Raw genomic sequence first — 144,179 nt, 5'->3', positions numbered from 1 at the left:
CAAGTTGTTTACTGCGTTTCATTTGGTGCGTTCACGGCAGGCGTCATTTAAATCTAGCCAACCGTGGGCTTCAAGTTAAGATGCATTTCTGAATACGGGGGTAAAACCCTTCTATAATTTTTCCAAGCTTCTCAGCCCTGTCCGAAGCCCCGTGTACAACGTAATCATTTATCTATAATAGTAAGCGCAATGTCGAGGTAAATAGTTAAAGAGACTCACTTATTAAAATAATAATTTCCCCGTTCATATGGCGCTGAAACTGCGAAACTGACGCTGCCCAGATTTGAAGACACGTCTGTTCTGTAGCAATCCTAGCAGAACGTTGGGAATATCTGTCTCCAAATTTCTGCTTAAGAAATGACGGCACATGCGCGAAGCCCTTCAGAATTACAGCACATTTTTCTGTGATGCTTTTTCTTTTCGAGCAGTTGTACTACTTTAAGGTACCAGTAAATAAACCGCGCACTTTCAATGCGCCCGCATATGACTCTCCCGTTTGAAGCTATGCCCGCAGTAACGCTTCAAGCATTGGAGAAAAAAAAATATACAAAGGCTAAAAATGAACCCCACACGTAAGTTTAATTGCACATGCCGATTTACAGGAACTTCTCTCTATTAAGACAAAATTGATCTCGATGTATTTTATAGTCATTGAGGGCACCGGCCAAATTCGGCGCCGCTGTTTAAACGCGTATATAATGATCCATGATGATTTGAATAAGTAGGTTATTGCGAAGGTCATAATTATTCCACACACTTTCAACTTTGCTTACACGTCATCCACAACCTTCCTGTTATTTTTGTAAGGTCTAAATAAATTGCGTCGTTTAGTTTACACAGGATGCCGGGGACATGTGATGTGAACCTGGTATAAAGGGATAACATATGTGGAAACGAAGATTTAGTAATTAGTTAGGAAGGTTCCAATTGCGCCGGAAAGGCTAAAGCTATGCCATACAATATGCCGTGAACTTTCGTGTGTAAGTTCGGTGTCACGTAGAAGTCCCTCGGAACACAGGAAACATACAGAAAAACGGCCGCGTAACGTTTTCGAGGATTTGCTGTAGTCAAACCAACGTCCTCGAATTACGCATGCAGATCACGCATATTGCTCTGTCTACTTTCAAAAAAGTTGAACTTCCAAGAAATACAAAGGCAGGGGAAGCAGCGAGCGCTCAGGTGGGTGGATTTAAGACACGAGCATGAGTACGAAAGCGTACTTTAAGGAGGGCATTATGTACGCCCGAGGTGTCTACCGGACGCTTACCGATACACCCGAATGGCTACCCATACTTGATCAGTTGCTAGCACGAGGGCCTTACTAATCCAACAACATGGGATAAAGTACCTGTGTTGTTTTTAGAGCAATGTAATAAATGTATGTAGTCTAATTTCGAGATGTGACCACCTGTCTAGTGTACGTGGAGATATCCAGTAATAAAAAAAAAAAAAAAACTCCGCCACCTCACTCGGTAGAGCATGAGACTTTTAACCTGAGGGTTGTCAGTTCGAGTCCCACGTTCAGCAGATTGCATTGTTACTTCATCATGATTGTACACGTATAAGAGTCGCATTAGTTGAACGACACGTTTAGTATTCGCGTCCGCAAATGAAACTACTAAATTAGAAAGCGCTCGTCGTTGTGTCTTTTTCCTGTGTCCCCGTTTGTTTAACGCAAAGTTCACGAAGAATCAATTCCAACCATGCCGACTAGCAGTGATGCCTCAATTATTAGGTGTATTGTCGCTGCACAGCCAGCCTTATCACATGTATGTGCGTAGTTGGAGAGGCAGCAAATGCCGGCTGGCTCCTTAAGGTTATCAGTAGTGCTATCATAAGGAAATTTGAAATGGCCTCCAGAGGAGTTAAGATTTAAGTGTACGTGGATGATATCACCGTAGTCTGTCGGGACTAGGAAAGCATCTCTAATGCAGTAGAGGTGGCGATCGAATTTCGCAAGGTCGCCGGAAGTACGATAAACTGTGACAATTCATTGGGTATATGGCATGGTAATTGGTAAGACAAAACACATTTTTCAGAACAAAAAGTGGACAATAACACCGGCGTGCTACGTTGGCATACCTTTACAACATTTTCCTGATACCAATGATTACTGGGAAAAAGGCTGAGACCAAGTTAAAGTTAAAACATCGAAGTGTGGGGTTGAAATTTGTCAATTTTCACGCGATCAACAGTCTGCAATCTTTTCCTTTCTGCGAAAATTTGGTTCATGCGGCGGGCAGTGGGCGCGTCAAGAATGATTATTCACACAAAACATGCGCCGTTTTTATATGGGGGTACACATGGGAGAGAACCAGCCGCACAAATTTAGTTCGATCGGATCCTTGGGATGGCCTATGTGTTTTTGAGGCAATTTGTCTCGAGATTTTTTACGGCATCAGAAGGATCATTTTTTGGGAACAATGCGCCAAATACGTTTACTGTGTGCCAAATACATGTTGCCTCAGTTTATCGTATACTTAACATGGCAAATAGTGCGACTTCGGCGGTTTATTATGGGATGTATTTTCGTCCTTGGAATTTTTCTATGATCATTTTTATTTTGATTATATAGCTAGTGTTGGCAGGAGAAAAATTAAATAAGTACTTACTTAATATTTGTATGCCGGTTCCTTTGTACCGATCTATGTATTCAGCGAGAACAGGAGTAGACGTATTGAAGCGAATGAAACCGATGACGATGTGGTCTATGATTAAAACATTCTTCTTCCAACGGCGCACTGGAACTCTTCCCTACAATGCTTGGTTACAAAATGATGCTTTTTTTGTCCCGTGGTCCATAAATTGCATCAAGTGCACGAAAGAAGAGACGATCCAGCAAATATATTTTTGGAATTCTAGGATTCACTTTTCTCGTGGGACATTTTGCAACGTCCTCTGAAAAAGGATTCGGCTGTCACACCATACGGCATCTTCCTTCCAATCGCCATTGACGATCATGTTTCTTATGGCATGCTTATAATGCTGATTCACAGCCACAGGCCCGGTTAGCTAAGTAGGTAGAGCATTAGGTTCTTAATCTCGCGATCGAGGGTTCGAGCCCCATGTTGGGCGGATTGTTGTGTTGTTTCACTATTCTTTTCTATTGATTAGACTTGCATGAAATGAAAAAAAAATTCGTTTGCTTTTCACGTATACAAATGAAAGTAAACAATTCGCAGTTCCGCCCGGAAGGCGAAGCACCGATTGCGATAGCAAATTAGCAGATAGCTGTACGAATAAGGATAGTAGTTTTATCGGCCGTATAGACTTGTGAACATTCGCTTACTAATTAAATTAACAATGATAGAATGTGTAAGCGGGACTCAACGAGGACGTAGAAAGAAACAGAGGCGCAAACACAGCGCTGTCTTTCTGTGTCTGCTTGTTGTTTAGGCCTTGTTGCGTCGCGCTTACACATTCTATCATGGACCCAAATGAACCAGGCCGTCAAAGTGTTATAAATAAATTAACCAGCACGGTTTCACGCACGCACAGGTAAACGTGAATACATATCGCTCGACGACAGCGGAAACTCTGTGAAAACGCTGGAGTTAGGAATCGCGGCAGCAGCCGCGAGTCAATTGACCTCCGTGCATCTGTCGCTTCAACGCGAACGAAGCGTCGAAAGCACAGCGCATGCGAAGCTACGGCACTATGCGCACTCTGCAAACATCGTAGATCGCTTTGAAGATGAGGACCCGCCGTGGTCGCTCAGTGGCTGTGGTGTTGGGCTGCTGAGCACGAGGTCGCGGGATCGAATCCCGGCCACGGCGGCCGCATGTCGGTGGGGGCGAAATGCGAAAACACCCGTGTACTTATATTTAGGTGCACGTTAAAGAAACCCAGGTGGTCAAAATTTCCGGAGTCGTCCACTACGGTGTGCCTCATAATCAGAAAGTGGTTTTGGCACGTAAAACCAAAAAAAAAAAAGCAGAAGATGAGGCCCCGCGTGGGCGCGCACTTTGGCCACGTCGCAGATCGCTTTCAAGACACCCGAGCACCGGCACCGCGTCCGTACGGCCATTCTCTATGGTACGGCGTCCGCCAAAGGCGTCTACAACGGCGTCCCCGATTCGCGTGGCCAAAGCCGTAGAAGACGCCGCGGTTGTCTTCACTCTGTACGGAGGGGCGGCGGGCGAGGAGGACATGAAGGCACTCTAGCAGCCACCCGAGAAAAACGCCCCTCCTCCATCGCCTGATACCCCTGCCTCGCGCTCAACAGGCGAAGGCACGCATTTGGGCGGCATTCGTCGCTCGCACACGCGAGATTGAACCGCGTGCGCCGGCTCACCCTCACACGCTTTCACTGATACGGAACTTCATGGCGACAGCAGAAATGCGCCTGGAGTGTCCATAAAATTGGTATCGCATTAAATGTTTTACTGCTACACCGCTAGCTTCATGCCATAAATGTGTGTACGAGCGGAGCCTGCGAATGCCCGGCTAGCTCAGTCATTCTTCCGGCTACCGTTCGGTGCGGACGCAGAAAGTGCCCCAGTGGATAGGCGTTAACGGTCTTTCTTAGCCGCGGAAACAGGAATGAAGATAACGAAGTTCAGGAATGCGAGATCATTTTGCCTACATTGCCCGCCAGACTTGCTGTGTTTAACACCGTTTCTTTTCCATTTTTGCACGGCAACATACGAGTTAGGCCCTACAGGGTTTAAGATTTCCGCGACGCCATCGCCAAAGCTGGTACGCTTCGTGACGTTGTGGCGTGCCAGAAAAACTCAACAGAACCGAAGCAACGAAGAAGCTGACCGCTCTGAAGGAGCTGGAAATAAAAGCACACGGCTGCATTATCTTCAATCCAGACAACCAGCAGGTGAAACTACGGCTGCAGAGGATGTTGCATGACGTGACCCACGACGACATTGGGACGGCTCTCGCGGCTTACGGGAACGCAACCCAGGTGCATTGGCGTGTCTTGTCAAGGAGAAGGGGCCTACAACGACGACCGTGCTCCTGAAACTGAAACCCCGTATGAAGGTCGATGACCTGTCTCAGCAGCTACGCGTTGCGGGATTGTTGGCCCTTGTAGTGGCGCCTGTGTAGCCTATGCAGTGCCTACGGTGCCGCGGCACGGGCCACGTTCCACGTGAATGCAAGGTGCTCGAAATGTACAGCCGCCCAAATCTTTAACTAGCATGCACGAGCGGTGACTTTTCTGTGCGTCAGCGCCATACGACGGAGCCAAGTTGCAAACAGGGCGAGAGTAAGCGCTGTAAGAGTTGGAGCGGTCGTAGTTGTCGGGAGAACCTTGGGGCGACAGGATTAGGTGAGCAGGATTTACATATTAAACAAGATACATTGGCAGTATTTACATTTTGAACAAGACATACATCGACAGTCTAGCGTGACTCCCAAATGGAGCCCGCAAGACGACGCATACAGCAAACAGCTTACGAGCACACAGTACTAGTACATTTCGAGCATGACAACGAGCACTCAGCTCGCTACGACGAGCACACAACGAGCACCCCTAGCAGCCGGCAAACGCTGCTTATAAGCACTTGTTCCCCCCTTGATTCCCAGTGGACGGAAACGTTCGTCCAGTCATCGTTCGACGTCACCGTTCGACGTCACCGTAGATGACCCGCCCTTTTGGAGGAGGGCTCACAAACACGTGTTGCACAGGTATCAGTGCCGCACACACACACAGGTGTAAAGGTCCGGAGCCGACGTCAGAGGGGCCCCGTAGACCTCTGCTTCGTCTCGGGCGGCGCGGCCGGGCACCACATTCCTGAGCTGACCCCGCGCCACGTGGCTGCCGGTTTATTCGCAGTTTTCTGAAGTGCGCCCCGTCCGGTTGGTTGCGAACACGTGCAGCGGGCTGAAATAGCTGGCACGTTGTCACCCCACGGCCATTCCTAACAATGCGAGGCGCAGGTGATGTGAAGTATACACTTTCAGCGTGCAAGCCATGTCCATCTGGACTGCCTTTATGTAACGCCGGACGTGATTCCAAAATGCAACAGCTACCAGGCAGTAACGCTGTCTTTCTCGGTGCACTGTTTAGCAGAGTGTGGGATAGGATCACAAAAACGGGGCAGAGCTTTTAGCTGGGACCTGTGGAATGTAAATAACAAGCTGATGAAAGACGATGGTTGCAACCGTGCGGTAATGGAAGAAATTGGCAAAATAGATCCGAGTAAAGAGCTGAAAATATGGCAACAGTGGGAACTTTGTAAGGAACAACTTAAAGTAAAACCAACAGAATGGTCTTGTTGCATTGTGTACGAGGAGAAATTAAATGAACGCAACCTAAGTTCTGGGCTTGCAAAACTTCTGGAAGAATGTGAAGCACCGGGTAAATGGATTGATAACATTAGGAAAACAAAAAGAAAAATGAACTGAGAGAAGAGGAGCGTTATCGCGGTGCACTTGTGCGGGCGAGAGCGGAACATGTAGCTGCAGCGGAGGCGCGGTCGAAACGAACCCTTGGAATTGAAAAAGCCCACGCTCGGCAAAATCACATTGACAACATAGTATGAGGAGGGGTCTTATCCGATGATAACGAACATATTAGGTGTGCGTTTAAGTAGTATCAGGCGTACTTCGCATTACATGATGCCGACACGAACACGTTTAAGCAGAGGTTTCTTGGTGCACTGCCGCGACTCGACGATGAGCAGGAAGATAGAGCTGCCAATAACCGAATCAGAGGTAGAAACGGCAATAGAAAATTTAAACCCTGGCACATCGCCAGGAACAAATGGTTTAAGCGCCGCGTTTTAATAAACGTGTGTATACGAGCAATACGGGCCACGACAGTGCCACAATGGTTCGGCGCTCACCAACTGCTTTTCTACAGATGTTGCTGCTGGCGGTCCTGGGACAGTTGCTGTTGCTGCCTGCAGTACAGCTGACTGATACCCGTGCCGACGAACAGCGCATGAGTACTGTGCATTGCATGGACAACCCGCCAATTTGTCGCGACTTATCGAGTCTGCTGCATCACCCTTCGCCGATTCTGGACAATTTCATGCTGCTCGTCGGACAACATGGGACGACAATATCTACACCAAGGTCGATTCAAATAGGTCGCGAAGCTTCGGGCGAAAAGCTGTTCAGTACAGATTGTCACCGACAGCAGCATGGGGGGTTATGGGAGCAGCGATTGAAGCGCGACTAGGTTTGGAGGGAACAAACATTGAGAAAGAAAAACGCGTTTTTTAATTCAAACGAGACACAGTTAGATCCATTCAACGAAAATAAAATTCCTAGTCAATTTTATATATTCGTGACGAGTTAAGAAAATACAAGTTTAATTATATTATTATTAATAAATGCATTTCTTTTCAGCGCCCATCGCTACAGAGGGCGTTGACGCCACTATCACTCGCAATGCAATGCACGTCTTGAAATGGGCAGAAAGGTGCACTCGTATCACCTGTTGAAATACGCCCCCCTCACCGTTCGTGCTTTCTTGCTTGTCGAAGTTTGCGTGAATTTGGTGACGCGGGTAGCTTCATTGCTTCTTAATCTGTTCAGTCAAAAGTAGTCAAAAGTTACGACCGCCAGATAATTGTGTAGTTGTTTTCGTGCGACTGCGCTGGCCGACGGGCTTGGCATCCAACAATAGGATCAGCACTCTACACCTGAAGCTTTCGTCGGCCTCCAAAGAAAGTATGTTCTGTGCGATTTCGGCAACCGTACGGCTGGCCTTTTCCTGCATCGCTTTCCACGCTGAAAGCTCGAAACGCCCATCAAGTCGAATAGCGGGGCATTTGAATATATAGCTCCAAAGGAAGAACAAAAATTTCGCGCCTTCTAAAATAAGATGACGTCACTTCTGCTTTTAACGGACATGGCGTCACATTATTTTTTCTTCCGCCGGAAGTGTTCCCACCACATACAGATGGCGCTAAGCCCCATGGACCGCCGATGGACCACCATGTTTTGAACGTATGGGTTCCTATGGAAGCGTCGCTACCAGGTATATTTACCTTGTCTACACCGCCTCCTCAAAAGCGCGCGCATTTGGACGAAGCTTCGGGCCACGACACTGCCACAATGGTTTGGCGCTCACCAACTGCTTTTCTACAGGTCTGTTACTATCAAACTCGCTGTTACCGTAGCAATAATGTTTGCCTTCTGGCGGTGCCGTGGCCACCCAACCACTTCAAATGGTCTTGCACTGCTCTTGTTTATGTTTTGCGACTGTTGCTTTTGAGTGGGGATGTTGAGGAAAACCCCGGACCTATGACAAAGGCTCAAGAAGAGAAGCTAGATGGTGTGGCCGAGGCTGTAAAGCGCCTTGAAGCCAGCAACGCAAGTCTTCTCGAATCAATAATGAAAGTTCTAGATATGCACGCAGAACTCAATACACACCTCGAAAGCCTAACCAAACTTGTACAGGAACTGGAAAACAAATTAGAATCTGCTTCATCTGTTCATGCCCCAATAGCTCTCGATAGTGGCTTTTCTAGCATCATTAACAAAATTGATAACCTAGAAAACCAGTCGTGTAGATCAAATTGCTTGTTTTATGGTGTTACCGATACTAACGAATCCGAAAGCTGGGAAAGTTCAGAGCGACTTGTGCATGAGTTCTGCCGTGATAAGCTTGGTGTCACTGTAACTTCCATTGCTAGGGCACACCGTGTGTGCCGTTTTTAGACTGTGAGAAAACGCCCCATTATAGCTAAGTCCTTCAACGATAAAGAACTTGAGACTATTTTAAGTAAAGGCAGCAAGCTGAGGGACACAGGTTTCAGCATAGGACGCGACTATTCCCAAGCCGTTCGTGATAAACGCCGGAAACTTCTACAGTTCTCTCGATCAATTAAAAAACAAGGTGGCCGTGTGCGGCTAACGTTGGACAAGCTGCATAACAATAATGATACCTATGTGTGGGATGTCGCGGGTAGCCGTGCTGTGCCAGTTCGTCATCCCACCACAGTATGACATGTGCCAAGTGATAAGTCATCTTCAGAGACTGCGTCATTTTTGCCTAATGTGTGTCCTAATTGAAATAATAATACCAATTTCCTGTTCACAAACATTAGAAGTGCTCTTTCCAAAACTGTCGCCCTTTCTTCGCTCGTAGACTACGTGCGCTTCACTTCTAGTATTGACTGATCTTGGCTGGACGATACCGTTCCGGATAATTACATTCTTCCGAGTGAATCTGAATTTTGCTTTTTCCGGTGTGACAGAAAAAATAGAAAACGAGGAGGTGTCCTTATAGCCACAAAGAAACAATTATCTGCTGTTCCTATCGCTGTTGACATTTTCCTCCAATGTGTATTGATATGGCGTAAATTCGGAATTACTGATGTTATTATTGTGTGCTTTCTACCGGCCGCCCGATGTGTCTGATGGATTCTCGGGTGAATTCCATAGAATGCTCAGCGACTTACATGTGCGTTTTCCTAACTCTATTTTTCTCGTATTTGGCGATTTTAATTATCCAAACATTGAATGACCCACTCTGTGTTAATTCCAGTGATAAGGAAGCCCACACCTTTCTTCCTTCCTGCTTAGATTTTTCTCTTGCTCAACTTATTATTAGTCCTACCCGTCGCTCCGCTACCACGGCAAATATCCTTGATCTTGTCCTAACAAATAACCCGGACGTTCTGTCTGATACACTGCATTTAAATGGTTTATCCGATCACGACATTATCACCGGGTGTAAAGAAAACTACCATTAAGCGAATTCATTGCCACAAATCGCGCGAATTTTGAAATGTTTAACTCGGAACTACACACTTTCTCTGAGAACTTCTTGGCTGAGTATTCATCACGCACAATTGAAGTAAACTGGCTATCGTTCAAAACCACCTTGTCTCACCTTGTTCATGAGTATGTGCCATTCATCCCCATCCGACATCATAAAAATTCACCTTGGTTCACACATCGTCTTCGTCGTCTTAATAATAAGAAAAAAACGTTTGTACCGCCAAGCAATGACCACACGTCTCCTGTCATCATGGAACAAGTACAAGAATTGCGACAAAGAGTATCAGTCCCTGCTTAGAACAACCCGTTGTAATTTCTTCAGTCACGACCTGTCTACTATGTTAACCAATAATTCTCATAGATTCTGGCGGATTATCAATCCGAGTTCCTATCCTGATATAGTACTAATTAATGGTGATGGACAACCAGTCACTGAAACTGAGTGTTCGCAGCTTCTGAGCGATGCATTTTCATCAGTGTTCACCCATGAAGATATAACTTCTTCGCCAATATTAGAGCCATTGCGTAACATTTCCATGCCAGAAATTGTCATCAGTGAATCTGGTATTCTTGCCCTGTTGAATAACCTCAAAGCTACTACTAGCTCTGATCACCTTGGTTTCAATAATAAGGTACTTAAAAACGCTTCTTTAAACATTTTTCAAGTGTTATTAGCTCTGTTTTCACAATCATTATCATCTGGCATTATTCCTCATGACTGGCGAATAGCCAAAGTAATACCAGTATTTAAATCGGGGATCGCTCCGTCCCACTTAACTATCGTCCTATCTCATTAACTAGCAACATATGTAAACTTCTCGAGCACGTCATACATACACAAGTCATCAACTACCTAGAAGACCATGATATCGTCTTCAAGTACCAGCATGGTTTACGCAGGGGTTATTCATGCGACACACAGCTCGCCGGATTCACTAACGATATATTCTCGGCATTTAACGAAGGGTTCCAAGTTGACGCAGTGTTTCTTGACTTCTCTAAAGCTTTTGATCGCGTTCCTCATCACAGGCTTCTAATCAAATTAACACACTTAAATATTCACCCAGACGTTCTTGCATGGATTAGATTTCCTCTCCAACAGACAACAACTAAACTTCTCTAATGGCTGTAACTCTTCTTCTGTTCCTTTAACATCTGGAGTCCCCCAGGGCAGCGTACTCGGTCCCCTACTTTTCTTAATTTTTATTAAGGATCTACCCAAATGTGTCGCATCTCGAATTCGACTATTCGCAGATGATTGTGTTATATGTCGTAATATTAGTAATGACGCTGACCGACTTTTCTTACAAACTGATCTTGATGCGGTGACCGCTTGGTGCTCCTCGCGGTTAATGTCTTTAAATACGTCTAAAACCAAGCTAATGTCATTTTACCAACTATTCCATTCGACTTACTACCACCTACTTTTTCAATAATGATAGAGTAGAACTTGCACCAACTTACAAGTATCTTGGCCTTCATCTTCAGTCTGACTTAACTTGACATTACAATATTAACACCGTCTAAGCATCAGCTAACCGAGCACTCGGTCTTCTTAAGCGTAACTTCAAGCACGCACCCCCCCCCCCCCCCCCGCAGGGGCGTCTGCGTCAGCAGGCGTTTGGTGTGTTGCGACACCACGGACCCGAGCACACGAGGGTTAGACCCTCCCGCGTGTAGCCGTGCGCGGCTTAGCCGTGTCCGGGGAAAAGGGGATCCTGGGGGTTGAGCCAATGCCGGGTGTTTGGACCTTTACGGCCCCTCGGCGGCGGCAACACACCCCTTTGGCCTCGGCTTCACGTAGACGGCACCCCCGGACTGACCCACCCGGGGGAAATCGGTAGTTGCCTCTTCCTGTCTCTCTCTTCCTCTAATCATCGTCTTTCTCTTACTTTTTCATCTTTCCTGTCTCCTCCTAGCTTCCGTTTACTTCCAATTTTCCAGGCAGCAAGGGTTAACCTTGTGTGAATAACCAACCTAGGTTATCTCATATTTGGTTATAGTGATAACGTACAGCTGGCGTTTGCAGGACCTGTTCTTACAGTCCCTGTAGCGTCCCCTTGTAGGACTCCACGGTGGGTGGCTGGCGTTATTGCCGAAAATTCAATCCCTTTATGGCAACCTCTTTCCCTCCGCTTCCTGATCGCCCTCACAAAAGAGGGCGCACCGATGAAGTTTTCCAGTTCCTTGGACGTCAAAGACCAAACTTCCCACGTTACCATGTCATCCACTCAGAAAAATCCGACAAACAAGTACGAAACATTTCCCCTTTTCTAGTTTCCAGGTCCCTAACTGATATCCTTGGCCCAGGCTACAAGGTATCAAGGCTGGCAAGTGGTGATCTCTTGTTAGAGCTCCATGATCAGAAACAGTACGAAAAGTTGCCCAGTATAGTATCATTTGGAGATGTTCCACTAACAGTAACTCCACACCGCACTCTCAACACCACCCGCGGCGTTGTCTCTGATGACGATTTGCTCCAACTGACAGAGGCTGAGCTCCTGGAGGGCTTCAGTGATCAGAATGTCGTCAATGTGAGAAGAATTAAGATAAGAAGGGATGGAAAAGAAATTCAAACAAAGCACCTGATACTCACATTCGGTTCAAGTATTCTGCCCGAGTCTGTAGAAGCCGGGTACATCAAGCTCCGTGTCAGGCCATATGTGCCAAATCCCCTAAGATGCTTCAAATGCCAGCGTTTTGGCCACAGCTCGCAGAGCTACCGAGGCCGCCAAACATGCGCCAAATGCAGTGCCCTTGAACACGCCACTGAAGCTTGTGCAAACACTCTCCACTGTGTAAACTGTGATGGGGAGCACGCCGCGTACTCGCGGTCGTGCCCATCGTGGAAAAAGGAAAAGGAAATTGTAACAATAAAAGTAAAGGAAAATATAAGTTTCAAGGAGGCACGTAGGCGGGTATCGTACCTGCCCAGGAAAACCTTTGCCGATGTGGCGCGTCAGGGGGCAGCGCCACAACGGCCTCCGGCGGCTGTCCGACCCACAGTCAGTGAGTCGCCAGTCACGCCATCTGCCCCCACGGTGGTTGCAGCTAGCGCTGCTCCGCCAACAGAGCAGACGGAGCCACCGACCCTGAAGGTGGGCGCAGTCGAGGCTGCCCCAACCTCCGAGGCCCCCTCCAGCGCTGGCAACGGCCACCGCAGCCAAATTCCTCAGGGAGCCCCATCGACCTCCGGGCTGGTGGATGCAGGGGTCCTGCCCTCCAAGGCGGGACTCCCTCTGAAAACCTCTCGCTCGCAAGAGCGCTTGTCCGGCGTCTCACACGAGGCAATGGACACTACACCTGTCCCCAAGGCGCACCAAACGCCTAAGGAGCGTCGAGAATCGCTCGAACGCTTCAAAAAGAATAAAACACCTATTACAGGGCCTCGAAAGGGCTCTGTAATATAAGGCATCCACTCCGTTTCCGTAAACACAGCACCAATTTACCTTAAACATGGATACACAAATCATTCAATGGAACATCAGAGGTCTCCTTAGAAACCTTGATGATTTGCAAGAACTCATCCACAAACATAATCCAAAAGTGCTGTGTTTACAGGAAACACACTTAAAATCTAAACACACAAACTTTCTCTGTACGTATGTTACGTTTCGCAAAGATCGCGATGATGCCGTCGCATCATCGGGTGGTGTTGCGATTCTTACTCATAGAAGTATTGCTTGTCAACCTTTACAGCTACAAACGCCCCTTGAAGCAGTGGCGGTTCGAGTTGTCCTACTAAACAAACTCATCACCATTTGCTCCCTTTACATACCCCCGCATTACCAACTGAACAAACATGAATTTCACTCCTTGATCGATCAATTGCCAGAACCTTATGCTCTTCTTGGCGATTTCAATGCGCACAGCTCCCTGTGGGGAGACTCTCGTATAAATGCGCGAGGTCGCCTTGTTGAACAGTTCCTTTTTTCTTCTGGAGCGTGCCTTCTCAATAAGAAAGAACCCACATATTACTCTCTTGCAAACCGATCCTTCTCGTCAATAGATCTTAGTATAGTCTCCCCGTCTGTACTGCCTGAACTTGAATGGGAAGTTACCGACAACCCTTACGGTAGCGACCACTTCCCTATACTGCTAAGATCATATAAGGAAAACGAATATCCACCATACGCTCCTAGGTGGAAGATTGAGACAGCTGATTGGGAGAAATTTCGATCTCTAACTAGTATCTCATGGGCTGACCTGTCTTCGTTAGGAATTGACGCTGCAGTCGAGTTTTTTACAGCATTCATAATAGATGTCGCACTTAAATGCATATCAGAAGTAAAAGGCTTGGCCTGCAAACGACGTGTCCCATGGTGGAACGACGATTGTAGGATCGCTCGTAAAAAACAGAACAGGGCGTGGGGGTTGCTACGCGCTTCTCCCACTGCAGAGAATCTAGTCAACTTTAAAAAAAGTAAAATCCGAAGGCAGGCGAACCCGCCGACAGGCCAGACGAGAAAGTTGGCAGAAGTTTCTATCGAGTATTAACTCGTTCAGAGATGAGGCGAAAGCCTGTAACAGGGTCAATAGGATAAGAGGGCGACAAGCACATGCACTCCCTTTGGTAAACACAGAAGGCGATACCCTACAAGATCAGGCGGACTCACTTGGGGAGCACTTTGAGAGCGTGTCAAGTGCCAACCATTACTCGCAATCCTTTCTCAAATATAAACAAATAGAAGAATGTAAGCCACTCATGAGAAAATGTCAGCAGAATGAACCATACAACTGTCCTTTTAGCATTGCCGAGTTGAGAGCTGCCTTGAGCGCATGCAAGAGCTCTGCACCGGGATCTGACAGAATCATGTATGAAATGATCAAAAACTTACATAAAGACACCCAAGTTACACTAGTCACACTTTTCAACACGATTTGGGCTGCGGGATGCTTCCCGACTACATGGAAAGAAGCCATTGTGATCCCGGTTTTGAAACAAGGCAAAGATCCTTCCTTAGTGGCAAGTTACCGCCCGATAGCCCTCACAAGTTGCATTTGTAAGGTGTTCGAAAAAATGATAAATCGGCGACTCATTCATTTCCTTGAACAGAGCAAAATGCTTGATCCTTATCAGTGCGGCTTCCGAGAAGGGCGCTCCACAACCGATCATCTCGTGCGTGTTGAAGGGAATATCCGGGACGCATTTATACATAAACAGTTCTTCCTATCGATATTTCTCGATATGGAAAAGGCGTATGACACAACGTGGCGTTACGGAATCTTAAGAGACCTGTCAGAAATGGGCATCCACGGTAATATGTTTAATATAATAAAAAGCTATCTGTCAAATCGTACCTTCCGGGTAAAAGTCGGCAATGCACTCTCACGTCCTTTTACGCAAGAAACGGGTGTACCCCAAGGAGGCGTGCTCAGCTGCACGCTATTTATCGTGAAGATGAACACGCTTCGTGCTTCACTACCACCCGCCATCTTTTACTCTGTCTACGTGGACGACATTCAAATAGCTTTCAAATCTTGTAACCTCGCAGTCTGCGAGAGACAGGTACAGCATGGCCTGAACAAAGTGTCAATGTGGGCAGACAAGAATGGGTTTAAGATCAATCCTAACAAAAGCTCTTGTGTTCTTTTTACAAGAAAGAGAGGACTTATCCCAGATCCTTGCATAGAACTGCGTGGACAACAGATACCTGTAAACAAAGAACACAAATTTCTAGGTGTCATACTTGACTACAGACTCACCTTCGTCCCCCACATTAAACATCTCAAAGAAAAGTCTAAAAACAATGAACATAATCAAACTTCTATCCCAGACTACGTGGGGTAGTGACAGGAAGTGCTTAATGAATCTCTATAAAAGCCTCATTCGATCACGATTAGACTATGGCGTCGTGATTTACCACTCTGCCACCCCGAGCGCACTAAGGATGCTAGACCCAGTCCACCATCTAGGAATCCGACTGGCCACTGGCGCTTTCAGAACGAGTCCCATACAAAGTTTATATGTAGAATCAAATGAGTGGTCACTTCATCTGCAGAGAACATACATCAGCCATACATATTTTCTGAAAGTCCACTCAAACCCCCAACATCCCTGTTTTAGTACCATTAATGACATGACATGTGCTACACTCTTTCGCAATCGTCCGTCCGTAAGACAGCCTTTCTCGCTGCGTGTGAGGGAGCTTAGCGAAGAAATGCACGTTCCACTCCTCGAGCTTCGCCTAATGCATCCAGCCAAGCTGCTACCTCCTTGGGAGGGGCAGCTTATACAATGTGATATATCGTTCGTGGAAGTCACAAAGCATGCCCCAGAGATTGAAATGAAGATGCATTTCCGGGAACTCCAGCACAAATACTCCTGCACGGAGTTCTACACAGACGCATCAAAGTCACACGACGGGGTATCCTATGCAGCCGTCGGTCCATCCTTCTCGGAATCCGACGTACTGCACCCGGAAACTAGTATCTTTACGGCTGAGGCCTACGCACTGCTGTCGGCCGTAAAGCATATAAATAAATCACAACTCCAGAAATCAATTATATATACGGACTCCCTCAGTGTTGTGAAGGCCTTGATGTCTTCCTGTAATCACAAAAATCCAGTATTTAATGAGCTCTACTCCGCACTGTGCAAAGCATATATATCTAACCAACATGTGATCATATGCTGGGTGCCTGGACATAGGGGCATCGAGGGAAACGTTCTAGCCGACCAGATGGCCACATCAATCTCATTGCATGCAGTTAATCCTACTGCTTCGGTCCCTGTCACAGACCTGAAGCCTTTCTTAAGAAGGAAACTACGAAGCCACTGGCAACGCATGTGGGACGAAGAAATAAATAATAAACTGCATGTAATAAAGCCACAATTAGGTTTCTGGCCTCTTGTAACAAAATGCCGCCGGACAGATGTGCTATTCTGCCGCCTAAGAATAGGACACACTTTTGGCACACATTTTACTCACGGGAAACGAGCCTCCAACCTGTGGTAGATGCGGGGAGAGGCTGACCGTCCTCCACGTCCTACTGGAGTGTCGGGAAGCCGAACCCGAAAGAAAAAAACATTTTCTCTTAGCATACAGGCACCACACCCCCCTTCATCCTGTTATGTTACTTGGTCCAGAACCACTCTTTGACACCAACGCCGTCTTAGGTTTTTTGAAAGATGTTGTGCTGCATGTTATTTGCCCCACACGCTCGTAGCGCTTCCTCTCTTCTGAGGATGTCGCTGCGATAATTATTTTGAATAAGCACATGCCTCTGGGCCCTTGTGGTTCAAGGGCTCTGGCGAGGCTGTAGTGCTGTAAGCAATTTAACGTCTCGCGAATTTTAAACAATGCATCATTCTTTTACGATGGATTTTAATCTTCACAGTCTTCGTCATTAATCATCGCCATAATTTTATAGCACGTAGATTTTACGCACTTTACAGCGACTGTTTTTAGGCCACTTTACAGCCAAGTCACATATTCCATAATACATCGTTAACACTACCATTTGTCATGGCGCTCTTTGGCCATACCTGGCCCTTGCGCCATAAAACACTACACATCATCATCATCAAGCACGCACCTTCACACCTAAAAAAAAGCTTGCTTATATCACGCTGATCCGCACAAAAATTGAATATGCTTCTGCCATATGGGATCCCGATTAAGCACACATAATCAACAACATTGAATCTCTGCAAAACCGTGCTGTTCGCTCCATCTTTTCCGATTATTCACGCTTCACCAGCGTCACATCGTTAAAACAACGTGCCGAGTTGGAATCACTATCACGTCGACGCCAGTTTGCTCGCCTAACCTTATTTCATATACTTTATCACCATTCCACGCTTCACGATGACTTCTTTTCACCACCACCTGCAGTTTTCCCGCGCCGTGACCATGCTAACAAAGTAAAACGCAAATGTGCCGCTCATCGCTCTACGCAAAATCATTTATTCCTCGCACAATAATAGAATGGAATAACCGCATAGCTACTGAAGTTAACTTACCATCTTTCCAAACCTTGTTGCAAGAAAACGATTAGTGGTAGCAGATTAGTTATTATTGTTATATGCACATATTTACATATTATGTAAGATGTTCTTGTGTTTTCATCACTAAGTGCATATACCCCTTGTTCACATCTATTTATTTTATGTTCCTTGTGTGTATGTTTATTTCATGTTTGCGCCCCCCCCCCCCCTATGTGATACCCTCGCGTGAGGGCCCTTAGGGGTAATGTAAATAAATAAAAGTGAGCGAGAGCCCGGTTAGCTCATTCGCTAGAGCATGAGACCCTTAATCTCGGGGTCGTGGGTTCGAGCCCCACGTTCGGCGAATTCATTTGCTACTTCAAGATTGTTTTTCGCCAGTAAAGGCTGCCATTGCTGAAACGATTCATTTGTATTTCCCATCCGGAAATAAACGCAACAAGTGCTTTGCCGCCTCACACCAAGCTTGATCCAATAAATGTGTGTGTACGAGCACACTGACCGAGAGCCCGGTTGGCTCATTCGGTAGAGCATGAGGCCCTTTACCTCGAGGGCGTTGTTTTCCACCAATAAAGGTTACCATTGCTGAAACAACTTGACAAATCTTTCGCCAGCTCACACCTACCTTGATGACATAATTGTGTGTAGGAGCCGAGGGACCTAGTGCCCGGCTACTTTGCCACTTTCAGCCACGAGAGCGTGCTGACGCGGAATATGGGCTCCCGCAAGGGCGACTTTTGCGGCCCTTGCGGGAGCCCCATCATTTAGTTTGACATGATGTATCATGTTGTATCTGACAATATGATGCATCCATAAACCGTGGTATCCGGTTTATGGATGTTGCTACACAGGTTACTATATTATTTTGCCGGAATTGCCGAAAGGCATGACCGTCGCCAATACCTTCTCATTGTATGGGGATGTCAAGACGAGGGCCTACCGCGTAGAACATTTTCGAGACGCGCTTGCTCGTCTGCAGCTCATGCCAGAAGTGCGGCTTTAAGAGCCTATCACATGAATTACGTATGGGCTATCTCCTTCAAGATGAAAAAGGAAAGTAGAAGCTGCTGTCCACGGAAGTGTAAAGCGTGAAGGGCGGGCGATGTTTGTCGACTGACCCACGCTGCTGACGCTCTACTGGCTGCTGCACACCACACCGGAGGAGGACCTGCGAGCAGCGTCGGCACCCTTCGGAGCAGTGACCGAGGTGTCAAGGAAAAACATTTGCTTGCCGTCCTTATCCTGCGAAAGTGGATGCCCAGCGAAGCTGTTAGAAAACCACTCAAATGTCATCGATGGGGATATGAAACGTTTTATTTTTCTGGATAGTCTCGACGCGACACCGTTGTTGAGCGTTGTGATTTTGCACTCTTCGACGCTCATCTTATTTACGGTGCTCTTCGGAAGTCTTAACTTTGCGTGGTCTACCCATAGCGGTCTTGCAATGAACTGATTGAGTTGCTAGGCAGGTCGACCTTTTATATATGGAGTTTCATGACGTCACTCACTGATTCGTATGCTGCTGCTGCTGCGCCTTGCCCACCGGAGCAGCTTTTGCAACCGCAATCTTCACCGGAATACACACGTGGGGAGAAGGAATCTGCCTTGTATTGTTTACAGGCGCCTTACCCTAGATCAAGCGGTGCTGACGATTATTTTCGTGCTTTTATTTGTTGAGATGAATATTGAGCTGTATATTGTTTGCCTGATTCCAAAGGAGATATGGACTTTTTTCGGTTCATTTTTTTTAGGTGACGCACACGAAAATCCCGACCAAATAGAGGATAACAGCTTCACTGTAAAATGACGTGTTGCCGGATGCAGTGACAGAGGGTCACACTTAGCACTGGTGTTCTTATGTCTGAAATTTGGCTTTACCACAGAAGACCTCCCGCATCAACTTTGCGTCGGCGAGGACGATGCACTTGTGTTAGTACCTGGTAGAGCATCGCGCCTCTATGATCGCGTTGCCTCCGGTGTTACGGCACCGGACCTATACGGCGAGAGTGTCGCATTCCACTTTGCGGGATCCATCGTTGCTTCGGCCCCGAAGATAGCCAGTAGGCGCGAAGTTATGCAAACGTGACAGGGTTTGGCAAGAACGACGTCATAAACGAGCACCTAATGGGCCAAGCTGACGCGGAGGACACAGCTAAGCAGGGCGTGGTCCTGCCAAACTCTGACGAAGCGCTAGCCGCTACGAGCGATGCCAATTCATGATCTATATTATTTGCGCACCACTGCCCTTCCTACCAATAAAACCAACTGAAAGTTTGCGCTTGTGTCTGTCGTCTCGCATTCCTTGTTACAAGTGGTGCCAAATAACATTGATCATGAATTTTAACCAACTGGCCCAAACCAGCCCTTCTGAGCGGTGATAAAGCGTAGGAGGAGGAAGCCAGCAAAGAAGACAACATGATACAGAAGCTGGCGACAGAAATTTGTAAAGGAGGTGACGCTGTGCGGGGGACCGCTGTGGAGACCAGAGACGACAGATCTGGAATCGTTGGTTGCAGCGCAGAGTCGTCGAATAGCGGCAACGCAGCCACTGTCTCAAAAAGACAACGCGACGAAGAAAATGATAGAAAAGAAGACGGGAGCGCATCTGAAGGGCCGCCTGCCAAGGCTACGACCTCTCGTCGGCTTTGGCTGAAGCCCAAAGCGAATGTGCCACCGGAAAAGAGGACGACGCCAGCAGTGCCCCCGCCTTAGACTGGTGCGGTAGTAAAGCACGAACTGAGGTTGTACGTGTAGGCTACAGTTTCCGTGATGTGAGCCGACAAGGAAGATACGAGGGCTTCGACCAGTGTGGCGGAGCCATTCGACGGTATCGTCTAGTCCAGGTACGTTAAGACTAAACCTGCATCAGTTACGAAGCAGCCCGCCTGTCCAACAGCTTTCTAAAGGTGGCTTCAGAATAGGAACGCTGAATGTGCATGGCCTGTCGACGAGAAAGCGGCTGGCTGAGGTTAAACGGTTGTTAATTGGCCATCACATTGGTATTCTTGCAGTTCAGGGAACAAAAATTCAAAGTGAGGAACAGACGGATAGAATGGTCGAAATGTTTAAATCAAATTACAAGCTTTGTGCTTGTCATCCTGATGGCAACTCCGATGGATATGTTACTTCTCTGCGTAAGACTCAGTATTATTGATGGGAGGGTAGTGGCGTCCGAGGATGGCGAATTGGTTGTGTGTGATTTACCTTGCAATGAATACCGTGGAGAATAATCTGTATTTACGCCCCGAACAAAGTAAATTGCCCATCTTCATAAATCGTCATAGGAGGTATCTTATATTAGGCGATTTTATTTGTGTAAATTTGCCCGAGCACACCTCTAAAGATGTGTTCATGCAAGACAAGATTGCGGAAACGCTCAGTTGCATTGTTCGAGAGTATGACCTTGTTGATGTGGGTGATTTACCGCATGAAAACCGAGTAATATTCACCCATATTCAAAGGCAGAGCCACGTAAGGCTCGATAGGTCGCACGTGTCGTTGGAACTGGTACCGACTTGTAATCACTACGTTATTCGTGACCACAGTTTAGTTGTGTTCGCAATCGGTCTGAAATTGAAGCCGCCCCGTTTTTACTGGAAGCTGTGGAAGCTCAACAAAAAACTGCTACAGGACCAAAGATTCGTGAACGAAGTAACGGAAAAAATCAAAGAATTGCGTGCGAGAGAAATGAGAAAATGTTTCTATGCGCGGCACCAATTCAAAAGCGAGGTGGAAACTATGGCTGTTCAAAGGGCGTGTGTATTAAGCCATCAGGCTAACCAGCGCGAAAAAGAACCGAACTGTAGGCTGAAGTATCTTTCCGATGTTGAAAGGGCAGTCCTTGGGCATTTTACGACTGAAATTAAAGAAACAAAACTACAGCTGAAAGCAACTGAGACTGAAACAAACGAAGGAGCGATGATAAGGTTACGCGCCGAGCGCATCTGGTCAGGTAAAGCCCCGATGAAACGGGCATTCGGGGACGAAAAGAGATATGCGACAAAGAAAGAAATTACATAAATCTGCTATCACGGCGTTCTTTCATGTGATCAAGAAACCATTCAAGGTGCCTTTGAAGAACAACATTGTCATCTGTTTAACAATAAAGTTGAAGTGAATGAAAGAGTTCAAGGCACGTTTTTCCGGTCATGTCAGTACTGCAGGACGAAGTAAACATGGGACTCAAGAGGTTTATAGCTATTCAAGAGTTATAACGAGCAATTCATGAGCTCACTAGGGCAAAGGCTCCAGGGCCCGACGGCCTAAGTCCTAGCTTCAAATTTTCCAAGCCTCATATGACGGAAATACTCTTACACCATCATAACTGAAGTGTACGAATTTAAACGACTGCCTCGTCCTTCAGGTCCACCCGTATCGTCCTGATACCCAAGACCGATGAGCCCGCCAAGTTGCGGTTGGTTGAAGCATGCCGACCAATAAGGTGTACGTGAAGGTGCTGGCCAAAAGGCTTCAGTCAGTTATTAGATATTTGCTGCTAGGCCACATCAGAGGTGTGGCGTGAAGGGAAGAACGATACTAACCAACATCCAGACAGCGAGAAGCGCTCTCGAGTGCTGTGACGTAACCTCCGGACACGTGGCAATGGTCTATTTAGACCTCGAGAAAGCCTTCGATAAGGTTGCCCACATCTTGTTGTTGGCTCCGCTTGAACACATCAACACAGGAAAATTATTCGAGAAGGGATTCAAATGGGCATATGCAAACTAGCGTACTAAGCTCATAATTAACAACAAGCTTAGTGATGGTACACGGGTTTGGCCAAGCGTGCGCCAGGAATGCCCGTCCTCGCCCTTGCTTTTCGCTATATTTCTAGAGCCATTCTCTTTAAAGTGTTGAACAAAGAGAAAGTCAATGAATTCCTATCCATATGCACTAAGTTAAAATAGTCTCATTTGCGGACGACATCAGGATCTTTTGTGGCGATCAACACAACATTGTTGAGGCCGTGAAAGATGCAAAAATGTTCTGTAAACTTGCTGGTAGTGCCATAAGCCGGCAGAAAAGTTTCGGTTTTTGGCACGACAGAATTTACCATTATGCGTGTCATTTTCTCCCTTTTGATTAATGAAAAATAAGCCGCTGCGTTCCTTTCATCAACACTAGGAGTGCGTCGCGTCTGGAAAAACCAACACTAAAAGAGCAAAGAAAAGGCTCATTGTATCTTTACTGGTTCCCTTAGCCATTAAACACCACATATCATGGTCATGGTTGTCTTTGGAAACACCTTTACTAGTTGCAGTCCCAATCGAAAAAGGCGCCGCAATTATACACCGGTTCAAGCGGCAACAACAGTGCTACCACGCAATCAGGCCATTTCATATTTCGACAGGAGAAAGAATTTTGGACCATTTTCCTTTCTCTACTTACCCGCTACACGGCATGTACATTTTACAACTGCTAGGGAAGCAAAAAAATAAAAAAGAGAGGGGGGGGCAAATTTTTTGAAAAGCCACGGAAAGAGGAGGTGAGCGGAGGCAGAAAGCACGATGCAATACTGTGTTCCTTTTATTGCTGGGAAATCAATTAAATGCATTGCCAGAGAGTTGGCGCACCTGTCGCCCTTATAGACCGGAACTTGCAGTGTCTCTAGGCGACGGCCATGTTTTTGGTATGACGATTATTATTATTATTATTATTATTATTATTACGATGATGATAGTGAGAGGATTGCTGAAACGGAGCGAGCGGCAGCGGGTCACAGTGCGTACGCGAAAGTGTTGCAGCTGTCTTATTGTCGCCAAATGCCGGTAAGTGTCTTCTTTAATGCGATCACATTTCAGACCCCTGAAATGCACGACGCAGATAATTTAGTGAGCAGCCTGCGGTACCATCTGCTCCATCTGCACTATAATCAGCGTCGTTTGCTTCCCCGCAGTTGGTCAAGTTATTTTGTTAGATATGCGTAAGTATGCACGTACTTTTGGGGAGCTTGAGGCACTGTATGAAATTTATTAGAAGACATATAATATGCTATACTTTGTCTTCTTTTTTTAACGAGTATCATATTTGTGCCGCGCACCATACATTGTCCAGCGTTTTATCCCGATTGGTCATCTGGATCGTCATGTGCGTTCTGTACGACGATCGATTTGAGTACAATAAAGGTATTTTTTTCGTTTTGCATGCTGCACGCATTCGCAGTTAGAGCTCCCGCTCATACGTGTTTATGTAAGACTGACACGGAGCGACTACGAGCAACATTCCGCACCGACAACGGACGCGCTAAGTAACATAACCATTTACTGGGCCCATGCAGTGTGTACGAGATAGCATAATCTCAGTTTATATCGCCTTTGCAGACAGTTACAGGGGCTTTATTGTTTTCTCCCTTGCAGTCAATAGAAAGCACATACTAATTTGCCATTTCATCTATGACATAGCCGAACGGAGCTCCATCTTCGTTAGGAGCAACTCAACATGCTTGTCGTATAGCGGAGCGTGAACATCGCACAATTACGGCAGTTCAAGCACCCATGGATTGCTCAAAAGAAAAGCTATAGGAATTCTGATAATTGTCTACTAATCCGTGAGCATTGTTTGGCTCAGCTGTGACTTCGCTGTTGCTTAGCTTTCCTTGCTTGATTTTTCTAGCTTATGCGTGTCTACCCATGCTTAGGCTTTAGTAGACAATTGTCAAATTTTGTCGCCACGTCCGGACCCTTCAATGCAATAGTACTAATTGTGCCGGAACACCGGGCACGAGCAAGCCTCGATGGAGCAGGGTGGTGAACACCAGCTGCCGCAGTAGTGCTTGAGCCATTGCGTGAGGGGAGAGTTCATCGTCACGATGCCATGTCACCATCGCTGTCTCTCTCGCAAGCATGTGTTATGCGCGCCTTCCTTGTATACGCAAGCTCTCGCCTACCTTCTGAAAGCGCCTCGGTAAGGTCCAATGAAAACTTGCCAAGCGTCTCAATGCGCTCGCTTTCCCACGAAGTGTTCATAACTAGAAGGAAGCCCAGCAGCTTTCAATTGGACATTGTGGCAGCCCAAAATCTCAAGTTGACCGACACCCAAATTTTAGTTGGCCCACCCGCAAATTTAGGTTGGCCCACCCCAGATTTAAACTTGGCCCATACCACAATTTCAGTTGGTCTACGTCCAAATTTCACGTTGGTCTACCCCGAAATTTAGGTTGGGCCACTACCAAATCTAAGTTAGGCCACCCTCAAATTTCAAGTTGGGCCACCCACCAGAATTCAACTTGTCCAACCCCGAAATTTCAGTTGACCCACGTTCAAATTTCAAGTTGGCCCACCCCCAAACTTTATTTGGTCTATGTCCAAGTTTCAAGTTGTCCCATCCCCAAATATTAAGTTCATCCACTCACTAACTTAGGTTGGCACACCCCATATTTTAAGTTGGCCCAGCTACGAATTTCGTGTTGCACCACTTCCGAATTTCAATTTGGCCCACCCCAAAATGTCAAGTTGGCCCGCACCCAAATTTCATTTGACCCACCTTCAAAGTTCAAGTGGACAAAACCCTAAATTTCAGTGGGCCCACCCTTACTATAAGCTTCCTTATGCAGTTTCTAAGGATCCCTATGTATCTCAACGGGTATTCTACTTCTATTTTAATTTTTGCTTTCAATTGTTACTTATCGCTTAAAAGTTACCAATCCTTTCGAGTTACATCATTATAACCAGCAAATGTTTTAAATTTGGAAATGGCGCATTTTTTGTGATGATACAAGGCGTTACTCTTAGCGCGTGAGAGTGCAGGGGAGCTCTCCAGAGAATGGTGCTTACTCATTAAAAAAACCATGTGAGACATATGACGCGGTCGCAGCCCTGTTTCAGTGCACGCTAGTCACCCTCGTTTCGCGGTAACGAGTATACTCGAAGGCGGCTCATTCACGTGCATCAATAACCCAGAACACAATATCGGTCGAGTTCCGTGCATCCTTATTTATTTGCCTTAACGGAAGAATCGCTGCGCAGGTTACGAAGTCTGCACGCGCAACGGAACGCATTCTGCTTACCTTTCTTTCTTGGAGTTTTGGGCACCGTATATCATGGGGCTTACCGTCCAGAAAGTGAACCAAGCGGGCCCAAAATAAAGTCTACGAGAGGTCGTAAACGGCACTGCTATGCTGTAATCACACGCCGGCAGCACGGGAAGGCAAAACGCACACTGTCTCCTAGTTTAGGCGAATGAAACCAGGTTCCTTCAATACAGTATTGAAGGATCTCCTGATAGAGCGAAACCCAAGCAAGGTTGCTGGGCACGAAGTCTTTTATTTAAAGCCATTATCCTATGGTGTTCTTTCTCAGGCACTGCAGGAAACTTGTTCAGCGAATACAATCCGCACAAACACAAGCTTCTTGTGTGTCCGTGCACGCAAATAGCTGGGCTCTTGCAGGAGCAGGTCTCTCTTTCGCTGGTTGTTGGTGGAGCCAAAGACGGCACAGTGCTACCCGTACAACTAATCCATGTACTTCCCGCTGAGAAGATGAGGAAGGAAAACGTCAACAGCAAAGAGCTCAGCAGATGCAGCAAGAACACGTCTAAAAAGGCAGCACACAGACGCTGCTCGGCGCCGTCGGCGCTCTCGACGCGAACGTGCGCGCAGAGTGCCTCTGGCGGCGGCGCCACGAAACACTGACCTTGAACCGCTATTTGTTTTCACTCCAGAACAGATTAGGCAGGCTAACTTCCAGTTTGACCTTGGCTGAGCTTGAAGGTCAGATTTACGGAACCAGACGTTTTTTGGCTCCGCACGTAGAGTTGTAGAGCTCTCGCTCTAAAACAGAACATGCGAACGCGCACCGGAAGTGCAGCCTTTTTCTCTTGTGCTTTATGTTGTCCTTGTCGTTAAGGTAGTGCTACAACAAAATAAGATACGCCGGACAAACAAGCCCCTATAGCTATCCTCACGCAGCCACCGCAGGACTCGCCAGAAGGCAGCACCAGGGGAGGTATTCTGCAGGAGTCCACCTAATAGACTGTCCATTTCGGCCGCTGCTGATTGGCTGAGGACGCTCGTCTGCGCCTTGCTCGTGCAGCTGCATCCAATCAGCAGCGGCCTAAATGGACAATCCACTAGGCGTACTCTTACATAACAGCCCTCCCTCCCTCCCTCCCCCCCCTGGTGCCGAGTGCAGCGGCGCAGCTGACACTCACGCTACTAGGCCTGACGACGACAAGGTAGCGTCGATGATGACAACGCTATTCGTCATAGTAAGAGAAGGATGAATGGATCTACGGGCACAAAAAATAAACTCAATTTCGAACACTTAACTGCCCTCGCAGTAAAATATTCCATATGTTCCATATACTGTGAAGACCACAACGCCACGAGCGTATCAGTCTAATTTGAATGATGGAGAAAGTAGATTCTGTACGGCGTGAATGGCAGCTTCTACAAGTTCACCGCGTTTGCGCAGTGTATCAAAAGATGTTTTCTTGTTTGTGATCGTGCTCATCTTAAAGATTTGAATGATTTAGGAACTAATCTGCCTTCATCTTCGAGCCATAGCTTGACCCGTAACGCATGTCTTCTGAGACGAAAAAAGTGTAAAACAATTTTACTGGCAGATGTACAGGCGTTCGCTTTAACCTTTTCAACCTACTTGCCACACTGCTTGAGACAACCTCATGCAAACTACGTCACTGTACAGATTCTTGCGTTTTTATTGCTCAGGCATTTCAAAGAAAGAAACACCTGTGCAAGAATTCTCTGGCCTGTATAAACTTCTGAAAAAAAAGACTGACGCTAGATTTCTTCGCTTTACGAGAGAACACACTTTATAGTATAAAACGGCGCCCATACTTGCCTAAAACACGTTTAGCAAAAATGAATTATTTTGACTCGCAAAAAGATAAACATGCAAAGAACTTGCTTCAAGAAGAAGTGTCTCAGGCGCAAGACTTCACACTTACTCAACTGAACAATTTCTTAAGGCTGATACACTCCCATACACATTCCAGATCAACATGGTGAACTGCTCGTATAATCTTTGTACGCTTAAATGTGAGGTGCATACACGTCGTAGCAGTTGCCAAATTTTATTGACCAGGAGCTGGCAAGCTGTGTGTTGCTAACGCGGAAAGGTGACACACTTAGTTGTTTCCTCCCACTCATTCAGCTTATTCTTCCAAGTAATCATTCACGTTGTAGCGTGATTTCACGCTACAACGCGCTACAACGTGATTCACGCTACAACGTGATTAAATTGTGGCAGTACAACACCGACGCATTTCGTAGGCTCCGGTGCAAGCTCTTACTTCTGCTTTAGAAAGATCGAGCTCCCAGGCAGCATGTAGCATTTCTCAGCATTGTTGCTGACTCCTCGATCTCACATTCCGATCTTTTACAGAATGTTTTCACAATATCAGCCGCCTGTCTTACTCTCTTCATTTCTACAGAACACAGGTATGTCGTTCGCTGCTTTCTGCAGAACGTGGAAATTTTACATGATTTCACTTTTGTACTGCATGATAGGGTCTTACAAATATACAGGGCGTTTTTTGTAGAGTACAGACAGACAGACAGACAATGAACTTTTATTGAGGTCCTGAGGGACTAGCCGGTGGAGACCCGTTGGGGCCCCCAGATCGCCGCTGGCTGCTCCCATGTCGGAATCGGGAGGCCAAGCCTCTCCGCTCTTTCACGGGCCCTCTGGACGGCCATGGACTGGAGCCTGAGTTGCGTACTAGATATGGCCTCGTCCCAGTCTCGTTCGCTGGTGAGGGACGTATCCCGTAACGCAGGACACTGCCAGAGCATATGAGGTAGGGTGCTAACCTCCCCACAATCCGGGCACTGTGGGTCAATTTCTGGATAAATCCTGCTTAAGAAACCTCGCGAGGGATATGACCTCATCTGAAGCATCCTAAGCGTGATTGATTGTGATCTGCATAGATTTGGATGCGGAGGCGGGAAGCGCCTGCGTTCCTCTTTATAATGGGAGACGATCTCGTGAAAGGTTAATAAAGGGTCGCTGTGGCCGAGCTCCTCCGGATCCAATGTAGCCCCATCGCCGTCGCGGCGCGTTAATTCTCGCGCACGGCGGTGAGCAATTTCATTGGGGTTCGGGTGGTCCGGCAGCACGTTGTCGCCCATGTGAGCTGGGAACCATATAATATAATGCACGGGGTCACAATTAGTTCTGGACTTGTTTTTCAGAATCGCCTCCACCTGTCTCGCAACCATTCCCGAAGCGAAAGCCCTGACGGCCGCGCGTGAGTCAGCGTAGATATACGGCCTTTTTGAATCCTGCATCGCCAGCGCCACCGCCACCTGTTCTGCCACGTCGGCCGTCACAGCGCCTACCGAGGCCGCAGATAGGAGCTCGCCCTTATCGTTTACCGCCGTGACCGTGAATTTACCGGAGCGCCCATATTGAGCTGCGTCCACGAAGGCTTCTATGCCGACCGTTTTCTTCAATATCGCCCTGGCACGAGCTGCTCGCCTGCCCGCATTATGTTGCGGGTGAACGTTTCTAGGGAAGGGGCTGACGACGTAGGTCCCTCTGGAGTTCTCGTCCAGCTGAACCACCTCGCTGTGACTAACGTGGCTGCAAGCCCGCAGCCTCCAAGAGGCGCCTACCGGCGCTGGAGCCCGAAAGCCTCGTGATCTGCGCCGCTCGTTGCGCCTCCATGAGTTCGAGGGTCGTGTTATGAACGCCGAGCTGCATTAGCCTGTCCGTGCTGGCCGTGATCGGAATACCCAGCACCTTCTTGACGCTTTTCCGCATCAACGTGTCAAGCTTGTCCCTTTCAGTCTTTGTCCACTGCAGGGCCGAGACCACATAGTCGATGTGGCTCATAAGAAAAGCGTGATGCACCCTAAGTAGGTTGTCCTCGCCTAGGCCCCCCTTCTTATTGGAGACTCTCATGATTAATCTGAGAATATTCTCGGTTTTGGCGGTCAGATGCGCAATGGTTTTGGCATTACAGCCCTTGGCATCGAGCAACAATCCTAGAACTCTAATCGAATTCAGAGTTTTTTTTTTTTTTAGGAAACGGCGGTGAGCATAAAGAACGCGGCTCGTTGCTCCAGATGAGCCGTAATAATAACGGTATGTAAATTTAGCATTACCTTACAAACATTTCGTTGGCCAATTTCATTCTAGTGCTGAAAGCTGTACGAAAACGTTCTGGAAAGTAGGTGTGCGTTGGACTATTATTACGAGAGAATTCTTAAGCAGAGAACCAGAGACAACTTTATCAAGGCGTAAATATACTGTGTGTAGGCATGTTTATTTGCGAAGTGTTTGGTGAACGCTATTCTTGTGCCTTAAGAAGTGCCGCCGCATCTGAAGTGCCATCCTGCATCCTTTACGTAGAACCTAGCGGATTTCCAACGATATTCATGATCTTCAAATATCGCTTTGCTGCTGCTAAAACGACGTCAGCATCTTCGGGTATGATGTCAGCACTCATGCACGACTAGAAAAAAAAAAGAAAGGTTCGAGAGAACGTGCTTTGTAGACCACAGGGAATATATGGGCAGGTTCTTTATGCAGACGCTGAAAGGTAATATAGTTTATTTAGTTATCACAATGAATTCAACAAGCTGAAGTTATAATTATAGCGGCCACTACTTCGGCTTAAGCGGTTAACTAGATCATTTATTCCTGGACATGCTTCATTGTATGACTGTAGTCAGTGTTGCCAGTTTGGACCGTTTCTTATAGGAAACACAATTGCTCCTGCAAACTTGATAAGGTGACTGGTAGCCACCTTTCTTTCATGTCAGCGTTCACCATAGCGACTCGTTATGTGGGTTTCCAGGCTCAATGATCGGAGTGCGAGCTGGAGTCCCCCAGCGTTCTAGATTTCTTCCCGCATGATCAAGATTTTCGCAGTTATTCTACTTTCGGTGTATTGATGTACCAAACTAACATTGCATTACGTCAGCAAATTTCGTGGGTTTCTACTGCGGTAGAAGGAGGGCTCCAGGCTAGTGTTTTTGTTTCTATTAGGTGATTTTATTGCGTGGCGAATATATAAACACCCGAGGCGCGATCGCGCAGTAGCTGCGCTGTTACGCTAGCGGCAGCCCGTGCACAGCGTGCGCGTGCAGACGAAGGTCCTCCGACAGGCGCAGTGCCTGTGGCTTCAACAACAAAGAAGTCAAATGGATGCACGCTTGCGCCCCGCTCGACTGGCTCTGCAGTGAAGCCAGGAGAGTCGTTCTTCGTCCCACTGCTAGCATAAGAGCTGCGTGCACAAACACAAGTGTTTCTGTTGAGCATCTGTATGCTTAGCACACATTAGTGCACACTATGGTCTGACCGGAACGAAGAGTGCTCGTAAGTATTAAAAAAAACGCTTGCAGCTTTCTTTCGATCTCATTTCATGTGTCATATAGGTGCGACTCTTGCAACACCGCTGATGATACTGCGTATCACACCAGCGTTGTGGATGCATTGCACAAATGCTGGCAAGCCCTTTGCTCGTAAAGTAACCGCACCTCATTATTTTTATAACAAACAAACTGACGCAATCAATCAAACCTGCAGAGCCCTCCTCCTTCCCCCCGCTCCCCGCCCTTTGCTCATATACTTAAAGCACCGTCTGAAGAGGTTCGGCGCAGCCATAAACCTTGCCTTCGCTTTCACTAATGCCCGATTGTTTTACTGCGACATCAATTATATGGACACTCCAGGCGCATTTTTGCCGTCCGCAGTCGCCGTGATATTCCGTGTAAAGGCTAAACCCCATGAGCGGGATTTGGTGCGCGACAGCGACGAGCGACGGCTTCGAGCGACGGATCGGGCCGTCGCTTGAACAGATCGCTCGGTCTTGTCGCGCGATCGCTCGGTTCTGCAAATCTAGAATTCGTCGCTCGTCACCCGGAAGTGCTATGGGCGACTAGGCAATAGCGCGAAGCCGGAACTGGATGTACATCACTGAAGTACTACCGATAGTGGCACGGAACGAGCAAACGATTGAATTTTTATAGTGCAAGGATAAGAACCTACTGCAAGACTCTCAGAAATATTTTGTGCTGCTTTTCACAGTAAAACACATCAGCTTAAGTTAATAAAGCATGCGTCACGCTAGTTTCGGCGCCTATATTGCTGCCCTCATACCGGCAACACTGGGGCGACGTCGCTGGAAGTCGTCGCTCGCATGGGGTACGGCTTGTAGGCGACGAGCGAACGCGACAGCCATCTCCATCGCGTCGCTTGTCGCTGTGGCGCGCAAGATTGCTTGCATGGGGTTTATACTTAAATCCCAAGGGAGATAACGCCGTCGCCACGCGCCGCATGCTGTAAAGCGAGTGAAAGCTTCCACAAAGGAAATCGACGATCGCGGCCGAGTCTCGCGCGCGAAAGGGAGGAAAGCGGGGCGGCATCGCGCCGTCTTCCGGAAGCGCGCGCAAGCCGCCAGGGAGAGGGGAGGGAGGTTGAGGCAGCATTGTACTTCGACAGAATCTGCGTATTGCGTGGCAGCGCACGTCCTATCTTGAAAGCTATTTGCGTTGGGGGCAGCGTCTAGGCGGTCTAGGTGCGCCGATGGCTCAGACCTTCCGCGTGCTGCCGCACGGGTTGCAGAAGATAGTGCCAGCCTTTCCTCCTTTCCCTACAAGAACCACTTTTCTCTCTCACAACTAAGTTTGTTTGCGTTGAAGCTATACCCCTCGTGCACCGCCTATAGAGGCGCCACTGAAAGCCACCTAGCGGACGCTTCCAACAGTACACGCGGGAGCAGTAGCAGACAACCCTTTGCAGCAAGGATGGCTGAAGTTCACGGCTGCTATTTCTCCTTTGTTCAGGTTCCAGGCTGCTTCTTCTGCGGTGACAGCTGTAGGGAAGATGCTGACCTCTGTGCGAGCGGGTATGAACACGATGTTACCGGTGTTTGGGACAACATGGTCCACATACGTGCAAGGTGTGTCCCGCAGACAAACGCCATGAACCCAATTTACATGACGTGGAGCTTATGTTCACTAGCCGATAAATTTTGTTGAGTGATGCGACCTATCGATGTTTTTTTTTTATTCTTCCCTTGCCGCAATGCTACTTCTGTACCTGAATAATAAGCAACCGTCGTTAGTGCAGACTTATATCAAACAAATCCGCACGGTGCAATCTCTGCATATGCCATTGTGATTTTTCTGCCGATGAATACATCTGACATCACCGAATAAGTGCAGTCGAAGTCGCCTCAAGAAGAGTAATTGCCAATTTATTGATGGAAACGCGTACACTAGCCAACGAAGTCACCAAACACACGGGATAATAAAAGTGCGTGTTAGTGCTGTACCGCCGATGCAATTCTGCTGCATACGCCGATGAACTAGCGTCCCCGCTGCAGTTTGTGCAATTTTAACTTCCCCAAGGGAGCTGCTTGCAAACGTGCAAAGCTAAAGACTGACTAACTTTTCAGTACTTTCTTATATTACTAGAGAGAGGCGCCACATGATATATTTAAAGGCAGAGCAGCGCCAGTCAAAGTAAATGAGCGCTGGCGGCAAGGCCCGGTTTAGTCGTCTGCAGCGTAAGTATAAGAAAGAATTCAGTTGAGTACAAAACTCACATGCAAGAAGGGACTACGTTGTGAAACAAACAAATCACTCGGCGTGTTAAGTTTGCTCAGGTAGCATCGAGGTGTGATGACTTCCCAAACGGGACGCGAACTTTTCAGCGAGAAATGGAACAAAAATACCATATGCAGCAGCTATTAGCAATTCTCGCCCTGAACTACCTATTTTCTAAACACATTTCCAAAAACGCAAACAATATCTAAGATGCCCTCGGGCGAAAAGAATAAAGCTGTTAAAGAAGCACTTCCTTGCTATCATGCCGATAACACACAGCGTGATTTATACCCTTTACAAACAAGGCAGGGTGAAAGCTTTGCAGCTCGAAAGAATCGACAAGAGTTATGCATGGAGCAACTAGCAACAGTTAAACATGTGCAAAGCCACGCATAAAATAGATGTAAAAACATGAAGTGCGGGACAGCTGGTGCGAGGATATACCGCGCCAAATGAAACCAACAATTTCAGTTCTTGCAAACTTCAGTAGCTTTAACATACAACGCAATGCGCTCGTGCAGTCGTGCTGCCTAGCTAGCGCAACGCGGTAAAGAAGCGGAAAACAATGTAAGCGGCAAACAGCATTCCGAACTTTAGCGAAATGCCCTTAAACATCATGCTGCACTGCAGACGAACTTCGTTGCTCACGCGTCTATGATCGAGTGGAAAAAAACACCGACGAGAAAAAGGAAAGGATGAGAACAAGAAATTTTCCTTCGAAGCGACGATCCATTTTTGCTACCGTTGCTCCCGCTGATGAGGCTTTGCCGGGAACGATTAGAACCGTATCCCCGGCACATTTTCACCGGTATTTGAGCCCCCCACCCTGCAACAATTCTTCTTCGACATTCCCTGAAACCTTGGCCACTCCACACGTGCGAATGGTGTTGCCTATCTTGCTCTGAAAACGTGAATGAGACAGAGAAGCACGATCAACGACACAACGAACTACGGCGCGCGCCAGGCTCCTCTCCCGCGTGTTCTGCGCAGGCCGCCACCAGTGGCGCGTCCATCGGCCTGCACGGCGCCTATAGACAGCACGAAAGTCACTTGCTCCGCTGCTGCTGCCTGCGCGCGCTGACAGCATGCTTGTTAATTTAGTCAGCGAATGTTTCGATGTTCATATGGTCGATAAAACTACTATCCTTACTTTGTAGAGCTGTCTGCTAATTTGCTATCGTAACTGATGCTTCGCCTTTCGGGCAAAACTGCTACTTTTATTTAATGCTAAGTGAACAAGTCAGTGTTCCCGTTTCGGCGACACTATGAGCCATTAGCTGCAAAGTCTTGTTTTACGTAATCGAAATAAATAATTTCTAACGACAAAGCTCGGTTATGAGCCGTTTAGATGCCTGTTCGACGAACAGCGTCGAAACTTTTTCAGAATTCATCCAATGCAGACACTTTCACAAATTAAAATGAGTCGGCGTTTCAATCAATAAAATTCGAAAGCTAGTAATAAATTTTTACTCCTTGGGAATGCTTTGATGCTCGTTTCATAATTCTTGAATATATTTTTTGGTAACGTGTCCCCAACAATAACTGTGCTGACATGCCATGAAAGGTATAATCTTTCGGTAATTTAGGTGACTGCAGCGGCGTTCTAGAATAGGTCGCTACGCCTTCTTATAACTCGTAAACAACTTGTCGTTGTGATGTGAACCTCTCCTCTTGTCCTTTGTGTTTTTTGACTGGTTTTTTCCTTCAAGTATGTACGAACTGGCCCAGATTTCAGCCCTTCTTCAACTTGTATTAGGTTGCATAGTTTTGGTAACTATGCGACGTGGTAGAAAAGGCCTCGGGCCATGTGTTTAACGTTCACATAGCACATCCATCATACAGGAGACAAAATATTGCAGAAAGGTTCATAGGAATGGCTGGCAGTTTCAATGCGCATCATGGCCAACTTGAACAGACTTAAGGCCTTGTAGTAAATAATCTGCAGTGCACGATGATTGTGGTCATAGGTATTACATAGGCTTGACAGGTATTAAAAAATTTATTAAGGAAAGCTGCAAGGGCCAGTTCTGGTGGTTGATGTTCAATGGTGGATGGAACTCGATTTCTACCGGCAAATTAGCCGATAGCATTTTTTTTGTTATTTTGCAGACGAAAACTTAACAATCCCAAGAATGTGCAGCTTCAGACGCAATGAAGTAAATGGCACACTGACCCAATGTAAAAAAATCTGCGGAGCTTCTGCTCTGTTCAACATGGCTCTCCCATGTCCACTATATTTGTTGCCCTTAAGGGTAACGGTGCAATTATTTCTTCCTTTTATTGCAACTAGTGCAGTTGACTAGCATGATTAATTCGGCTTCCTCTACGAAACTGATGAAACGCAATCAATTATTTACACTTCGGAAACCGACTGTGCTTGGTGGAATCACAACTCCTTCGTGAAACCACAAGGGGTCGTAGACGTAGCAAAACTTGAAGTACTGGTGTCTTTTGTTTCATTACAATGTCACTAAAGATTAATAATTCTTCCGTGGTTAACCTAATATTCAAAAATTTCATTTTTAAATGCGTAAGATATATTAAGTAAGCTTTTACAATTATGAATAGCAGCACACATACGGCAGTCAGTCAGTTGAAGCCAGCGAGTGCTGAGAGTGCATCAATTTAGTATAAATTATGACAAGCGTCAGGTTCTATATATCTTTGTTTGGCGATGCGTCTCCTCAACGCACTGGGTGGCAGAACAAGATACAAAAGTAACGTTTACTGTGGCAAAGATTGGGGTCAAGATACAGACCTGCACGTTGATGATCACGATTAAATGGCCACGCCTTGACTATACTCACCTGCTTCAGTTGCCTAACTCCAATGCATGCGTGGAATGCTAAAGAGGGACCAATAAATTACGAATTTAGGCACAATAAAAATTATGTTCGCGATTACCGATAAAGCCACCCAGGAACACGACTATTGTCAGTCTTCTGGAAACTAGATGTAGTAAAGAACCTGTAAGACTCCTTGCTCGCGTTACCGAAGATAAAGAGAGGAACTTTTGTGTTCGAAGATAAAGGCTCAAGTGCTCGACGCGTTTCATGCCTTCCATTACACGTCTACAATAATTTTACTGCTTGCATCTTCTATACCACTGGACATTAAGCTTTTCAATTCGATCTCGACCTTCTTCGCTCAGATACTTTACATGTGGATCCCGCGTTTCATAATTATTTCATCGATCATGCCATTAGCCTCCTCGCCACCCTCAGACTGCCCGGCTTCCCACGAAGTGTGTACATGTGTTATCCTGACATTTGACACGGAGTTTTTCGTAAGAAATGGCATGCATTCGTTTTAACACCATTGCAACATACATCTTACAGAAGTTAGATTTTGAGATTAATCTTCTCGAAGCTACATTAAAAGCGGCACTCATTTCTATACTTTAATGAGTCAACATAAGTGCATTTCTAGAGAGAAGTGTACGATTGCCCAATAAGTGTATGCAATGAGCTAACTTTGAAGATACTATCGGCGTCAAATGAAAGTTGAACAGCGGAGCGCGTGGCCCAAGCATAAGTGAAGATATAGTGCGCGCCGTCCAGTCATCACCATTGACAAGCGCGCACATCCGATTTGGCCGCACTGCGCGATCCCCCTCTAGTGAGATAATTTCGCTTCTGTCCTGGTTCTTACGTTTGAAAGGGAGGAAATAAAAAATAAGAACTAAGCTAAAGTATTCCAGTTTACGGCGAGTCTTGTCGCACAGATCGCCGAAGCCACAAGTGCTGTCAGCGCGAATAGCGGTGCGCGTGGTGCAGTTTGCACCGTCATCGCCCGCGCCGTGCACCGTCATCGCAAGGTAGATTCGCCCGCGCGGTGCGGGCGATGACGGTGCAAACTGCACCACGCGCACCGCTATTCGCGCTGACAGCACTTGTGGCTTCGGCGATCTGTGCGACAAGACTCGCCGTAAACTGCAATACTTTAGCTTAGTTCTTATTTTTTATTTCCTCCCTTTCAAACGTAAGAACCAGGACAGAAGCGAAATTATCTCACTAGAGGGGGATCGCGCAGTGCGGCCAAATCGGATGTGCGCGCTTGTCAATGGTGATGACTGGACGGCGCGCACTATATATATCTTCACTTATGCTTGGGCCACGCGCTCCGCTGTTCAACTTTCATTTGACGCCGATAGTACAGTCGCGGTCAAAAATACGCGGCCCACGGCTCCAGTCGGCGGAGCGGCCGCGAGCCGCACCGCGGCGCTCGCGTCGGCGCTGCGAGAGTTTGCGCTCTGACGACAGGTATCTCCCTCGCTCTCGGGCGGATACGTAACGGACGATACGTAACGGGCGGATACGTAACGGATACGGACGATACGTAGGGAGATACCTGTCGTCAGAGCGCAAACTCTCGCAGCGCCGACGCGAGCGCCGCGGTGCGGCTCGCGGCCGCTCCGCCGACTGGAGCCGTGGGCCGCGTATTTTTGACCGCGACTGTACATTCAAATTACTGCAACGCTTTAGTCACATGTGAAGCGCACATAGTAAGCAGTATACTGAGTCCTGTCTTCCATCACACAAACCAATTCCTCTAAATAGGCCTCGATTAATCTTTGTCATATGACAACGACAGCTGAGCACGTTTAATGGGCACCCCGAGCCGTCCAAGCTCCCGGACCGCTCACGCTAGGATCAGAGAGGGATCGCATGGTCAGTTACCAGGAAACAACTCAGCACTACAGGTTAGCCAGGGCAGTGTACCCGCCAGCACACAAATCGCTTAACAAGCGACAAGAAGGAGCTTGGAGAGGACTTCAGACGAACACCTACCCTAACCCCGTAGCCTATCACTACACTACCCGGACCAATACCCTAATACATGTAAGCATTGCAAGAAAAAAGCGGATCTGTTCCATATTATGTGGTCGAGCCCAGCCGAAAATCACACAACTCACGAAATAAATAATACCGAGCAGTGGGAGGCCGTGTTGCTCAGCTCCGACCATGCCCTGCAGGCCAAGGTCATCAAGAGAGCTGAAGAAGCCGTCCGGGCCCAGGGGCTCGTGGCTGCCAAACAACAAGGTCATCCGTCAATACCTCGTTTTCGAATAAAGTCTTTACTCACTTACTCACTCAGTGGGTTTCAAGCTGCATTTCTGCATCGTTTGCACTCCTTGCCTGTCTCTTTCTGTTTGCCGAGGGCACTCTTATTTGCCTGTTACACTTGCCGCACCCTTTCTGTTGGAGTTCAAACGCCTCGTAAGGCAGGAGCGCAAATACACTCCACCACGGTGCAGACGGCCGCCGCATAGTGCAGTGCCCGCGTAAGTAGCAGATGAACTCCGTATCTGCGAGCTTAACTAATGTGCAAAGTGCAAACTGAATTGAGTAACGTGAGCTAACATCACGTCGGCTTGATAAGCAGACATTCCACACAATTAGAAGCTGCCATCACTGCTGCATAGCGCTCGGCTAGCTATGTTTTTCTCGTTCATTATTCGATAAACCAGTTTTGAACAGAAGTAAGGATGTTAACTTTAATTATTCATTGCGCAGAAGCCGTGGGTTTACTCCGTGGCTGTTTGATAAGCTAATACTCATAAAAACAAATGCGAGACATGTTTCTGTCAGTACTCTCCTGAGAACTAATTTGCAACAAAGACCAATGAAGCAAGGTCTAGTCCTTTGTGTTTGAATTTATAGTTATTTTCTTCTACATGGATGTCGCGTTCCAATGATATCTCGTGTCTTCCTTTGACATGTCAAATAATATACCGAAATAATAAAAAAATGCTTTTGACTCACACGTAGTTCAGTCTCTAGCCGGTTGAAAAGATCCGGAGACATCATGAATTGGGCCTAAAAATAAAACGAGCAATGCGGTTACAGTGCTAAGACATTTGCGTGCGATCAATAAGAAATAACAACATCCATAAGGGTGTTGACTGGCTGTTCCTAATATCGATGCCAGCTACTTCACTTATCAGCATAAGTTTTGCAGGGTGTTTATGTGCACCCTATACCACAGTTGTTACATCGGTTGCCGTATTCGCTACCATTATAACTTGTCTTTGCAGATATAAAGGGCTCAAATGCAGGGGCTCCATACCATAAAGTTATTTCTTTCTTACTTCATTCCAACCTCCTGACGTCAAATTTACCCAAACGCTGACGCAAAGACGGGTAGTGACGCGCAAAGTTGTTTCAACAGCCCAATCAAAAGCTTTTTTGATGGGTTTCAAGGCTAATATAATTGCCTAGCGTGACAGGCTTTTCTACTGTAATCGGCTGATGAGAGGGGAGGAGTGCACAGAAGAGAAAAGGTTTTGGTGTGGCCCAGCTAGCCCAGTGAAAGTTGATAACCGGTAAGGAGAGTGCTGCCGCTGTAGGAGATCGGTCCGCTTTAGCTTGCTTAGCTTGCTTGGCTCGTCCACAATTGTGGCGACATGCAACGGGGCCTTAAGAGTGCAGCCAAAACGAATGCCCAGCGAGGAAGATTTGGTATAGCGATGTCATTTACGTGCCGAAGGGGCTCGGCGAAGTTATACGGCCACGCAAAAGATTTACTATACGCAAAAAAAAAAAACAACTAAATTCTCGCCATCAGCTATTTCTGTTCGCTTCAGAACCGGGCAATCACCGGCTATTGAAAAAACAAAGTTTTCTCAGGCATAGAAATACATTTTAGTGCGTACACGTACGTACCTCCCACGTGGCGAGTTACCAAGGCTTTGTGGCGTCGTTTGACAGAAAGGTAAACTAGGCCGGGCGGAAAACATTGTCGCCAATCGCAGAATGGTACAAAGGAGCATAATTGCGAAGTAATGCTTTTTTATTGTTCTGCCTAATCATGGTATAATCGGTGTGTGCATGTCATATTGTAATGGGGAATTCTCCCAGTTTTTGTGACCTCTCGTGACAGACAGTTTAAGTGGCGAGGGCCCCAAAACTTTTAACCCATCGCGGAGCGCTAACGAAGAAAATTCAATGGATATAGATGGGAATAGATTTACGTTATGGCACCCGAGGTTTCAAACGTAGCGAAGGCATCTTCCGTATGCAAGATGAACTCTGATCCACCGTTTCTTATAAGGAGCAGCTCAGAAAAATTGTTATTCTTTAAGTAACTCTACATTGTATAGTAAATAACAGTCATATTACAGAATACTTTTCTATCATGATTACTTATTACATTGCAGATATGTTTTATTTTCAATAGCCACACTGAATTTACCGCGCTGCTTTGCTTGTGCAATAAAACAACCAACTATAAATACCGGTGGAATGCCACAGGTAATAACGAATGCCGCTGTCGTTGCATTAAGTTGCGTTTATGGCCACTTACGAGGAACTCTAGCATTAAAAAATTTTCTGGTCTTTAACAGAGCAGGACTTGAAACAAAACGTCACACAAGTTTCCGCACATTACACGCAAATCTAATATTACTGAAAAACTGCAATGGTGGCTGCCGCGTTCCGCTGTGAATAGTGTTTCGCTTCCGCATGAAATTCTTGGATACGAATCTACCACCGCGCATTTTTTCGCAGCAAATTCATGAAATAATTGTTAGAGCAACTGCAGTTAAGTGATCACAATTGAGTGTGCATTGTTCGTCCCGTCGTCCATTCACTCTACTGTACATGCTTACGATGACACATAACGACGATTTTTGTCACCATTAGGACATATCATAATCGCCAGATTCATCATTGCCACAGGCCGAAGAAAAAATTACGGGAGTGCTCATCTCACGACGACCGTCGATGGTAATGCGATTTGCAGTCCAACAGTGTAGCGATACACATTATTTCTGAATTCACGTTTGTTTAACATATGTAGTAGCCACCCTGATCTTTCTGTTACTTCGGCTATTTGCCACAAACTCCGGTATTATCCAGCTTGGCTATGGCACTCGCTTGCCAAGGTCGCCCATGAGCGTGACGATGGCTGGATGACGCTAACGCAATGACGACTATGGAATGACTAATGTATGACTTCGATAGAATAAAGAAGGAATGACGGCAATGAGTACGATTGCTAAATGACAGCAATGGCATAGTGACAACAGCGTGACGCCAACGACACGCGATGACAACGATGCAGTGACGAGGACTGTATCTCGAAGCCGGTAGGACGACGATCACATGACGATGATCGCACGGCTATGATGGCATGATGACGACGGTATGAAAAATAATGCATGACTGTCGGATTAAGACGCAATGACAATGTTCGCATGAAAACGGTGGCATAATTACGATTGAATGACCACAGTGTGATTACGATAGAAGGATGAAAAGAACTGGCGCCAAAGGATCGACGAAGGCGGTAAGACGACGATGGCATGAGGGCGACGGGAGGACGTAATTGAAGTGATGTCACTGGTAAAACAACAGACTGACGACAACGTTGTGGCAACAGTCCCATTGTCGAAGTTAGAATAACTACAATGGAACAATCGCAACGGCATCAAGACGACGGTATGGCAATGAACGCATGACGACGGGTATATAACAACATTGCAGTGACGACGATTGTCCTCACACAACGGAATGAGGACAACGGGATGCTGACGCGTGTATGGCATTGGAGTAATGACGCTATCTCGAAGCCTACTTGAAGAAGATTGCGCGAAGACGACTGCATGACGAGAGTTTGATGAAGAAACTGGAGTAACGAAGACGGCACGACCACGATGGCATGACGAAGTCGGTATGACAACGGATGCATCACGGCGACTGTATGACGTCGCAGTGACGAAGATGGCATGACAACGGCGGCGCATTCCCGATTGTATAATTACGGCAGCGTGACGAAGATGGATTGAAGTCGCTGGAAGGATGAAGCCGGTAGGACGACCATGGCAGAACCAGAGTCGGATGACAAAGTTAGAATGGCGACAATGAAACGACCGCGATGGCATCACAACGACGATAAGACGATGAATGTGCCGTGGTCCATTAGTAGATTCGTTTAGAAAGAGGGGAAGACGAAAAAAGAAAGGTAGTGCACGTGTCACTATCTTGCATTCCGGCCCTTTTCCTGACAAATGCATAACGACGACGCAGTGACGGTAATGGCATGACAGCGGTATCAGGAGAATGGTATGACGACGAGTGCATGACGACAGTGGTGGGACGATGAGTGCATCACGAAGCTTGTATGACGAACATATCATGATGACGCCATGATGAGAATCTGATGACCAAGCTGGAATGACGACGATGTCAAGGTGACGACGGCGCTGACGAGGACGACGGCGCTCTGAAAACGAATGTATAGCGACATTGGCGCGACGGCGATGGCATGATCAGAGTAGACTGGCAAAGTTGGAATTGGGACGAAATAACGAACGCGATGGCATCACGACCGCGAGCTCCTAGACCACGAGCACGACCCTGAGACCACGTGCACCTAGTTGCCCTAGCTATTGATAACCTAGACCAACCAGCCGAAGTAGAAGACGTGATTCGACGGCATGAAGAGAGTCAGATCATTAAGCGGGTATGACGACAATGGACCGATGTCGACCGCATTAGGACCAAGAGTGTATAGGCCGTTTTATTGAGGGCGCTGCCATTTTGCGATCACAGCGCCATCCATCATGCGACGCCATGCTGGTATGTGGGATCGCGCTCGAGGGTGTACGGCGAACCTGCTGTTGACGACGAGTGGCAAGTTTTCGCGCTTTCCCGAGAAGTAACAAGTTGTTTGGATTGGGAAACTTCATAGCTTGTCGTCACTAAGCTTTTAGCTTCGGTGTAGCCGCAATAGTGAACGGCCATGGGCCTAAAGGTGCTCCCGCAACTCTGCCCACGATCGAAATAGGAGGATAGTCAAGTCTGAACATTGTCGGTATGTAACGTAGACATGTAACGTGTTATCATTGTATGTCTAGCCTTGAACTCTATTAAGGTATCACGTTGAGCATTTGGACGCTGCCGATGAATGCGTAGACGCACCATCACTGACACTCATTGATAAAGTGTTTAACCTTGGTTAGAACATTGTCAATTCATTGTAATGGCTCGTTGTGTGCGCTTATCTGCTTCATTGCGCGTTCTGTTTTCTCCTTTGTGGCACATTCATTTACGCGTTTCTCTGCACATTTATTTGACGTACCATGGCCGCAATCGATGATTTTGTCAATAACACTTGTTAGATAAAGTCAAGCGCTCTGCACTGTCCCAACTTCTTTGCAGTTCACGCTAGTAACTATGTCACATCAGGTGAATAGATCTGCCGCTTTAGTTTACTGAGGAAGATCAACCCTAAGCCCCCAAACACGTACAATAGCAAAAGTTCCACGTCGTTGACATAGCCGGACCCACTCTCTATTGAAGTTTCCTGGAACAAGCTTACAATAGTCGTTTCCTTGAGTATGTTTTAGTAACCATCGGGAGTGAACATTGTATACTAGCTGGCTACCAGCTTTTGAGGTCATCCACACGCATGCCCTGTTCTTATACCCACCGCTCCTTTTGTCGACAAGTGTTGCTGTGTAGGGCAGCTTAGTGATACTGCGCCCTACACCTGAAATTGCAAGTATAAACTTACCGGAATGATTTTGTAGAAAGTAGTCGTCCACGTCCGCAGACATAGAAAAATGGCCTTCTTGAATGTAGGATTCTTCTGGCAAGAAAAGGAAGAAGTAATACAAAGTGTTCACGCGAGGTTTTGCGAGGTTCACGCGAGGTACAAAGTGTTCACGCGTGTTTTTGACATATTTTCGACTTTGCGGTCGACTCTTGGCTAGCCGAAAAGAAGATTTGGAACACTTTCCAGAATTTAAAACTCCGTTTACATAGTCTTTCTGTCTTTGAACATGCGATTTTCATAGCAGCTTCCTTTTCCTGTTCTATACGTGCATTCTAGAAATGGGCAATATTTTCGTTGATTATGTTTTATTGCACAGGGCTATTGGTGCGGCAGTTCGATGTAATTTGATCCCATGTGGTGAGGCTATGTGATTGGATGGGTTGCTGAGAGAGAACTTGATTGGCAAGAGTCACGACGCGGAGTAAAACTCTACCATCTACATTCCAGTAATCAGCATCATCTTCATCAACCTATTTTATGTCTACTGCAGGACGAAGGCCTCTCCTTGCGATATCCCATTGCACCTGTCCTGCCCCAACCGATTCCAACTAGCAACCGGGAATTTCATAATTTCATCGGACCACCTATTCTTCTGCAGTCCTCTACTTCGCTTCCTTTTCTTGGTACCCATTCTGTAACCATAATGGCCTAACGGTTATCTACCAACGCATTACATAACCTGACCAGCGTGATTTTTTTCTCTTAATGTCAATTAGAATATCGGCTATACCCGTTTGGACACTGATCCAAACCGCTCTCTTTCTGTCTCTCAAATCTATGCCTAGCATTCTTCGTTCCATCGCTCTTTGCGCAGTCCTTAACTTGTTCTCAAGCTTCTTTGTAAGTCTCCAAGTTTCTGCCCCATATGTCAGCAGCAGCAAAATGTAGATGTTTTACAGGATATTTGCGTAAGCGGTCTGCACTTCTTGATTACGTAATGCCTCTATGACTGCTGGTACCTCTACTGAATCAAATGCCTTTTCGTAATCTATGAAAGCGATATATAGAGGTTGATTGTACTTTGCGGATTTGTCGATTAGCTGAATGATGACATGGATGTGATCCATTGTAGAGTATCCCTTCCTGAAACCTGCCTGATGACTTCCTGATCACTGCCTATTATTGCAAAATAATTCAGTGACGCTCGTACGGTGGAAACGTACCCGGCGCCAAATGGCTCATGTAGACAAGCTGAATGAGAATTTGTTAGACGTTCGACATTCGAATACTACTTGCCCCAGGAAGGTACAGAACAACAACAAACATTTGGTGCGTTTTGTTGTTCCGTTCGGTGATTTGTTATTTAAACTGACGTTTTGATGATGCAGTTATTGAGGGCTGCGGGAGCGATAGTGTCGATCGGCTTCTGGCGAGAGCCACCGCATTTGATACAGATGCTTCCAATGCAACAACCGTTATGGAAACCCAAACGCTAATTGCCGTAGACGCGTCGACTAAGAAATAAGCCATGGACGAACTGACGGTTTTGCACTGTAACTCCTTTATTCTGTCGTCTCCTCCTGCAAATTTGGATGCAGCCGCGATGAATAGCCGCTCCCCAAGACGGTCGTGACCAGGAAATCAGCCCTCATACCGATCCTCCTGACCGCAAAGCGGTTGCTAACAAGTCGTCGTGATATCGGGGACAAGAATACGTTGCAGCATGCCAGACATACAGCTTCGGAGTGCGTAATATCGTTATAAATTAGAGTGAAACGTTCAATTACGACGACTTCATATTTGCATGGGGTGGGGGCGGGAGGGGCTGCGCAATGGAGTACGAAGATTGAGACGCAGCTCGGTTTGCCGAGTTAAGTACCATGTGGTCCTTCAATATCTTGGAAGAGACCTTTTGGTACCGACATTAACGTGGCAATGCCTTTTAGGAGAGCTTTTTGCGCAGCAGAAATAATGTTGCGGAGTGTGGCTGCAAGACTACAGCATTGCCAGCTTACTGGATAGTTCATGGAAAATTAACCGATTGTTGCTGCTGAAAATGTAAAAGCACTCGTGTACTTAGATTTATGTGCACGTTACAGAACTCCAGGTGGTTAAACGACTCCTGAGCGCTCTAGTACGGCGTCCCTTATAGTAGTATTGGGTGTGGTACGTAAAACAGCAGAATTAAAATTGCAGCGTTGCCACTGCCCAAAAACAGCCAAGGTTGAATGTTAGAAGCACCTGGACGCCACGCTACTGCTTGTCAGATCTGAGTACTCCCGGAAGGCACTTCCGGAGGTAGCGCCCTGTTTGTCCAAAATAATGTTGGAATTGTTGAGGAAAAAACAACGGCTCGCCAAAGTGACCAGTTGATATCTTAGATTTTTTTTTTGTTGGAAATGGGATGTATGTTTTAATCATCTCAAGAAACAAGACGGAAAACCTTTCTTGACAGAATTGAAACTGTCTTACAAGCAGCGGTAGGAGAGGGGCTATGGCGTTGCGCTGCTCAGCTAGCTTGAAGTCGTGAGCAAGATTCTGGCCTGAGCAGCCCCATTGGCGATCGATTGCTAAAAGGCCCGTATACTTACATTTAGGTGCACCCCACTGCACCCCCAATGGTCAAAATAAATCCGGCGCCACCCACCCCCCCTCCCTCTATACCGTGTCTCATTATCATATAGCTTTCTTCGAAGGAAAGCCCCTACATTGAATTTTACTTTTTAACAGCGGAGATGTTTAAGCTTCAGTTCCAGCCGTGCCCGGCAACCGCTCAAAACTCGGCGCAACTATGCAAAGGGAAGTGGAGAGGAGGAAAGGCTAGGCGAGACAGAGAGGCAACAGGTAGGAGCGCGCGTCGCGGCGCAGGTGTTTGAGTGAGGAGGCGCGCAGTGGTGGATTGGCTGCGCCTGGCGATGACCTATGCTCTGACGTGAACGTGCACTCGTAGTCGAGAGACGCGGCGTGCGTCGGCGTGATCAGGGCCGGTATTTTGTAGCGATGCCTTTTCCGCTTCTGTGCTTTTTCAGCCTTTTCGCGCTTGGCCACTGGTCAGAGCGATGGTCTGACCAAATTATCAACGCGATCAGGCGGCCGTGTGTGTGGTGGATGATAAGAATAGCATAGAATAAAGCATAAGGCATCGCTACAAAATAGCGGCCCAGTGTCCGATCAACCGAAGTGATGGGCAGACCTAGGCAGGTACTCTCTCCCGAAAAAGATGAGAAGTGACGGCGAAGGAGGAGAAGGCGGGCGAGGGAGCGACCAATGAGAGGCCGCGCAGGGCGCGAGGAGGAGAGGCGATGGGCAGGTGTTTCAGCGACATCGTGAGCTTGCACGAGAATGCGTTCAAGGAATCATCGGCGGCGCCGCCGACGGCCTCCTCTCCCGCCTCCGCTGCTTACGCAACATGGCGGCGGCTGCTGCAGCCTCAGCAACATAGCGGTTTGCAGACATCGTAACCTACCGCTGCCACAACCTTAAACGTTCAAATCTGTGACCCCCTATGTCTTCCAAATGTAGTTCGCAGTGGTTGCTCTTCGATTTGTCGTCCAGCAGTGGCTCAGGAGTGTCCAAGTAGCTGCGTACACCAACGCTGATTGGCTATTTCTACTCTTTTCATGACCGTCACTACACGTGACAATAGTGCACTACCGCGCCGACCCACAGTGGAGGGGCTGCAGGCTTTAAGCGTTCCCCATACGTGGACCGATCCTGAAGTTAGTGCAATACCGGGCCGACCCGCGGCGGAGGCGAAGCAGGCTTTAGGCACTACCCATACGTGGACCGATCCCGAAGATAGTGCAATACCGAGCCGACCCGCGGCGAAGGTGCAGTTCGCCAGTAACACAGCCAGCAGCATAGTTCGCCACATACAGAGCTTCACCGGTCGTTCTTGTTCACAGAATGAAAGGGCACTGAATATTTTTAAACAGACTTTATTTCTGACATTCATACATCAAATAACAGCCCATTTTAGTTCTGTTGTGTAATTACAGAAGACCGTGCCAAAAAACTTCCCTCGAAAGATTGCAAACGTGGTGTCCTTCCGTAGATTCGGTTTTCCTCTTCATGGAGAATACGTTTAAAAAATTGTAAAATTTATGAGGTGATGCTCATGAACACTCTAAATTTATAGCCCTCTTACCGTGATAAGCATTTGAGTGAGATGCGTCTTTTTCTTGCCGTATATTATTTCTATGTGCACTTATGCTTCTTTAAACAGCCGAACCTGAATTACAGTCACAAGAAAAAGGCGTGTAAAATACATTGACAGCAGTAAGTTTGTTGAAACAAACCTTCGGAGTGGTGCTATGGCTTGCATAGCAGAGTCGGACGGCAACGCAAGCTTTTCTGATCATCTGCAAATGTAAACGAAAGTTGCATTTAAAAATCAGGGAATGTCCTTTCAATATTTTCTCAATAACTTCTGTAATAGAGAACAGTCAGACTGCTGCTTTTTAAGCATGACCGTGAAAAAGGTTGTTTCTAATACATGTGTAAGTCGCAGCAGGCTGAGCGGGTGCTAGTAATGGGGCCACAGTAACGCTTTGCAATAGCGTTATAATGTAGCAAGTATAGCACAAAACACTAAGCAAAGAAAAGACTAGCTAGTATTGTGGTGCAAAATTTCTGCTAACCCTTTCTGGACAAAGTCGTGAAGTATGGCCCAAAAGCCTATAGTTAGAAGTAGTCGTTAATTGTAGATGAGGATGACTTGCTCAAAATGTTGTCTTTGTTCTATTTTAACTGTTCGCAGACGTTTTCCTTATTACCTTTAGAAATAATTGTTAAATGGTTATCTCCTCTTTCAAAAATATAATGAAATCTGTCCTGTGTATATGTTTAAATATATTGTGTATGTGCGTAGAGTTTACAGTGTAAATTTTACAGTGTAAAATACGGATCAGGCAGCCGCTGCTGGTGTTTCTAATGCGCTGGTCCTCCTATTGTCAGGATTTGCAGCAATAAAGCGAAAGTAGGAATTAAGAACCATGCACGTCTGCGCAAACAATAATGTAGTAAGCTACTAGCCACAATAAAATTTCAAATGAAAAGGTTCAGGCAAGTCAAAAGAAACCTCATGTGTCGTGAGCGAAACAGCTCGAGTAATGACATTTTAGGTGAGCGTGGGAGTGAGGGGGTGAGGGAAGGCTCAGGCCCCGGAGCCGCCTCCCGTAGTCGGCGCCTATGTTGGGAACTGTAATTGCATTAATATGGCGGCAGAACCTATGTTACGATGAAACTTGACGTTAATGAGATTAGCATCGAAGCAATTGAGTGACACAGCCATATTGACACGTGTGCTTGTCTTAATCGGGCGATCGCGTTTTATCGCCTAACAAATGTTATCGCACATCGCAGGACGCGCCTGCATGTATCGGAACTTTCTGGAATGCTATCGATGGTGCCATCCGATGTCTGTCACCGAGCCTTGTGTAATCTGATTGCATGTATGCGCGACGCGAATAGTGAATTGAATTGAATTATGGGGTTTTACGTGCCAAAACCACTTTCTGATTATGATGCACGCCGTAGTGGAGGACCCCGGAAATTTCGACTACCTGGGGTTCTTTCACGTGCACCTAAATCTAGATGCGAATAGTGTAGAACATTGTGGAAGACACGCGGGTCCCCGCCATTACTCAGGAACCTTCGAGGGTTATGTATAAAAGCTGACGCGTTTGACCCGCTGATCAGATTTTCTACGATTGCGGACTGTGTTCGCCGTTTTCGTTGAGCATTGAGGGTAGCCTGTTTTTTCTGGACACAGGTTCGCCCAATAAAGTTAGCTTCGCCATTCACAGTTTTGTTGCTGTGTCCTCAACCGTCACTACCACGCGACAATATTGTCACCTCCGAGAACGCGTAATGAAGACCTTTTCAATGGGCGAGGAGAAAGGGGTACGTAGCGAGCCTTTCTTTCCCGCCAGACCTGCCCCGGTGGCTTAGCGGCTATGGTGTGCGCTGCTAAGCACGAGGTTGCCAGATGAAATCCCGGCCGCGGCGGCCGCATTTCGATGGGTGCGAAATGCAAAACCCCCGGTGTCCCGTGCATTGGGGGCACGTTAGAGATGCCCTGGCGGCCAAATTTAATAATTCGTAGAACCCCTCTACGGCAGGCCTCATAATCGAATCATGGTTTTGGCATGTAAAACCCCCCAGAATGCATTAATTCAATTGATGCCTTTTTCGCTTATGCGAGCCGGCATGGTGCTGCTTCTATGCGTTGCGGTTTGCCGTCGCGTGCTGCAACACGGTTTGTAGATGTTTTAGCTCCTTATTCGTGAAAGTTACGGCATGTCAACTGATACAAGGTCGTCGAAGAACCGCTGTTACGCTTTCGGTGCAGCGGTACCTAAAGTAAGACGAATCTTCTCTTGGGTGCGCAAACATGCGACCTGCATCATCAGCCCCGTAGTGTGCGTCTGCTATGAACCATGTTGTCTGTACTGGTTTTCACTCTACGACGAGAACCAGGGTCTGTGAATTGCCAGTGTGAACAGGAAAATCTTCACACTATCTGATCAGTTGGGGTGGGAACCCAAATGTGAAATCTTGCGTTCATGTGTGGTCAAACCAATGCCACCACGAAACATCTAAGCACCAATCGTGATAAAACATTTGCTTCAGCCACCGGCATCGTTGTCACGCGTTTCAACTCTATTAGACTGAACTCACTATGCTGTGTCTACGTTAGCCTGGCATATGAGGCTGATGCCGTTGCAAACACAATGATCACTCCGTTTGGTACATCACCATAGCACACATAAGCTTTGGGCTTTAGAATTGCCTTGTTTCTCCGTTAAGCAGTAATATCCAAAGCGAATAGCATCAAATGAATCCAACAACTATTTATCAGGACACAATTTCCGTAAAACGGGTGAGTGCGTCGTAGAGGATGGGACGAACAAGACCGAACAAACACAAAAAAATCGAGTTTGTTCCTGCTGTTACAAAATAACAGAGAGACAGAGAAAAAAGCCTGCTCTGAGGCCGCAATATGACGTTACTAGGTCATGCCGCATGCTTCGACTATGCGCTAACATAGAACAAACAGATCTACAACGCAGCATCTACGACTGCTTTGGACGCTCGCGAAGTGCGAATCAGGTCGCTCGACCACTCGACAAGTGTGACTTACACTGTTTGGTATGATGGTATTAGTAACCAAAACTATTTCATTAGTAGGCGGAAACCTGTACCACCAATTGAAGTAGTCGTGCAGCCTATCTACAGATAACAATTCGAGCGCTTGTAAAATTAGACAGCACAACTTATTCTGTAGCAGAACAGTCTGCATGCTTTAGGATGGTTATATGTTCCGCAACTGCTCGTTTCTTCCGGTCACATCCGGTGTACCTCAGGGCAGCGTGTCGACAAAGAAAGGAATGCTTTGCTCTTTATATTGTATAATAATGATATTGTTGATGTTGTACGTCCTGGTGCAGAGATAAGATTGTTTGCTGATGATTGTGTTTGTTTAAAGAAATTAGTTCCGCTAACGACTACAACGATCTGAACACTAGTCTGGACAATATATGTCAATGGTACGTAAAATGGGTAATGACCCTTAACATGAGCAAATGTGTCTGCCTTCCAGTAAGTCGCCAAAGAAATCCGCTGTCATATGCCTACATATTAGGGTCTTCACCATTAAAAGAAAGAAGTTGCTATAAATATCTCGGTGTAACACTCACTTCTAACCTGCCTTGGAATCTTTATATTGATAATGTTTGTTCATCCGCCTTCCACAAGCTTTGTGCCCTCAACCATAAACTTAAAACTGCTCCCACTAATGTTTAGCTGCTCTGCTATACTGCTGTTTTACGGCCAAGACTGGAATATGCGTGGATTACTTCAGATTCTCATATTAAGCGCAACATTGATTGTCTTGAACGTATTCAGAGAAAGGCCGTAAACTTTCTTTTAAAATAAGTTTTCAGCATTAGACTTACCTTCAGATTTAATGCAAGCAAATGGCATTTCCTTGTTACAGGCACGAAGGCAAAAATTTAGATGAGAATTTCTTTCGCGTTCATTATACATTCGCGTTCATTCGTGTTACACATTCGTAACACACATTCGACCCGCTCCGGTGGCTTAGCAGTTATGGTGTTGCGCTGCTAAGAACGAGGTCATGGGATTGAATCCCGTCCGCGGTATCCACATTTCGATGGGGGCGAAATGCAAAAACGCCCCTGTCCCGTACACTGGGGGCACGTTAAAGGTCCCTTGGTGGTAAAAATTAATTTAGAGTCCCCCGCTACGGCATGCCTCATAGTCAAATCGTGCTTTTGGCACGCAAAACCCCATAAACCAGTTCAATTTAATTACAGACGTTCGTTACGTACATTCTCGTTTTCATTTCGTGATCTACTGAGGCGAAGAATTCGAGACCGAAATCATCGCACCGACTGGCAATTGGCCAGTACCGTCTGCGCCTGCGCAGAGCGAGGGACAGTGCGGAAACGCCAGCACAATTAGCGGCATCAGATGCAACTGTGAACAAAGGTGACGACGAAGGCGCGATTGATATATCGAGGCAAAGATTTTGAGACCGAAATCACCCCATCAACATGCAGTGGGCCAGTGCCGTCTGCGTCCTCGCAGAGGGAGGGCCAGTGTGGGAACCCTGGCATGATGAGCGCCATCGGAGCCACCTGTGGAAGAAGACAACGACGAATGCGCAAGCAGTGGCATGAGCGCGAGGGGCGGTATGGGAACGCTGGCATGATGAGCGGCAACGCAGCCAGCCGTGGAACAATACGACGACGACTAATGCGTGAGCAGTGGCCCGAGCGCGATCGTGCGGTTACGCCGAGGGGAGCCAATGAGCCAACTATGGAAGAAAACGACGAAAGCGCGAGTAGTGGCATGAGCTATTGATGATGATAGTTTTTGCTCGCACACACGAAAATTTTACGGAGCCCTAACCGTAAACAAGTTGGCTCTAAAAAAACTGCCGAAATACGCATCTATATATGAGGCCGAGTGTAGGCTCAAACACGCGAGCACACATCGCTCTGGGTGCTTCGTCCGCCTCAACACAAGCAGAAACTTTGACCATGTCTCCCTAAATCACTTCAGTACGTGTCACAGTACGGTTTCTCACGTAGAAGACCTAGAACCTAGGAGACGACACGACCTAGAAGAGGGCACGATGTACTGAGTGGAGCGCTCGAGCACGTGAACAATCACCGGAAACTGCCGCCGGAAGTTACGCAGCATGTAACACGCAGCGCTCACACAAGCCAGCAAGTAAGTGAGTGGTATTGATCCCTTTTGACTCAGGGCAGGCGTTTGTCGACGCAACATGAGACGCATAAAGTAAAAAACGAAAGAAACTAACACGTAGAAAGTAAGGAGAGAAATAACATAAAACACAGTTCCGTCACACTCTCTGGCACTGTCTGGGTGGTCCGGCGCACTGTACTCCAGTCGCCTCGAATTTCACAAAAGCCAGGATGATCCAATCTGCCAGCCATGTCAGCGTTAAGTCAGCGTGTCTTATCCAGCCGCGTCGCTGCATGGCCAGTTGTGATGTGATTAGCTGTAGCAGGCAGTGGCTCGCGTAGTTGGAGTACCGGATCGAGGCCAGCCGCACTTGTAGCCACCATTTGCCAGATGCGGCCTTTGAGGCGATTAGGTTTTTTTTACTAATGCGTTTTGGTGCGGATCCAAAAAAGTTGGTTGTTCGCATAGAGTTACGGCGAGGCATTTGTATTCCGATACCTTATTTTGACGACGTTCAACTGGAAGGTGGATTCGTGACCAGTGCTGTTTGTGTTTATTCCCATCCACTGTGTTTTTTCAGTGTTGAAACTGAGCTGGTCGTTTCCTGCAGCTCGGGAACAGATGTCAAGTTGGTGCTGGAAGTCAGGTGATGATTCTGCTAGCAGCACGGTATCATCGACGAATGTCAGACATAAAATTTTGGTGTATTCTTCTTGCTTGTCAGTTATTGAGGACAGTCGGAGGCCTGGTCCCTCATTGTCTGATGTTTGGAGTATTTGTGTGATGTATAGATTAAATAACGTTGGGGACAAAGGGCATCCTTGTTTTAGTGCTGTCTTTTGCTGGACTTTCTTCGACCTAAGTTCGTGGAGTGTGTACACTGCTCTGCAGCTGTGTATAGGTCCTTGAGCATGTCTATGCTTTTGCATTCTAGTCCGATGGCCAGTGGTTTTTGCCAAAGCCTCGATTAGGGGACACCGTCATAGGTTTTTCTATTTCAGAGAACGCCAGATATAACTTTCATTTTCCTTTATTTATTATTCCTGTAGCCCGGGTGAATGTGAATATATGATCATTTGTTCTGCGGTTTGGTCTGAAACCATTTTTAGATTTTATGGTTATGTTATTTTATTCACAGAACTTCTGTAGTCTCCGGTTAAACATAGCGGTGAAAAGTTTTTGGACATTTCTCAATGCAGATATCTGGTGGTATCCTATCCTATATCTGGCGGTAAGCATGTAGTTGTTCAATTCGTTTTCTTTTGCCCTTATGTATGAGGACCACTTTTGCCTCTTTCATTGCTGGTGGGCTTTGGCTCGATTCAAGGATGTTGTTAAAGTAGTGTCGTAGTCCTTCGCTTGCTTTTGTCCTTAGTACTTTTAGGAATTCGCTGAGGGTGTGCCAATGTTGTCACGCGTACGTCACCGCCTTTAACGTTGGCTTGAGCAGGAAGAATGAACACATGAACACCAGGTATGATACCAAGACAACGTTCATTGTATGGGAACTTTAGATTGCTGTAACAGAAGTTAAAAATACACTTATCGCACACGGAATGCGTCCTCCCTAACTACGTTTTGCATTCACACCTCCCCCTCACCCCTCGTGCTTAATCAACGTCTGTGGGGCGATCGTTTGTACGCTAGCGTCGGGCCACTTACAGTACCGGTTATATGTCCCTCGCGCATGTCTTCGCCACCCGGTCGGTGGTCCGTCCCTCCACCCGGTCGTGATCAGCCGTCGCTGGTGTACGACGTGTCCGGCGTCCTGGCTGACGTGATGAAGGCACAACGCTCGGGAGGGGTCGCGCTCTGCCGGAGCGCGATAAGCCCCGATGATATCACCGGGACATGTTGCTTTCTTGGTGCTGCGCACATTGCTCTAAGTAAATTGTAGCTATATGCAACGCTCCTCACGCGCTAAGCGTCTCGAACGCTGGCTTGGCCGTGATGACTCCTTTTCAGGCATGCGTGAGTGGCCTATTGGTTAGAGCATCAGGCTTTTGTCCTGGGGTGCAAGAGATCGGAACCTGCCATCAGAAATTTTAATGTGATTGGAATTCTTTAGGTACTTCCCCCACTTTTTAGGGACTGTCTCTCTGTTTGGGCCTCTAACCGCTTAACCACCAACTTGTGTCACTGGGTAGGCTATCCGTCTAATCAGGAGAACAGTGCACTGTCGCGCTGAGCGAACCCGGTTTGAAACCAAAAATAGGACCAACTTGGATCTCTCGGTAAGTTGCACTGGACACTTGTTGGTTTCCAATGACAAAATATTATTTCAATTTAACCGGTGCCCAGCGCAAAATGAAATGGCGGTATATATCATAGGATGATCTTTTCTGTATATATTGTCCCGTATACCCTGCTGGAGTATACAAGCTGAATGAAGATACAGGCGGTTGCACTTTACGAAAGCGTAAGCGGCGACGCGCGCTGCCGAGACGAACTTCGTTCTCCTCTTCTTCAGTCCCTTGCTCCGCCACACTATGTGGCATTACCCTCTCTTCAAAAAAAAAAAGATGGAAAGCATACATAGGCTTGACCTGAGAGCGCCGAGATGCTCTAGGGCGAACACATAGGCTATAGTCACAATCACTGCGGTGTTCGATATAGTCACAAGGCACTGATGGACGAGCAACAAGAAAAACTAACCGAAGCGGCTGAAAACGTCGAATATTAGGGGCTATAGTACGGTTTAAACCGCACAACGTGCACAATCTCAGATTGCGGTTGTCGGCGTCGGGGAGGCTGGCTTCCGTCAGGAAGGACTTCATAATTCACGTCACTAATTCGCTGCAACACTCTGTAAGGTCCGAAGTAGCGACTCAAAAGCTTCTCGGACAGTCCTTTTCGGCGCACGGGAGTCCAGACCACCAGGTTGGAACTCGACATATCGATGGCGGAGATTGTAACGGTGCGCATCGATGCCCTGTTGTTGCTTTATGTGCACTCGGCAAAGCTGACGGGCTTCTTCCGCGCGTCTCCGGACCATGCCATCGAGCTCTGGCGAGCACTGCTGCTGATCCTTCAGGACCCTGCAGCACCACCCGTCGGCGATCGGCTCCGCGACAGCCACAAGCGTCATGACGCTTGTGGCTGTCGCTACTGACGCTACTTAGCTGCCTCCAGGACGTTCATTAATAATACGGAGGCAGCCTTACCCTTCCCCTTTTCCAATATCACCCCTCCTCTTTCCACCGCAGCGTCTTCGACGCATTTTAATGTGGAATAAACGTGGTTTCATTCATTCATTCTTCCGCGCGTTGCACGAAATGTTCGGCATCTTGGGCGAGGTCGAGATGATCGATATTGTCGCACGGCAGCATTGCTTCTAACATGGTCTGAACTTCACGGCCGTAAACGAGGTAAAACGGCGTGAAGCGTGTTGTTTCTTGCGTAGCAGTATTATAGGCAAACGTTACGTAAGGGATTATCTCGTCCCACGTCTTGTGCTGTACGTCTACGTACATAGCATGTCAGTCATTTTTGTTCAGTCGTTCGGTCAAGCCGTTTGTCTGCGGATGATAGGCAGTTCTCCTTCGATGGGTCGTGCAGCTGAGTTTAAAAACGTCTTCAATGAGCTGTGCTGTAAAGGCTTTGCCTCGGTCTTTGATGACGTGCGATGGGGCGCCATGCCGTAGGACGATGCTCTGTATGAAAAACTGGGCAACCTCGGAAGCTGTGCCTCGAGGCAGCGCCTTTGTCTCAGCATACCGCGTTAAATAGTCCGTGGCGACGATTATCCACCTGTTGCCAGAAGATGACAGTGGAAACGGGCCCAGAAGATCCATGCCGACCTGGCCGAAAGGTTTGGCAGGTGGGACAATCGGATTCAGCAATCCCGCAGGCTTCACAGCTGGCGACTTTCGGCGCTGGCATTCACGACAGGCTTGGACGTACCGCTTAACACACTAGGCGAGTTTCGGCCAGTAGTAGGATTTGCGCACTCTATCAAGCGTTCGCGTAAAACCGAAATGGCCAGACGGAGGCTCGTCATGACAGGCGAGCAAAACTTCGGCACGGAGGTCTGCTGGAACGACCAAAAGGTAGGTCTTGTTGGTGGCAGCGAAGTTCTTGCACAAGACGCCATGTCGTAAACAAAAAGACGACAATCCTCGAGCGATATGCCGGGGTATTGATGGGTTTCGTCCTTATAGTTGTTCGAATATAGGCCGTAGTGCGTCGTCTGCGCGCTGCCGTGTGGACAAATCAGTACCGCTTGCGGCCCCAAGAAAAGCGCCGTCGTCCTCAATGTCGTGGTCAGTAGTGTCGATCGGGGCGCGCGAGAGTGCGTCAGCGTCTTCGTGTATGCGGCCCGACTTGTACACGATGGTCACGTCGTACTCCTGCAAACGTAGACTCCACCGTGCCAGTCGTCCAGAAGGGTCCCGGAGATTTGCAAGCCAGCATAACGAGCGATGATCAGTTACAACTTTGAATGGGCGGCCGTAAAGGTAAGGTCGAAATTTGGCCAGCGCCCATACGACGGCAAGACACTCTTTCTCCGTGGTGGTGTAGTTGGTCTCTGCACGCGATATTGTGCGACTTGCGTAGGCGATCACTCTTTCAATACCTTCCTGCCGTTGTACAAGCACCGCACCAAGACCAACGTTACTGGCGTCTGTATGAACTTCCGTGTCCGCCTCGTCGTCAAAGTGGGCCAAAACTGGTGCTGACACCAGACGTTGTCGGAGCTCGGTGAAAGCGGTCTCTTGCTCTGAGCACCAGACGAACGATACATCGTCCGCCATCTTTGAAAAATTTTCGATGAAACGCCGGTAGTATGAGCAAAGGCCCAGGAAGCGTCGGACACCTTTCTTGTAAGTCGGTGTTGGAAACGAGGCTACAGCGGCAGTTTTCGCGGGATCGGGGCTAACGCCTTCCGCGCTGACCACGTGTCCGAAAAGCATCAGCTCCTTGTAGCCGAAATGACACTTGTGAGGCTTAAGGGTGAGGTTAGCCGATCGGATGGCTTCGAAGACTTGCCGCAGTCGCTTCAGGTGGTCGTCAAATGTCGCCGAAAAAACAACCACGTCGTCGAGATAGACGAGGCAGCTTTGCCACTTCAGACCAGCGAGAACGGTGTCCATCATTCACTGGAAAATTGATAGTGCCGAACAGAGACGGAAAGGAAGTACTCTGAATTCGTCAAGGCCATCTGGAGTGACGAAAGCAGTTTTTTCGCGGTCTCTTTCATCGACCTCAATTTGCCAGTAACCGCTCTTTAGATCGAGAGACGAAAAATACTTAGCTCGCCGCAACCTGTCTAAAGAGTCATCGATACGTGGTGGTCGGTACACGTCCTTCTTGGTAACATTGTCGAGGCGTCGATAATCAACACAGAAACGAAGCGTTCCTTCTTTTTTCTTGACTAGAACGACCGGGGAGGACCACGGATTGTGCGAAGGCTGAATGACACCATCATCTAGCATCTCCTTCACTTGGGCTTGAATTGCCTCACCTTCTTTCGCCGAGACACGATAAGGCTGTTGTTTGATGGAACGTGCGTCGGCGGATGTCGTTATTCGGTGCTTCGTGATTGGCGTTTGGCCCACGTTAGTAGCCCGAGCGAAGGACGCTCGGAATTCTTTCAAGAGTTCCTGCAGTGCGCTCTTTTGGTCGTCCGTTAGCTCGGAGTTTACATCGATGTCTGAGCGAACCGTCGTCTTTGCCCACCTCAGAAGCAAAGCACTCGACGATGTCCGTTGATGGTTCGGCGTAGGCGATGGCAGTGCCACGAAAAATGTGCCGATGCTCAAAGGTATACAAAGTTGGTAACGGGGACCGTTGTCTGGCTCTTACGAAGTTCCACAAGGCTTCGCGCTACACAAATACCTTGTGCCAGCAACATAGAAATGTTGCCTTCTAAAATGGCTTCACCGTCTTGTAGCTCGTCGGACTTGACCGGAACCGTAACACTCGCACGCGGTGGTATTGTGATGCTCTCGTCCGAAACACGAAGTGCGGATCTGTGTCCAATGGCGTCGGTCTGTGTTGCCCTTTGTGCCGAGAAAGTGATGCAGCGCTCACGGAGGTCAATAATGGCGCCATATTCCCGGAGAAAGTCCATCCCAAGAATTAAATCGCGGGAGATGTAGTGTTGGTCAGCAGAAGAACGAGACAGATGTTAACCCATATCACACCAGACGCAAGACTCTTTATTCATGCGAGCACCCATATATATACCCGGGCAACAGTGGTGCCATCTCTCTATGGCTTTGATAGTTATGCAACTAAGGGCACCTAGTGTCGCCCTACGACACTACATCTACCTCTTCCTTAATACAGACATATTCACAAGCCAGTCAATGTTTATATCCAAGCACATAGTCCTGCAACCTTGCCGGTGGTCTTCTGTCTCTTGTAGACCGACGAAACGCTGGCGGCTCGCCAGCAGTTTCGATGACAACGGAAGCACTGTCACCATCTTCTGAAGCAAGGCTTGCATGTACTGGACCCTGTGGCTGTGAAAGATCTGAAGATATCGAAGGGGATAGCTCCAACTGCCCAGAGGTTCTGCCAGGTGACCGTGGACTTGGCAGCGAAGAGGCTTGTGCTCCGTGTAGCGGCGCAGCTTGGTTGTCGTCATCCCACCGTACCGCATGTTGTGGCGATGCTCCCGTTGGGACTGCAGTCAGCTGTGAGGCATTCCAAGTTCGACCGTCTTCCAGGCAGAAGGACCAACGCCCGATGCACTTAAGGATCTTCATTGGAGGTCCAAAGCTGGGAGTACCTTTCGGACCAGGAGTTGGTTTCTCAACGCGCACATACTTCCCAACTTGGAACTGCGGTACTCGGGCTGCTCTTCGTCGGTCAGCGTACACTTTGTTTTTGCGCTGGTGCTCTTTCACCCTCTTCCGAAGTGAGGACATCTCCGGAGCGGGGTCCGTGAAGAAGCTAGAGGTGGGATGTCCGATGACGTCCAAGGATGTCCTGATGTGCCGGCCATGCAGAAGCACTGCAGGAGAAAGGCCAGTGGTACTGTGAGGAGTAACTCTGAAGATCCCCAAGTACTCTGTAACAGTGTTCTTCACTGGTCGCTGCTCTAGCAAGGCCAACTGAATATAAGATTTGAGCACACGGTTGAACCTTTCCACCTGTCCATTTGCCTGTGGGTGATACACAGCCGAGAAGCTGTGCTTGATGCCCCTGTCTTGAAGAAAGGACTCCAATTCTCGGGATGTAAATTGTGGTCCATGATCCGAGACCAGTTCGTCGGGGTAGCCTTCTCGTGCAAATATTGACAGGAGGAAGTCCATCACTTTAGTGGAAGACACATCCCTGCAGAAAGCAACTTCTGGTCATTTGGAAAAATAATCAACAACCGATATAACGAAACGGCAGTGGGCTGGTGCACGCTCAAATGGGCCCACAATATCAATAGCTATCTTGCTCCAAGGTTTATCTGGGAGGGCCACTGGCTGTAGTGGAGTGGGATAGCTTTTAGCACTTTTGTCTGCCGACTGACAGACCGTGCAGTTTCGGATGGCAGTCTACTTGTTTGTCCAGACCTGGCCACCAGTACTTTTCACGAAGAAGTTGCTTGGTCTACACAATTCCCGGGTGCGATTCATGGGCAAGCTGAATAAACGTAGCAGTCAGCTTGGCTGGAACCACAATACGCTCCGAGCGCATAAGCAGACCATCTGCTACTGACAATTCCTCCCGGACCTCATAGTAAGGAGTCAGTTCAGCAGTCAAAGATTTCTTCGCTGGCCATGATGTCTGAACAAAATGAACAACCTCCTGGAGTTTGCAATCCTCGGCTGTAGCAAGTCGAAGGTCATTGACATGAACTGAAGATTTGACCAGAGACACAACTTCCTCTTCAATCTGAAGGCCATCTTCTGTGTCTGGAACAGGCAGCCGGGACAAAGCGTCTGCTACCTTGTTGTATTCTCCACGTCTGTACTGAACTGTGAAATTGTAACGAAGCAAACGAGCGGTCCACCTTGTGATGCGGAGTGGTCGCTGTCCTGTGCTTTGTGTCGAAAGTAGAGATACTAGGGCTTGATGGTCCATTACCAACGTGAATGGTCGTCCCCAGAGATAAATGTGCCATTTCTCGCATGCTCACAGACACGCCAGGGCCTCCCGCTCTCCCGCTGAGTACTTCCGCTCCGTTTCTGTCAGAGTTCGGGATGCGAATGCAACAGTCCGAGTGTGTGGGCCGTGAGCCTGTTGTAGTACTGCTCCCAGGCCATAAGCAGACGCATCTGTTACCACAATAACAGGGAGAGTCGGATCGAACATTTGCAGTATCTTGTGCGATGATAGGAGCTTCTTTACCCTTGCAAAGCTCTTTTCGGCAGCGTCATCCCATTCAAAATGTACATCCTTACGAAGCAACCTACGCATAGGTTCTGCCTCTTCAGCCAGGTGGGGAATAAACTTAGCATAGTACTCAACCAAGCCCAAAAATGAACGCAGCATGCTTGTGTCTGTGGGGGTGGCAGCGTGAACAATGGCATCAACCTTGGCTTGAAGGGGAGCTATTCCTTCCGAGCAGACGCGATGCCCAAGAAATGGTATCTCCGACGCATTAAACACGCATTTCTCATTGAGCTTAAGTCCAGCTTCAGAGACTCGTTGAAGAACTTGCTCCAGATTTCTCAAGTGCTCTTTTTCAGTCTTGCCAAAGATAATGATGTCGTCTAGGTAGCACAGTACCCCTTTGCAGCCTTGCAGGACCGTTGTCATGAGATGTTGAAACGCAGCTGGGGCTGATGCCAGTCCGAAGCACACCCTTTTGAAACGAAAAAGGCCATCGTACGTAATGAAAGCAGTGAGGTCTCTGCTATCTGGGTGAAGCAGCACCTGGTAATAGGCAGAAGCTAAATCGAGCTTTGAAAAGAGGCGTGCTCCATTCAGAGAGTGTAGAAGCTCTTCCGTATGGGGCAAGGGAAAGCTGTCGACTACAATCGCTTTGTTAGGCTCTCTTAAGTCAACGCAGAGGCGGATACTGTCGTCCTTCTTGCGGACTACAACGATAGGAGAAACCCACTCGGAAGCGTTAACCCTTTCAATGACATCATCAGAAAGAAGACGCTCAAGCTGGTCGCTAACCGGCTTGCGCAGAGAAAGTGGCAAACGTCTGACTTTTTGCACGACTGGAGAGGCTGACGACTTTATCTTGACCTTGTGCTGAATGCCCTTGGCAAGTCCAAGGCCTGGTGAGAACAAATGGCAAAATTTTGCCCATAGCAAAGCTGGCATACCGAACTTTGGTAGACTTAGCGGGCTACGCTGTTCCTGTGCCGTTTTGGCTGCTCCTTCCAGCATGGCACCTGAACCTTCTTCGGCAGCCGTGTGCAGGCAACGTAGCTGTGCACCCACAATATGTAGCTCTAGAGCTTGCACAGCGTGCAGACCAAGAAGAGAAGTCCCTCCGGGTGCGACATGAATTGCTATAACGGCCGTTTTTTCCTTGTACGAGATTCCGGCTTTAAATTGTCCCAGCACAGGAATCTTCCGGCGTTGGAAGTCCAACAAAGTAAGTTTAGAGCTGGTCAATTGTATGCTGTCTTCGAACACGCTTCGAAATTCTTGTTCCCGTATAATTGACACAGCGGATCCAGTGTCGACCAAGAACTTCACAACGCGCGGTTGCGATTTGGAGTTGACTGGCGTGACTGCCACTTCAATGTAGACACCTGTGGGCTTATCTTCGTAAACAGTGAGAATGCTGATGGCGTCTGACGTGTCCTGTTCAGAAACTACTTCGCGGACGCGAGCCGGGCGTCGTCCTCGTGCGCTGCGGCCGCTACGGCAGACTTGCATGAAGTGACCACGGCGGCCGCATGCGAAGCAGGTCTTACCGCGAGCGGGGCACACAGACGGCTCGCAACCTGCTGTGCCGCAATTACCGCAGACACCTGAAATTCCTCTGTACGGAACAACGGCAGTGGCCGTGTCTGAAGTTAGCGGGGCAGCATGACGAACGCGGGCTTGACTTGGGACGCGCGTGTCATTGTCGCTGAAACGCCGGTTATCTTGTCTGGCCATTCCAAAAGCGTCACGTTGGCGTGGCTGTTGTATGATGCGCTGAATGGGGTTAGCAAAGGCTTCAGACTCGAGCTGAGCTCGCTCACGAAGTAGCGCATATTCGACGGCACGGTCGAAAGTCGGTGCGTCTCGTTCCAATAACAATCGTGAACGTAACTGCGGAGATGCAACGCCAGTGATGAACTGCTCGCACATGTTTTCGTTTGCTTGCTCACCGAAATTGCAAGAGGCAGCCAGTTCTCGAAGCGCGAGGGCGAAGTCAGAGATGGACTCACCGTGTAGCTGACGGCGTTGGTGGAAGTGGTTGCGTTCTAGCCGAACGTTGTGCGTGTCGGCGAAATGTCGAGCCAGCGTCTCGCGGGCCACGTCGTATGCGTCTGGGGAACTAGTCTCTGTGTCGTCTTGCTCGGAGAGCGCGGCTGAAGCAGCTTCGTTCGGCGCAGTTGGCGATGGGAGTGCATCGAAAATGCGTTGTCCTTCCGGCCCCAAGCAGTGTAGCAAAAGAGCTCGGCGGCGGGGCGCAGGCAGGTCGGCAGCTCCAGACGCGAGAAGAAAATTCTCGAAGAGGCGTATCCAGCGGGGCCATGGAATGGCTGGAGTTCCCGGGGTGGCGAGGAATAGCGGCGGCGGCGAAAGTGCAACGGATCCCATCCTCGTCGCCAAATTGTAGTGTTGGTCAGCAGAAGAACGAGACAGATGTTATCCCATATGACACCAGACGCAAGACTCTTTATTCATGCGAGCACCCATATATATACCCGGGCAACAGTGGTGCCATCTCTCTATGGCTTTGATAGTTATGCAACTAAGGGCACCTAGTGTCGCCCTACGACACTACGACACTCGCGTAGAACTAGACAAATGGCGAGAAAAGCAGCCCTGCGAATTTCTACTCTGGCCGTGCATAGGCCAAGCGGTGTGACGACGTGGCCACCTGCCGTACGAACTGGTGCCCCGTTCCAGGGCAACGTAACTTTTTATGCGAAGCATATTACTAGAGCTCAACCCACCTCCTCAGGCGCGGCGGTGTCGCCTTCAATACCACGTGACACCGCGACGTCACGACAGAGGAGAAACGGGGCTCCAACTCGCGCCGTCGCTCGCGGCGTCGCGGCGGTATATAAGCAGCTGCGCTTGTTTCTAGGTGGCTTTGGCTCAACTCTTGCCAGATGGGCTGGGTGGGAATCGAACCAGGGTCTCCGGAGTGTGAGGCGGAGACGCTACCACTGAGCCACGAGTATTTTTTTTTTCTTTATTGCACTGAGCCACGAGTACGATGCTTCAAAGCGGTACAAAAGCGCCTCTAGTGAATGCGGTGTTGCCTTAGAAACGAGCTGTTTCTAAGGCTCAGGCGTGCGTCGCTTGCTCAGGCGCACATTTCGTTGCCGCGCCGAACGCTGCGTTGCTCGACGCTCACCGCGTCCAATGCGGGGCGCGTAGTCGCTGCGCAAGGCCCATTGTCTTACACCCCTTGGCGGGTCGACGGGAACGCTGTCGCGTTCCACTCTTGAAGGCGAAGCAGAGTAACGCATGAGTTGTGTCTTCGTCTAGCCGAACCAAATATAGCCAAGCAACAGCAGTTCACCAGGCTAAACAGTGGTTCAACAAGTAAAATAAAGGCTAGTATGCTTCGCATCCTGGGCTTAACCTTAGCTAAGCCACAGCCATTTTTTTTTAAGAACGCTCGCCAGTTTTCCACTAATAATAGAGTAATCGGCGCCGGTATCTACAAGTGCACTCATTTTTCTGCCGTCGATCAACACAGGTATGTCCAGTGAAATCTTGTTCGCAGAAAGTGGTTCTCGCGTCATCGTGTTTTCGTTCTGCGGTTGGCACGATACGAGGTCTTGAGCGCATCGAGTATCAGCGGCCCCGCCTCGGAAGGTCGCTGACGTCAGTTTTCCCGGCGTGTACTTGGGGATCGCCCTTGCGTCGTCCTCGAGGTGGTATCGCGAGCAGGTAAATATCGCCGCGGTGAGGGTGAGCGTGACTGCCGCTGCGATGGGCCCGGCCTGCGCTGCTGTTCGAGGAATTCTGCGATGTCGGGTGGCCTTTGGCCGAACCTAGGTCGAGATGAATCGACAGAAAAACCTCGCAGTCCTAGTCGTCGGTAGGGGCACTCCCGATACACATGACCAGCTTCGCCGCAGTGGTAGCACAGCAGTCGTCGATCGGGTACTCACCAAACCTGTGATTTCCTTGCGGGTATTCGGCGATCGTCGAAGTACGGTAGCGGAGTTGTCGGAGCGGCTTGCGCCGATTGCAACGCGACTGGCGGCGCCACATAAGTAGGTGCAAAAGCTTGGACGGGGCGGGGCTCATTAAGGTTTCTGCGTTAGTCTTGCTCCGGGATTCGCTTGGCAAAGGTGGTGCTTCACTGCTGGAAAGAGGTGCCTGCAGTGCCTGCTGTACTTCTTTGCGTACGACGCTGGCGAGGGAGCTGACTGGAGGTGGCGACGTACTGTGGTGCTTCTGCAGCTCGTCGCGAACCACTGAGCGAATCAGCTCGCAAAGCAAGGCGACGTCGCACCTGAAGCCTACCGGCGTATCCGGAGTACAAGCGGCATTTACTTGTCGGTTGTACAAGTTCGACCGTTGCTGAAGGGTTTTCTCCATCGCGTTGGCTTCGGTGAGGAACTCCGCAACAGTCTTGGGCGTATTCCGAACAAGACCGCCGAAGAGCTGCTCCTTTACGCCTCTCATCAGATGACGCACCTTCTCTTCCGACATGCTCGGATCGGCACGCTGAAAGAGACGCGTCATGTCCTCCACGTACATCGTGACGCTCTCATTGGGCATTTGAACACGTGACTGAAGGGCCCGCTCTGCTTTTTCCCGGCGATCGGGGATGGAGTAAGTCTAGTAGCTTGCGCTGGTACTCAGGTCAGGATGACAGGGCACTGTCGCGGTTCATAAACCACGTGCGAGCACTATCCTGGAGGCTGAAGTAGACGTTCCTGAGTTTGGCGTTGTTGTCCCACTCGTTAAACGCAGCCACGCGCTCGAGCTCCGCCAGCCAGTCTTCATCGTCTTCAAATGTGTCGCCATGAAAGGCCGTCGGCACTTGGGGGTTCAGCAGCGTTAGGTAAGTCGGTGCCACCCGTTCCGTAGAAGTCGCAGTGGTCGCAGTCATCACTTTTTTCTGGAGGTTTCCAAATTCTGGGGCGAGGCCTCGGATTCGCCTGCTTGTGCGGTGAAATGGAGTCAACTCCAACTGTGGGGTGGGGTTCTTGCTGCCCAGTGGGGTCTCCTGCACAAGTTGAGAGTACCCAGCAAGCTCCACCAAATTGTCGCGCATACCCTGCTGGAGTATACAAGCTGAATGAAGATACAGGCGGTTGCACTTTACGAAAGCGTAAGCGGTGACGCGCGATGCCGAGACGAACTTCGTTTTCCTCTTCTTGAGTCCCTTGCTCCGCCACACCATGTGGCAATATATACAGACGCGCCACTCGCGGGATATAGCGGAAGCGCCGCAAAATGGTGCTGCGTGCCCGGAAAGAAACTCGAAAGAGGAACCTGGCTGCATTCATATGAGTCTAGCAAAATGTTTTATTTCTTTTATTTGTCCATTTACTCTGGCAACTATGACACGTAGTGTCCCAAGTTGGCTGCGAACCGCCACAAACAACGGAAGGGCCGTCAGTGCGATTTTCTACTCTCTTTCGCATTTAGAAAAGGCACAGTGCACCAAGAAATGATGACTAAGTACTTGGGTTCACGATATGAAATATTATCCTTGTTTTGTTGGTTGCAGCTTGTACCGGCGCGACTATATATCGCCTACAAAAGAACACGCTGATCCGCTCGACCTGTGCGGCCGTGGTATCGGCCACTCCAGAGATCCCGCGGCACCACGGCTGGTCGGTCTAAATATACCGTGGCCACGGCAGCTACCTCTCCACGCCACCTCGCACAAATTGGTGACCCGAACGGCCCAGCCCAGCCACGCTAGGTCAGCGCACCGACTCTACCAAGGCGAGTGGCGTAGCTTCACGCGGTCCAGCAGACGTCCCGCGGTTGTAGGGTGTCCGGGAATTCTACATTGACATGCCGGACATCAGGGTCTTCCATCTGGCCAGCCACTTCCTTTTCAAGAAGGTTCCAGGCTCGGGCTGCGTTCCAGACTGCGGCTGCGTTCCAGGCTCCCGTTGCCAGAGCCCGGCCCTGACTTCTACGAGTAGTTGCGGGCAGCCGTACTTGCTCACCGCGTCACCTCGAGCGCCCAGTCTACTCCAGCTGGGGCTGCGTCACAGCAGCTCTGGCCATTCGAACCAACGCTTCATTCCGCGTCTTGCAGTCCCACATCACCAGCGTCCACCCATACCAATCGTCCCCCCAGCAAACCCCGGCCCCACCATCAAACCTCGACTCGGTCAATTAGCCTCCTCGCCAGCTCAAACACAGCTGCGCAATGACTCTTTCCAAGGAATTCACTGGGCCAAACGCAAGCGCTTTTAGCTACTCTACGGCCCGCCGTTCTCCTTTCTTGAACGTTCCCGCAAGCTTTCCCCTTTCCCTTCGGAGGCACCTCACTCGTCACCACTTCAGAGGCTGCCACACCGGCTCCAACAGGCGCAAATTTTACTCTAGTAGGCACGGCGACGCCACAAGCACAACCTTCGCGATGCCTTCAGCGACCTCCACCACCCAGATACTATCGACATTCGAGATTTTACCGCAAACAGCAGCAAGCGAGCCTTTCGATGTATCTGCTCGCACCTTCCGCGAATGCATGGCCTACCGAAGTTTTGCCGGAGCAGCTCTGCCAACTGGTTTTCTCAGCTCGAGAATCACTTCTACGTTAACAGCTTGAGTGACCAATACTTGCGCTATCTCCACGCAAGTCTCGAGCTGCCAGACGGTGCCCTTTGGCAGCTCCGATTTCTAAAGGCCCGGACATCTACGACAACTGGTAGCAGGTCGTGAATCCGCACTACGGCATCACAGTGGCTGCGCCTCGGTCGCAACCTACGCTGCCGGTGCTGCTGCCTCGTGTATCTCTCTCGGATTGCGTAACCCGAGGTACCAAAAACAGCGACTGACACTACCAACAATACTACCGAGGCCGCTGTCACCGTTGCACGCTGTCTGACGACATCGTCTTCAGCGTTGTTCCTCTCAACGGCCTCAACTCTCGGCACGCGCCACAAACCGGCCCATACGCTTCAGCTCTGCTTGCCGAGTTGCAACGCACAAGGCAACGCGCGCCTTGTGCACATATTTGAACTATCGCCTCTAGAGCCGGTGAAGAAGAAGAGGGCTCACGATCATAGAACTCGAGAAAAATAACAAGCTGGCGCTCTCGACTTGAGCGGCCGACGTAACGGCCGTTCCAGAGATCCCGCGGCACCATGGCTGACCGGCCTAAATAAACCACGGCTCTGGCGGCCACCTCCTCGTGCCGCCTTCCCACACAGGGCACCTTTCCCAGGCAAGCGCCCGAATAAGTACGTATTTACAATACGCATTTCTTGCGGCTGTCCCCCACATTGGGACGATAAGCACATTTCTTACCTTTACGGTCGTCGATATGTTCCAGGCGTAGTTGTGTGGGATGAGCCTTCCACATTTGTTGATGACTTTCGTAATCAAGGCAGCTCCGCGGGATGTAGTCACCACGCCTGTCAAAAGTGCAGAGTATTTTTTAGTGGAAATGTGTTTTAAGGAAAAGGTAAAGTAAATGTATTTTTCTTCAAGCCGAAGTGGCAAAATTCTTCGTCGGGAACATGTTGCTGCGACACGGCCCCCCAGAAGTCCTCGTCACCGACAGAGGAACGTCCTTTACAGCGTAGCTCACTCAAGACATTCTGTAATACAGCCAGACAACCCACAGTAGGACAACTGCTTACCACCCGCACGCGAATGGTCTTACGAAGCGCCTCCATAAGACCCTCGCCGATATGTTAACAATGTACGTCGACGTCAAACACAACACCTCGGATGCCGTCCTGCCGTACGTAACCATCGCTTACAATACGGCAGTGCAAGAAACACAGATCACGCCGTTCAAGGTGGTTTACGGCAGGAACATGATGACTATCGGCGCCATGCTGCTGCACGTCACCGACAAAGAGAATCTTGACGTCACCACCTATCTGCAGCGCGCTGAAGAAGCCTGGCAGCTCGCTCGCCTGCGTATCAAGAACCAGCACAGGACCGACAGCCGACACAGAGATTCAACAGGAGCGGACACTCCCATAGAGCCCAGTGGTGAAATTGACTGTAGCGCACCAAGCAGATGGGAATAACACTTTCCGGTTTCGGTTTCGGGCGCGCGCGTTTTGAACGCCATCTGCTACACGCCACGTCGGTTCCGCTGATCGGCACGACATTTTTTTTTTTCCTCTACTGCTGAACCACGCACGGCCTTGGCACGGAATCGTTTAATTATTTAGTAAAAATGATTGCGAACGATGTTTACAAGCCTCCACCGAATATGTGCCACGTGCAATTTCACGAAGACATCTGAAATGAGGAAATGTTTATTTTGCTCTATATAAATGCTCGTTCCGGGCTTTTTGTGTATTCATCTAAAGTTGTGGCACCAGGTAAGCAGGAGTCGTTGCTGTACGAAGCTCCACCGGATGCCATCAGTTGAAAAAAAGTAAATTACAAGCATGTATCGTTTTCGTACATTTACCTACAAGGAATATTGCGTATAGAGGCGAAACATGCGTAAGTGGTGAATGGGTGGCATTACAGGTAAATTCACTTTTACATACATTTCGTAGCAGATAGACCCCTCCCAAACAACGCCACACAATATGAAGAAAACATCTGATTTTCAGGCATCCCTCCCTTCCCGGGCATTGTTTCCTGCACTTTAACAGCACATATACACAGGTGACTGCGCGTTTCCAAAACAACTTGGCCTCAGTCGACGCGATGGTACGCCAAATACACAGAGGTGGACACAACACTGGTTCTCAGCCAGACCATGTTACACGCTCGCGGACTCAAGACAAATTCGTGGGTGATAAGCCCGTTCTCAGTCGCTCAGAAGACAGATGGTCAAGTTATTGGTTTTTGAGCTCCTCGGCGTGATCTTTTACGCGTCCTGCCGGCGCAAGCAACACACTCCCGTGTTATCACTCTTGGCAATCACTACTCGCGTTTTCGACAAGCGTGAGCATCGAAAGAAGGTATACATATGTTCTTGCAGGGCCATAAATAGCGTCGCAAACTTGTCCCACTAAAATTCAGAACAAGCCAAACTCACCACGGCCGGCTTGCTTTTTTGCTAACTGCATCACAAACCCAGGCGCGGCAAGCATGCCTCAGAGGTATTTCAAAGGTTACGAAATTAAATAAAATAATTTTGTGGGTCAGAGAATGAGTCACGAACTTGTCCCAGTAAGATTCAGCACACGCGAAACCGCGGCACACAGCCGAGCTGCTTTTCGCTAACTGCGGCACAACGCCAGGCGCGGCGCGCGTACCTGAGAAGTATCCCAACAAGTAGCGAAATACAATAATGTTGGGTGTCAGGGAAACCGTTACGAACTTGCCCCAGTAAGATTCAGTACATGCGAAACCGTCACCGGGGCTCACCCAACCCTAATAACGGCGTCAGCAAGGGCTGAGATTCCAAAAGACGCAGTGGAAGAGACTGCTTCATTACTAATCTTCCTGTTTAAAAGCCGGCTGAAGAATTCCCATCGCCAAGCGAAGTCCCTTTCTGTGCACTGCCTCCAAGTGCTCGAATTGGGTCGGTGATGGTGATATTAGCGGCAGCTGACAGAAAATACGACTTATCAGTACAGCGAAATCGGAGGATGCTGCGCGTGCTCTCATTTCAATGCGGCGCTGGGGTGGAATCTTACAACGGTTCGGAAAACGAACCGTTCCCTTCGCCGCTTACGTCATTAAATGTGCCACTCCCAAGCCGCAGGTGGAAGAAGGGGAGGACGCGACCAATAGACGAGAGAGTGCTACCTCTGAAGTGTACGTCATCGTATGACTAGCTAATTGATTACAAAGACGGCGCCGAATAAAACAACACACGAAGAATGGGGACACGAGACAGCACGTAGGCGCACTAACAACGGAGTGTTTTATTTCTTGACATGGTAATGTATAGCTGCTGTCAAGGATCAAAACTACAAGAATAAACAAGGCAGTCATCTGCTTCGCACAAGGAAGCCAAGATACAGAATAACTTTTAAGTGTCGCTCTCAAGATACGCCAGTTCCTTTGTCGAAAGAGAAGCTGAGGCTTCACTGATACAATCAACACCACGCTTTTTGATCTCAAGCGCTTCCAATACCTCCCTTGTCAGTTGATAATCAGCTCTGTACAAAACACTGGTTCTATCAAAATCTGGCATGCACTTGTGAGCCTTACAATGCGCACTTATATGACCGGAGAGCTGGTTTTCCATGTTATATCTATGCTCATGTAATCTGTCATTCAGACATCTGCCCGTTTGGCCTACATATGATGAACCGCACGACAAGGGAACCGAATAAACTACTTTCTGTACACATCCGACATGTTTCTGCCCATGTTTTTTTGCGCGCACCTGTTTGTTTTCCCGATTTTCTGCGTTCACTTTGGCACACATCAAACCAAGACGTTTCGGAGCGGGAAATATAGCACGAGCACCAGCTTGTTTGCGGAAAGATTGGACATCGATCAGATGTATGTCCAACACCGGACGTGGTACAGTGCAGAGGATGTGGAACTGAAAACCCGGAGGACAATCACATGTGTGTGCACCTAACTGCAAATTCTGTGGAGGGGACCACCCAACTGCGGACAAGACTTGCCGACAGCGGTACCAAATTCCATACGTGGTACGAATTCGACGACGAGAACGCAACAGATCTGCATCGGGGGCGACATCAGCACAGCTGCAATGGGATGCCCAAACGGGCACCAGGGGGCGCACGTGCTCAAGGAGCCCCACACGGTCAAGACGCCGCTCGCCGTCGAAGGGCAGAAGCCGCTCCAGATCACGTGAAGTGCAGGTGCGCTTCGAAGGAGGAGGGCAGACGCCTGGCGACAAGACGACATCTGGAACAACCTGGGCCGACAAAGTGAAAGGTACTGTGAGGGCTGCGGAGAGCGGTGCGGGGCTGCTGGTCGGAGATAATGATGCCAGGGTAGAACAGCTAATTAAAGAAGTAACGTATCTGAGAAAGGCAAATGAAGAACTTACTAAGCAGGTTGTAGAACTTCGCAAGAACTCGCAGACTAGCTCCACAAAAGTAGCAATAGCCAAACCGGTGAATAATGACAACAGCCAGGATGAAGAGAACACACCAGCTCCAAAGAAGCGGGCAATAAGCCCAGTAGAAACGACAGTGTGCTCTGCTTTGGAAGAGATCAAGGAGGCGATTAAACAACTTAGAGATGCCATAGATAAAACTACCTTCAACGTTGATAAGTTATGGAAATGGAGACTGACGGCTGAAAAGAGGCTTACCAAAGTAGAAGCACAAGGCGAGGACGACGAATACCTACCCTCAGAAGCAGAAAGCGTCAGATCGCTCCCTGGCGCGTCGGGGGGTTCTACGAAGCGTACTCTAGCGGGTAGCAGTAAGGCGGGTTCTATAAGCAATGGCTAGCAGGGGGAGCTTTACCGTGTGGCAATGGAATTGCCGAGCATTTTATCACAAAAAAGCACCTCTCATGCAGTTAATAAAAACCTCTCCAGACAAACCGAAAATAATTATGCTGCAGGAAACCTTGGCGGTTGAGATCAGCCTATCCGGATACAAAGCGATATGCAGGGGCAAAGAGCCGGGTAGGGGACTAGCCACGCTCGTAGATAAGAAAATACCTTACATAGAACATGATTTGCGCCTTGGACTAAACAAATTAGTATACTTACTTGTGGAAATAATGTTGAAAAGGAATAGAAGCAAACCGCAAAGTCTCTTTTGTCGTAATGTTTATAGCAGCCCTAGCGACATGAAACAGAGTTTCAGGGCACTTCTTAATAAGACTATGGCTGTTACTAAGCACGCTCCACTCATTATTCGAGGGGATTTCAACGCCTCACATCAAACCTGGGGATATTGCTGGAATACTAAGAAAAGGAATGGACTCTGGCACCTAGCTACAGATCTTAATCTCTCCCTCATCACAGGCCCAGCTTATCCTACTAGGTGTAGTACATCTACATGCAGGGACTCCACCCCAGACCTAACTTTTGCATCAAATTTAGCGAACGCTGGCTGGAATAACTCCAATATTGACCTGGGTAGTGATCATTAAATATTACAAATACTATTGTAAACACCAAGTAATGAGATAAAGCACTTTAACTACATTGACTGGGATCTTTTTCGCAAAGCAAGGAAAAGCAAAGCTGAGACAGGCAGGACAAAAGAAAACACTCCAAACTTGGACCACTCAGCTCAGGGAAGATGTAAAGGCGGCAACGAAGGATATTACCACAGAGGAGGATATCCAAATCATGGACAGTAGGTTGGCGCACTTGATTGAAGCCAAACAATCTATGTTAAATAGATGGAAAACGCAACGGCTGAACGGGAGACTCAGGAAGCGCATAGCATTGTTGAATAGGGAGATTGAAGAACACTCCAGAAATTTACAGAAACAACAATGGGATGAGCTTTGTATTTCCATAGATGGTCGAATCAGACGTGGTGGAAATTGGAACTTACTTAGACATTTGCTTCATGAGAACGACACGAAATCTAATAGGACAGCGGTAGCACGACTCGTCCATCGTGAGAGTCAGGACACAATGGAGGAGGCCATTCTGGATCGGCTCGCAGCTAGGTATTTACCACTTCAGGATAGCAATGAGAGTACAGACCTGCCTGAATATACAGGGGAAGACTGTGAGCCTATGGATCAAGACTTCACAGAAAGCGAAGTTCGCGCAGCCCTGTACGACCTCAACAGTAGACCTGCTGCCGGTCCAGATGACATTTCCAATAGGCTGTTGAAAAATTTGGACGATGATTCTATAAAATATTTAACATAGTATTTCAACGAACTCTGGAAAAACGGTGATTATCCGAAGGAATGGAGAATTGCTAACACAATTCTTATTCCCAAACCAGGCAAGCAACTCAATCTAGATAACCTAAGACCTATATCGTTAACATCATGTCTGGGCAAAACCATGGAGCATGTCATACTCAATAGACTGACTAAGTATGTAGAAAACAGAAATGTTCTTCCGCATAACCTGATCGGTTTCCGTCCTGGACTTTCGACTCAAGATGCAATGCTTTTAATCAAACATCACCTTGTTCTTGCTAGCCCGCTACATAAGAGAGCTCTTCTAGGCCTAGATGTAGAAAAGGCCTTTGATCGCATCAAGCACAGGGCCATATTGGATATGCTCTCGGAGATGGGATTGGGTAAGCGATTGCACAATATAGTCAAAGCCTTTCTCGGTGGCCGTTCTGCTTGTCTCAGGTTAGGCGAACTCCAATTGACAACCCTGGAACTTGGGAATCGTGGGACGCCACAAGGGTCTGTCCTATCTCCCATGTTATTTAATTTGGCAATGTCAAAAGTGGCTCGAGGTCTCGCGCAGATTGAGGGTATCCACTTTGCTATATATGCAGATGATGTAACAATCTGGAGTGCCGAAGGTAATATGGGACAAACAGAGACCAAACTACAGGAAAGCATTTATGTGGTGGAAACAACACTTGAGGGTATGGGACTGAACTGCTCTGCTAAAAAATCTGAACTATTGGTATTACGGAGCAGTAAGCGTGGGCGCAAGCCGAACGGATATATCCCAGAGGAAGAACCCCGCATTGACATATACGCCAAGAATGGAGAACCAATCAGGCAGGTGGGGACTATTAGAGTGCTAGGACTTCTCCTGCAAGCGAATGGATCTAATTGCAGGATGATAGAACACATCTCTAACAAGTCAGAAGAAGTCATTAGGCTTCTGCGTAGAGTTACCAACAAGCATAAGGGGCTAGGAGAAGACAGTGCCATAAGATTGGTACATGCATTCGGCTTTTGCCACTTCTCGTACGTGGCTGGCATACTACAATGGACACAGGCTGATAAGAACAAGCTAAACGCTTTAATCAGATGACTTATAAAGACTGCCCTAGGACTTCCCATCAGCACGGCCAATGATAACTTATTGCGCCTAGGGCTGCATAACACACTAGAGGAGATAGCTGAGGCTCAACAGGTGGCCCACAAAGAGAAACTAATGGGGACACGACCTGGGAGGGCGCTACTTGAAGAAGTTGGCGTAGAAATTAACAACCACACCAACGAAGGAGAATTATTAACACAATTGCAAGCGGGACTACGAGAAAAAAATAAAGACGACCCCGTTCCCTAGGAATATGCACCCGACAATTAACCTCGAGAGACGGAAGGCAAGGGCGAAGGCACTCCTTCAAGACATAGATCAACATAAGCAGCAGGCGGTGTTTGTTGACGCTGCCTGGGTTAAAAATAAGGATGCGTATACCTCCGTTGTTGTAGACACTCAAGGTAACATACGGGATGCCATCACCGTCTATACCAAGGACCCAACAGTAGCAGAACAAGTAGCAATCGCCTTAGCCACCCGGGCTAATCGGAGGACACATATTTACAGCGACTCTAGAACAGCCATACGCAACTTTACCAACGGATATGTGACACGGATAGCAACAAAATTATTAGAGAAGGTCAACAGTGAGAGGATTGAAATCCGCTGGTTTCCTGCACATCAGGGGATGGTGGACGGAGCTCGGAGAAACCTCAATGAGGTGGCAAATGAAGCAGCACGAGGACTTTCTAGCCGTGCTCTTCAAGACCGAGCAACTTACACTTCACCCGGGGAACACAGGGATCGATTATTAACATATAACAAAATCACGAAGCATTATTATTTAAGCAGAAGGGAATACCCATTGCCACACGGTAAGCTTTGCAGAGCCCAAGCGGTCACATTACGTTTGCTACAGACAAGAACATACCCAAGTCCAGATTTTATTAACAGGATCTATCCGGAGAGCGAAACTCAAACCAACTGTAATAAGTGCAATGGTATCATTACTCTTGACCACATGCTTTGGCAGTGCCCCGCGGTCTTCACAGACTGTGACAAGGAACAAGAATGGTGGCGGCAAATGCTACACAGTGAATTACGAGCAGTCCAGAAGGCCCGCGATGTGGCTGAAGGGCTCGGCCTGACAGTCCCAACGTGGGAGCGGCCCGCGTCAACGTAGGGTTGACCTTCAGGACCCAATAAAGTTCTCCATACCATACCATACCATACCAGCTCGTTTACCGGTAAACCGGTACCGGTTTACCGGTAACGAGCTGGTGTTCGTGTTATATTTTCCGCTCCGAAACGTCTTGGTTTGATGTGTGCCAAAGTGAACGCAGGAAATCGGGAAAACAAACAGGTGTGCACAAAAAAACATGGGCAGCAACATGTCGGATGCGTACAGAAAGTAGTTTATTCGGTTCCCTTGTCGTGCGGTTCATCATATGTAGGCCAAACGGGCAGATGTCTGAATGACAGATTACATGAGCATAGATATTACATGGAAAACCAGCTCTCCGGTCATATAAGTGCGCATTGTGAGGCTCACAAGTGCATCCCAGATTTTGATAGAACCAGTGTTCTGTACAGAGCTGATCATCAACTGACAAGGGAGATATTGGAAGCGCTTGAGATCGAAAAGCGTGGTGTTGATTGTATCAGTGAAGCCTCAGCTTCTCTTTCGACAAAGGAACTGGCGTATCTTGAGAGCGACACTTAAAAGTTATTCTGTATCTTGGCTTCCTTGTGCGATGCAGATGACTGCCCTGTTTATTCTTGTTGTTTTGATCCTTGACAGCAGCTATATATTACTATGTCAAGAAATAAAACACTCAGTTGTTAGTGCGCCTACGTGCTGTCTCGTGTGCCCCTTCTTCGTGTGTTGTTTTATTCGGCGCCGTCTTTGTAATCATGCTTAACCGACTAGCCCACCAACACATGCGGAGCTAATTGAGGAACTGCGGAACGTTGCTGCTCGCTAATTAAATATAGACTATAAATAAATATTATACGACAACTTCTAAAGTATAAACGTGTGGTGCCTGGCGTTTACGCAATGCAGAAGTAATTTATTAATGTCATTCGGTCCAGCTGCATTTCGCTAACTGCGTCACATAGCCGGGTGCGGCAAGCGTGCACAAAAACTACCGAAATAAGTTACAATAATGTTGGAGCTCACAGAAAGCGTCGCAAACATTTCCCACTGCGAGTCCTTAACTCTAATGAACTGCGCCAGAACGGCCGAGCTGTTTTTCGCTAACTGCGTAGCTAGTCTCAGTTTTGTGCCGTACGCCTAAATTTGCTCGATATGCGTCGCAGACTCTCGAACAAAGTTTCTCACCTTGCCGTAGTCCAATAGTGCAGTGGTGCCGTGTCGTAATGCAAAAGGAACGCAAGAAAACGCCGGGAGCCGAACAAGCGGGCGACGTTTGTTGAGCTTCACATGCTTCACGAACTTCACATGCGCAGCCGGCTTCGCTCGCTTCGGTGGCACGTCTGGCGCATGACGCATCATGTGGCGCGCATGGCGTGTCGCTAGCTTGCTGCTAGGTGACGCAAGAAAAATAGGTCGCGAAATAGAAGTTCCTTTATACGCAAAACGTTTTAGTTTTAGCGGGAAAGAACAAAAATAAATAAGAGGTTTTCTCTAAGTTCATTTCACATTCTTTTTTCCGATGCTCGCGTCAACTAACGGTGGGATTAACACTAGGCGTGACGTGATTCCTGTTGCCAGTTTTCGCCGAGTGTCCCCTCTTGTTGAATTTCTTTGTCTGTGCTACAACCTTCGACGACGCTACGTTGAGTACTGTATCGTATCTTGGGCGCCGAGCGCCACACGTGTTCCGCGCAAGCGCATTGTATGTCAATATGCATGCACCATGTTCATGCTGTGCAAACAACTTATCTGTTCTTGATAAAAAGACACACCCCTTCCTAAAACCTATATATGTACACATGTTCAATAAATCGGAGTTCTTTCCCCCACTGCCCCGACCCAGCATGTTCGTCTTCCTAGGCGCTACGATACATGGTGTCAGAAGTGGGATGCGTAGTCAAGCACGGCTTTGATCTTCGACGGGCAGCACTGTAGGGACTACGTAATGGATTCATTGAGAGCGCCTGGTCCGTTAAACATGACGGGAGAAGCAAGCAAGAATTGGCAGACGTTCAAGCAGAGATTCGAACTCTTCCTTGCGGCATCAGAACCGGATGACAAGAAGCGATCAGTGTCGTCGAAGACAGCGCTGTTTCTCAGTGTCGCAGGTGAGGACGCCATCGAGATATTTAATACGCTGAGCTTCGCAGAAGGCGAAGACAAGGCCGACTACGCGACGGTCATCAAGAAATTTGACGATTACTTCAAGCTGCAGACCAACGAAGTACATGAACGCTACGTATTTCGGAAGAGAGTTCAAAGCCAAGGTGAGCCATTTGAACACTTCCTGCGGGACCTGAAGCAACAGGCACGGGCGTGCAATTTCGGCGCGCTTCAGGATTCTATGGTCCGAGACCAGATTGTGTACGGAACCAACGACGACAAGATGAGAGAAAAGCTTCTCAGGGACTGTGAGTTGACATTGCAGAAGGCTGAGCACGTGTGCAAGGCAGCCGAAACATCGGCTCTCCGCCAAGAAACTTGGGAACGAGGTCAAAAGCAAGTTCGCAATGCATGCTCGAATCCAAAAATGGCGCAAGCCAAGATGTACAAATGCTTCAAGTGCGGACGCACGCATCAGCCTAGAGACTGTCCCGCGTACGGACGAACGTGTAGAAAATGCCAAAGGAGAAACCACTTTGCGATTTGCTGCAGAGCCACCGAGCTGGTCGGTGAAATTCAAGATCACGAAGATGACTTCAGCGTGTTAGAGGTGTCTGCAAGAGCAGTCATAAGCGAACGCGACTGGATGGTTCGAATGAACGTCAATAACGTTTCGGTCGAACTAAAAGTCGATACAGGGTCTCAGGTCAATTTGATGCCCGTTGGAATATACAAAAGGATGCGCCCAAGCCCTGAAACGAAGCAAAGTAGCGTGGTGCTACATTCGTACGGTGGAGACACGATCAAACGTCTTGGAGCTATCCAAACGGAAGTAACGCTGGGTGACCGAACTGTTCCCCTCGAATTTCTTGTGGTGCGCAAAGGTCGCGCAATCCTAGGCCTACAAGCAACCGAGCGACTTGGACTGCTCTCGCGCGTCCACAGCGTATCACAGGACGACTGTGAAGAAATCGTGAAAGAATTTCGTCACATTTTCACTGGGACAGGCTGCGTGAACAAAGTGTATCACATGGTTCTTCGAGACAACGCCGAGCCAGTCATTCAACCAGTTCGACGCGTACCGTTGGCCCTGACAGAACCATTACGGGGTGAACTTGAGAGGATGGAGCACGCCGGAATCATCACAAAAGTTACCGAGCCTACTGACTGGGTGAGTCCCTTGGTGATTGCTAGAAAAAATGGGAAAATTCGTCTCTGCGTTGACCCTCGTAAAATCAATGAGTGCATAAAAAGGGAGCACTACATGATGCCGCGACGAGAAGATATAGAAGCTGAGTTAGCTGGTGCAACTGTATTTTCCCGCTTAGACACTATCTCTGGATTCCACCAAATCCCCTTGGATGACTCGACATCGCACATTTGCACGTTCTCAACCCCATTTGGTCGTTACCGGTTTTTACGATTACCCTTCGGCATATCGTCCGCCCCTGAGGTGTTCCAAAAAACGCTGAATGAAATTTTCGAAGGCCTTCCCGGCGTGAAAATATACGTGGGCGACATTCTGGTATGGGGCTCGTCGGTAGAAGAGCACAATGAACGTCTGAAATCTGTGCTGCTAGCAGCAACACGCGCCGGCTTAACCTTCAATCCTGATAAGTGCAGTATCGGCGTCCATGAAATCGAGTTCCTTGGAGATGTCATCGATAAAGCAGGCATCAGGCCGAGCCAGGCGCTGATTAATTGCATGCTGCACATGCCGACCCCAGAAGACAAGCTCGCGGTGCAAAGGATGCTGGGTGTCGTCAATTATTTCGGCAAGTTTCTTCCATGTTTAGCTCAAAGAACAGCTCTTCTGAGCAGCTGGATCAGACAAGACGTTGCCTTTGAATGCACCAATACCCAGAAAAGGAATGGCGAGAACTATGTGACTACCTCATCACACAGCCTATCTTGTCGGTATTCGATCCGGCCAAAGCAACAAAAGTGTCATGCGATGCATCCCGAGACGGAATCGGAGCCGCTTTGTTAGTGTCACAACGATACATGGAAGCCCGTGGCATATGCATCGCGAGCGCTTACCGAAACGCAACAGCGTTATTCTCAAATTGAGAAAGAGGCTATGGCCGTGGTCTTTGGCTGCGAAAGATTTAATCATTTCGTCTATGGTCGACAATTTACTGCTGAAACAGACCATCGCCCTTTGATCGCTATCTCGCAGAAGGCGATTGGTGATATGCCGCCGAGGTTGCAAAGACTTTTTCTGAAATTGCTGCGTTATGACGTTCAATTAAAATTTGTTCCAGGTAAGCAGCTCCTCCTGGCCGACATGCTGTCCCGTGCCACAACCGAGACAACGGCCTGCGACCTCGACAGCAATGATGTAGAGGTGCATGCCGTGAGTACGGTTTCCTCGCTTGTTAGTGAGAACACATGGAGGCGGCTGGCTGCGGAAACGGCGCGTGACGAACAGCTAAGAAACGTGCTGCGAGATCTAGAAGCTGGAAAATGCTTGGAGGGGCTGTGGAAACGATTCGAAGGCGAGTTATGACACGTGAAAGGAGTGTTGCTCAAAGACTGCGAAGCAGTTATTCCGGCTAGCATGAAAAGACACTGGAAAGAATTCAAGGGCACTTGGGAATCAACAAGAGCAAAGCCAGGGCAAGACAGTTAGTTTTTTGGCCAGGAATGAACTCTGACATAGAATCTTTCGTGCAGACATGTTCTATCTGCAAAAAGTATGCATACAGCCAACCTCGAGGGCCTCTACTGATGCGCCCTGTGCCGGACCAACCGTGGTACCGTGTCGGCATTGACATTTTTGAATACGGCGGGAGGTCGTACCTGTGCGTTTACGACGCCCTGTCCAACTTTCCCGAAGTGGAACTACTCAAAGACACCACGGCCAAAACAGTGGTTGACGCAACAAGTTCGATCTTTGCTAGACACGGCATTCCCATAGAAGTTTGTTCTGACAATGGCCCTCAATTTTCATGTCGCGAATTCGCGTTATTCTCACAATTGTACGATTTTAGGCATGTCACGTCTAGCCCGGGATACCCACGTTCTAATGGGTTGGCAGAAAAAGGTGTTCAGATAACTAAGCGTATCCTCAAGAAAGCGACTGAAGCGAAACAAAATTTCTGGTTGGGACTGCTCGCTTTCAGGACAACTCCACTCGAGTGCGGCGCATCGCCCGCTGAGCTGCTGATGGGGCGAAGGCTCCGCACAACAATTCCCGACGTTCAAGGCAACCCCAGTCACGAGGTGATCCGGCGCCTCCAAACAGACCACTCTAGGGGATCAATGGCACGCCTGAGCCCTGGAGATACGGTCCGGATCAAGAAAGGTGCATGGGACACTAAAGCAAAGGTTCTCAAGCCTGCTGGTTACCCGAGGTCGTATAGTCGTCACAGAAAATGGCACGGTGTTGAGGCGCAACCGACAGCACCTGCTACTGACCCGGGAGCCCTTCCGACGCAGCGTACGGGAAGACGACGACGATGACTTCGAGGGAAACTCGGGCCAAAGAAATGGGTCGGCACCTAGCTACACAGGATGTACAGCCCCGTCTATTCCCTCTGAGCCCTGTGCCCCAATTAGTGTCTCGTCAACACCAGCCCCAAGGAGGTCGCTCAGACAACGTTGACCGCCTCAACGTCTGGCCTACGACGAGAACTTCGCGCAAGTGCCTTGAACTAAAGTGCCTGACAATTTTCATTAATGTTCTTTTCCCATTTCTTGTTTTGTTTTTCGTACAAAGGAAGATGTATCGTATCTTGGGCGCCAAGCGCCACAAGTGTTCCGCGCAAGCGCATTGTATGTCAATACGCATGCACCATGTTCATGCTGTGCAAACAACTTATCTGTTCTTGATAAAAAGACACACCCCTTCCTAAAACCTATATATGTACACATGTTCAATAAATCTGAGTTCTTTCCCCCACTGCCCCGGCCCAGCATGTTCGTCTTCCTAGGCGCTACGATACAAGTACCAGCTCGGCAACCGTGTTTGGGTTTGGACCCCAATACGCCGACAAGGACTCGGCGAGAAGCTTTTACGCCGCTATTTCGGACCCTACAATTTCATCCGACGCACTAGCGCGCTCAACTATGAGGTTGTACCACAAGTCATTTCGCTATCCCAGCGGCGTCGCTCACAGCCTGAAATAGTCCACATTGTGCGACTTAATTGCTTCTACCAGCGCTAACGAACTTTCGGACTTTGCACAGCTGAACTCTGGACCTTCTATTTATGGACTGTGTCATTTTCGACTTTTTCTTAGTTGCTTTGTTACTTTTGTTTCATAAGTTTCTTTTTGTGTTTCGCTCTCATGTTTGTAGAAACGGGACGATCCATTTCAAGAGGGGAGTATTGACACGTGTACTTGTTTATTTTTATTGTGTGCTTTCACCGCCTAACAAATGTTATCGCACAGCGCAGGACGCGCCTGCATGTATCCGAAGTTTCTCGAAAGTTATCGCTGGTTCTATCCGCTGTCTGTTTTCACCGAATCTTGCGTAATCTGATTTCATCGCACGACGCGAATCGTGTAGAACTCTTTGGAAGGCACGCGAGCCCCAGCGATTACTCTGAAACCTTCGATGACTGGTATATAAAAGCCCACGCGCTTGACCCGCTAATCATACTTTCGACGATCGCCGACTGTGTTCGCCGCTATCGCTGTTCTTTGAGTGTAACTTGCTCTTGAGAGCACAGGTTCGCCCAATAAAACGCTAGTTTCGTTATTCATTTTTGCTGCCTTCTTCACCGTCACTACCACGTGACAAGCCCACGACATGAGGTTGGGTACAATGAGGCTGCAGGTAACGTCCGAGAAAGACCTTCGCAGGTCAAGGCGACTCCTTTAAGCCATTCCGATCTCAATATCCACAGGTGTTCAAGGGCCGAATTTTATATTTCATTTCATTTCATTTATCCAACCTTACGGGCCCGAAGGCATTACATAAGGGGGGGCATGCAGCAAAGTCGAACAGCTTCATAAGAAAGCCGCATAATAAAGTCCACATTGGTTGTTATAGGTACAAAAAAGAAAAGAAAGAAAGAAAAAGAAAATTTCAAAAAAGAAGAAAACGGAACACATACACAGTACCGACAGGGCGATAAATAAATAGATGTGATATTCATGTGGTTATGTTGGCTTTATCAAAATTGTTTAATTTTTCGCGACATTTTTGCGGTCGCTGCACGAAACAATATCATCCGGGAGTGCGTTCCAAAGCGTTACGGCATGGGGGAAGAATGAGCTGCTCATCGCCGTCGTCCGGCACTTTATCGCCGCCAAGGGGAGAGTATGAGATAAACGGGATGATGTTCTGAACGGGCGTTTTAAGAGGGCGTGTCCTGAATGGCTGAAGTAAAAGAAAGTGTGAAGAAGGCAAAGACGAGAAGTTACGCGCCGTGAAACAAGCAATGGAAGAGACAAAGTTTGTTTTAAGGTGGTTACGCTGATATGTCTTGAATATTGTGACGTAATGAAGCGAGCAGCGCGGTTTTGTATGGCTTCTAAGTCATCGGCGAGACAAGCTTGTGAGGAATGCCAGATGGATGATGCGTACTCGAGTTTGGGTCGCACATACGTTAAATATGCTAGTTTTTTTTATTTCAGACGATGCGGATTTTAAGTTACGTCGTAAGTACCCTAGTGTGCGTGAAGCTTCGCAGCGAATTGTTTGAATATGTTTCACCCATGAAAGTGATGGCGTCATATCGTCATATGATGGCGTATATCGGTTCGGAAGGGGAACTGTTCGCTTGGCCTTATCTGATTGGGCATAATTTTGTTTGCGTCAGAGGCCCTGAGAGACAACGAGACGGCACCGCAAATTATGAGCACGTCACGCATCCGCCAATCATTTCCAAAGAATACCTGTCTTTGTCTAAGAGTGTAAACGGCGAAGGGGTAGTCCACTTTGGTTTCCGTTGCTGTGACTTGACTGCTGGCTTGTGACCCTGGCCGCGCGCGCCGGTCGCAGGCGACCTCTGAGACACGCGGGCGTCGCGCGTGCGTGCGTTGGTTGCTTCGGAGGCTATTACTTGCCCTTGTCGTCTGCTTGGCGCTGCTCTTTCGGTATCGACCAAGGTTGAAGTGCGGTACGAGTTCGAAGAAATGACTGATAATGATTTGCACCGCCCCTGCCGGCTTTCTAAGTAGACCTTTTGCAGGCTATGCTATCAACTGCAGAAGACTCGGCTGGAAGCGTACCAGTCGTCATTCCACGCAGAGGAGGGAATTGCGCGTTGCGGATCATCATCACCGGCCTGCAGCCCCCAGAAGTCAGTCGGAAGCGAAGCATTCATCGGAATAGCCTAGATCTCTGCTGCCGACACTGTCCACGAGGTTGCTCTCGCAATTACTGTGTAGACGGGCTGGGTCAGCTTACCCGGGACCTCTGCTTCAAAGTCAAAGCCAGATATTTGCACGCATGGTGAGATCCAATTCCCAGTGCTATCGTCAGCGTGAATAACTCGCAGATCACCATTCAGCAATCAGAAGGGTTCAACCTAGGCTGGTCCAGCGCTTCCTTCGTTAGGCTGATAAAACTATACAGTCAGGAGTGGAAGATATTGTGGGGATCTCTTATTTGGCTGCCCTTTGTGTTCTAGTTCGGGAGTCCCGCACTTTCGTCGTCAATTTCATGGCACAGCACGCATCCTCAGCACCGCGCTCTTCAATTTTACTTCTCGCAGGCAATACAGGGCCCGTATATTGTAATGTTTCATTTCAAGTTCCATTGCTTCTAACACGCGACGCCCTGTGGGGCAGATCGCAGCGATAGCGGCTGCGCGGCGACGAGCGAGTCATATCCGAGCCGATGACGGAGGGTGAAAAAAGAAGGAAAATTGATATAATCGGCTAGTAAAGGTGGCCCTAAGAACAAGCTCAAGGTTTTGTCGCCCTCGCTATACTTATGAAGTGCTGGCAGTGCATTCCTGTTGCGTGCATCGTGCAAGCTCCTGGTAGCAGACGACATAGCGCTAACGTTCTGCCAACTCATTTACGCTTGCGATACCACCTTTCAGCCAAAAATGAAAAAGAATAACATTAATAAATTACTTCTGCATTGCGTAAACGCCCGGCACCACACGTTTACACTTTAGAAGTTGCCGTATACTATTAGCAACAGAAAAATTCCGCAGTTCCTCGATTAGCTCGTCATATGATGACGTACACTTCAGAGGTAGCACTCTCTCGTCTATTGGTCGGGTCCTCCCCTTCTTCCACCTCCGGCTTGGGAGTGGCACATTTACGTGACGTAAGCGGCGAAGCGAACGGTTCGTTTTCCGAACCGTTTTAAGATTCCACCCCAGCGCCGCATTGAAATGGGAGCATGCGCAGCATCCTCCGATTTATCTGTACTGATAACAAGTCGTATTTTCTGTCAGCTACCGCTGATATCACACTCACTGAGCCAATTCGTGCGCTTGGAGGCAGTACACAGAAAGGGACATCGCTTGGCGATGGGAGTTCTTCAGCCGGCTTCAAACAGGACGACTAGTAATGAAGCAGAGTCTCTTCCACTGCGCCTTTTGGCATCTCAGCCCCTGCTGACGCAGTTATTAGGGTTGGGTGAGCCCCCACAGATGCGGCACTTCTCCGGCGACTAAGAGCCAGAACTTGCTGCGATTTCAATGCGGCGCTGGACAGCTTTCGATTATAGAAAGCTATGGAAAGAAGAATGATAGGTGTAACGTTAAGGGATAAGAAAAGAGCAGATTGGGTGAGGGAACAAACGCGAGTTAATGATGTCTTAGTTGAAATCAAGAAAAACAAATGGGCATGGGCAGGACACGTAATGAGGAGGGAAGATAACCGATGTTCATTAAGAGTTACGGAATGGATTCCAAGGGAAGCGAAGCATAGCAGAGGGCGGCAGAAAGTTAAGTGGGCAGATGAGATTAAGAAGTTTGCAGGGACAACATGGCCACAATTAGTACATGACCGGGGTAGTTGGAGAAATATAGGAGAGGCCTTTGCCCTGCAGTGGGCGTAACCAGGCTGATGATGATGATGATGATGGATTAAAGGAGTCGCCTCCACCCGCCATGGTCTTACTCGGACGTTACCTGTAGCTTCAGTGTACCCAACTGCCGGCAAAACGCACCATTTAAACTGCCGAAACAAAAATTTTAAAGCTAGACCACTTGAGCACAGCGTTTCAAAGCCACCTACGAGTGTACACAGAAAGTCGGTGTGTGCAAATATAGATAGCTGCGCAGCGGCATTCTGCATACCCTCTGTTGATATGTCATGGTCTCGCCGCCTGGATCGCGTAGTTTCGAGTAAAACAGTAGAAAGTGCAGCAATTACCTCGACCTTGCGAAAACTACACGCCTATTCCGCACGTGACGTCGTGGTGCTGACGGACGCAAAGTCGGCGTCAAAACGATTACACCGAGGCCTACCTCAATGGAAGTTTACAAGGTAATCTTTGGCACTGATCAAAGTTTTGTGGAGCAAGAGATTTAACGTGAAATTTCAGTGGATCCTTGCCCACGCAGGAATTGAAGGAAATGAAAAAGCTGACGCTCTTGGTCGCTTAGCAGTGACATGTGTGCCAAAAGTAAGAGGGCCACAGACTTTTCAGAACCTTAAGGATGCAATGCGAATTCACCTTAGGGAGATCCGCCATACTCCGCACCAAGCCTATGTGAGCCATGGACTTATTCGCAAAGAAGTAACGCTATCGTATCACATGCGAACCGAATCCGCGTACACCCCAGCTTGGTTATTGAAGAGTGGACGATGCGCTCCCCCGCTCTGTGACATGTGGCGATGTCGGCGACATCGAACATTTCATTTCGCTATGCCCTCAGTGCGACACGGAAAGAAACGCGATGGTGGGCAGCCTGCAAAAGAATGGTCTTTCGCGCAGGCCCTTTGAAGACGTCGTTTTCCCCAGAGGGCCCGCGGCTTTTGGGAAGACAGTGCAACGACTGCTGACTGCCTTCATGCGAGACACGGGGCTCTTCGACACGTGGTGACCCACATTCTGACACTCACAGGAGGCTCAGGTGGAACAATTGCCGGCTATGTATGCCAGCCTAGTCCCGCCTGCTGCCACACTACCACCACAACCACCACCACCACCAACACCACCACCACCACCACCACCACCGCCACCTACAAACCAATAAAGCGCAAGATAACCTTTTCTTGCGCACGGACGCTGACTTTCCCGGCTTATACAATATCTACAGGGACGCATAATTGCGACATTTCGTATAAAGGTTATAAACAGGGACAAGGTGCATCAGAAAGACGGGCCAACGTTTCGATAGGAGGACCTATCTTCGTCAAGGGTGGCCTTGTCATTCTCAGCAGGTTAGTTAAAACCTACAAAGGATGACGAGGCCGCTCGTTTTTTCGTTCTCACAAGTTGCGGTGCTGCATGTTGAAGATACTAATAATGAATTTTTTAGCTCAACCTCCGGCACACATAAATGAAGAATCAGCTTACTTCAATAAACGTTTGTTCAATAAATTCCCAACAAAACGAAGCATCCGTGCCTTGGAAGCCTTTTGCACTAAGTAAATTGTGTAGCACGCAGATTATTTCAGCTTGAAGTCGTAGTAATTTAGCACGTTTCACTATTTATTGTGCCTCAGTGCAATTTTTGTTAAGAATGTACGTTGCACAAATTTGGCTGAGATCAGGTACATACCATTCTAGTATTAAAAGCTTATGCATAGGGAATTCTTGAAAACAATGAAATGCACAGAGATAATAAGAAAGGAGAAATAAAAGGTAATATTAATAATAGTAGCCTTATTGCCTCCTTCCAGGGACATATAATTAGAGAGGGTGGCTCGCCAATGATCAATAGCACTTAGAAACGATAAACTTAGGGTCCTCCTCTGGCACTGCTCTTGGCTGGACAGGCTGGAAAATACACTGGCGCCGCGCAGGTGGGTGGTGTCGCAACAAAAAGTACCGTGCTGCTTCGAGAACATTCAGCTTACCAAAATCCGTCACTTTTGTTTCTTCCTTCAGTTTTAACTATGAATAACCATAACTATTGCAGAGGACATGTTACTCAAATGAGCGAGAGACACAAACCAATAGAAGAAAGCGAAACAGTGGAAACATTTACGTTAGAACCACTTTGATATAACGCTGGCAGCTTCACGCGCCGTCAGTATTGAGGGTGACGTTAAGGGCTCGCCTCTAAGATTGGGTGACTTACCGTGGCCTTTACCGCATGGCACAAACCTTTGGCGTCGGGTCGCTATGCCTACGGAGGAGAGCACGGCTAGACAAACCAACCACGACGAAGCCCTCATAGCGCTCTTTATCCAGATGGGCGACGAATTCGACGCTTTCAAGCGCGCTTCCAACTATGCAAACTTTGTCCACGCTAAAACGCGCCGGGAATGTGTGCACAGTTGAGCTCACCCTATACGCTTGATGAAGAGCTAGGCTGTGGAGTGAGCTTTTTGAAGATGAATGGCAAATTCGCTCTCTGGGAGCGCACATTCGGCTCTTTACGACCTTTATAGTTAAAACGGGATCCATTGTAGCATATATTCGCCTCAAGACCACTTTTTCTCTCAGACATTCCGCGATAATAATTTCGCTATTACGAATATGACTAGCATCTTTTCCCATGAATCGCAGGCACAGGACTCTTCTCTGAATACGTGACGAGATTTGGGTAACGTTGGTTGATTGAATTGCTTCAAAAAATTTCACCTAATAACGGGGTCAGCTAATATGATGAAGTAAAGATTGAATCACATCTGTAGGTATAATCACTTACCCTGTCTAAATAATCGTATGAAACGCACACGTGACACCTGCAGTCGAGCAGCGGTGGTTCATTTGTTGATAGCTCTATGATGAATCTACATCGACCTGCTTGGACTCTGTTTGGCTGACGCTAATACATTTCTGACTAGTAAACGTCGACTGCAGGACAACACAAGCCTCAGTCATGTATTGCAAATTCACGTAACTGAAGTTTCCGTTTGTTTAGTGAAGAATTAGTTAGCAAGGTTATTTAAATCTTGAAGGGAGCGCTCAAGCGCTCATGTGTAATAGCAGTTACTTGGTATTGAGACGCGTATGTTTTACTTTTTCCGGTGACCGCTTTTCGCTGGTTCAAGCGATACCGCTGCATATACGCCTGCACATATCAGACACGCCTGCATTTATCAGATCATCATCGACTACTGTAGCCGATTCTATCTGTCTGGGTTGTCGGCCAAATTTCGGAAAGAGGTTGCAGGCGCGACGCCAATACTGGCGTGCATTCTACGAACCTACGTGAACAACGCTCATAGGTTCATTGAGCCATGTATAAATAACAGTCCGCTTATCATATTTACGACGATCGACGCGTATACTCTCAACTATCCTTTTACTGATTGTTATGCCCATGCCAAGCGTACAAGTGTACTTACGGGGAGTGCACTTCGGGACCTTGAGTCACTAGTTTGCAACGCGGTGCTAAACTGGAAAACAGAGTGCACTCGCAGTAAAAAAGCAACAGCGACAGACTAAGAACACGTTTTCTCCAGCGACGCTGAATATGGCTAGCCGATTCATCCGTCCGTCCGTCTCTCGGTCGCCTGCAGACCGAAAACTCCTCTGGCACAACCCCATGCGCATGCGCGAAAATAAAAGAGAGAACGAGAGGCACGCGATTAGCCGACGCCACCTAGATAGCGCAAGGCCCCTTTATTGCGATCCATGACGTCAGGCTACCTTACCCGAAATTTTCATTGGACAAGGCTGGCGCGATGAAAGCGGTCGCGTCAAAATCACTGTTGCCTAGTCGGGAGCATTCGCGTTCGGTTCTATGGCAGTCGGGTTAGATAACAAGACGTGATGGATCAAAGTCAAAAGGCCTTGCGCTATCTAAGCGGTGTTGGATTAGCTGCGCCTGTAGTGACATCGTTGCTCTCCGTCGCAGCTGAGCGCGCGCGCAGCAGTTTCCCTCCGGCTCCGAAATGCGTAGGCCACCCCTCATACGTACTCCTGAGGAGCAGGCAGCTTTCGATCACCAACGCCACGAGCAGTACCGAGAACAAGGTCGTCTACGCTGTGCCGATGCTGCAGCCGGGCACAAGAACAGGCTCATGCTGCCGAGCGCAAGCAGCAACTGCGTACAGAGGATGCGGCAAGACATCGTTCAATAAATTATTGGTGTTAACCCAATAATAAGCAGCGGGGCCGTACGTTTCAGCTTTGCTGGTTAACCGTCTGTATGGTGTGGTTGGGCGGTGATTTGATTTTTTGAAGATATAGATTAAAAGAACTAAAAAATGATTATATTGCGTTGTATTATAAATAAAAACAATGAGCAGCAGGGGGGTTAACCGAGGGGCCCGATCTTTATTAGTCATATCATAAGAAGCCAACAAACACTGACATCAAGGACAACATAGGGCAAATTACTTGTGCTTAGTAAATGAAATAAAGAAACGATAAAAAAAATGGAAATGAAAGTGGATGAAAAACAACTTGCCGCAGCTGGTGTGGGCTGTGTACCGTCACTACAACGTCACAATATTGCCTGGTATATGTCTGTCAAAAAGAATTGCCAACTGATAGGAAGATAATAAGTAAAATAACTGCAATACCGTTAGGCTTCGGCAAAGTGCGCTCGATACTAATACGAAAATGGTTTTTCATTACCGCTGCGGGCTTGTTGAATTAAAAAGAAATGGAACGAAAACCAACAGTCTTCCTATTCCCCAAAATCTAGAATGTAAAAAGAGAAATTGCCGGCTCTTCAGTAACCAAGAGTACACGGAAGCATGAAATGGCAACCGGCAAATCAGATTGGTTAGAGCTGATGCTAGCCACAACCTTAAAATGGGTGTGGTGCATGTTCGCAACGGCACGCCTCACCACACCACACTGCACCACGCCATGCTGTGTGCTGGTCTATATGGACGCTGCCTAGCTAGAAGAAGAGAACCGTCTGAAGGCAGCACGACAGGCAGTGAAAGACGCCAGGGAGCGCACTGCCCAGCTAGAAGAGGCAGCGTGACGCCATCTCTCAAGCGACGCAAAACCCGCGCCGCGGAACTCACGGACCACGTTCAAAAGAGCACAGGCAACCCTATCGCAGGGCCAAGAGATGACAATAAAGTGTGCGGTGCCCTGTATCAGCCTTTCCAACGTCTCTATTGGAAATCACAAATAAGGCTTCAGCGTATTAGAAGCTACAGCTTAAGTGATATTGTGAAAAAATATTGGAAGAAACTCGGAAGAAATATTTTTGTAACTTGTTTGGGCAATAACTAGCGTATGTAATGCGGTCCTGTACAAAGGGTTGGGGCCCAGAAACCACATTTCCTTTAGTTTTGACTAGTTGCCCGGATGCGTGTCCTTGTTTGAGTGCCCAGATAAGGGCTCTGGCGTTTGGCTCAAGGTCAGTCGAAGGTCGCCGACAACACGACTTAAAAGCATTTCATGCTTAAAAAACGAATTATTTTAATTTGTGCTTTCATCGCCTCTACTACAGCTATACCATTCTATATCGTGCTAACTTGTGCATTCGCAAACGTGCTTTTTGAACGGAGCTTGGAACGACAGCAGAGTAGTCCAGACAAATAAAAGGGCATTTATTGCGCCTTCTTTACAATAAGCCAGCTAGACGAATGAAAACATGCTGATAGACGCTGGCGAATCGAGGAAGTCCGACTCACCGCGACAGGGAATCAAGCGAATATGTATACAACATGGCAGACGCCAACGCCTAATCGTTCGCGTGACTGTGCACGCGAAATATGGCGCCTTCGAACGATCGTGTTCGTTCACGCCGGTGCTTCACTCCGACGCCCTTCGCGGCAGTGTGAAGGGTGCGGAGGCGCATCCCACGTATGCGTGCGCTGTTGACTCCAAGCCAAATAGACGGAAGCTCGCTTCTTTTGTGCCCGTGCATGCATGCCGTCAGGTGGCGGTCGCATCGGAAAAGGAGTGTAATCTCTTTTACCGCTTCGCACCTAGGACTACCGGCGGCGAACGCGCAATGGGAGGAAACCGCATTCCAGGTGACGCGAGAACCATGCAGGCAGAACATCAGGTGACGCGAGAGTCGAGCGTCTCTGCAAAATTTAAGCGTGTTTATTGACTGACTGTCGGCTCTACATTCGCTACATACGAAAGGCTGCTACGTTCGCGCACGCGAGCATGTATTAACGCGTTGGCATCCTTAGGGTACTTCACTCACTCTCCGGGGGCTATCTATGTAGTTTGTATCTATTTATGTTTGTATCCAACAGTTTTACCGCCTACTCGGGTGACTGCCGTGGTCGAATCGATAGCGCGTTAGGCTTCTATACTAAAGTAAGAGTACTCGAAAGTAACCATCAGACGAACTTACGTCACTGAATATGTGGCAATGTCTACATACGTGCCGCTGTTCAGCGACCCTCTTTCAGGCCGGCAATGGATCACAGTAGATGCGGGATTGGGTAAAACAGCTGTTCGACTATACTCTTTGACGCTGGATTGCCAATTGGTCTAAGCTGGTCTTCAATGAAGCTCTAACCTAAGTAATGAGCAACTTGAGCTATGACCCACTTGTTAGGCCGCTCATCTCTCGAGCATGCAGAATGGAGGGTGCAGGGCTGCATGATTGTTTTGTATATACTTTTGCAGTGCCGCGAGTTGCCCCTGTGTCTTGTGAATGGGGAGGCGTCCACCCCCCAGCGCGTCGGGCAGCAACCGTTTCTGTTCGTGAGGGGTCGGACGGCCCGCGTGGTGTCGGGTGACGAGCCGAGGCGCGCGCCGGGGGGGGGCGCAGTGCGAAGGCGGAAAACGGATTCGGAGAACATGCTCTTACGCGCGCTTTGTTGACATTCCGCCGATGGTCATAATAGGGCCACGCGGAAAAGCCTCGAGTGGGACGGTGGTATAGTATACGCGACATTGTGGCGCCGGCTCCCGAGTCCCCTGGTTAGAGACGCAGCTGCTAGCAATGTTGACCACGCGCTGCGCGTACGGAGCGGGGGGGGGGGGGTTCACGCCCCTACGCATTCGGGCGGCAGCCACGTGCATCTTGTTTTGAGCGCTGAGGAGAGCCCGCTTGGTGTCGGGTTACAACTTGCAGTGCGCGCCGTAGAGAGGGGCGCGGGGCGCATGCGGAGGCCGCGTTCGCAGAACTTCGTTTAAGAACACCGAGTCCGGATGCCGCCAGCGGTAATTATTTTTCTTCGAGGAAAGACCTTGAGGGGGGGACTGCGGTACGCGGTGTTGGGACACCAGCGCCCGAGCCCCCTTGCTGGCTAGAAACGCCGCTGAGGTGCGAGATGGCCTCAATAAATCGTGCGTGCCTGACGTGTGTGCCGAGGCCGTCACTGACCACGTGGAGAGGGAAACGAAGCTGTGGGAAGAGGGAAAACAGGGTGGTTTTCCAATACACTTACTTTTGATAGTAAGCCCATCCCTTTGGGTTGTGGCTTAAGAAACTGTCAACTCTCATTGGCAACTGCTTCCGTGGGAGGGGCTAACGACCCTACCGCCCTTTTTCTTTGTCTCTTCCGACTATAACAACCGAGACGAGGTGCTTGTTCCTCAGTCTAGGCTGTAATCACTAAACCTGATAGAACAGTAAGACTCCGTACGATGCAACGCTAGTCTGGGCCGTAACCACTTAGTGGTAGAACAGTGAGACTCGGTTGGTCGTATGTAGTGACAGTTGTCCTAGGCTCTAACTTAAGAAAAAGTAGAAGAGTAAGGCGCTGTTTATTTGTGTGTTTTGTATCAGTGTTCTTTTGCTAACTCTGTATTTGACTGTGTAAATATTTCCGTTGCAATATATCTTCAAGTTTTGTTACCTCCAACCTGCCTCCTGCTTCATCAACGCCGATAATCACCTTGAAGAGACTTTGGTCGATTTCAAGGAGAGAAAAGAACAAAACTCAACTTAACTGGCGCAGTCGACAGGATCGGCGAGCTCTACAACATCGAATGCTGGACCAGTGGTGAGAAGATCAAGTCATCCAACGACCACCTCCGGCACCTTCGAGAAGATCCCACAGCAGCCAAGCCCGGTACCGTGGAGGAGATCCGGAAACGACAGTGCATTCAGCGAAGGGTGAGCAGGATTTCTTGCGTCTTTCTCAAGTTGGCATGGCAGTTGGTGTGTAGAGCACATGGTGAGGACACGCAGGGGCGCAGAGACAATGGAGTCTAACGGAGTTGAGGGTGCGATTGTGGCGGAAATGGATCGGAATCAGGAGTTATCAAACGACGATATACGAAATTCCGATAAGTCAAATGAAGTGAGAGCACCCGGTCAGAGCCAGGAATTGTCGCAGCAGGCATCTCAGCCTTTGCAAATTCCGAATGATACAAGAACGCTTGAACTTGAAATTCAAAGGCTCAATGCTCAGACTACTTGTATACAGCTTCAGATTGAGTACGAAAGGCTGTTGCAAGCAAGGACGAATGCTGAACGTCTCAATGGCACGTCGTCCAGCACTGGGTCGGAGCGGGGCGATCGGAGGCGAATGGGCTTCGACGCCGTCGAGCAATGCGCAAAAGTGCTGAAAGGGTTCCGCCTGCCGTGTGACGCGGATGTACCCTTATGGTTTGAGGAGGTAGAAAGACTTTTTGCTACTTACGGGGTACCGTATGAGAGTCGCGTGCATTTAGTAATGCCAGCTCTAACTGAGCGCGTTCGCTACCTACTGCGTAACCTCAACCAGGAAGAGAGTACAGATTACGAGTCAGTTAAACAGGCAGTGTTGATGGAACTGAAGCTTTCTCCCGCGGAGTATCTCCAGAGGTTTGAGAGAGCAGTGAAGCGGAAGGAGGAGACGTGGTCACAGTTCGCGTCGCGAGTGAAAACGTATTTCTCCTACTACCTTCAAGTAAGAGGGGCCGACAGCGTAGAAGTCATGGCAGAACTCATGGTAGCGGATCGTATAAAAGCGGGCCTTAGTATAGAGGGTCTTGAATACGTGAGGCTACGAGAAGGCGAGGGATGGCTTAAGCCACCTGAGATTGCCAAAGTACTACAAACTTTGGAACAAGCTAAAGCCAAGGGATACGCCTCAAAATCATCAGCGGCAGAGATGGGGCAAAAGCCGACGCGAGTAGCGAAAAGCGCTCTCAAGTGCCACGTATGTCACAGCTCAGGTCATTTCGCTAAGGCTTGCCCGAAGTCTAGTGACAAGGAAAATCAGCCAATGAAGGCTACTGAGCCAAGGCAGAGGGCACAAAGGGTGGCGATAGCCCACGAGACAGGAAGTGAGATACCTGATGGAGTCCTGACTGCAAAGGTAGAGGCCTTGAAACACAAAGGCGAAGGCATGACTAACCTGCAGTTGATCCCTATCTCATGCGGAAACGTATCCACAGATGCGATTCTAGATACGGGAAGTGAAATAACTGTCATACGCGAGAGTCTGCTTCCGAAAAGTATCGTGGAGCCGTCAGGCACAATAAGACTGGTGTCTGCATTTGGTAAAACTATCGAGGCAAAGCTAGCAACGTTGCCGGTAAAGTTAAATAGCCCGCAAACGGCGGCGGAGGCTCAGAACATTGACCTACTCTGCGCGTTGACTAATGAGCTCGTCGAGGGCACAGATTGTTTGTTGACCAAGCAAGATTGGGAACACTTGTTCAGGGCCAGCAGCTCTCTGGAATCCATTGTAGCACCGGCCGAGCCTACTCAGAGGATAGAGCGACCAAATGAGAAAGCCGAGGTTGTGGCCTGCAACGTTACTTTGGAGGAGGAAGGTGTTTCTGGGGAAGTTGAGCAAATTGATGAAGAGAGCGATAAGTCATTAATCCAGATGGGAGATTTCCGCAGAGTGCAGCTAGCTGACGCTACCTTAAAGAAAGGTTGGGAAGATGCTCGGAGTGGGAAATCCGGCATGTTCGTCTCTGATGGACTCTTATACCACTGGGACTCAATAGTAGGCACCCGAGTGAGACAACTAGTTGTTCCCAAAGACAAGCGCAGTGAGGTGATGCGTTTCGCTCACGAGTCACTATGCGGAGGGCACCTAGGGCCAAGGAAAACTAAAGTGCGTATTAGGTATAATTGTTTTTGGCCTGGAATGGAGAAGGAGGTATTAGAGCATTGTCGTTCATGCCATGATTGTCAAATTCGCTCTGACAGGCGTCGCACGGACAGAGTACCTAAAACTCCTCCCACTAGGCCAACTAACCCTTTTCAAATTGTCAAGGTAGACATCATTGGACCCTTAGACACACCGTCAGCGAAAGGTCATAGGTACGCGCTATGCTTGGTGAACAGTTGCACAGGGTGGCCAGAGGTTGTCCCACTGCACTTTTTGACAACTAAGGCGACTTGCGACGCGTTGATTGAAATTTTCAGTCGCACTGGCGTTCCGGAAATGATCTGTTCCGACGAGGGCACTAGTTTCAAATCACCGCTCACGCAGTCGATGCTCGAGAAATTAGGTTGCGCACCAAGATTTTCAACCCCAGAACACCCACAGAAAATAGCTGCAATTAAGAATGTGGCGCCACCACGCACTAAAAAGGAGCTACGCAGCCTGCTAGGATTGTGCGGCTACTATCGCGAATGCGTCAGAGAATGTGCAGAGGTGGCGAGCCCGCTCACGCGGTTAACGAAGAAAGCGGTACCCAATAGCATACCCTGGCCGGAGGAAGCTCAGACAGCATTTGAGACACTGAAACAGTCCATGTGCGAGGCCGTGGCGCTCAGCGCTCTGGACCCATCTGAGCCCTACTGGCTTTTCACAGACGCATCAGCTACGGCGGCGGGCACTTGTTTGGCGCAAATGACAGCAAAGAGAAAGGAGAGGCCTATTGCCTTTGCCAGCCACCGCTTCACGCCGACTCCGACGCGATGGTCGACAATTGAGAGGGAAGCGTTTGCTGTTATATGGGCCTTAGGGATGTTTGTCTACTGGCTTTTTGGTGCCATGATAAACGTTTCCGACCACAATCCGTTGTCGTACCTTCCAACTTCGACTCCACACGGGGCAAAATTGACAAGATGGGCGCTGGCTTTACAGCGATATCACGTGTCAGTGCGACATCGGAAGGGTGTCAGTAAGGGTAACGCGGATGCTTTGTCCAGGCTTCACAACAGCTCACAGAAGCCAGCGTAATACTATAGTGCCATGCCAACTGGAGGGGCGTGAATGTTCCTGCTCACCTGGCGCTGTATATTGCGGACTTTGTGAGTGCCGATTCAAGACACAGAGACACTAGAGTGCTATTATAGTTTGGAACCGCAATCGTGTGCTTACTTGTTTGATGACATGTATTGTGTATTTCTTTTTACTCTCTTCTTGCTTTGTTATTTGAAGGTGTTTGTTGTTGTGATGTAATTAGGCCAGGGTGTGGTTAGAAAGTTCATTACGTAATCGCGGCAGTGATTTATCGTATCACTGAGCGAAAATCAGCCCAGTATACTCTTTAGGGGGAACGTGTTAGGCCGCTCATCTCTCGAGCATGCAGAATGGAGGGTGCAGGGCTGCATGATTGTTTTGTATATACTTTTGCAGTGCCGCGAGTTGCCCCTGTGTCTTGTGAATGGGGAGGCGTCCACCCCCCAGCGCGTCGGGCAGCAACCGTTTCTGTTCGTGAGGGGTCGGACGGCCCGCGTGGTGTCGGGTGACGAGCCGAGGCGCGCGCCGGGGGGGGCGCAGTGCGAAGGCGGAAAACGGATTCGGAGAACATGCTCTTACGCGCGCTTTGTTGACATTCCGCCGATGGTCATAATAGGGCCACGCGGAAAAGCCTCGAGTGGGACGGTGGTATAGTATACGCGACATTGTGGCGCCGGCTCCCGAGTCCCCTGGTTAGAGACGCAGCTGCTAGCAATGTTGACCACGCGCTGCGCGTACGGAGCGGGGGGGGTTCACGCCCCTACGCATTCGGGCGGCAGCCACGTGCATCTTGTTTTGAGCGCTGAGGAGAGCCCGCTTGGTGTCGGGTTACAACTTGCAGTGCGCGCCGTAGAGAGGGGCGCGGGGCGCATGCGGAGGCCGCGTTCGCAGAACTTCGTTTAAGAACACCGAGTCCGGATGCCGCCAGCGGTAATTATTTTTCTTCGAGGAAAGACCTTGAGGGGGGGACTGCGGTACGCGGTGTTGGGACACCAGCGCCCGAGCCCCCTTGCTGGCTAGAAACGCCGCTGAGGTGCGAGATGGCCTCAATAAATCGTGCGTGCCTGACGTGTGTGCCGAGGCCGTCACTGACCACGTGGAGAGGGAAACGAAGCTGTGGGAAGAGGGAAAACAGGGTGGTTTTCCAATACATTTACTTTTGATAGTAAGCCCATCCCTTTGGGTTGTGGCTTAAGAAACTGTCAACTCTCATTGGCAACTGCTTCCGTGGGAGGGGCTAACGACCCTACCGCCCTTTTTCTTTGTCTCTTCCGACTATAACAACCGAGACGAGGTGCTTGTTCCTCAGTCTAGGCTGTAATCACTAAACCTGATAGAACAGTAAGACTCCGTACGATGCAACGCTAGTCTGGGCCGTAACCACTTAGTGGTAGAACAGTGAGACTCGGTTGGTCGCATGTAGTGACAGTTGTCCTAGGCTCTAACTTAAGAAAAAGTAGAAGAGTAAGGCGCTGTTTATTTGTGTGTTTTGTATCAGTGTTCTTTTGCTAACTCTGTATTTGACTGTGTAAATATTTCCGTTGCAATATATCTTCAAGTTTTGTTACCTCCAACCTGCCTCCTGCTTCATCAACGCCGATAATCACCTTGAAGAGACTTTGGTCGATTTCAAGGAGAGAAAAGAACAAAACTCAACTTAACTCCACTGATCATGTTCCGCTTTACAATGACGAAAGGTTCCTTAAATTTATCCGATGTTGAACGGAATCGAAGCCATGACACAAGGCTTCCTCAAAGAACGCAACCTGACGCACTAACAGGCTGCACTTTTGTGCGAAATTGCACCATTTCCAGCACATTGCGTACGCGGCCGTCCGGTGCTCTGCTGTGCTGCAATAAGGAAAACTGATCGTGAAAGGAGCAAAGCAGAACATTTTGTAGTCTCGCAAACAGCAGCACTGTTTAGGCAATAACGTATTACAAAAGTTGCCAATAAATATTATAATGAATGTCAATGTAAACTTGTATTTCTCTCCGTAGTATTGTATGAATGCGGCCTTTACGCTGATGCTTCTTTGGCACATCCTTGGAGAAATAGTTCGTGCGTGCTGTTTGGTGGATCGCTTCCTGCATTTTCTACGTTTCTGCTTTGCTTGGTTGAAGTTGGTTGAAGCCCGATCAAGGAACCTCTTTCTGCATTTCAATGGACAAAATTACAAAATTCCGGCCAACACAACCGTAACCAGTTCGGCATAAATTTCCTTGGCATTGTGTATCTGATCGCTGCTCGTTCCGCAATTACGTTTCCAGGAATCGGTTTAGTTACACTGTTTGTATAAAAAATTACTGAGAGCCATCAGACAGTGCTCTGCACCTTAAACTGCTGTGATTTTCAGCCAACAGTCTTATGACACACGGAATTTGTGCATTATGTACCTTATTCTGATGATGTGCAATCTCTTATAATGCTATATTTTAATGCGAAGGGCATTATTTGCCTACTTCAGCCATTTCCATCCATCCATCCATCCATCCATCCATCCATCCATCCATCCATCCATCCATCCATCCATCCATCCGTCCGTCCGTCCGTCCGTCCGTCCGTCCGTCCATACATCCATCCATCCATACGTCCGTCCGTCCGTCCACTAGCTTCATCATCCGCTCTTCAATGAACCTTTTTTGACGTCCACTTGGGTAACTAAGTATCACAACATCATCAGGTGACATTCACGTAATGCGATTTTTCTTGCAAATTAAGATCGGCATCGACGTCGTGGTTTTTTTTAGAGCGCAGCTCCTTGGCGCCCGTTCCTGCGTTTCCCGTCGCCGTGACCTCGCCGTGGCCCTCGCTGCAACCAAGGTTCCGCGCGCTGCTCTAGCTGCGCTAGTGTCCCTGTATATGCTCCCGCAGGGAGCAGAGTTGCGCATAGGTCCACCATTGGGTTCCAGCTCTGCAGTGAAGCAACTCCTCGAGCACGCCCTAGGCAAAGGCCGCGTGGTGTTCCATTTGCTTTTTTGTCTGCTGTTCGTGAGCAACACGCGGCAATTCGCAAACTCTCAGCAAGAGTACACTTTTTATTGCAGGCTACGCTCAACGATTGGCGTAGCCGGAGGGGTGCCAACCCCCCGAAATGTTTAATTTGTACGTAGATATATACACGCACATATACAAACACACGCACGCGCGTACATATAAGGAGCGGGACCCCCTCGATCCCTGGAAATGAAATCCTGACTACGCCCATGGCTCGAACAGCTCAAAAGTTCGCGCGCAAACGCCCATTACCTCGCAACAAAAAGAGGCGCAATGTTTTTCAGCTTGCATATGAAGTTTTCTCGCGGAGGCCGGAAGGCAAGAAATGTTTAAAGGGTGTTTAAAGAAAGCTTAGCAGACGTGTGGTGGACAATTATGTGAGCACATGGTGGCTGCCGAATCCAGACGAATGATGATTGTGGCCAAGAGAACTATCGTGCCTGCAGTTATGTAAGTGACCGTTAACCGTTACCGTCATTCATCACTAACCGTCATTCACAGCTGTTGCACGTTTTCTATATATGCGGTAACGTATATTTAAACGCATTTCAAATTTTCAAATGAGCACATTTTATGCAGAGCTTATTTTTAAGTTTCATACCGCCACCTTAACAGCTGCTTCTTAGCAGCAAATTTGTGAGTAGAAAAATATTCAAGATGCGCGAGCTTCTAGATTAAATTTATTTCGTACAAGGGAATGGATGAGCAATGGCTGGTGGCAGCAGGGGATGAGTGCTGGTCCTTGGAGCCTTGGGGGGCCGATTTCAAAGCCACTGGAAAGACAAGAAGTTATTAAGAGTAACAACAGGTTATTTTTATTGCACTATAATCACATAAGATGGCAAACACATTCACACATTGCAGATTGTAATGTGACAACACATTTTTCTTTATCTCTTCATACTACTCAGGTTAACTTACAATAACACAGCACATATTAAACGTACAAAAATTATTTCACATTCCTCACGTTGAGTGAGGCTGATCGAACAAGCAACATATTTCGGGCGGTAAATGCTGAAGCTATCACAGCTTTATCATGAGCGGGAGCGCACGATGTTTTCACATACTACAAAACAATGGTTAAAAGGTAAACAAAAACCCGGTGCACTTCGCCGACCAAATAAAGATTTAATAAAAGAAAAGAAGACGTTTCGGCTCCCACACGGGAGCCTTGTTCACATTTGTTTGTTTTGTTTTAAATCTTTATTTGGTCGGCGAAGTGCACCGGGTTTTTGTTTACCTTTTAACCATGTTTCATCCCGACCAGACGGGCTTCCGTCAAACACTGAACTTCACTACAAAACAATGAACACGAGTACATTAACCGACCTTACATGAAAAATCAAACCGCCGACAAAAAAGGAACAGTAGAGAAAAGCCAGGATGCACCGGGCAACTCGTATCTGCTAGTATTTACTGTTTTGAACACACTGTTTACAGCCGCATGGTCAGAACAATCGTACAAGCTACACAGTGAATTGGGGCAGTTGGTAAGTTAACATTCTTGGCGTATATGAGCAGCGTGGCACAGACATTCCGTCCATTCTTCGTCCCGAGTCTGTGTCGCGTTGCACATATACTCCGAAAATTGCACAAGTGAGCAACCTCTCATGCTAGACGTGCGCATTTCAGCTTGTACAGGGCTGTTACTCGAGATAAATGCTGCTTTTGTGTAAACAAGCCGAACGCACTTCGCATATCCTGGTCCCTTTCGGGGCTGGCCGGTCTCGTCCGTCCGCACGGCACCGCGTAAAATGCTACGCCAACTTCCGTGCGATTTGCGCAGTTTGGTGCGCTGCAACCCATGATACTGGAATACAAGTGTCAAAATGATGTGCTTCGTAGCACTTCACCAAAGTGATTAACTTAATATCGTCGAATGCCGTACATGCAACCCGGAGCCTATCTTTGCTACGCACGCTCGACGGTCCAATGATTGCAATTTCGATGGCACTGACTGAAACGAGTCAGCGCCGTTTCCGTAAAGTTGGCTTCGCAGGGCCCTGTTGATCATTTGACGTAATTTTTGTACCCCGTGATAGCGCTCGGCGAATAGCGGTGCGAGCGGCGCCGGAAAAGTTATGCGCAACTATGCTCCCTGCGGGAGCATATACAGGAATGCTAAGCTGCGCACACTCTTGCTGCCATCTCTCGCGCGCGGCGCGATTCTTGCTCTGGCCTAGTCCTCCAAAGCCGGATCACGTGTTCTAGCCTATCCTCTCGTCCCACTCTATAATTCCACTCCTCCGCGCAGCGCCGTTGCGGTGATTCTCGCCACTACCGTCTACTCCACCCTCGCTGTTCCTTCCCCTGCTGTCCCGGCACTCCGCGGTGCACGCGGCGGGCGCTCTTTGTCGCCTTGCGCGTGTTCTACGGCTCTCCGCTCCTCCGTCTCCGCGTCGCGTGCCTGTACGGCTCTCAGCCGTGTCTCTCGCTTCCCCATTTGCGGGGCACGTTCCTCAGTGGCATTTGTCGCCTCTGGCAGTGCTTGCGCCTGGCTGTGCTCCCACTTCCACTCTTGCCCTATACGTCCCCTTAGGGCCGATTTACGCTCGAGCCGCCCATCGCCGCAAGCCGCACCGCACGCGTGCGGTCACGCGATATATTGCACGTATCAAACACTTGTGCAGAAATTTCAGTTTACACTATGTAAGGTATACACTGTGCACACAGTGTAAATGGCAATTTGTGCACAAGTGCTGGATACGTGCAAGTTTTCGCGCGACCGCAAGCGTGCGGTGCGGCTTGCGGCGATGGGCGGCTCGAGCGTAAATCGGCCCTTACCTGGCGCAGTGCCGTCGCGGGGACTCGAAAGGCAGTTATAGGGTTTCGTCCCCTTACTTCTACTTCCGACCCAACCTTATGCACCCACATTGAGACCTGTCTGTGAGTGAATGAGTGTGTGACCTCTACTCCATACCCCTGTTCTCCATCCGTTTCCTCATACCACCTCAGAAGAAATATTAAATAATAATTGCTAAGTTCCCCTTGTCGCGGCGGTGACCCACTGTAATATGATTCGATAGCGCGTTGCCGAGGTGCTGGCTCGATAGCGGCGGATCGTGGTGTGTTCTGCCGAATGCGATAAGCATGACTGCCTCCGTTCGGCACTAACTGTTCTGTAAGCGGTTGCCTCTTGTTGAAATAAGCCAGCAGCTGCGCTCAAAGATCACATTACCAATAAACGTAATCGTCGGCCAATTTTTTTTTCAGCTCTCAAATGGAGCGTTCTACCGAAATATGACCCCGAAATAGCGTTTCTGCTCTTTAAGTAATCTGTAGGGGAATTATTGAGCTAAGAGGCCTTCCCTGTTACCGAAGCAGTTCAGGAAGACTGTACAGGTTTTCTCGTTATACATACAATGAAGAAGTATTTGACAGAAGACTACAAAAATGGCCAGAGTAACTGCGGTGGTTATGAGCGATAACACGTAGGCTTGTGCGGCTATTACTCGGCTTCGGCACTGATTGAATTCTTTGACACGACAAACCTCAGAGCGCGGCTTTAGGCCCTGCAACCGCTACTACATGTCTTTCTTTTTTACTTGCCACCTTCTTCCTTCCTCCCCGCTCGGCTATCTATTTCTCACTTCTTTTGCGCCCTACTTCCCTTTCCTCGTGCAGTGCTGTTGAGGTGACCTCGCCTGAGAGTCAGTTACGGCGCTGCACTTATCCAAAAAAATCACTCACACCCACAGTGACGGTACGGTAGGAGAACCGAATCTTAGCATACATAGTTGGATGGAAACAGTGACGCCGCCGACACATCAGCGCGATGTTCAAACCGTATGCATGCTTCTCTCATGCCGACGCCAACTACAGTCGAGCACCTGTGCAACGAACGCCTCTAAAACGGATTTGATTTGTACGTATAACGAAAGAATAACTCTGTCCCTGTTCTTGTGTGAGCTGTGCACTGAGCAACCTTTACAATGAACTTACCTGTGTTACGATGGATTCCGGAGGCCCCAAGCTCTTCTTTGGAAAGGTGTTTGACTGTATTACACTTTTTTGACACGACTGGAACTTATACCTCAGGTCCCACATAGCACGACATAGAGCACTGTGTGCGCTCTAGCTTCCCTTCGGCCACTATAATTAATGACTTTCTTCCTTACTGGAGTCTGTCAGCTTGTCACTCTCTCCTCGCGGCAGCTAACGCTTCGGGACACTGTGTTAAACAGCATCCCCGCCGTCGGGGTCGGCTCTCATTTCCTCTTAGCAGAACGCTACATTGTACCGCCTTCAGGCTCGACCCAGGTTGTACCGTTTCTTTCTGGAGTATAAATTTCACCGACGATTACGATACTCCTAATGAGAAATCTATACGTGTTTTCATTTCGCGATACGTTGGCTGGCGCGTAGAATGTGTCTCGCGTGGCACGTTGCAATCGGAACGAAGTGTGGCGTGACTACTTCGCTAATCGGGAGATCGCGAGAAGCAGTGTGTGGGTGACACGTGGGCGCGATTCACAGCAGCCGCCGCAGACAGGCCTCCCCTCATGCCCAGCTTTGTTTCCATATATGGTATCGGTGGACGCGCTCTCTGCTGTGCATCGACAACGAACGCTTTCGCCATACCCTCCTCCTCCGCTTCCTCCTCGCGATCTCTTCGCTATTGCAGTCTTTCATGCCCCGCTGCGCTCCGTGTTTGCTCTTTCATCCTTCGCTGTGCTCGTTCGCGCGGTTACGCCGAAGACGCCGACGCTCGCCGCAGGAATGGGTGCCTTAGAGCTGCGCTGTAAAGTTGTTGACAAAGAAAGCAGACCTATGTCTCCCTTTTATTTTTTCTTGAGCAGCTTCTCCGATCGTACAGGTGCCGGAAAATTTTCGTTCTCTGCCCGTTGCAACCATTTTATACGCGAACAATTTCTTGGCGAACATTTGCCCCTTTGACAGTATCTATCCAGCCGTCTACTTGGTATGTACCAAAACTTCGTATTTACTAAAATTGGCATGGCATGACAAGAGTGTATGAAAAATATAAATGATCGGTCGTGACATATCATGACATATGTATCATCGACGTCCTGAAACAACCACCTGGCACTGTCATGGTCGTTTTGTTACTTTAGTAGGTGCCAAAATCGGCATAGTAAGACAAGAGCGCATGAAGAAAATAAATGATAGGTCATGACACGAATATTATGACATGTGTGTCATCTTGGTCATGAAACAGCCGCCTAGGTCTTGATGCTCTCATGGTCATTTCGTTAACTTGGTATGAAGCGCAATTGGCACAGTATGACAAAGTGTGTGATGAACATAAATGATCGGTCATGTCATGAATGTGATGTCATGCGTGTCATGTAGGTCATGAAATAGCCGCCTACGTCTTGATGTGTACCAATAGTGGCATAGTATGACAAAAGTGTATGACGAACACAAATGATCGGTCATCAGATGAATACCATGAAAGGTGTATCGTGTAGGTTATGAAACAGCCACCTACATATTGTTCCTCTCATGGTCATTTCGTTTACTTGGTAGGTATCACAATTGGCGTAGTGTGACAGGAGTGTATGATGAACATAAATGATAAGTCATGACATGAATGTCATGTCATGCGTGTCTTGTAGGTAATGAAACAGCCGCCTACGTCTTTGTATGAACCAAACTTGGCATAGTATGGCAAGAGTGTATGACGAACATAAATGATCGGTCATGAGATGAATATCACGAAATGTGTATCAAGTAGGTCATGAAACAACCGCCTACGTCTTAGTGCTCTCATTGTCGTTTCGTTAACTTGGTAGGTACCAAAACTGGCATAGCATGACAACAGTGTGTGGCGAATGTAAATGATAGGAGATGACATGAATATCATATGTGTGTGATATAGGTCATGAAACAGCCGGCTAGATCTTGTTCTCATGGTCATTTCGTTAACTTGGTATACACCACAATTGGCAAAGTATGACAAAAGTGGAAGACTAACATAACTGATAGGTAATGTTATGAATGTCATGACATGCGTGTCATGTAGGTCATGAAACAGCCACCTACGTGGTGTTATGTAGAAAAATTGGCACAATATGAAAAGAGTGTATGATGATCATAAATGTCAGTGTTGACATGAATGTCACGACATATGTCTCAACTATGGCCATGAAACAGCCGCCTACCTCTTGGCGCTCTCATTGTCGTTTCGTTAGCTTGGTAGGCACCAAAAGTGCCACAGCATGAGAAGAGTGTATGACGAACATAAGTGATAGGCCATGACATGAATATTATATGTGTTATGTAGCTTATCAAACAGCCGCGTAGATCTTGTTGCTTTCATGGTCATTTCGTTAACTTGGTATGTACCACAATTGGCATAGTATGACAAGAGCGTATGAGATCATAAATTATAGGTCACGACATGAATGTCATGACGTGCCTATCATGTAGGTAATGAAACAGCCGCCTAAATCTTGGTATGTACAAAAATTGGCACATAATGACAAGAGTCTACGGCGAATGCAAATCATAGGTCATGACATGAATTTCGTGACATGCGTGTCATGTAGGTCATGAAACAGCCACCTACGTCTTGGTATGCACCAAACTTGGCTTAATATGAGAAGAAAGAGTGTATAGCGAACATAAATGTTAGGTCAAATGTTAGGTCATTAGCGAACAATAATGTTAGGTCTACCTTAGTCAACAAAAGCAAAGGTGATGGCTTGATCGTGTTTTTTACGGCCAAGACGCACAAAGAAGACATCCCATTCCGGTCTATCGTGAGTGAAAGAGGAACTTGGCAGAACGAAGTAAGCAACTTTTTGCAGAAATGTTTATTGCACCTGAAAGTGGACGACCCGTCTGAAACAAAGAACTCGGAAGCTGTTACTAGCTTTATAGAGTCGAATGACGATATTGGCCATGCTTTTTCCATTGACATAGAAGATATGTTTTATTCTATCCCTCATGCTGCATTGTTTCAGGCTGTTCAGAAATGTATTGAAGTTAATGGCGAAGTGTCTTTTCAGAATTCTACAGGGTTGACTGTTAATAGGTTTTTAGCGTTGCTTGAGTTTTGGCTCAAATCTACCTTCATCCAGTTTGAAGAAGACTATTACGTGCAAAAACAAGGTATATGTATAGGATCTTGCGTTGCTCCTATCTTGTGCAATGTTTACTTATCGGAATTTGACAGAGCGGTAAACGAAGGGATCGATCGTGACCAGGTTGTTACCGTGTTCCGTTATGTTGACGATTTTCCTGTACTTTTAAAGAAGCAAGCCAGTTACACATATGACGACGCCATCGCAGGTGTACTACACATTTTTCAGCGCCTTGGCAAAGGTTTTCCATTCACCCATGAACTAACAAAGGATAATAACATTCAGTTTATAGACAACGCTATAAGCTTCTGTGACGACCATGTGTGCTGGAAATATAAGCCAAGATCCCAAAAGAAATTGTTGCCCTACGATTCGGCTCATTCGAAAACGGTAAAGCAGGCAATAGCTACCCAGTGTATCATATCAGCCTTAAGAAAGTCCTGCACGCACAAAATACAGGAAAGCTTTGACAGGCAGATTGTAAGGCTGGAAGAAGCCGGTTACCCGCAATTAGCCATTTCAGCAGTAGTGGAGGCAGTGCTTAAAAAGATAAAGACGGAAGGCAATGTTGCTGAAGACGCAAGGGAGCGCAAAAATAAGAAACGTACAGTTGTGCCTTATGTTCACAAGACTTCCCACAACTTAAAGAAGGTTGTGAAACGGTATGGAGTTCAGATAGCGTTCTCGGCTCCCGGCAAGCTCGCTAGGCTATGCTCGCGCATAGGAAGAAGTAAAAATAACTTCCAAGGGTGCGGAACAAAGCACTCCATTTCCCACGTAGATTGCAGTGTTGGAGTAGTATATCAGATACCTCTATCATGCGGCAAAGTTTACATAGGCCAAACAGGAAGGTGTGTGAATGTGCGCTTGCGTGAGCATGAATTGTCTATTAGAAATAAAACGAATGGGCACCTGCCTGTCCACCGTCTGGCGTGCACGTGCAAGCCGATCATGAAGTAAGTAATGATTTTGTGCCGCTGCCGAGATAGCCGAGCCAGAGAGCTACTCGAGGCGTACCATATCAGAAAGAACGGACAAGAATGTGTCAGTGACACCTCAGTTTGTTTACATAACAGTGAGATGAGGTTTATTGACGAGCGTAGGTAGGTCGCGTTTTGCTTATACAAGGTTGTACTTTTCTTTTATCTTACCCTTTTTCGCACACGCGCAGTGGTGTATGTCGGGGGTGTACGTATATGTGGACGCTGTGGAATAAACTTTAGTTGCAAGTCTGCGCCCGTCCTTGTCCCTTGCTGTCTTTGTGGTTCGTTTCTTCGCGCAGTTAAACAATGTTCGCTAATATCTACCAACTCGCCCAACTACAAGTTCTTCTAAATGACACGAATGTCATGACATTCGAGTCGTGTAAGTCATGGAACAGCAGCCTACGTGTTGATATGTACCAAAATTGCCATAGTATGATAAGGGTGTGTGACGACCATAAATGATAGGTCATGGCATGCGTGTCATGTAGGTCACGAAACAAACGACTAGATTGTGTCCTTCTGATGGTCGTTTCGTTAATTTGGTATGTACCACAATTGGCATAGCATGAGAAGAGTGTAAGACGAGCACAAATTATAGGTGATGACATGGATGTGATGTAGGTCATGAAACAGCTGCCCACATCTTTGTGTGTACCAATATTGGCATTGTATGACAAGAGTATATGACGAACATAAATGTTCGGTCATAATAATAACAATAACGATTTATTTCCATCACCATTACATTGAAGGAGGGGATGGGAATAAAAGCGATTGACGCTTGACTAAGTTCCCATCCCCCGTACAGCAGGTAAGCAGCGGCATGCGACGGAACTTCTGTCATGACAGGAAATACAAAGTCAAACAAAGCGTTAGTACAAAAACATTTATGCAAAATACACAATCACCAGGGTGGGTGAAAAAACTAAACGGACTGAAAAGAAAGACAAATACAGCAACGGAAAAAAAAAACGCCCATGAAACAGCGAAGTAACAATAACAGCAACCAAAAATGCGCTTATAAAACAATTAGACACAGAAACGTTCACAGACGCCTAAATGTTGGACAATTAAAGGGACGCATTAAGGAGAAAGTAGCTGCGAAGGTTAGAGCCGGTAATGCTTCCTAACTCTATTTATCATCAATTAATTTGTTAAGTAAGGATGGAAGGTGAAATGCTACCACTTGGAGCCCATAGTTTGTTCTTACTTTTGGTAATACCCAGTGTGGTTTACGACGGCGGGGATATGTGCTATGAAATAACTGAATCAGGGCTAAGTCAGACATAGTACTTATGCGATATATTACTTATGTCATGAGATTAATATCACGAAATGTGTATCATGTAGGTCATGAAACAGCCGCCTATGTCTTGGTGCTGTCATGGTCGTTTCGTTACTTTGGTAGGTACCAAATTCGGCATAGTAAGACAAGAGTGTAAGACGAACATAAATGATGGATGATGATATGAATGTCATGATATGCATGTCATATAAATAATGAAACAACCATCTGCGTCTTGGTAAGTAGCACAATTGGCTTAGTATGACAAGAGCGTATGATGAACATCAATGACAGGTCATTACATGAATGCCATGTCGTGCATGTCCTGTAGGTCATGAAATAGCTCCCTACGTCTCGGTATGTACCAGAATTGGCATAGTATGACTAAAATGTATGACTACCATAAATAAGCAATCATCAGATGAATATTATTACGGAAGGATAAAAGAAGAGAAAGGAAGAAGATCGTGAGACGCTGGCTACTGCGTGTTGATTGTGGCTTGTATATATATTGTAAATACAGTCGGTCGATGCTCCCAACATCCCCGTGACATATTGGTGGGAGGTGCTGGGTACCATGGCTGGAAACGAGCTCCGCATTGGACGTCGCATCACCGTCCCCACCATCAATGACGGTAAGTACGCGGGATCAATGTCGTTGCTGCCTCCAAGGTCACCGTCGCCAGTTACGTCGCTGTCTCCTTAGGTTGTGGTTGTGCAACCCAATGATCCTGGAAGTTTTGGGGGGACCAATGGCGCCGACGTTGAAGAGTGGGTGGCTACGTACGAACGCGTCAGTAGAATCAGCAGATGGGACCCTACGCTTATGTTAGCTAACCCCTTGTTCTACCAAATGTGTAATACGAAAACCACGAAGAGGAGCTAACCAGCTGGGACCAACGCAAAGAGAAGTTGACAGAGTTGTTTGGCAAACCAGCCGGCCGTAAAATTGCTGCAAAGTAGGAACTGGCCTGACGGAGTCCTATGTCTCGTACATCCAGGACGTGCCGGCGCTTTGTCGCAAAGCCGATCACGACATGACATAAGCTGACAAGTTCGCGCACATGCTGAAGGCAATTGCTGACGAGGCCTTTAATATGCTCATGTACAGCTGATGTTATCATGAAAGCGTGCCTACAATTCGAGCAGGCCAATAGCCGACGCATCTTGCAACCTTTCGCCAGACTTCTCAATACTGCCGAAACGTCGACGTCTGAAGATCAATCCGCACAGCAGCATGCGTCGCCATCAGAGGACGTGGTGCGAATTGTTCGACGTGAACTGGATGCGGTGGCGCCCGCAGCTTCCTGTTCGCGTAGCCCTGATGCTACCCCTTTTTCAGTTCCCCTCGCGCAAGCCATCGTTCGTCAGGAACTTGAAAACATTGGTATACATTCTGTCTCAGCTGTCGCCAACCGCAGAGTCAACGAACGCCCTTCTATTTTCGCTCCACCCCGACGCGTTATCGCAACTTGACTGAGTGGAGAAGTGCGGACGACCAGCCGATATGTTTCACCTGTCGCCGCATTTGTCATGTCGCCCAATGATGTCGCACCTCATGGCCGTCAGCACCTCGCACGCCGACCAACCTAAGCTGTTTTGATGGAAATGCCCGCAATCTTTTGCCAACCGCCGAGTCTAACAGCGCCGACAACCCTGCTAGGAATACGTGGCACAGTCGCTCACCATCACTCCGCGGACACCAGTCTCGTTTCTTCTTTTTCTTCTTTAAATTACCTGCAGGACACGGATTTGGCCTCTACATAGTGACCTTAGGAGTGACTATTTGTAATTGTGAGGTCTGTTTCTGACTTATGTGATTTACTTATTTTACGTGTCGCTACCGTGGAGCAATTGCCGGCAGGAACTGCAAGGCTAATGCCACCAGTAGCCTACAACCACTCAACTCAACTCAACCAGTCTCGTTCACCGCAAACGCGTCGTCCATCATCCAATTCGCCGCAGCCACGCCGCCTTTCGTCCCTTGTGGCTGTTGGCCGCACTCTTTCGGAAAACTAAGAAATGCAGCTTTCGGAGCTGCAGCTGTATTGCCTACTACTGTAGAAAATCCCCTATGTCCACAAATAGAGGTGGAATTGACGTTAAAATAAGCGGCATATCTGTCCAACCACTCGTCGACACTGGAGCCCCCGTTTTTGTGATGAGTGCTAGCCTACGTAAACGTTTAAAGAAAGTCCTCGCCCCAGCAGCTGCCCGAGTGCTCCGTGCGGCCCACGGCGGCATGCTAGTTAATTGTTCTTGGAATGGGTACTGCGCGTTCAAATATAACCGGCCGCCCTACTTCTGTTCCCCTTGCTGTGATCCACAACTGCCCTCACGACGTTATCCTTGGATTGGACTTTTTATCCAATACGCTTGTCACGGTTTTTATTATACGCTTGTCACGGTTATTAATAACGGCGTCCTTCTACCGCTTCTGAATTTCAGCACTTGCCCTCAACTGCTTCCGGCCGGCATGTGTTTGGCCAGCGTTTCTAGTACTTCCGAATCTGATATTTTCCGAGTCTGAATGCCGAGAGAGGTTTATTAGCGCCAAATGTAGCTCACAGCTCTGGTTGCTTAACGGATGACTTCGCGAAAATGCTAGCACCTGACCACACCTCTGCACAGGCCACGGACAAAGGTCTTCTGCTCGACTCGTACTCGTACGACTCGACAGGCCTCTCAGACAAACATCTGTTGTTCACCACCATATAAACACCACTGGATAAACACCTAACACTAATCCCATTCGTCGGCCTCCTCGTCGCGTATCGCATGCTGAACGTAGAGTCATCCAATCAGAAGTGAACCAAATGCTCCGCAAAGGCGTCATCGAACCATCAGCCGGCAGCCCCTGTGCTTGGCCTGTCGTCCTTGTTATATAAAAAAAAAAGATGGCACCTGGCGTTCTTGCGTCGATTATTGCCACCTGAACTAGATAACGTGAAAAGACGTCTGCCCACTACCACGCGTCGATGACGCCTTGGACTGATTGCACGAAGGTAAATACTTCTCGTCCATTGATCTCCTATCCGACTACTGGCAGATTTTGGTTGATGAAATGGATCGCGAGAGGACGGTCTTCATCATGCCTGATAGTTTATATCAGTTCAAAGTTACGCCCGTCGGCACATGCAATGCTCCTGCGACATTTGAACGTATGATGGACTTTCGAGGCTACAAATGGACCACCTATCTTTGTTACTTTGACGACGTTGTTCTTTCTCCCACGCTCGGCAGCCACCTTACCCGACTCGTTACCATTCTTGCGGTCTTTCTAAAAGCCAGCCTCCTACTGAACTCCACGAAATGTCCATTCGGGCGCCGTCATATTGTAGCACTCTTCAATGAAGCACACTAAACACACTGGTTTATTGTGGGGCGAACTTGTGCCCGGAAACACAATATTAAGCATTCACACACTTTAAAAGAAGAGTTAACAGCAGCCTATTCCACAGTCAACCGCGTCTCTCCGCCGAACGCACTTTTCACGCGCCCCGAAGGCCATGAGCCACGCCGTGGCTTCTCATTGGACGGCAGACTCGGGCGCTGCCGTGAGCGCGTGCACGGGAGACACGCGTTGTATCGCCATGCGCGAGGCGTTGCTGGCGCTCTTCTAATGGCGATGCGACGAGTAATGGGTTTTAGCGATGAGACGCTTGGAAAGGTGCCTCATGAGAGTGCTCGCACCTGGCATGTGGAGAGCTCTCTGAGGCAATATTGCCGCGTTGGGACACCTCGTTGACGCATCCGGTACACAACCAGATACGGAAAAGTTCCCACCGTTCGCAGTTTCGCTGTGCCACGTTCTGCTCTGCCGTTTGCTGCTTCGTCGGCCTATGCTCTTATTTTTGCCGTTTGCTCAAAATCTTCGCCGACGTTGCTCAGCCTTTGACAGATCTTCTACAGAACACGCCATTCTCATGGGGCCCAGAGCAGGCTCACGCGTTCGCCGCTGACATCGGGTTTCTGACCACCCCACCTATACTGGCCCACTTTAATAAATCTGTACTGATCGAAATCCACACTGACGTGAGCGGCCGCGGCATCGGCGCTGTTCTCGCCCAACAGCAGAATGGTGCCGAGTGCGTGATAGCTTGCGCCAGCCACGTGTTGTCACCTTCCCAGAGAAATTACTCCAATACCGAGCGGGAGTGCTTGGCTTTAGTTTGGGCTGTCGCCAAGTTCCAACCATATTTGTACGGCCGCACGCTTTCGGTCGTCACAGACCACCACGCCCTCTGCTGGCAGTCTTCTTTCCGGGACCCGCCATTTTCCGACAACTAGAGGGAATAAGTGGATCGCCGTCACTACTGATTACGCGACACGCTGCGCGATAACAAAGGCGTTATCGACTAGTTGCGCAACTGACGTCACCGATTTTCTCTTCCACGACTTCATTCTGCACCACGGTGCACCTCGACAGTTACTTACAGACCGCGGCCGCTAGTTCTTTTCTCGAGTTGCCGATGACCTCCTTCGCTCTTGTGCCACTGAGCACAAGCTGTCCACCGCCTTCCACCCAGAAACGAAAGGTCTTATTGAACGTCTCAACCGAACTCTCACAGAGATGCTGTCGGTGTACGTCCCAACGATCACCGCTACTGGGACGCCACGCTGGCCTACGTGACATTGGCGTATAACTCGTCCCGACATGACACCACAGGATATTCACCCTTTCATCTTTTGTATGGTCGCTACCCCACATTGCCGGTTGACACCATCGTCCCTTCTGTGCTACGCGCTGCAACTGAGGACGCTCGTGAATTCATCGACCACGCCCACATGGCGCGTCAAGTCGCCTGATCGCGTTTATTAGCCTCGCAGCATATGCAGAAAGAGCGTTATTACCGGTGCCATCGCGATGTTAAGTTCGCGCCAGGTGTTTGGATGCTCTTTTGTTCACCATGTCGTCGGGTCGGCCTCTCCCAGAAGCTTTTCTCTCGCAACACAGGTCCTTATGAAGTCCTACGTCAAGGTAACGACGTCAATTACGAGATCTCACCGTTACAGTTTTATGCATGCTCAAGTCCAACTCATGTTGACATCGTGCACGTTTCGCGGCTGAAGCCATACTTCGCTCGCAATTCTCCGCCTACATGCGCTGAGACAGCACTTCAGCACCCGGTTACGGAAGGATTAAAGAAGAGAAAGCAAGGAGATCTACGAGACGCTGGCTGCTGCTTGTTCTTGCTGGTCAGCCATATTAATTACATTGACTCTGCTTGTATATATATAGTAGATACAGTTCGTCTTTACTTCCAACATCTCCGTAACGATAGTATGAAATGTGTATCATGCAGGTCATGAAGCAGCCACCTAAGTCTTTGTGCTCTGATGGTCTTTTCGTTAACTTGATAGGTACCAAAATTGTCATACCATGACAAAAGTGTATAGCGAACATTAATGATAAGAAATGACATGCGTGTCACGTAGGTCATGAAACAGCGGCCTACGTCTTGCTAAGTACTAAAATTGGTATGACAAGAGTCTATGACGATAAAAAAGTATCAATCTCGATATGTGTGTCGTGTATATCATGAAACAGCCCCATACGTCTTTGTGCCCTCGTGGTGGTTTCGTTAACATGGGAGCACCGAAATTGCCGTACCGTGACAAGAGTGTCTGACGAACATAAGGGATAGGCTGTGCATGAATATCATGAAATGTGTTAGTGCGACATGAAACAGCGGCATAGATCTTATTGCTCTCGTGGTCCTTTACTTGTATGTTCCACAATTGGCATAGCATGACAAGAGTGTATGACGAACATAAATGATATGTCATGACATGAATGTCATGACGTGCGTGTCATGTAGGTCATGAAACAGCCGCCTACGTCTTGGCATGTACCAAAATTGGCCTAGCATGACACAAATGAACAAAAATGATATGTCATGAGATGCATCTCATGATGTGCGTGTCAAGCAGGTCATGAAACAGCCACTTACGTCTAAGTATGTACGAAAATTGACCTGGTATGGGAAGAGTGTAATGCGAACATAAATGATAGGTCATGACATGAATGTCGTGACATGCCTGTCAATTATGCCACAAAACAGCCGCCTACGGCTTTAGTGCTCACATGGTCGTTTCGTTACCTTGGTATGCTCCCTGCATAGTGCTTCGCATAACATCCATTCCCAAAGGGCGTGAGATCTGCTGGCTTTCTTTATTTATTTAAGATTCAATATTGCCACCACCGCGTTCGAAGACGACGCTGACGACATGGCACAGCTGCTAGTGCTAGCGATGGTCGAGGTGTTTATTTCGCAAAAACGCTCGTCTACTGCGCACGCTCCGCTGGGAAGAGGAGACAAGCGAGCGAGCGCCCCGCTCCCTAAACACGCTGGTCGGCCGAGCGTACCGCATATGTCCCTGGAGTGGAGCGTGGAGCGTCCGGCGTTGGGATTCCGGCCTCCATAGGCCCAACGAGACACACGCCGGCCTAGAAACGACAGGATGGTTGCTAAGGAATTCTGTTTGCTTGGGCATGTTTGTCACCACACCAAAGACAGCACCCTGTCTTCTGACGTCTTCTTATGTTGGCGTTGCCGTACAGCAAACTCAGTCTTGAAGGGAGGCGCACCGCAACATGCTGCAGAGTTGCTTTTGTTTAACGTATGTAAGGCGAGAAATGCTATTCCAAAATATGTGTTTACAATAGCGTTTCGGCGAACTCATGTTTCTGGTTTTTCCCGCAATCGGAAGAGTAAAAAGTATGACTTCTTCTCTAAGCACAATTGTAAGTTGTTGTCACGACAGCGGAGTTGTAATTTACAGTGCTTTCCCCTAAGAAATACGCAACGAGGTATAGCCTATGAGGAAGTAATTGCCAAGAACGGTATTCAGGAAGCGTTTATTACCATGAACTACGGGTGCATATACCACTGCAAAGGACGGATGTTGGGTGGTGACTCCAATCGTTTGCTCGCCACATCACACATCTACCCTGGAATTCAACCTGTTTCACCCACGCCCATTTGTATTCTCTCCACCCTTAATTGAGACTTCGCCTGCCACCTGGACCCTTCTCTTTTCTTCTCGTTATGTCCCCCACCCCTTTCCCAATGCACTGAGACGTGCTTCCACCGATGTTGTGTATTCTCTTTTCTTAATAAATGAACGAATTCATTCGTTCATTCATTCATTCATTCATTCATTCATTCATTCCTTTATTGCTGAGAACAACAGCGCCTTTTCATTTATATAATTACCCTCTCTCTCAGCTAGACTTTCCCGTCTTAAAACGCTGTTTCTGTGTTGCATATGGCTGGGCGTTGCATTTACGATTTCTTAGGAATGCCCAAAAGCGTGGCGTGTAATTGGGTGACGAGACAGTAGAGCACGTTCTGTGCCACTTCAGCACGCAATGCTCTCCTGCGTGAGCTATTATCAGCCGCTTCGACGGTAGGCCGGTCTAGGAGGAAAATGTCCTGAAAACTTGGCCTAAGCACTATTCTATGTACAAGGCCAACTGTGCTATATATATATATATATATATATATATATATATATATATATATATATATATATATATATATATACATACATACAGGGTGTCCCAGCTAACTTGGACCAACATTTTGAAGAACCTATGTGTTCTTGAGAACAAAAATCGCGTGGATGTTAGCATTTATCTAAACTTGCACTACCATTATCTTGCTCGTTTTTTCAGTAATTAGCCGAGATGAATTAATTAACTTTTGAAATGCAGCTTGAAACGCTCAGGCGTCAATAGGAAAGTTGTGCACCTTCACAAATATTGCCCAACCCAGGTACTTCCAACGAGATAGACTTAGCGTGGCCGTTCTTATTCGGGAAGAAAGAAAGCCCGCGGAGTTTAAAAAATACCGCGTGACAAAGCGCCCGAATGTGCCGCGATTACAGCGCTCTCATGAGTGATTTGTTAAAAACGTCGCCAGCGCCCCGCCTTCCCTTCACTTACGAGAAAGGGCTTCAACCTTTGCTCAGCTCTGACATTACCGGCAGCGGCTGGCGACGGCGCTCCGAAAAAGCGCTTCGTCAGCAGCCGCTGGCGCCTGTCACCGAAGAACGCGCCGTCATCAGCCGTTTATTCCGATATGACGAGGAGGGCAATTTTTTTCCTATGTTGAAGTCGACGCACAATAGAAAAAATACACGCAAAATTTGCATCATACATCTGAAACCTGTGTGAGAGAGAGCATCATTTGTGAGAACGCCGCTTTTCTTCCAAGCTCTGCCATCTATATCTATAACTGTCGTGCCGCACAACCGCTTCGAAGAATTTGTTTGCGGTGCCTAAAGCATGCCGTACTCAAGCGAGCAGAAGGAGAACATGGTCTTAGCCTTGCGGGCGGCACGGGGCGACAAGAAGAAAGCTGCCAAGGTATACCGAAATTGGCAATATGGGGGAAGACATAGCGCGAACATAATTATGAGGAGTTACTTGACGCTGAAAGAAACAGGTAGCTTCAAGAAGACGTGGCACAGAAAGGGGACCATCAGTGAAGAGGCTGAAGGAGACATTTTGGCTTTCATGACTGCAACCACTCATTCCAGCGTTCTTGGTGTGAGTGGTGAGGTCGGCATTTCAATATCTTCAGTGTCAAGAGCTCTTAGGAAGGCTGAAATTCATCGAGATCACCTCCAACTGCATCAAAAGCTGCAAGAAAGGGACTTTAAATGGCGGCTTGATTTATCAAATTGGATCCTTGTGAACAGTGTCGAAATACCGGATTTTGTTGACAAAGTGCTCTGGACAGATGAGCCAACCTTCTCCAGAAGTTCTCAAGTCAACATCCATAATGCGCATTACTGGAGCGATATGAACCCGCATTGGGCGGCCTACAAGCGGTCATCTACAAGTCTAAAAGCGGTCGCCAAGACCTGTCGACCTAAGATGCTGCAACAACGCTTTCGTGACTTTCTGTGCCATCGACGTGTAAGGTCATGGTCCAAGGATCTTCATTTCCAAAAATGGTCTAGAGCCCAGCCATTTCAATGCTGTCCGGAGAGCTTCACGCTCAACATCGTACCGGGAACACCGACATATCATGTGTTAAATCGTTTCTATAGTTCCACAAGTCACACATTGGCGTATCCTCCATTGCAATGCAGAACGAGCAGGCCTTTGTAAATGCCACTCTGAGCCAGATAGGCTTCTAATTATCATAAGGATATTTCCTTGAAATTTTCTTCCCTGCCATCAGGTGAAAGCTGACTTAATAAGTATTTAAGTGTGCTTTATTTTTGAGACCACTGTTATTGTCCGGGTTACTGTCTTTTACAACCTCCTATGTTATAAGGTCAGTTGTGAGTAACAAATTATTTCGTTAAAAGCGTTAACACACACGCAACAAAACTCCTAGTCCATTTCAAAGTATATACTCAATGCAACTCATTCACTTTAGCGTTGCACCACTTAACCCAAGGGAGCGGCATCGAATGTCGGCCACGGCATCCGAATTTTGATGGGGGCATAATGCGAGAACGCTCGTGTACCGAACATCGTGTGAAAGTGAAAAAAAAAACCAGGTGGTCAAAATTAATCGGAAGCCCGCATTACGACGTGCCTCATAATCATATTGTGGTTTTTGCTCGCAAAACCGTAGAATTTATTGTAATTAACCTTACACGAATGATATGTTTGCCACGAAGCACTCATCCTAAATGTTCGGTATTTTCCCTCCCAACCAAAATCTAATCAGGACCGCACTGCCCCATCTGGTACGCATTACTGAAAAAAAATATCCAATGCTTTCCCCAGGCAACTGTCATTAAAACGAATAACACTATTTGTCTATACTTCAGCCAATTGGAATCAATCTATCTAATCATAATCTTACGCCAAATTCAATAGCCGAAGTAGTCTACCTGCTTGGGCACGTGACCACTTCGGTCCAAGCCTGATGCCGCAAATGCACAGAAACGTAATCGGGATCACAATGTTTCCGCGAACCTTTTGTGATGTATCGTGGCGCTGAGGTGCTTCTTGTATACTGTAGGAGAGTCCATTGTAATGGCATAGCTGCACGGTTGGGCACGTGCGTTCTAAGTTATTGAACTTGAATTGCATCAAAAAAATCTGTCCAAGCATTCGCACCTGCTTTATCGGAAGCGCACTGCACCATGAATATACCGGCAGTATTAACGGGACAGCCTTAAGAAACTCGTGTAGCAGAAAAGCCGGTGTCGTCGGCGTAGGCGGCGTTGTCCGTGAGCGAAAAATCCCGGAAGGCAATACATATATGAAAAACAACTTGTAAGATGGGCTGGGTGGGAATCGTACCAGGGTCTCCGGAGTGTGAGACGGAGACGCTACCACTCAGCCATGAGTTCGATGGTTCAAAGCGAGACAAAAGCGCCTCTAGTGAATGCGGTGTTGCCTTAGAAACGTGCCGTAGAAAGTCATACTGCGGTGTATATCGGTAATTATGAGCATGTAAATTACAGAAGTCGCATTTAAACGAGTAGCGAAGTACGTTTCCGCTGATTTTCTTCTGCGCCTGGCGCACACGCAGAGCCACCTTGCGGCAAAAACAAAAGACCCCCTGCTCGCAGTGTACGGCGCTGCCCGACAGGTGGCGCGCCACTTTCCCGCTTCTCCCCTTCGTCTCGTTTGAGCGCATTGGGGCCGTGCGGGGACCGCTGCGAGGATGCCCCAATGCAGTTAGGTTTAATTAGTTTTCTCGCTCTCTCCCCTTCCAATTTCCAGCGTGCGTCACTCGAACCCTCGTGTTTAGGCGACGCGGCTCCTCTTTCCGCTCACAGCGGGATTCCTCGGTGCAGCGTCCGATGCGGGACGCCCCTGGCGGGATCGCAGCGCCATAGCGCGTTTGGTGGGAAAGCGCCCCCTGCGATGTGTGCCGTGCTGCTGGCGAGGAGTCGCGCGTCTGCGTGGTGCTCCTGGAACAAATAATTAGAAAAAAGTTGTGCTGTGGACTTAGAAGTGTTCTATATGAAAACTATGTTTTGTGTGACTCAAGAGCATGCTGAGCGAATGAGTTGGCGGTGCGAACGGTGTGCGATAAAGCCACTCTTGAAAGCGAAGCTTAAGCGTCCGCAAATTTTTTTTAAGGGCACCAAATTTTGCGAAGTGGACAAATGTATATTTTTCTGATATTATTGTTATCATTCGAGTGTTCATATGGTAAGATGGTAATAATCGATCTTGGGTGGCTAAAGCAAACGAGTAGTATTGAGTCTGTCTTCGAGATTGTGTAGCTGAGCGAATATATCTTTATTAAACGTGCTCCTGTACACTGTAAAAACTTGAGAGGGTATCGCAGGAGTGAAGCGGCCGATTTACTCTTCAGAGCGTTGTTTTACTCTCTCAAAATGTCGAGTGGAGTGAAATGTATCGTTCACTCCGTCACCAAAGAGAGAGTGAAATGTGCTTTACACTCTCCCCTTCAGAGAGAGAGAGAGTACCATGCCCGTTTTACTCTTGCGGCAATAGAGAACAAAATGTAGCGTAATCTTCTGCTGGCGAACATGGCGATGTATCACTCACGCACGCTGAGCAAAGAACACGCCGTTTTGCTTCTAAGAGAACTGGCAGCCACAGTTCAAAGGAACGCATAGCGAGCGCTCTACTTCTCCACTCGGAGTTTCTCCACCTAAAACTTAAAATTGAAGTTAGTTTAGCAGTTGACTATTGCAGTCATTTAGATGTTTTGCATGCATTTCTGTAGGAAGACTTTCTTTTAGTGCCATGACCTTGACTGTCTTGATGTTGTTTTACACAATGTCCTTGTGTTGACTTTTGCACACTATACTTTTCAGGCACCTGCTTTATATAATGCAAGAAGGCAGCTGCAAGGACACAAGCATGTCAAAGTGCCAGCCCAGCGTGACATCAGGTAGTGCAGACGGACGAACCCCAAAGAATCCAAATACATCGCCATGCAATTTGGACAAGAAAACTAGAATGTGGGTATATTTGGTGCACCATTTGACTAAATGTCAACAAAATCAAAATACAGTATGTCACACCAAGATGAAAATTCTTACGTGCTCTAGGCAGTCATCTTAACAAGGCATACTTATGTAATGTCTTTGATGGGAAAGTCAAAATCAAGTATGCTCGCTGGAGACAAGTACATAGTAGTAAGTGCCATTGAAAAGTTAGGAATGCGTTTAAAAAAAGCTGATTAGTTGTGAGAAGTGACTGCTTTTTGTCTTGCCTCTCAGTAGATATATTCGCGTGATAACAAATAGTGGCACAATGAAATTGCATATTTGCTTAGTGACATGATACTTGCAATGAACACGGCGCCTGTGTTCACTGTAAAAAGCAACAGCTCATGCTTGGTTAGGTGCTTACATACATTTAGCAGTTTTAATAGCTTACATTTAACAGCATATGAGTGCAAGGGTGCAAATAGAAACCACGTTGATTCTGTATTGTAAATGTTGACATGATGCAGACAGATTTTTATGTATTCCTTTTTATCTATTTTTTACACTTAATTTTAGAATTAAGGCTTTCTTTTAGGTTCCAGAAAGGGGACGCATTGGAGGAGAGAATCGCAAGTTTAAGAAGTCATTATCGTTTACGTGCATGCTCATGAAATCAGTTCATTCGAACCGTTTGTGCCTCCTAAAGCGAACGCAAGGAGCAATTAAGGCCTTTAACTGTGTACACCGTGGTTCACACCTTACGTCTTCGAAGCCAGAGATTCACTTGGAATTGAACATTATTTTTAAAATGTAAAATTGTGGTTTCTTCAATCTACTTGCCAACGACGTATGCTAGTGGAGGTAGATATCCGTTTCATGCAAAGAACAGGGCATCTGAGTAGAACACTTGTTCATCAATTGGCGGATGTGAACATATAGTGTTAAGCAAAAGCCCGTTAGTTTCATGGCTTCTGTAGACATAATTCTTCTGGACTTAAGATAGAGTGCACAGTGAGGTGATCTATTAATCTTCCTAGAAACATATGTACTTGTTTTGAGACAAATATTCTGTAAGTGCGATAATTTTTCTTACTTTCGCGCATCTTAACCACTTCAGTAAAAAAAAAGCTTTGGTTTCAGGTAGTTGGTTCATTGTGCAAGTATATGTATAGTCGCATGCAAAATCCACGTGCATGGAAGGGATATATGAAACAGGATGGTGCCATTCTCAGTTTGTTTTGCTTCTTTGTCTTTTTCGTGCACTTCCCTGCCTGTACTTTTGCTTATGTCACGTTTGATGCATCATATTCATCACATATGATTTTTGGTTCACATCTCAAGTCATGCATGTTTCAGTTAGATTGCATATTCAGCGAGTCACAATAATTGATCATGTAATTATGCAAGCTGCTCCTAACAAGTATAGCATTCTTACCGTGATGGGAATGAAAAGCTGCCATATATGACAAGAAATTTGATGCGTAAGATTTTAATGCCAATGCTCCTTGCAGTTTTATACTCATTTGCTACACCCTAGATAATACTGTAAATTTTATTTTATTTATTTGTGACCAAGTGTAACGGATTAATTCCAACAGCACCAGGAAACTACTTTCGAGAGGAGGCCAACCGAATAGGAAATATAACACGCCTCTGTACCGGATTTAGACAGGGCAGGATACCGCTGCAGAACCACGACAAGATACACTTAGAAACGATGGGGTGCAGCCCATACTTGAATAACTTTATGTAAAATATAAGCAAAGCTACCTAGACCTGCAGCCTTACATGAGAACATACAACACATTTCTATATGCACGGTACTCTCAGTCAGAAACATCCACATGCTATACAGGACGTTATCAAATAAGTTACGGTTTTAGAATATTGACACGTGTACTTATCTTTATCGGGCAACCACGTTTCGCCGCCTAACAAATGTAATCGCACAGCATGGGACGCGCCTGCATGTATCCGAAGTTTCTGGAAAGTTATCGATGCTTCTATCCGCTGTCTGTTGTCGCCGAGACTTATGTTATCTCATTTCATCACCTGACGCGAATGGTGTAGAACTTTGTGGAAGGCACGCGGGTCCGAACGATTAGTCTGGAACATTCGACGACTGCTCTATAAAAGCCGACCCGCTTGACCCGCAGATCAGATTTTCGACGATCGCCGACTGTGTTCGCCGCTTTCGTTGTGCTATAAGTGTAGCCTGTTTTGTGGGCACAGGTTCGCCCAATAAAAGCTAGTTTTGTATTCCACCGTACTGCTTCTTTCTTCACCGTCACTACCACGTGACAATATGGCACGCAAATAAAGTTTCTTGCACAATTTATCTACATTACAAGCCCCATGCATAGAAGCTCATCTGGTAACCTCTGCCACTTAAGTGCACGCGTTTTGTGCCAGAAATGCGTTTGCTGGCCAATAATGTGGCGTACATTTCTCTTCGATCACAGTGTCAATACTTTGTGAGTTTGCACATGTTTGTTCTATGTTTCTCTTTCAATTGTATACTTTATTTTTGAAAAGAAGGAGCCAATTGAAATTAAGTGATATTTATACACTGTAATACTGATGAAACATTAGAGAATATACTTATGTTTTATTACAAGACGTGTTCGAAATTTCATGGACATCATTGAATTCTGATTTGATGTGTTTGTCAGTATGTCTTTCAAATTATTATTCAGTTTGTCTTGTGATTGATCTATAAAAATTTTGACTTTTTAAGAGAGAAAGTGTTTCATACGAATAACTCGGCGACTACAGATTACATCCCATTCACCAAGCATAAGTGCAGAAGCTGCTTATGACGGAATAATATATTCCCCAGGTGTAAGTATTGCGAATCGCTTCAAACGTGACCATGGATCTACATCGTGCTTTCACACTATTGGGAAGAGTACTAGCACTTTATTCTGAAGGAGTATAAACACTCTGTTTGAGGGAGTAGAAACACTCGGCTTGGAGGAGTAGAAGTACTCGATTTGGAGTAGAAGCACGAGGTCTTGGGGAGTACTATTACCCCTGTGGGGAGAGTATTAGCACTCTGTAGAAGAGTACTAGCACTCCCTGTAGGTAGAGTATTAGCACTCTGCGGAAGAGCACTAGCACTCTCTTGCGGTGGAGTAACAAAATTCTGTCAGCAGGAGTTGCCCTACTCACTCTCAGAGAGTGTCGATCTACTCTCGAAACGAGAGTGAAATATGGGACAAGCAGGTACTCCCTCAAAGAGAGTGCCCGGAACTCTCTTTGTTTTTACAGTGTAAGAGCGAAGAAGAAATATTTTGCAATTAAGTACTCTCTGAAAGCGTAAATTAGGCGGAAAAGGATCGTCGGTAACATCGACCTGACCGCTTCCAGCCTTTTGTGATATTGTCATCAAGGATACGGCTCCGTACATACGGCTCCGTATGTGTTTGCGGCCCGAGAACTCGATTTTTATTCACATTGTTTTACAGCGAAGGCGTATACCTCTACAGGCCAAGGAAATTTTCGTGTCGTAAGCAAAAACTCCCCATACGTGGGCCGATCAAGGAGGTAGTGCAATACCGACCCGACCTGCGACGGAGGTGAAGCAGGCGTTAAGCATTCCCCATACGTGGGCCGATCCGGAAGATTCTGCAATACCGGCGCGACCCGCGGCGGATGTGTAGCACGCGTTAAGCACTCACCATGCTTGGACCGATCCCGAAGATAGTGCAGTGCCGGATCGACCCGCGGCGGAGGCAAATCAGGCGTTAAGCACTCCCCGTACGTGGGCCGATCACCGCGGCGGATGTGAAGCAGGTGTTAAGCACTGGGGCGCTGGGGTTTCGGCGCGAAATTCAAAAATTGATACTTGGACCATCATTTTTTAATCTAATAATCAAACTTTTTTTTTAAATGACTGCCTGCAGGGTTCTCAAACAATGCTTGATTAGTCTAAACTGATTTATTGTTTCGCTTTAGTGCCCCTTTAAGCACTGCCCGCACGTGGGTTGATGCCGAAAATAGTGCAATGCCGAGCCGACCCGCGGCGGAGGTAAATCAGGCGTTAAGCACTCCCCTTACGTGGGCCGATCACCGCGGCGGATGTGTAGCAGGCGTTAAGCACTCACCATGCTCGGGCCGATCCCGAAGATAGTGTAATTCCGGACCGACCTACGGCGGAGGCAAATCAGGCGTTAAGCACTCCCCGTACGTGGGCCGATCACTGCGGCGGATGGGAAGCAGTCGTTAAGCACTCACCGTACGCGGGCGGATCCCGAAGAGAAAGCAGTGCCGGGCCGACCCGCGGCGGAGGTGCAATTCACCATTAAGGGGCCCACACACACAGCTTCGCTGGTCATCCTTCTTCACAGAGTGGGAGGGCACTGAGTTTTTTTTTCGAGACCAAGCCTTCTCAAGTTGAAACGTCAATGTAGGAGGGAACGTGCGCTGCCAAAAGCTTGCTCCGTCACCGAAAAGATGCACGATTTAGAGAGAGAGCGAGAGATAGCAAGGACAGGAGAGGCAGGGAGGTCAACCAGACGAGCATCCGGTTTGCTACCCTACACTGGGGGTGGGGGAAAGGGGAATAAGAGGAGGAAAAGAGTGAGAGAGTGAGCGGTGAGTTCGTTTGGGAGGATGCACAGAGACACTATAAACGGTCTCGTAAGCCGGTACACTTCAAGTATTATACTAGTGCACAAGTCGCTTTTCGTGACAGTGACGGGTGCGGCCACGGTCCGAGTACCTTTGACTCGAAGAACGGTCTTCAGTCCAATCTGTTTAAGAGTTATCCTCAGAGAGAGGCGTTGTACGTCGTAGCGAGGGCATGTACGCAATAGGTGCTCGATGTTTTCCTCGCACCTACAGAAGTCGCACATCGGTATCGCGGACATTCCGATACGATAGGAGTAGGCGTTTGTGAACGCCACTGCCAGCCACAAGCGGCACAGCAAGGTTGTTTCGCCGCGGGAAAGGCTAGAAGGCAGTTGTAGCCGTAACATGGGGTCTAGTTTATGTGTTTATGCAATCGGCAATTGAAGGAACTTAAAATCCGGAAATCATACGTCTTTTTGTGTGCAAGCAGGTGAAGTTCCCTGGCAGCGTCCGACCTCGCCAAAGATAATGGACGCGTCTGGGTGTCTTCGTTGGAAGACCGGGCAGCCCTGTCAGCAAAGTTGTTGCCGACGATGGCACAGTGAGCAGGAATACATTGAAAGATAGTGTTGTGTCCTGTTTCCAGAGCATGGTGGTGTACTTCCCTGATGTTGGATATCATCTGCTCGGAAGTTCTTTGATGTAATGCAGACTTGATGCTGTGAAGTGCTGCCTTAGGGTCACAAAATACAAATCATATCTATGTCGGCTCTTCTTTGACGTGCGTCATAGCGGTATGGAGAGCTGCAAGTTCTGCCGACGTAGATGTAGTCATGTGTGACAATTTGAATTTAACTGTAACCCGCTTAGCTGGAACGATGAATGCGGCAGTTGAGCTGGTAGGTGACGTCGAACCGTCGATATGTATATGTATGCAGTCGTGATGCGTCTGGTGCAGTAATAAGAGCGTCCGTTGCTTCAGAGCCCGCGATGGATGATTGACCGTGTTTGTAATTCCGGGAATAACGAAATTCTCTTAAGGCTGTCGCAGGCACCATACAGGAGATGAAGGCTTCGCCACCGGTGTACAAGATGGCGGTATATACTCTTCAGGAGCGCCAATCACTTTCGAACAAGTCGCTTGAGGTCTCTCGCCTGGTAGGGAGGCTAAGTGATGGTCGGAGATCCTTGACAGATGGCGAGTGTGCGCTCTGAGAGAGTCGACAGCTACGTGTGTCTGGATGACATGGTCTCCAGCGATGGCAATTGTTGCTGGTGTTGAGGCGCACCGAAGCTGCCCTAAACACCTGCGTAGGACTTGACCTTGTATGCTCTCCAAAGCGTGGATGTTCGTCTTGCATTTATTTGACAAAACTGGTAAACTGTAACGTAGGAGTCCCTGTATAGCTGAAACATAGAATGGACCGGTGTACCCCCGCTTTTCCCGCAGAGAAATTTGAGGGCCTCAGCAATGGTAACTAACTTATTCAGATAGACGCAATGAGGACTCCACGAGAGGTTGCGGTCAATGATTACAGGGTTAAATGATGGTACAGATTTAGCAGGTCATTGCCCTTAAGAAATTGTAATGCCGCTAACGGAAGCAAAATAGCGAAGGTGAAACATTTGCCAGCTTCTCAAGTGGCCGTGCCGCTCAAGGGCGGCAATACTGACGTCACAGGCACTTTTTTTTGTCGGTTTCGCTTTGAGAAAGATCAGTGCTATTAATGCAGCGTCATTTGTTCGTGTCTTGGGTTTATATGATCGCACTGGTTTAAATATGGGTTTAAATGAATCGCACTGGTTTAAATATGGCTTTAAATGATCGCACTGTGTTTGTTTGCAAGAGAAGGTGTAAGCAGGAAAATTTTCGCTAAGGCCCACAAACACACACACACACGCACTCTCCATCGCACACGCACACACGCAGACGAATTCTCTCTTTTTCCCTCGCACAGTGCACACTCACAAACACAATACGCATGCACATATATCCGTGCGCACATAAACACGCTCACATTGTCCGCACGCATGCATGCTGAAACACGAACGCACACCTACACATTCACACGCGCCCCTGCATGCACTGCAAGCACGCACGTACAGATGCACTAACACGCACGTACACGCGCACACGCGCGTGCAAATGCATACAGGGAGTGTAAGAGTTGTCTGACCATCCCACCGCTGTCAGCCAGATGGAGGAGTCGTCGGACGATCTCGCCGCTGCTACCATTTGAAGGAGTTGACGGTCGTAGAGAGGAACTCGGTGAACAGGATTTATTTACATTATTTACATCTTAGACAAGACATACATCGACAGTCTAGCGTGACTCCCAAATGGAGCACGCAAGACGACGCATACAGCAAAGAGCTTACGAGTACATTGACGAGCACGACAACGAGCACGCAGCTCACGAGTACATTTCTAGCACGACAACGAGCACTCAGCTCACTAGTACATCTCGAGCACGACAACGAGCACACAGCTCGCGACGACGAGCACGCTCTAGCAGCCGGCAATCGCTGCTTATAAGCACTCCGCTCGACGTCATAGTTCGACGTCATTGAAGATGACCCGCCCTTTTGGAGGAGGTGGGCTCACATACACGTGTTGCACAGGTTTCAGTGCCGCACAGGTTTCAGTGGTCCGGAGCCGACGTCAGAGGGGCTTCGTAGAACTCTGAGCCATCCCTGTTGACGTGGCCGGATAGCACATTGTCTGATTTTTTGAAAAGCTCATGATAAGGTTCCACCAATTACCTCCCCTCGAGAACTCCCCTTAGCTGACCCCGCGTCACGTGGCTGCTTGTTATCCGCAGTTCTCTGAAGTGCGCCCCGTCCGGTTGGATTGGAACACGTGCAGCGGGCTGAAATAGCTGCAGGCCGATCCTAAGAGGAGGCACTCGCACACTCTCTCCATCGCACACACACAGCCACTCTCTCTCCGTGGCACCCTCACACACTTTCTCTCTCTCTTTCGCACGCACAGACACACACAACACGCACACACAGACATCCATTCGCACGCAAACACGCACACATTTTTCCACAGGCATTGTCACAAAGTGCGTGCCCGCGTCTATCTTGACATGGCCGCCATTGCCGCCGCAGCCGCAGCACCGCTTACATGGCGATAGGGAGAAAAGCTCCCCATTTTTCCTGACATCGCAGAACCGGTTGGCCACGCGGTCGCCAGAGCATGGCGAGGGACGAGGTGGCCGTGGCGAGCGAGCAGCGTGGTTTCGGAGACGAAGCAGCGTGTTCGTGCACCGAGAGACAGCTGAAGCTGGGGTCGGCAGGCTGAAACCCCCAGGCCGAAGTCTTAGCCGGTAGATCGACAGACGGTGCAAATTCGTCAAGATCTTCGGCAGCGAGGTACCAGCAGCACGACGCTTCTTCAGATCGTAATCTCGTCGAGCACACCCCAGATACGCCTCGTCTTCCAACCTGCGCTCAGAACTTTCCGCCTGACTCTTTCTTTTTATAGCCTTTCATCTTTCACTTACTTATATATCGCGTGTTCATTTTTGTATGTTCTGTTAGTGTATAGTTTGCTGCATTTATCGTCGCGTGTATTTTTCATTTGTGTCACGTAATTGCTTTTTAATGCACGAGTGTTAGAAATTCACATATGGTGGGCTTCTTGTCGCGCGTCGAGTCAGAGTTGGTGTTGTGTGCGACCCGCACGCCTTCCACGAAGCTTCGCACCATTTGCTTGCAGTTTTCTTATTATTTTGCATTTATCATTTCGCTGGCAAGATTTGGTTTTATTAAACTGAGTGTTTGTCCTTACGCCACCTCCTATGCCATTCTTCTGGTCCACGGTCGATCGATCAGGCATGGACCTTATCGCAGGTCAGCAGTGGAACCACCCATAAATTCATGCGAGGTGGGTTTGTTGTCCCCCCATCCCCTCCGGTTCGGAGAGTGCAAGTAATCATACCCAGTCCACGACAACTGGCGTTTGCGACAGGACTTGCTGACCACGATTTTCCGTGACAACGAGGCATAGCGGGTGGAACAGACACGTACCACCGAGAGCGGAAGAAGGCCGTGATATGGCCGATGCGCTTATAGATGAATTGGAGCGCATCGTGGCCGTCGGGAGGCAGATGGGCCTTAAGGGCCCAGCACTCCGGGCGTTTCTGCGCGAGATACGCTCCGAAGTAGAAGCGGGTTGTCGCGAGCGCAGGAAAGATTGAGAGCTCCGACAGCGCCAAAGGTACGAGCGCCTCAAACAGGGGGAGCAGCGGAGGCGCAGGGAAGCTCGACAACGCTAGAACGACTCAGAGGGCCTGTCGGGCTCGACCGCCGCCGCTCTGGCACTTCATCTCTCAGGAGCGAGCCTTGATCAGGTTGATGTGCAGCACCAATCCTTGCTCGTGCCTCAACCATTGGCTGCCGGGGCCCTGGAAGCGAACGAGAGTTCGGGGCTTCAGCAATCAGGCGGTGTCCTGAGTAACGATGGTCAGAGGCTGGCCACGAGAAACGTTAGCCTCCGCGTAGGCAAACTGTGCCGACATCGCAAGCCGAGACAGGCGGCGAAGTCTGTGGCGCGGCGGAAGGTGGCGAGTTACCACACACCGCGGAGGCACGAGGTACGGACCGATGGTAGACTCTCGAGAGGGAGGAAGAGGCCGCGCAAAATGACGCAGAGGTCACGGAGGCGTTGACAGAGCTTGGCGGTCGTGGGGCATCCCTGATCACCGCGAAGGAGGGCGCGATCGAGATATTCAGCTTATCTGCGGCAGCTTCTATTGAGCCACCCAGTTCGGAGCACCCAGGTGATCAGGCGCTGCACATGGCTGGCGGCCGGACAAAGGCCAGTGTGCCCCAGCCACCGAGCCAAAATCAGACAGCCGAGGCTGGAAATGGGATGTCAGTTTTGGAGCGTGTATTATGCCTCACCACCTTTGTGAGGGAGAGCTCGGGCGACGGCAGGAATGCGATTCCAGCGAGTGCGTTGAAACAGAAGCGGGAATTGAGAAAGGCAGCCGGCACTGAATTGACGATATTGTTTTCTTGATGTTGCCATGTTATTTTTTGTTTGATTGCGTTTGTTAATTGTTTGATTTTCCTGCCCTTCAATTCCCCGATCTCTGCTTTTTGTATGTTTTCTTTTGTGCGTGTGATACATGTGGCGTGTCGAGTGCGCATACCGGCTCTGGAGTGGTTTGCGCCAGTACTCACACGGCCCAAGGGGAATAATACATTATCACATTGATTTGGGGCAATTGATTTTAAGTTCGTTTGTTTTACCTGGCATTTTAATTCTGCTGTGGAATGTGTTGACTGGCTTAGGGCGAGTAGGCGATGTGGGCGGCCAAGTGATTCGTGCGAGACCTTCCACGAACCGTGACCCACACGACGACGTGATCGTGCGCGTGACCTTCAAGTGCACAGGGAGCGCGGCCTCCTTCGGGTGCGCGTGCACGACTGGGTGTCGATTTTTCGAACGTTATTAGGATAAAATTCTCGTCGTCGGAGTCGTGTCACAAAGTGCGTGCCCGCGTCTGTCTCGAGATGGCCGCCATTGCCGCCGCAGCCGCAGCGACGCTTGCACGGTGATAGGGAGGAAAGCTCCCCATTGTTCCTGACATTGCCGGACCGGTTGGTCATGTGGGTCGCCAAAGCGTGGCGAGGGACGAGGTGGCCGCGGCGAGCGAGCAGAGCGTTTTGGGAGACGCAGCAGCGTGGGCGTACACCGAGATACTGCTAAAGCTGTGGTCGACCGGCCGAAACCCCCAGGCCGAAGTCTTCGCGGGTAGATCGACAGACGGTGCAAGTCCGTCAAGATCTTCGGCAGCGAGGTACCAGCAGCCCGACGCTTCTTCAGATCGGGATCTCGGCGAGCACGCCACAGATACGCCTCGTGTTCCAACCTGCTCTCAGAACTTCCCGCCGGACTCTTTTTTTGTTTATCGCGTTTCATCTTTAATTTACTCATTAATCGCGTGTTCGTTTTTGTATGTTCTGTTGGTGTAGTGTTTACCGCGTTTATTGTCGCGTGTATTTTTCATCTGTGTCGCGTAATTGTTTTTTTTTTATTTCGCGAGTGTCAGAAATTCCCACGGGGTGAGCTTTGTGTCGCGCGTCGCGTCAGATTTCGTGTTGTGTGTGACCCGCGCGCCTCCACCATCTTCATGCAGTTTTCTTTATTCTTTTGTATTTATCATGTCGCTGGCACGATATTATTTTATTAAGCTGAGTGTTTGTTTTTACGCCGCCTCCTGTGTGATTCCTCTGGTCCACGGTCGATCGGACGTGGACCTGATCGCCAGTAAGCAGTCTTTAAACCATCCATAAATGCACGCTGGGTGGGTTTGTTGTCGCCGCATCCCCTCCGGTTCGGAGAGTGCATGTAATCATACCCCCATCCTTAACACGCGTTCATGCTAAAACACGAACAAACGTGTTGGCACACGTACACATTCACGCGCGTAAGAGCATGCGCCGCAAGCGCACGCACACTTGCACTAACACACGCATGCACACGCAAATGAAGGCATGCGCACGCTCACACACGCATACTGAGTGCGCATGCAAGTGCTAATACGGAAGCACGCGCACACATACACGCGCGCACACAACCATACACAGGCACGCTCAAGACGTGAACATGCATAATCACTCTCTACAGTCTCGGCTACCTCTCAAAAACCTGCGTCTTCAAACAGACTGCATAACACTCCTTCTGCCTGCAACATTCCAACTCCAGCTGTAAAAAGCGCTTTACGGTTTAAATTTGGCGCTCCTACAAGTCAATGTGCTCTCTGCTGGGAGGGCACAAAACGATTCGCTCCTGTTGTGTGGCTTCATCGCCCATCCCGGACCAAAACATTGTTTTAACGCACCACCAGTGTTCCGACTACAAGTGCCATAAATGCATATGTTGTTAGTGCATACGTTGTTAACGCATGTGCTGTTACCCTCTCGTTGTAGTCAGCTGAATCTTTTTGACCCTCGGCTGATATTCAAAAATATAATTATAACTTTTTTTCCCGTTGAGTTACACTTGTGCATCGCCGTGAAGATCCGAAGGAGCATGTCCAGAATTCCTAGATGTAAACGTTTCGCAATAAATAAGTAAATTATGGGGTTCCACGTGACAAACACCACGCGCTGATCATGATGCTGGCCGTAGTGGAGGCGTCCGTATTTATTTTGCACCACCTGAGGTTCTTGCAAATGGACCGAAATTTAACTACACAGACGTGTTCGCAAGTCGCCTCAATCGAAATGCAGCCGCAATTTCGAGCTAAGCAGCGCAACGCCATAGCCGCTAAGCCACTTCGGAGGGTGCAAAGAAGCATACACAACTCGAGAAGAGCAGGCATTGGCTCTGGCAGCTGACGTCGATGTTACATTTGTAAGAGAAGGTTGAGCAAAGTAAGCGGAATCACACAGGAGGTTACGAAAAACAAGCACCAAACTGACCACGTGAACTCTTATTCTTTGTACCTTCCCATTTCATTGCACCTATTTTCGCGCTAATTTCTGTTACGAGCACATCTCTATAGGCCACGAGAAAATTCGACTATTTTTGATATATTGGAGCGGAAAAAGTGCAGAAAGTATTACAACCATTTAACACGAGAAGCACCTGCCGTGGTATTTCATAGCCTATGAAGTTTTCCTGCTAGGTCGAAGTCACATATTCGATCCTGGCCGCGGTGGCCGCATTTAGCTGGGGGCGAAATACCACATTGTTCGTACATAAGATTAAGTCGCCTGTTAAAAAAAAAAAGAAACCTCTGGTGATAAACATTTATCCGGACTCCTCCACTACGGAGTGCCTCATGATCACGTCGAGCTTTTGGTTGGCTCAGAATTATTTGAGTGATTTGAAGCATGCTCTAGAGAGAGAGAGAGAATGAAGAGGAAAGGCAGGGAGGTTAACCAGATATGACTCTCCGGTTTGCTACCCTACACTGGAGATGGGGGATAGGGGTTAGAAAGATGACAGAGAGGAAAACGCTAAAAAAAGGGGAAAAAAACGCACACATGGAGGCACACACACAAAAGGCGTTCCAGTTAAAGTCGTTCACACAGGCCGGTAGATCGCAAAAAGCGCAATAGCGCTTGCACGGCCTTCTTCTGTAACGGTAGGTCCTTTCGATGTTGTAGAATTCTTTTTTCGGATAGCGCTTGGTCGTCCAGTTGGTCAAGTTCGTGGCGAAGGCATGCCCTCTGTGTACTGTACTGCGGGCAGGCACACAAAATATGGCCAATTGATTCTTCATGGCCGCAGTGGTCACAGGTTGGGCTGTCGGTCATCCCTATGCGGAATGCATAGGCTTTAGTAAAGGCAACGCCCAACCAAAGTCGATATAAAAGCGTGGCGTCTCTACAGCGAAGCTGTGATGGCGCTCGAAGACTTAGTGTTGGATCAAGTGAGTACAGTCGCGTGTTTCTTAAATGTGGCCCATTCCATTGCGACGCGGTGCACTGCCGAGCAAGTAGGCGGAGCTTCCGTGCTGCGTCAGTTCTAGAATGAGGAATTGGGACGTGGCGCTACTCAGTATGGGCTGAGCGGGCAGCGTGATCCGCCCGTTCATTGCCGATAATCCCGAAGTGACTTGGAAGCCACTGAAAGGTTATTTCATGGCTTGCTTCACTTATATGTTGCAACGTCTCTGTAATATGGAATATTAGTTGTTCGTGTGGTCCGCGTCGTAAAGGTGACAGTAGAGACTGCAGTGCCGCCTTCGAATCGCAGAATATTGTCCATTTATGGGGTGGTTCATCACCAATGTGATGAAGGGCAGCAAAGAGCGCTGCGAGCTCTGCTGCCGTCGATGTTGTCGCGTGGGTCGTCTTAAATTTGATTGTTGTAGCTTTCGCTGGTATGACCATTGCCGCCGCGGAGCTACTTGGAAGGACAGATCCATCAGTGTAAATATGCGTAGAATCACGGTAGTTCTCGTACAAATGTAGTAGCGTGAGCTGTCTAAGGGCTGGTGATGATAGATCAGCTTTTTTCGAGATACCAGGTATTGTGAGGTTGATTTTTGGCTGAGCGAGGCACCACGGAGGAATCGAAGGTCTCGCAGCCGGGGTGAAACAAGCTGGCAATGATTCATGCTCTAAAAGCTTTAAAATCATGCTCCAAAAGGCGTTACAAGTACATCAGCTGAAAGCCGTATATACAGGGAAGGCCACTCGAGCAAAAACGTGTTTTTAATTCAGCATCCGTGATTAGGTGGCAGATTGAACTAGAGGCGACGTATGTACATCCTTGAAAGAGTTCATTTCAACTGCAGCTGAGGTTTTGGCAAATGAACTGTGAGTGCGCCATCATCAGAAAGCAATAATCGAAACCGTAGCTGGATCCACCAGGAAAGTGGAAGATAAGACAACGCTTACGAATACAAAAAGCATCCCCAACCAGTCAGTGCAAACAGTTCAAAGAACGTGCGCAGCGGCGCCACGGTACACTGGAACCTTTTAGTGCAGTATGCCATAGTTCATTGCCTAAACGACTAAATCTCTTTACAACTGGTTCGTTTAAACGACACTCCTGTAGAGAATAGGAACTGGAGTGGCCTGAGTTTGTTTAAAGGCGGCCTTGTCACTTCTGCGTCTTGGGTAGAGTGCAAAGACGTGGACGACTCAGAGCATTCCATCTCGTTCTGCAAGCGCTTTTAGTTTGAAAGAAAAGGGTGCCTCTGGACAGCAGGAGACCATTAGTGTCTCGTGAATAGCTTTGCCCGAAGCAACGCGAAAAGTGTGCGAAGAAGTATGGGGCAGTGTGCTCACATTTTGGAGAGGGACTGAATTGATCGACTTATCATTACACGTAGTTATAACGAGGAAAGAAATACTCCAGTGGAGCAGTTGCCGCCAAACTCTTCCAAGCTAAATCCACGACCATCATTCCTGTATCTTCACTTTCTACGAAAGAAGCCTTTCCTACGAAAGAAACTGAGAGGATACTGGCAGCGCTCATGGGATACAGAAAGATCTAATAAGTGGCATGTTCTAACGCCACATTTAAGAAATTGGCCACCCATAAGGAGAACACGGCGAACTGGGGTCATCATGTGACGACTGAGAATCGGGCACACATATAGGACACACTCGTACCTGTTTACTGGCGACGACCTACCTATCTGTGGTAAATGTGGCGAGACGCTGACTGTTCTCCACGTATTGCTGGAATGTCATGAAATAGAAGCCAAAAAAATTATTTCGTTCACCACACCGCCAGCAAATTCCAGTTCATCCAGCAATGTTCCTTGGCAATGACCGGCCTTATTGATAGCAGATCAGTTTCATCTTTTTAAATCGTATTTGGTCAATGCACGCTATGCACACCAGCGATCTGTAGCCCAACCTCTTATGGCAGGCTACTGCTGCGAATAAAGCATCTAGAGCGAATGCTTCACTGCCCTTCTGCACAAGGGCAGAACTGAGGCATCAGTCCTGCTTTAATATTTCTACATTTCTGTCTTAAAATCACTTGGCAAAAATATTTTAAGTCTATAACTCACGTCACATATCGTAGTGTTAATATAATCCTTGAACATTTCACGCAATCTATGTCGATATTTTAGGACACTAAACGGCCAAGTTATATCCATACCATTTGTCACCCACCGCACCACAACTACATCACCACATTTCCTGTTGCTTTTTGACCAGCATTAGCCCTTCCGCCATAAAATCTCATACATCATTAGCAGTATCAAGCTTTCCCTTTCTTTAATAAAGGCGACATCGTCACTTGAGCTCTGCCAAATGTTTATCCAGCAGGACTTAATTTTCCGCAGGTGATTTGCCGTAGAAAAGTGGCCGAACGTCCAGACGCTTCTAACAAACCAGATTACATATGAGCACCTGGGCACGCCACATTTAAATTATGTAGAGCCAAATACCAAGGACTTCTGCAAATATCGTAGCATGGCCAAGAGAATTCTGGCGTCCTTTGGCAGAACGTCCGGTAGAAGACACACCTAATGGAAGAAACGAGACAGAATAAACCAAAGCAAAGTGCTCGAGCAACTGAACTTTTCTCAATTATGAGGGTAATAATTTGGCTTTTTGAGACACACTTTTTAAAATAATTGTTCTATCATATATAAAAGTAACATTAAAAGGTAGCGCCCACCCTCCTGTTTTAATTATTGACGTGAAACGTCTTTGAACTCGATCTGCGTGGACGGTCCGTTGCTGAAGGCACAATTTTAGATTGTGTGTTTTAGATTCCCTCCAGGACAGACAATTGTCTTGAAGAGTAATAGAAAGGCAAGTAATAGTACAATGGCTATATTTTTCTGTTAAGCAGGCAACCTGATGCGTAAGATTTTTACTAGATAATCATATTTTAAAATGGTCATTGCACTTTAAGGTATTATGTGGCTTTTTCTCCCTACCGATTCGTTGTGGTGTGCAAGGCCCCTATACAATTCACGACAGCTTTCTCATGTGAATTGTGACATAGCTGCCGCAGGCTCAGGTCCACCGTCTACACAACCAAGAAGCGATGTCGTTCTGGTCGTCCTCTTGAAGCCCTCCGTGCGAGCTGTTCCTGTGCCAGGTTGGCTGGCTCCGGGACGCGCCTATATCACCGGCGGAGTAGCGTCGCGATGTAGAAAGACTAGGAGGGGCAAAACAAATAAGATGAGGACAAAGTGTGTGTTCTTGCTGCTAGAGCTTCGGTCGCTATGCTTAAAGATGTCGGCTTCAACCGTCTGTGTTCGTACCTGCGCTCACAAACAGCACACGGAATTGTTTCCTCCTGACATCAACATCAACAAAACACATTTCTGGATCTTTCGTTGCGTCTTGGGCTACTGCTTTCTTTGTCTTTTGAAATTTCGGAGATATAAAAGAAGAGAAAGAAAGTGTAGCCACGACAAAAAAATCAGGCAGAAATAAGGCGCGAAACGGTGACAACGATCCTAAGTTGGCACTATTAGGCAATCTTTTTAGACCTTCCCTCCGTGGTAGCATAAACAGACAGTGAGCTACTCGCCTTGAACTTTTCGGTTAACGAAGTCATCTGCTCGTTTGTTAATGAGAATGCCTCCTGAAAAAGAGTAAGGATCAGTTTGACTTCCGTGTAAACGTCCAAAATCAAGCCATCCGTACTAAGACTAATCACCAATCACATGTTAGGCAACCATACCGCGATCTTCACATACTCAGCATAACTTATCGTGTGAAATTAAATGTTTCCATATTTGAATATCCAGCAATTAAAGACATTGCCTTCTAAAATTTGTTTTCATGCAAGGACTTACCTATAGAAGCTGCACACGTTTTTTCTCTAAACAACTTTTTTTTAATTCCAGAAGTCCACACTAACTAGAGTACCAAAAGAACTGGTTTTGTTTTAATTAAACCATGGAATTATTTGTCTTATCATATTAAAGCTGCAGTTTCTGTGTTATCATTTCAACGTTTGCTTCGTGATTTCATTCTTCATCAATAACACTATTCAACAAATGAAATAACCTATCCATTATCGTGTTTTGCTGAATAGTTACTATGTATTCATCGACAAGAATTGTTTAATCACTGAAATTATTGCACTATCTTAATTATTGTATTAATAATTGTGTTGTGGCTTATATGTTATTGTAACATTTTATTATTCTTTTTTGCTGTTTAGTAGTTTTCAATCTCAGTTAACGTATTTTAGGAGGTCCCCCTACAGTGTTTTCACTAAAGGACCTCCTTATGCGCTATCTCATACTCACCTTTGTATATACTTTTTATCAGAATAAGCTTCAACCTAACCAGCATCATCATCATCATCATCATCATCATCAGCCTGATTACGCTCACTGCTGGGCAAAGGCCTCTCCCATACTTCTCCAACTACCCCGGTCATGTACTAATTGTGGCCATGTTGTCCCTGCCAACTTCTTAATCTCATCCGCCCACCTAAGTTTCTACCGCCCTCTGCTACGCTTCCCTTCCCTTGGAATCCAGTCCGTAACCCTTAATGACCATCGGTTATCTTCCCTCCTCATTACATGTCCAGCCCATTCCCATTTCTTTTTCTTGATTTCAACTAAGATATCAGTAACTCGCGTTTGTTGCCTCACCCAATCTGTTCTTATCATTCTTCTTTCCATAGCTCGTTGCGTCGTCCTCAATTTAAGTAGAACCCTTTTCGTAAGCCTCCAGGTTAAAGTATTGAACGCACATGTCGAATATTTAGCTCGCAATCAACGGAAGCTCAAATAAACGAGGTTTTTCCAAACACTGATCTCTCGCTTTCTTGCACCACATGAAATAGTGTAAACCATGTAAGGAAAGTGTGCTGATCTCGCTATAGAAATGTCGGTGAAAAAAAAAATGCACGACATATTTAATCAAACATAAGGCAAATCAATCAACTATCAGCAATGCTTCATCGAGTGCTATACGTCGGTAGTAAAAAGCTGTTTTGGTTTACCGCGTCAGTGTCTTTTAGGTAACTATAAACGATGCGGCTGGCGAGGACCCTCGTATGTTACGCATTTTCTCCCCTTGCACCGTACTTCTTTCACCATCTCACAAACCAGTTATGTATTTCGTATTAGGAAACGAGTGAGGTATACTATAACGATGTCTCACTTAAAACTACTGTATTAATGGAAACAATGCCCCATAACGAAGTAATATTTTCTTTATTTCGTTTTATCCTTATTTATTTACTTTGTTGAATAATTCATTATTTTTCTAGTTATCTAGACATACTGCGGCCCATTCTTCGGCCCAAGCAGGAGGGGCATACAGAAAAATACTGAAGCACAAAATTCCTCACAAAACACATAAAAGTGGAAGCTCACAACATATCCATTATAGCGACAGAGTAAAGCACATGTGATAGACAAATGCAACATTGTTAATTTTTTGATACGGAAGTTTTCTCTTATTCTATCATTATAGGCTTCTGGAAATTGATTCCAGGCCATCCAGAATATTTTTTTTTTGGATTTGTACACACTTCATGGTAGCTTTTTCACTGGTCTCGCAAAATAAAAAAAACACGCTTACAGAAATTAGATCTTGTTAAAATTGGTCGCAAGGAATACTGAGATGCATGTGCTGTTCCTCTACAGGTAAAACGCTTCATGCAATCGGTAATATTTATAGCAGTTATTTTCGAAACCCTATATAGTACAAGAATATCAGTCGACAAATTTTTCTGCGTGTTTCCAATGTAGCAATATAATATATGAGGTAAACACATCATGAGTGGTGACCGGGAATATAATCTTCTGTTTTCCGAAAATAAAGCTCGCAGCTTCTTTTTCCATGCGTTCTAGTTCTATAATATATTTTTACGCGCCTGGGTCCCATAGATTCCGCGCATATTCCTTCTTACTTCTGATGCAGAAAAAGATTTGATGAACTCTTAGTGCTTACTGAGCACTTTCCTGTGGAGTGTTATTTCTGGGTGCTGTCGCTGCATTGAATCCTACATGGGTGATATATTTAACTGTCGTAAAGTCTGTACAAACGAATTTAGGAAATCAGCGAGATATATGAGTGGTGCTTGCGCTCTCCTCCGGTACTACTTCGTGGACGCTAACGGAAATTGTGTTGATGGCGCGCATTATATGAAACGCACACTTGAAAAGCGTACTTTTGAGTTGAAATTTCATCTCGTGAGATAAAGAAAACATCGCCTGCGTGAACTACTCACCGGCTTAATCTTCTGCAAAAAGTTCATACCAGTTAGCAGGCAGTTAAGCGTGAATGACGGCTCTGCGGTAACGTTCTGCGTGAAGAGAAACACGTGCGTGCCAAAGGGCACATTAGAATTGGCTTAACGTGCACCTTGGTAACATGATCGACATAAATGATTCGGGACGACAAGCGCTGGCCGGCTGAACATGCAGATATTACATTTACGAGTGCGTAAACATCGCAGCAGTGTCCCCGGACATACGAACGTGCGAAAAAAAAATCAAGAAGGGAAAGTCACAGGTGCTAAGTTATAACTACCAATTTTTCAAGGCAACTCGCCAGTCTATCCCAACGACCCGTCAAAGATGAAAGGTGATAAACTTGTACAATGAAGGACATAGTGATGGCATCATTTGATGCCCGTTTGTGGGATCACGAAGTCACGAATTACCAACGTATGCTGGTTCGTTCCTTCCACAAAAAGTTCGGTAGGGACACTTAAGACTGCTTACGTGGGGGAATGTGAAAGCATTATAGTCGCTTTGTTAAAATGTGTTTGACTCATGTTTTTGACATTCACATTCATTCGAGTTCGTTCTGCTGATTCGGTGTGTGTGTTTCCGTATACGTTGCCCACAGACCCAAACCATTCAGACCATTTTGCTGCAGAACGATGAATTTTATTACAGCGAAGTTCTATATGGCTAGCCGATTCATCCCTTCGTCTGTTGCTTGTAGGCCGAAAACTGCTCTGGCATGAGCCCATGCACATGCGCGAAAAAAGGAAAGAGAGAAGCGCACAACTGGATGCGCGAGTAGCGACGCTGTTGCTCTCCATCGCAGCCGAGCGCGCGCGCAGCAGGTTCTCTCCAGTTCCAGAATAGGCATGCGTCCTAAGTACTCCCGAGGAGCAGGCAGCTTTCGATCAGCAACGCCGCGAGTAGAACCAGGAGCGAGCTCGTCTAAGCCTTGCCGATGCTCAAGCCCCGGCACAAGAACAGGCTCGTGCAGCCGATTGCAAATAGCAAGTGCGCACGGAGGATCCGGCACCCTACCAAGCCCGTCGTTTAGTTAGTGATAAACACCAGGGCCGCACGCTTCAGCTTCGTTGGTTAACCATCTGTACGGATTGCTTGGGCGGTGATTTCCAAGCTATGCCAAGTTTCACAGCTGCCGCTGAGGTAGACGCTTCAGAGTCCATCGCAGAAGAGACAGTAGCGATCAAATACACTCAAGTGGCGCCGACAGTGCACCGTAGTAGACGCAGTGCCGATGCAATGCGAAGAGCAAGTGACCCGCGGGAGGCAGCGCGCTCGTTTTATACACTCATGACTTGGCTGCACCTCATCTCAAGTGGCTCCGCCGGCATGCGCCCGATGACGCGGGCACCAGGTACTCCTTTAGTGGAACCGTCATGACGCAGGCGAAGCGTGCTGGTCTCGCAGTACACACAGTAGGCCTAGGTTCGATTCACCCCCAGACCAAAATGTATTGAATTTTCATTTTGAAGCCATTAATTTAATTTGTTTACAGGAACCTTCCTGACACATTTGACGTCAATCCGAGCTTTCTTGACCATCGCTCGGTCATGCCGCTGACGCCACCGATGTATTTTCACGCAATGGTGCATATAGTGCTTTCGCATTATTAACGAGCGTAAAGTGCATTACAGCCGAGTATTGAAGAAGCAGCCGCAGCTAAGGTCGCGTGATGTGTGAACCACGCAGAAAGTGTGTTCAACTGGTCGGCCCGGCGAGTAGTGGCTTTTACGGGACACGAAGTCTAACTAAATATTTTGACGTTACCGAGACTGGTTATGCGCGCATGCGTGGAAGGTGTGCTCCGCCGGACGAAGCGATGACGCACCGAATGCTTCGGCAGAGCTATGCGAGCAGTTGTGACGATATAGTGTATCGCCGTAGGTCCTTGGCGTAAATAGGCGAGCTGCCCTAAGATGAAAAAGCCATTGCTTTTCAGTCAGCACTCTGTCGTGTCCCTTGCATTTTTTTCGAAGTTGGCAAATTGTATGCGATGTACACTGCTACGAAGAATGTATTACCAACTATCCCTTCAGCAAACTTTATTCGAGTGTACGTAAGCATTTTTATTGTGGACTAATCGATTATAGAGATGACTATTCATCTCTCGTAAACAAATCATAATAATAATAATATATGGGGTTTTACGTGCCAAAACCACTTTCTGATTATGATGTACGGCGTAGCGGAAGACTCCGGGAATTCCGACCACCTGAGGATCTTTAACGTGCACCTTAATCTAAGTACACTGGTGTTTTCGCATTTCGCCCCCATCGAAATGCAGCCGCCGTGGCCGGGATTTGATCCCGCGACCTCGTGCTCAGCAGCCCAACACCATAGCCACGGAGCAACCACGGCGGGTGTCCTAAACAAACCAGCAGAAGTCGATTTTCATATTACTTTTCGAATGGTTCCTATACCAGACATATAATTGTTATTTATATCGCACAGTATTCGGTATACAATTAAAAGCTTGTTTCTATTAATAAGATATTTGTTATTTTTCATCGCAATGCATACTATCTTTACACGTCGTTGCTTTTTTTCTACTTTGAAACGTGCCCTTTTCATGCATGGCGATAACTATTCTCTACACCGAGCATCCCAAGTTTGTGGCCATGTGAAATAGTTTCATTGTTTTTCTGAGATGTATAGTGACAAATGCCACGCAATTGCTCTCCAGAGATCATACTTAGAATTTTCTTGCTTGTGAATTGGAAATTCTGGCAGCTCTTTGAGTTCATTTATGAAGAGCACTCGCCTAAAACCCAGCAAGCATATCTGATTATGCGAGAATAGGCACAAATTTGAACAGTACTTTCATCCACGTATAAAGCACTTATGCAAAATAATAAAAAATTACTTGTGTCTATCCGTGTTTGACATTTGTGCAAAAGAATCACTCGTTCAATAATTTAAATTATATGATGCTGTTTGCTTGGTGATTCAGTGTGAAAATTGCATTATCCTGTCAAGCTCGCTCATTGTTATTTAGTATGCTATGAAGACGTAATTTCACTAGAAATTTAGAGGTGATAACAATTCGTTCAAATTAAATAGTGTAACTGCGTAAGCTATCGCGCGACGCGTATTGCACCTCTTTCTATTGAACGAGAAAAAATATCTCGTTGATATCGCATGAAAGGCCGGCACAATTCTGCAATTTGAAAATTATCTGATAGCAGTTCAATTTAATTAGAAGAATTAGAAGAAAGAGTTACTGTGCGGGAACGCTGCGTCAAACATGTGTGCGTTTCAGAAATTCTTAAATGACAGCTTGTCGAGCCTTTCTCTGCCCTAACAACTGGAGCATTTGTATATATTCGGGAAGCAGGCTCGATAGCTAGGTTTTCTACCAACAAAACATATAACAGTTGTCATGTCGTGTAGAATCTGTTGTTTCAATCTAAATTGCCGGCAAGTTTTTAGCCACAAATAAAAACCCTGGGAGAGCTACTAAGGGTAGTTAACTACAGATTGTGATCAATCCTGCCTGATTGTGACGTTGGTGCGATG

The 144,179-nt window shown here is 47.9% G+C and overlaps 2 protein-coding genes across 4 annotated transcripts in view; both read right to left on the bottom strand.

Moving 5' to 3' along the window:
* Nucleotides 1-29,410: 29,410 nt before the first annotated feature.
* Nucleotides 29,411-88,433, bottom strand: LOC126540313 (uncharacterized). 2 transcript variants are annotated; one of them, XM_055075959.1, is made up of 7 exons: nt 88,329-88,433; nt 68,418-68,524; nt 47,954-48,016; nt 43,674-43,748; nt 38,921-38,974; nt 38,071-38,182; nt 29,411-30,055 (listed from the first exon to the last, which is right to left on the bottom strand). In XM_055075959.1, exons 1-6 carry the CDS (start codon nt 88,423-88,425, stop codon nt 38,141-38,143), a joined length of 438 nt encoding a protein of 145 aa, XP_054931934.1. In that variant the 5' UTR covers nt 88,426-88,433; the 3' UTR covers nt 29,411-30,055; nt 38,071-38,140. The 2 variants fall into 2 exon arrangements, with proteins under 2 accessions (XP_054931934.1, XP_050043066.2); XM_050187109.2 differs by lacking the exon at nt 38,071-38,182.
* Nucleotides 88,434-136,689: 48,256 nt separating this feature from the next.
* Nucleotides 136,690-144,179, bottom strand: part of LOC140215985 (uncharacterized) — a 93,925-nt gene continuing 86,435 nt past the window's right edge. Inside the window, exons 4-6 of one of the 2 annotated variants that reach the window (XM_072286295.1) lie at nt 140,642-140,716; nt 137,975-138,028; nt 136,690-136,952 (exon numbers count right to left, since the gene is read on the bottom strand). In XM_072286295.1, coding sequence (XP_072142396.1) covers nt 136,857-136,952; nt 137,975-138,028; nt 140,642-140,716 — 225 coding nt within the window. In that variant the 3' untranslated portion in view covers nt 136,690-136,856. The remainder of the gene's footprint in view (nt 136,953-137,974; nt 138,029-140,641; nt 140,717-144,179) is intronic. The other variant, XM_072286296.1, reaches the window with a different exon arrangement.

This window comes from Dermacentor andersoni, chromosome 2, assembly GCF_023375885.2.
Source record: "Dermacentor andersoni chromosome 2, qqDerAnde1_hic_scaffold, whole genome shotgun sequence".
In the NCBI taxonomy this organism is placed as follows: Eukaryota; Metazoa; Arthropoda; class Arachnida; order Ixodida; family Ixodidae; genus Dermacentor; species Dermacentor andersoni.
The sequence above is the reverse complement of the archived record's forward strand: the minus strand, read 5'-3'. Positions and strand labels throughout refer to the sequence as shown.

Bases quoted from the DNA above. Each gene is read 5' to 3' on its own strand.
- LOC126540313 (XM_050187109.2), bottom strand. From the start codon at position 88,425: ATGAGGGCTTCGTCGTGGTTGGTTTGTCTAGCCGTGCTCTCCTCCGTA. The intron at 48,017-68,417 runs GTAAGAAATGTG...TTACATTTGCAG, and splicing joins ACATATCGACGACCGTAAAG to ATGATCAGAAAAGCTTGCGT. The intron at 30,056-38,920 runs GTGAGTCAAAAG...TTTTTTTTCTAG, and splicing joins GGCTAGAGACTGAACTACGT to TCGTGCATGAGTGCTGACAT.